Source organism: Lissotriton helveticus, chromosome 3_1 (assembly GCF_964261635.1).
Source record: "Lissotriton helveticus chromosome 3_1, aLisHel1.1, whole genome shotgun sequence".
Classification (NCBI taxonomy): Eukaryota; Metazoa; Chordata; class Amphibia; order Caudata; family Salamandridae; genus Lissotriton; species Lissotriton helveticus.
The window spans coordinates 1,644,378,398-1,644,522,576 of NC_136061.1; the positions used below are offsets into that span (position 1 = coordinate 1,644,378,398).

The 144,179-nt window shown below is 44.7% G+C and overlaps 1 protein-coding gene across 1 annotated transcript; it reads right to left on the reverse strand.

Annotated features, from left to right (window-relative positions):
* Positions 1–32,061: 32,061 nt before the first annotated feature.
* On the reverse strand, positions 32,062–107,322 carry C1QL2 (complement C1q like 2). Its single transcript, XM_078683982.1, has 2 exons — positions 106,501–107,322; positions 32,062–32,807 (listed from the first exon to the last, which is right to left on the reverse strand). The coding sequence occupies exons 1-2, from the start codon at positions 107,086–107,088 to the stop codon at positions 32,628–32,630; spliced, it is 768 nt and encodes a 255-aa protein (XP_078540108.1). The 5' UTR covers positions 107,089–107,322; the 3' UTR covers positions 32,062–32,627.
* Positions 107,323–144,179: the final 36,857 nt, after the last annotated feature.

Genomic DNA, 144,179 nt, shown 5'->3' on the forward strand with positions numbered 1-144,179 from the left:
AATTCCATTTAGCCATTTAGCCTGTAGACCTCTCTAAATACCGTGAGGTAAATTACTTCACAAAACACATCTGAAGTGTTGGAATTGACAACCAATTAAAATGTTACTTTCATTTTCTACTTTTTTTACCTGACATTTGATTGGTTATGTACCCGAATATATATAAAGGAAGAGAAGGAAACACAGCCATTTTGACTACTACTTCCTGGTGTACATTTCAATAGGATTTTCATTAATAACTTCAACTTCTTTTTAAAGGTAAGTTGTTATTTTTAAAACTGAAGTATATTGTGCACTTTAAGTTAATATGGCAAACTTTTTCTGTTAGTTATATACTATCCCTCTGTAGTACTTATAAATTTAGATACAATTTTTTATATTCCTACTTCCACTCTGATACTATACACTGTCCAAAGATAAATTCACTGTTAAAAACTGCCTATCTAAAATTAATCCCAACAGTGCCCTACTTCTACTAATATATATTTTTTTTATGCAAATTTCAGGGAAAATGGAAAGCGAACAAAAAATTTCATTTGAAATTGTCCTTCCAGAGTCCAACACAGAAATCATTGATCCAAATGAGATTGAATTTATGGATGAAACTTGGGACCAAGAACTACTGCAATGTGTACAAGCAGTAGATAACCTCCTTGCAAATGAGGACATTTTACAACCTCAGAGACTACAATGTATATTCCACGATAATTATGAAATTTCTGACAATGAAATGTTAGAAAGTTTAATAAATTATGAAACACAATAAAAAATGCTTAAAAAATAATAAAAAAAAAAAAATAATCAACAAAACCAACAATCAATTAACATACAGCATTTGAAAAGTCTATCATTCATTTTTCATTGCAGTACGCTGCCCAGAACGCTTCCCGGTTCGCGGACCGGGCGCTACCCACGCAAAAAAACAAAAAAAAACATTTTTTTTTTTTTTGCCCCGCGGGGCCCTTTTAAAGCCTCCACATTAAACCTAAGGGGTCAGGGAGGATCTACTATGCCCCCTTATGGTTATTTCCACCTTTGTTTTGGCCTCCTTTTGTCTCTCAATCCTACCGAGAGACAAGATGGCGGCCGCTCCGGACTGTTTGGAATGTTTACAGACGCCGGATAACCAATCAGCTTCGCTACGCGAAGTTTTGGTACGCGCCCCGGTCCGCGAACCGGGAGCTGCCCAGTCCGCTGTTACAGATATATATCTTTTTTTAAACGTTAATTTCTCAAAATCCACTGGAGCACATATATTGAGACCTACAAAAGGCACATCGGGCTACCAGTCTCTACAATTTTGCCAAGTTTCGTGCAAATCCATTCAGCCGTTCGGGCTAAAAGTGCGACAGACCGCCCTATGGAAAACTCAATGTTAAAAACACGTTTTGGGACCCCCCTTTTTTCTCGGCCCCCCCTTGACGAACCCCCCCCAAATTTCCAGGGGCTGCTCAGAAACAAAATGTTCCATTTTCCAGAAAATTTCAGCCAATTCCGTCCACAAACGCCAAAGTTATTAGACATAGAATTTTCAAAAATCCCATAGGGAAAAAATCCTAACTATATATACCTACTGGCGACCGCCAGTAGGTAATATATATATATATATATATATATATATATATATATATATATATACATATATATATATTTCAATGAGAATCCCCAGACCTCCACACCGACGGCGTGGCGAAAGAAGGAGACAGACCCCACGGCTTCAGGCAAGATGTTGCTTTTATTGAAAACCTTCCTGGCGACGCGTTTCGAGTAACTTGTACTCTTGATCATATATATATATATATACATGAAGATGAAGGATCACAAGAAAACAACAGCCAGCCAGGGCAAAAATGTGGATCCCAAAGGATACAATGAGTCACAAAGAAATAAAATATCCAAGAAAGAAGTGACTCAAACAGATAGATTCACCAAAGAACAAAAATATATTTCCACTACAACGTTTCAGCTTCCGCTTTCCTCAGGTAGTTTCAAGATGGTAAGCTCAGTGGCTGCACAGATGACACAGCTGAATTTTCAAAAAGCATCATGAGTGAAGATTCCATTTGGAATGTGGAATCAATGCAGTCCTGAGAGTTCTTGAGATATGCAGTAATCAGGTTGTATTGTCAGTAATGTTCAGTCCATCTGGATGCAATGATTTTAAACGGTACATCCAGAAGTTTTCCCTGGAGTCCAGTAGTTCTTCCTTTGAGACATGTTCCACGGGGAAAATCTTCAAATCTGATAGTGAATGATCCACAAGGTTAAAATGATTGGCTACAGGCTGGTCAATTTTCTTATTAATTATTGCTGATTTGTGGTTCCTGAATTGTGTGCGGAGGTCATTCACTGTTTGGCCTACATATTGTTTTTTACAGCTTTGCCGTTGGCACTGAATCACATACATTTTGCATGTTGAGCGACATGTAAGATGCTGCCTTATTGCATAGGTCCTTCTTGTAACATAACTAGTAACTGATGATGTTTGTAAAAGGTATTCACACGTGATGCACCTTTTAGAGTCACAGCAATGAACCCCTGCATTTGTTACAGCTTGCTTGAGTTCAGTTCTCACAATAAGAGATCGTCAATTTGGAGCTCTGCGGTAAGCAATGACTGGCGGTTTTGGAAAAACCTTTTGCAATTTTTCACAAGTGGACAGTAAGGGAAATGTTTTTTGCATTATATTTCTGTAGTTGGGATCTGATGGATGATAGTCAACTACAAATGGAGTTCTGTCACTTTTGTTTCTGGCGTTGGTATTCCAAATAAGTGCTTCTCTGGGTAACTGCAAAGACTTGTCAATTTGTTGCTGTATGATATGCAGAGGAAAGCCTCGCCTTCTAAATAATGTAGCAAGCTCCTGTAGATGGTCTTTACAGGTTTCTTCATTGCTGCAGATGCGTCTTATTCTGAGTGCTTGGCTGTAGATGATGCTCAGTTTAGTGTGATGAGGGTGACATGAAGTCCAGTTTAGATACAAATGAGCATCTGTAGGCTTGTGGTACAGATCAGTTGTAATTTTGTGTTCATGAATGGTGACTAGCACATCCAGAAAAGGGAGATGATGCTTCTGCTTGGTATTGCTGCTGGTAAATTTGATGGTAGGATGGATATTGTTGATATTAGCTGTAAATTGTTCCAATGTTCTACTTCCTGCTTTCCATATTATAAATATGTCATCAATGTATCGTAGTCATACCAGTGGTTTGATGCTAGAAGTAGCAAGTATACTGTTCTCTAGTTTGCCCATGAAGATATTTGCATAGGATGGAGCCATCCGAGTACCCATGGAAGTACCTTGTATCTGCAGATAGTGTTTACCATTGAATGTAAAATTGTTGGATTTAAGGATAACTCTAGCAAAGTTGCTAAGCACATTTGTTAATGGTTTTTTCACAGTTCGTTTACTAAGAGCTTCAGATAACGCCATAAGCCCATCCTCATGTGGTATATTGGTGTATAATGATGTAACATCAAATGTATCCAGAAGAGTATCATCATCAAATGTGTAAGTTTGGTTTAATTTTTCAATAATCTGAAGGAAGTGACTGGTATCTTTAACAAATGATGGAAGTTCCTGTACAATGGGCTGGAGATGCAGGCCAACAAATAAAGATAGTCTCTCAGTGGCGGTGTCATTGCCAGAGAAGATGGGACGGCCAGGATTGTTCATTTTGTGAATTTTGGGAAGCATATAAAATCTCCCAGGTCTTGGTTGGGGATGAACAAGTATATCTGCTGTTGTTTCATCAATGAGGTTTAAGCACCTGTACCTTACAACCATGTTTTTAATTTCTTTGTTTAAATCTTCAGTGGGATCAGTTTCTAAAGGTTTGTAAGTGTTGGTATCCATTAGTTGTCTCATTCCTTCCTCAATATAATCACTTACTTTCATGGCAACCACTGCACCACCTTTGTCTGCCGGTTTTATAATGACATCCATTCTCTGTTGAAGGAGGTGGAGAGCTTTTCTTTCTTCTTTGCTAATGTTATCAAAAATCCTTTTAGGTGTTGATTCCTTGATGTGTTTGTTGATGGATAAAATGTATGTATCAAGAACAGGATTTCTACCACATTAAGGAGTCCATGATTTGGGATGGCGGAACTTCTTAAATGGATCTGGAAGGTAGCTTGGCAGACCAACATTAGAATTATTGTAAAAGTATTCTGCGAGTCTGAATCTTCTCTCGAAGGTTTTTAGGTCTCTCATCATGTTGGCCATATTATGGTCCTTCGGTACAGGACAGAAATAGAGGCCTTTGCTCAAGAGGTTCAATTCACCTGGTGATAGGTGCCCTCCAGTCAAATCAATAACTGAGTCAGATGTCTGGAAGGGTTGAAGCTGGCTGATGCTATGCAGTCTTTTTTGTCTTATAAATCTTCTGTTCTTTTTATGCTGTTTATTCACAGGGCTTACACTGACAAGAAAATCACCAAAAACAGAATGATTTTCAAAGTGGTTAGTTGGAAGAGGAGGTGTATGAAATCTTAACATATCTCTTTTTAGTTTTTTGAGATTTAATTTTATTAGAATTCCTGGCAGTCATCTTTTTTACTACTGCAATCCTCTGTAGTATGTGTGCCACTTCAGAGTCACTTTTTGTGTTCTTTAAAAGTTCCAGTTTTTTTTGTAGCTTGGCTTTAAGAATCTGCATTTTTTGAATGGTTACTTTAATAGATACCAATAGTAGGGCCATTGATGAGTTATGCAGTAAAATATTCCATGTAGCGGACCATTCACAGCTAGTTAGTTTAAAAGTTGGCTTAGACTTAATCTCCAACCCCATAGGATAGATGTTAAGTTTTTTTTATTTTTTTGTATAATCTTTATTCGGTTAAAATTCTCACCATAAAAGAATACATTTTACACAGTAAAACATTAGTAAAATCTATCGACAATAAAATTCCCTATTTACAAGGTTCAGCCTACACATTATACAGTACAATGGGTGATTTTTATGGACCCTAGTCAACATCACTCATCAGTACATTATTACATTGTGGTTAAAATGACTTCAAATCCATCCAGTCATCATCATAGCGACCTGCCAATAAGGACTGCTAGCAATTTGGTAAGGTGGAATACAGATTCATTCTCCTAGTACGGGTCAGCCATGCACTGCTCAAATATTTAGCCACCCCGCATACCATGGCAGGGGATGTTGGGTCGGTAGTAAGCACTCGTAAGGCCATTCTGTGGCACCTCAGACCCAACCCCTTGCATACTGGTTTCAACCAGACCTTCCTGGCAACTTTATAAGCGGGGCAGGCAAAAAGTAAGTGCGCCACAGACTCCTTTGGAGCCGCGCACCCGGGGCAGGGGCGCGGAGGACCACCAGCGTTAGACCACCCCGCGATGAACTCATGCACCGGAAGGGTCTCATACCTGAGTTTTAAATAGAGGGCTCTGTCCAGAGGCTTGGCTATGAGGTCGAGGAAGGGTTCCAACTTTCTAGACCATTTAAACTCTAGAAACCGTTCCGTGAGTAAACCCCCAACCCCGCTGCGTGTTGCCTCTGCCTGAACCCAGTCCCAGTATAACTTCTTGATCACCGGTTTGGGGGGTGGCATTTGACTCACCCACACATCTCTCAAGCCCAATTGCACCACCAACTGCCTCACGTTGCTCAACCACCCGATCCTATTACCGATGTCTAGTAGTATTAGTTCATCCAGCCCCGCAGCATATTTGGCAAGTTCCCTAGTCCTTCGCAACCGAGCCCAAAACAGTAGAGGGCGCAACCGCACTAGATCTTTGAAGGATCACCTGCCCAGATCTAGCCGTAATGGAATTAGCTGGGTAGAAACGGGGAGAGCCACCACGTCCCTCAAAAACTTGTTTTCCGCTACAACTAGCTCAGAAACATTTTCAAACCCCCACAGCTCGGAGCCATATAATGCAGCCGGGAGTATCTGGCCCTCGTAGATTGCCATGACCGGTGCCACAGGTTTACTCGTTGACTCCTGATGCTCCCTCAGGGTCACCCCTGATACTCTTTTGTGAGCAAGTAACATTTTAGCCAAGTTTTTCTTATAGATTTGTAAATGTGCTATTGTAAATTGGCACTTACTGATTTTCTCCTGGATGAACAGCGCATATCTAGGATGTAGATTTGTTCTTGACATGGTGGTAGCTTTTGGCTTGAGTGTCGGATCCAGGGAGGATACAGGTTTGTAATCCCAAAAACAGTATACTTGAAGATGAAGGATCACAAGAAAACAACAGCCAGCCAGGGCAAAAATCTGGATCCCAAAGGATACAATGAGTCACAAAGAAATAAAATATCCAAGAAAGAAGTGACTCAAACAGATAGATGCACCAAAGAACAAAAATATATTTCCACTACAACGTTTCAGCTTCCGCCTTCCTCAGGTAGTTTCAAGATGGTAAGCTCGGTGGCTGCACAGATGACACAGCTGAATTATCAAAAAGCATCATGAGTGAAGATTGTGAGAGCTGAACTCAAGCAAGCTTTAACAAATGCAAGGGTTCATTGCTGTGACTCTACTCCTACAGAGGATGGAGTAGGACCGCCAAAGCTGTGGTGCTTCCACCTGCCAGATTTGGATTTAAATCCTGGTCTGGCGGGTGGTCCTGTGGTGGTCTAAGACACCACAGCATCATTGAAGAGTCTGACATGCAGACCACCACTTTCAGAGTGCTGACTGCACCCTCCTGCACGGTGTGGCACATGCCACACCATGCAGGAACTGGGGGTGCACCCCGCATGCACCCACAGGTCAAGGAGCGGCATGGGCCCCCGTTCAGGCCCCCTTTGTTGCCTCTCCACCCCTTTTTTTCACTGCTGTGAAAAGAGAAGTGGACAGGCAACTCCTAATATGCTTGGGGGTGCTGCACCGGCACCGCCAGCATATTAGTGCTCCTGACCGTTGCACGGCTGCTGCGGGATCCTTGCCTTAATGTTAGACTGGTGTTAGAATAATAAAGATAAAAGCCATAATTATTTATGTTTGCTTGTTGTCACTTAAAATGCATCACTATTTATGCCATGTAAAAAGTTGTTTGTATTTAGCACAAAGTATGTATTAATTAAGTAACCGCTTAACCACCGCGGGCGGTGGTTTAGCGGAGTGGGCGGGGCCGCATCGGCCAACGGACATGCCCAGCACTACGGAGGTAGGGCTTGCGACGGCCGTTGGCCGACAAATGCATGTAAGGGGTTAAGACATAATAATTCGAAATATTTAAAAATATACTTTTAAAACACTTTCATTGAATTCCATTGAAATTTTAGAGTTTTAAATGGTTATTCAACATTTATAAATAAAAGAAAATATTTTAATTTATTTATATATAAAGAAAAATTATTTAAAATGAACATTTGTTTGAACATTTACAAAAGAGGATTAATTGGAAATGAAGTAGCATTTGCTGTGTTTTTAGTAAAATTAGAAACAATATAATACTGTATATTTTGCAGTATATTTTCATCATATTGAACAAAAAATATTATAATTGAAATATATATACTAATTAATATTTTTTGCATGACATTTATATTATAATAAGGACATCATATTAATATAATTCTTTATATTTATTGTAATATGGAAACCCATTTATAGAAAGTGTGTTTCTAGTAATTTAGCCACCATTGCCAAATCAAATCAAATAAACATTTGCTTTATTCGATTCAAGTATTAAATCATAAAAGCATGGTACAAGAAGAACATACATCAATTCTACAAAATGATTTAAAAGCAATTAAAAAACATTATTAAAAAGACTTCAGCATCGTACTTCATCGTTCAACATATGCATGTGTTAGAAAGGAAATCCTGTTGCTCCCAATGTGGGGATGGGATATTACAATGTTTTTCTAAATCTAACAACCCCTTTCATATATTTAGCTATACAATCATTCAAAATTTCATTTTCTTAAAGTTGTAATTTAATAAATGCGGGGTGGCATTTTCTCAGCCCTAGCTCTTTTAAAATTGGCAATACCTATCTTTTCCTTAACAATGTAAAAAAAATCCAGAAATCGTGGTCTGTGGGGGTAAATCGTCACATGGGCAGGGGGTGTGACCAATCGTTCATGTTTGGAAATGTAACCGTGTTATGAAAGTTACCTAAGCGTAAATATGTCAATAACATCCTGTCATAACTTCCCTTTGTATTTAAAAGATATGGTTGTATCCCTGGTTGTATCAAGAGCTATTGTCATTATTAAGAGAGAATCTCAAATTCTCTAAAAAGTTCATGCAGGTGGTCTTTAGTTCTTGCCTTTGAATGGTAGAGATGCTAACAGAGTTGCAGAAGTATTTAGTGCTTGACATAGTTAAGCCGTGGGATACTTGAAGCACGCTGTAGGCTCAGGCAATCTTCAATCACGTCCCTATTAAGACCTGTGGCCACGCTTGACCAGATCTTGTGCTACAAAAGGACCGGCTGCATTTTAATTAGGTCGGTCACATATGGCATTCCCAATTCGCCATGGACAATATACGTAGCCGTACTGTTTGTGGTAGCTAAGAGATATCTAAAACATTTGTTCTCAATTGTCTGCAGTGAATCAACATTTACATATCCCCATATTCCAGCTCCATACACAGCAGTTGAAATGCATCTTGCTTTATAAATTGTGAGCAATTCAGCGGTGGGTCGCTTACCTAGCTTCCTGGCAAACTTTGTCAGAGCTCCTATGGCTTTGACGAATTGCAACTTTCTTGCTCTAATGGCGTATGCCCATGATCCCCCTTTATCAAAACAATACCAAGGCATGCAAAATAGTTAACAAATTCCAGTGTCTTGTTGTCAATTCCGATGTCCCGACACTTAACACTCGGCTTGCTACATTTCATGACATATGTTTTTGTTATATTGACATTGAGATCTGAGCTAGACATGTATCTTACAATTGCCATTAATTAGATGTAGTTGTCAGTTGTCTTTTTCTTTCTCTTGACTGTACGGTGGTCAGCGAGGCAAACTAACCTCACAGAATTACAGTTTGTCGGAAAAAGTAACTTTAGTAATGGTTTATGGGGTGGTTTTAGTAATAATGGAGGTGTGTATGTGTATGTTTAGTTATTGGGAAGTAGTCGTTATGTATTTAGGGGCCGATAATGATAGCGGATAATCCGCATCCTCCGGGCCGGCGGAAGCCACCGCCGGCCCGGAGGATGCGGATTATCCGCTGCGGACTGGAAAAAGGCCCGCCAGATTAGGATGGCTGGGAGATATTTTTTCAGTCTGCAGCTTTTCCGCCGTGGTCGCCTTCCGACCGCGACGGAAAAGCTCTAACATGGCTGGCGGTGTCTATCAGACACCGCCAGGCACATTAGGATGTTGGCGGTCCTATGCCTTTCCACGGCGGCATTTCCGCTGTGGAAAGGCATATGGTCTTTTCTATGGGGGCCCATTGCGGGCCCCCAGGGGTGAAGGGGGTGTGGGGGGTGCACATGGGGGGTACCTATGGTACCCCCCTGGTACCCTCCTGCCTTTGCGTGCACGAAGCGGCAGGCACGGCGCGGTGTCTGCCGCTTTGTGCATGCAAATGCACTGCTTTCATTTTTAACATTGCGGTAGGTGCTGCTTCAAGCAGCTCCCCCCGCAATGTTAAAAATACCGGATGTGACCGCCAGGGTGGCGGTCACATCCTAATTTGCACAGAGGGACCGCCGCTGCCCCTGCGGACGGTCCCTCCTCCTCTCCTCCTCCAAGGTCCGTCCGCCATCCTAATAGGGCCCTTTGTTTGTTCTGTGTTACGATTGTATCGTTAGTGTTTTCTAAGGAGTATGGTTATGTATGAAATTGTTTTAATATGTTACATGTATTTTTCATTATATGTATTTTGACTTAAGGTTTACTATCAAATGTTTGTGTTTAGGCTGGAGGTGGGAATGGTGTTGATATTTTATTCAAATAACTGAGGAGACTTCAGTAGAGCCTGTTTTTGGATTCCTTGCGTCCTCATTTTTGCTTCGGTGGTTGGTTTAAAAAAAGTGACTTTGCTAAGGTATATTTTTTATTATGTATGAAAGTATGATACAAAATACAATATATATTAATAAAAATAGTTTTAGAAGGTTTCTGTTTGGTTTTCTTAAGAGTTATTGTACAGTGTTTAATTTTTTTGCATGAGGTTTTGTAGGAAATGGATGATCCACTTAGATACTATTACAGTAGGCTGAAGGCCATTGTTGACAAGTTTGGGATAGTACTGTACTTTGGTACTCTGCATGATGCGTATACTGAATTTGCTTTGAAAGTTTGACTTTTAGGGCCTTGTCTGGGGTTTATTTTATTTTAAGATCTTAGGGCCTGATTACAAGTCTGCCGGTCTTCTGACGGCAAGACTCACGGTGACGCAGTCTACCGTCCGCCGTATTACGACTTCTAAAGTCAATGCAGCGGTAGACAATCGGCTGCGCCAGGAAACAGTCGGCGGTGCAGGAGTGCCACAACGCAATATGCCGAGCGGGAACTGGCACTCCTTGGGCGGTTTTGCATGAGGGTGGCACAGTAGAGGTGGCGCTGCACCGGATCCGCTGTGCCAAAGTCATAATCAGCCCCTTAGTAGCTTTTTGTACTTTTTAAGGATTTCAATTGTGCACTGAACAAAATTGTGCTACTCTGCACTGGCTTTAATTGTGTCTGCCTCATTATTTAGAGTGCTATTTTATACCTTCTACCAGTGCATAGGCTTTCTATCTGTGTCCAGAGTGCTACAGATGGCTAGCTCAAGTGTTCTCAAGATAGTTGAGGAATGTATTAGTTTCTCATCATCAATTTTATGAAATGCAGAATCTATGCATAAATCGTGGTAACTTGTGTCTGGTGGTGGGGACAAAGGCTAGGGCAAATATTTTTTTATTTAAAATTGCAGGTCACTGTTGGCCGAGCACTCTTTTTCTGCATTTCCATCCAGTCCATGTTTCTTATGATGTGTATGTACTTCAGTTGGCGAAATGTGTTTTTTTCCAGTACTGTGGGTAACAGTGGTACCTTCCTTGTTTGGCTTATAGCAAAAATGAGAGAAATGGTTTTGAGTTTGGTACTGTTCATTAATTCTGTATATTTGAGAGAAGGTTGAAGGATAGGAGTTAAAAGTACTATCCATGAGCAAGCTGAGTGAATGGGCAAGAGTTAATCAGTTTAGGGCAGTTGCAAAAATCATAATTTTTTTATTATTTAAATTATCAGTTAAATCAAGTTTCTCTTAGTACGAATGAATGTTATATGGCAGGGGATGTATATGTCAGAAAATGTCTTTTGTGCAGAAAGAACAATTCATTCTGCTCTTGTGTTCCAAGATATAGCCATTTTCGAATTGGACACTGAGGCAGTTGGCTTATAATGTGAGTGGGAATTTTATAGCAAGAGGGCCCTAGTCACAAACTTAAGTTTGCATGTGTAGATTGTGTCCTATTTAGATCTACATCTGGCTGTAATCTCCTCAATGAAATTCTCAATTGGCATGTGTAGATTTGTGCCTAGATGTAGACTTACAAATCTCCACTTCCATAAATGAGCAAGTGGTGACTCTTACGAATTAATTTATGACTGAAAAGTTACTATTAGTTACCTTCCACCTGTTTATGATGAGCTCTGGCACCAGGGTAGAGATCTACTTACAGCAACTAATAGGGAATTTAAAGAAAAATATCTTTAAATTAAAAAGACAAGATTATTTTTAAAAATGACATTATATTAAACCACATTTCTCCTACTCCTATATAACTAGTACTACAACAGTAACAGAGACACCACACCTACTGTAAAACATAACAAAAGTATTACTTTTTAACTTAATTCATTGGTTAATGTAAATTTAAAATGGTATTTTACATTTAATTATTGACTGTTAATTTATCATCCATTTATTACAGTATCCTTGCTATTGAAAGTGTCACAATCTTGGATACATGGTATGTATTATTTTATTTGTGTTGTAAAATTTAAAAAATGTAAAACATGTTTTATTAAAATAATAGTATGTGTACAAAAAGTAACATTTAAAACATTTTATGTATAAAAATATTTAATAAGAAAAAACATCATTTAAATAAAGTCTAAGTTAAAATGTTATTTAATTGGTTTTATCTGTTCCCTGTATGTTGTTATTGCTTGCCTGCATTGAATTCTATGGGAATGTGTTGTGCTACCGGTGGTTTCTTGTTTAGTGCTTGATTTACTCAAAGGCTGGGCTGGAGTAAAGTTTAACGTGTTTTGCCAGTAGTACTACTATTTTATATCTAGATGTGTATTTTGTGAATAGCAATTGTCTTGTTCTGCTCTCTTCATGTGTTTTGTTGTTGCTTGTCCCTCCATTAACTACAACTTTAATTTCTCTAATCCCATCCATATTGTCATTTTCCCCATATACCCACCACTGACCTAAGTCACTTTCATCTTTACTACAAAAACCTAGACTTACGTTCGGGAAGATCTCTGCTGCCAAGTGAGGAGATCTCTGCACAAAAGATAGGAGAGGTGGAAACCTCTGGCTTTGAACTGCATTTTGAAGTTCATACAGTAGTACTGCTATGCATGCTCCAAAATGGATTTTTATGACTTTGCCATATTTTTTAAAGATGATCCTACTTCAAGCAGTGGAACTTGTTGAGGTCTCTTTCAAATCATGAATCCCGTTACAGCATTCAGTTTCTGCCACATTTGGCTGGTGACTGGTGAGTTCATATTTAATGTTGTGGCAATTCAGTAGCACTCACTAAAGTAGTATTGTGTGCATTTCCAGTGGCTACATTCTGTACTACTATGTTCTTTACTTTAGGTGTAGACCTGGTACATTAGAGGGGTTTCCCTTTTTTGAGAGGTAGTTATTGTATACTTGTGGGCATATGCAGATATGTATGTTATTTAAAATTATTTTTTAAAGTTTTTGTTTGGTGTGTTATTTATGTTTTATGTTTAAACTCTAATAGTATATGCAATGAAGTACATTGCTAATTTTTAACTTCTGGTTCCCAATTCTTATCTTCTGGGTGTGGAGATTTTCCGGTTTGGCATTTCTCTATTTTTTAGTTGGTTTCTTTTGAAGTAAGTTTGTTTTTGCAGTCTTTGGTGTGGAAATGTGAAATAGGAGAGACACAATATGTTAACGTTTTTGTGACTTTTAGTTTGGATTATATATATGCACACTATTTTAGTTGTCTTTCAATAGTTCACTTATTTTTATAAGCTGGAGTGCTTTCTTGTCAGGCAGAATAACAGGCTTCACACTTTAGTCAGGGTACTGGCACAATGATAACATAGTATCTCCTTTATTCATATTAATTTATGAATTATTAGTTTGTTCTCTTTTGTTAACTATGTCATGTATATAAGCAACAAGTTAGGTGAGGGACAGTAAGGACTACAGAAGAGATTTAGTTGTGTTTATTTATACCTAACAAGAATTGGTGAGTGTTGGTCACAGTAAGGCTCATCTCAGAGTCTGAGCAGTTGTACTTTGGCTCCAAGGGTAGGGGAGGAATGACAAAGAGATAGGTGGTATGGGGTGGTCCCCCAAAGGTGGAAAGAGGTAGTGGCTATCCCCATAAAACAAAAGCGGGGGGTAAACGCAAGTCAGTTGGGAAATTTACGACCAATTTCGCTCCTGCAATTTTTTGCTAAAATTGCAGAAAAAACTGTCAACATCCAACTAACAACGCACATGAACCAGGTCAGCCTCCTCCACCCCACGCAATCGGGTTTCCGGGCAACATATTCAACAAAATCAGTGCTGCTTCTATCCACAGAAACCATCCACAGACAAGTAGTTGAGGGACAGACGGTGGCACTGGTTCTGCTGAATCTCAGCGCCGCATTTGACACCGTCGCCCATCCAATACTCCTTCAGTGGCTGAAGGAAGGAGGACTGACTAATATCGCCCTGAAATGGATAAGATCTTTCCTACAGGGCAGGTGCTTCCAGGTGTCCTAAGGACTGTACTACTCTAAGAACACCAGGCAGGCTCAAGGGGTTCCTCAGGGCTCCATACTGAGCCCCACTGTTTTTAATCTTTATATGGCCCCTTTGCCAGACATCATTGAGAAATATGGCATTAGTGTTGTGTCATAAGCGGATGACACGCAACTAGTAGTATCTTTATCCCAATCTCATGAAGAGGCAGCCACCAATTTCTCCACATGCTTGCAAGAGCTGGCAGTCTGGATGTCAAATAACTGCCTAAAGTTGAACAGCGGTAAGACCGAGGTCCTGATTGTGGGTAAGGCTCCCTCGATATGGTCTCCGAGGTGGTGGCCGCAGACTCTGGGTACTACTCCCACTCCTAATGATCAGGTAATGCACCTGGGGATGTGGTTAGACTCTAAGCTCTCTTTTGACCACCACACCAGGGCGGTGGCAGGGAAGTGCTTCGGAATAATGAAAGGCCTTCAGAAGACCCTTGAAGCTCCCTGTAGCTGCCAGGAAAACTTTAGGCCACGCACTGGTAACCTCCCACTTGGACTACAGAAATGCGCTGTACATAGGTGCAAGTAGCAAGAGCGTTCAGAGACTACAATGTATTCAGAACGCGGCATCCCACCTAGTCCTGATGCTCCCTAGAAGAGTCTCTTCCAAGAATGCCCGAGCGACTCTACACTGGCTCCTGGTAAAGGAGAGGATTCTCTTTAAGGCTCAAAGCATCAGTCAACGGATCCTGCTGGGAAAGGGTCTGAATTACCTACATAACCTACTGTCCCTCTACACTCCGACCAGGACCTTATGATCCTGGGGGTCGGGACAGGTTAAAATCCGAGCATTCAATAGAATGAGAATGGGGAGTCGATCCTTTCGCTACCTAGCCGCTAAACAGTGGAACGCTCTTCCCCGGGATCTCCGGATGGTTCAATATGAAAACCTTTTCCAGAAAAAATTAAAGACATGGCTCTTTCAGAGATAGAGCCACTAATTCAGCCTGCTAAATGTTAGTCCTACTTTTAGCGTCTAGGGCCGCAGCGAATGGACACACTAGCTAGTGTAACCAGGCGCTTTACAAGCTCTTTTAGTAATATTATTATTATTATAGAGAGATTGGCGGAGGAGGGTAAGGATCCATGAAATCGGAGCACCTGAGTATTGGGGATAATGCTAAGTGTGATTACGAGGGATGACAACATTAGTAAACAGAGTCCAGGGCCTCTGATCAGAGCTCATGGATGAGGAAGAAGAATATGAGAGTGGACATCAAGAGGGAATGTTAACAGCAACAGATGAATTAAGCAGTAGGGAAAAGGATACCTTTTTGTAGGCCACTGTCTTTGGGAGAAACATTGTCTGACATGGTACCCTGATGATGTGCATTGTTTCTTGGGGACATAAATAGCCTGGTCACATTGTGAGTGGCGGGATGGTAGCTAGGTTGATTATGTTACATGATGGGCCAACCGCAAGGGAGAATTGCTGATGACAGCAGGAAAGGCATGAAGACAGACTAAGCAGTGAGACGTGGCACAGAATGGGATGAAAAGAAGTTCACTTAACAAAAGGACCCTAGAGTAACCCAAACCAGTTGAAGTAAAATATGTAGTTTCATACTAGCAAGACTATGAAAGAAAGCAATATGGAGGTCTGTAAGTAATCACCAAGTGCAATGTAATCAAATGAGTGCTAGAAAAACTGGTGCTATAACTAATGAATAAATTAACCTCTGATTTGAAATGTAACGATCTATGTAAAACTTAGATTTGTAGAGGCTTAGAAATTCTTTGTCTAAATTAGATCTAATTTAGATGAGCAAAGTTTTTTGTACCTTCCTTAAAAAATTAATTTAAGTGAATGGGTGCATCAGAATGCAGCTAAAGGAAGTGACATGAGGCTGTTGAGCACTAGATAACTGATTGTACCCTAACAATCTTTACTATTCCTTACTATGGAATGAGAGAGTTGTCTAGCTGCACTGAGTATGTGGCTGGGCTAGGTCTGGCGGCCCGTAACAGGGAGCGTTGATGCCATTTTCGCCACCTATGGCAGCCATCAGTTGTGCCGATGTGATGGAATATTGAAGATGAGAGACCAATAAAGGGGACTACTTCAGCCAAGATTTAGGGCTACATGAAAATAGGGACTGAGGTCAGCAAGGAAATACATCTGTGTTGGACAAATGTTGAGCAGCACAGTATTTAGTGATTGACGATTCTAAATTATTTTTGCATCAGATATGCCAATCTTGACTAATTTGTCCCTCTTAACTACCTTTTTACTCTTGGACCTACAATCAATCAAAAGGCATACTGTGCTGCTTAGTTATGGTGAAATGTCAATTTTCTAAAACAGAAGAACCAGCTAGCAAGGGCATAGCCAGCTTCATGCAGCATTGTCAGAAGAATATGAGTAACAAAATATCATGTGAGGGCAAAGTGCATTGTTGAATAATATTTAATCCACCAAATCAGGACCTGCAAATTATCCAGTCATCAAGCAACTATCCTATGAACCTTGGTAAGCCATATAGTGCGTTATTAATGGGAATATTCTCATAATACTACAGGAAATTGGCAGCTCAACAAAGAAGCTTACAAAATACACTGCCCACTGAATTGGATCAGTGGGCATTCTCCCCCAAATCATCAACCCCAGGGATGTAGCACTATCTGGTAAGCTTTTTAAAACATTTTGAGAAAATGCCTTTCCTATTTTCATATATACCTGCTACAGCTCCTTTACTAAAAAGTATGAAACTGGTATGGTGAGGCCTTTTCTGAAAAAACATATTTTTACTGACTTGTAGGTTCTATGCTTGCACCAGCCTGAAAAGACATGTTTGACAGGTTGGTCCTTGCATTGCTGCAAATTTTCTCTGAATCAACTAATGACGGTCGTTGCAAATTAAAATTTCATAATTAGATCTAAAGGATGTCACGCGTGGTAGGGTGGAAGAGGACCTAGAAACTCTCTCTAAAGTTCAGTGCCACTTGAGAGACTAAGGGGCCGATTATGATGGAGGATTTTCCGCATCCTCCGGGCCGGCGGATGCCACCGCCGGCCCGGAGGATGCGGAAAATCCTCTGCAGAGCCTCAGAAGACCCACCGCCAAATTAGGATGGCGGTGGGTCTAGAAATCTGTCCGCAGCTTTTCTGCCGCGGTCGCCTTTCGACCGCGGCGGGAAAGCTTTAACATGGCTGGCGGTGTCTATCAGACACCGCCAGCCATATTAGGATGGTGTAGAATGTATGCTTTTCCACGGCGGCTCTTCAGCCGTGGAAAAGCATACGGACCTTCACTTCGTGAAGGAGGGGTGGAGGATGCACATGGGGGGTTTGCAATGTTAAAAATACAGGATGTGACCGCCAGGGTGGCGGTCACATCCTAATTTGCACAGAGGGACCGCCGCTGCCCCTGCGGACGGTCCCTCCTACTCTATGGTGGCAGACGGACTCAGGTCCGTCCGCCATCATAATCGGCCCCATAATTTGGAAACAGAAACGTCAAAACTGGCTGAAGATTGTTCTCTTCATTCTTTCTGTCAGAAGAAACTCTGTATTACTAGGCATTTCTCATCAGTGCACCACACTCTAATATGCATGGTCTTTTATTGGTTCATACTAGTGTTTTTTCCAAAATTGCATGATGATGGTGTATGATCTTATGATATGGTTCAACGTTAAGCATCACTGGCATAGGTATTACACTCACATTTCCAGGCTTCTTCTGCTGCTGACCAATTAGTATCTCCAAGAATGCATGCAATGCAGCTGTTCGTAGTGTATAATCACAAGAAACTAAGGGGCATATGTTCAAGAAAATTGCGCCGCGCTGTGGAAACTTTTGCAGTGCTGCCCTGTGCCATTTCCAAAACATTGGGATGCACCATATTTACAAGAATACAGCACAATCCTGTGTTTTTACTAGCACTGTCACTGCAAATAGCTGCTTAGCGCCCACATAGACACCCTTGCGCCATAGTGGAAGGGTGCCTATGTTGCAGGGGTGAAGGTTTATGTGCAGAAGGTTTCCCTTCCTGCACATAACCAACCAATAATGGCAATTTGTAACTTCTATGTCTTCTGCATTCTGCAGCACACATGGAAGTAGCAAATCATAATCATTTAATGATTGTTTTTGTGCATGAGGGGACACCTTCATGCACAAAAATAATGTGGATGAAAGGACACCTTCATGCATAAAAACAATCATTAATGGTGCTTTGCTCTTAAAGAAAAATGAAGAGAAATAAAAGTATGTTTCCTCGTTGGGCCAATTTAAGGCCTGCTTTTGCACGGTGTTAGTTTTTGGCGCTGCCTCAGATTTACAATCCTTGCAACACCTATTGCATGCCCCTCTCACACAGACCATTCTTTGAAGTCGCCCCTACTTCAAAGGCACATTTGGGTACAAGTACTGGGCCCCTGACCCAACCAAATAAGACACGCCTGAACCAGTAATGAACCTCTGTCAGAAGAAATGCCATGTTGCATCAAGAACTGACACTCTGCTGAACTGCTGATCTGGAAGACCTGGTTTTCTACTGTACTTCCCCTGTTGCTATCTGATCCTGCTGAGGGTGGGCTGGAATCCAAGGGCTTGTTGGCTTGCATCCTGTTGCTTGAGACTCAGTGCTAATAAAGTCCCTACGCCTGCTCCTGTGTCTGGTTCACTGTAAGTAGACCCAGATAGTTGCACCAGAGAAATAGACGCATCTCCAGTCTGCATGTAGCAGGACCGGCACATTGAACACATGCCCACTGTCAGGGAGCACGGGTCTGCAGGTTTCTAGAGTAGAAGAGGTAGTCTGATAACTAAGAATTTCCCAGTACCTGAGAGTAGAAGGACTGAAATGGGAACAGGGACTGGTAGGTAACATGTTTTCCTGGTAGAGGATGGGTATGGAATTTGCACACATATGCAGATGTGTAGGCATGGTGTGTGTGTGTGTTTATGTGTGTGTAGGTGTGTGTAGGTGTACTTGGTGTTGTGTTGCCCCCAGCGGACAGTGCCACTCCCTGATTGCAATCCTTGCCACCTGACAGCATAACACCATCCAGTGACCTCCCCAGCTAATGGGGCTCATTTTGGCATAACATTGGTCCCTGCATATTGATGCCCCTGCTTGACATATTTTGGGCATCATTGACCTAACTACAGCATAATGGTGATCAACGTTGAAATATTATAAGCATCCTTGGATTAACTGTAGCCACCATTACCAAAATGATGGCCATCCTTGGCCTAATGTGGCCATCCTTAACACTATGGTGTTTAGCCATGGTACAATGGTTGTGGAGGCTTAATCCCAAGCTCTACAGTGCCCACTCCTGGAATAGTTATGGTCTTAATAATATGGTAGCCGTCCTTAGAATATTGTGGGCATTCTTGAACAAATAGTAGCATACTTACACAGCTTTTTGCAATATCTATATGTAGGCAAGTTTTATTGATGAGTGCAGACAACCTAGTGCCAAAGGGGAAGGAGGCCCAAAGTTTTGGAAGAGACCGCCAAATCCTCTCTAACATCGCCAAACAGGACCTGCACATCATAGGGACTTCTTAGATTCCATGAGTGCAGAATAAATAGGCCAAATTCCTGATGAGGATCTTTCACTTTTCTCTAAAATCCACACACAGCATGCAAATATTTCAGTAGAGCTTCAGGTGGTTCAAAACTCCATGGATGGACATGTTTATATTCAACTTCAACTCCATGTTGATAGTTTACTGTTCCAGAAGAAAAGTAGGTGCTTAGGGGGGGGAGTTCTGTGACATTCCCTGGTCTGTATGACCTTCCATTTACATTTTCGCCATAATGTCTGACACCATGGTACTTCAAAAAAACAGGAGGGAGGAGACTAATATGATACTTGTGTTTCCTTGGGTTTGTATATCATTGTTCCAGCTTTTTTGGCATACTCAAGCAAGGAAGAAATGGTCTATTCTCCTGTCATCGTCTTTTGTTTGATGGGCAGTCCAGTACCACCAAAACCTCAAGTGCCTGAAAGTCATGTTTTAGTGACACAAAAAGATGATGGACGGAATGCTGAACATTGTCAAACATTCACCCTCAGTACAGAGATCTGGGCTTGAATCTATTCCAGTTTGGTCCCAGACATATGCAAATCAGTTTTGACCCTGCTCAAACTGCCAGACCAGAAACAAACACCCCTATCAGCCAGGCTAGCTTGAGTCCAATGGCATAGTGAGCGCGGGACCCACGTCTGTGCATACACTTCCGACTTGGGGTGACTATAGCAACACAAAAAGATGATGGACCGAATATGAACAGCTCAGTCAAATGCAACAGGCATTTTGAGAAAGATGACTTCAGCCTTAGTTGCTGAAAACTCCCATGGATGAGTCATATTTAGTAGGGGATTTTTCTGTATGTTGTTGCACTAGATTGTTAAATACTCTTTCTTGTGACACCTTCATGTTCCTTAACTGTCAGAGGAATGGATTTACCCTGGGCTTTTCTATCATCACACTGAGGGGCAAACTTGCAGCTTTTAGGATTTACGGGGAACCATGGAAAGTGGTGAATATTTCAGACTTCTCCATGGTTTGGATAGCCCCAGAACAAGGGCTAGATTGGTTCTCCTTCCTGGATCCAAGTCTTATTCTTGATAGGCCTCAGCGAGGTGCATTTTGAACTTCTAGAAGAGAGTCCCCTAAAGCTCCTCTAATCCATGATGGTTTTTATGATTGCTAATACTGCGACCATGGGTGTAGAAAGGTTGGAAGCCCCACTTGGAAAAGGCCATACTTGGATTTTGTTATGGAGGGGAGTTGGTCGTACAGCATTGTATGAGACCTGCTGTTATGCTACTTTTCAGCTTAAATCATAGCATTGTCCATCCCTACTTGGCTGCGATTTTTCAGCAGATGGTGCTCTTAATTTTTTTTTATAGTGGAGAGGAGTTCTTACTTTTTGTCCAGGCCACATAAACTGAAAGAGTTATACTCCTTCTCATGGCCTTTGGGTCTGCTTTGCCCTTACCCTGTCATATGGTCTGCTAAATTAGGATCTCCCAAAAAGGGTCCAAGATCCATCTCCCAGGTTAATGAAGCCATCTTGGGTGGGGTGTTTAGCAGGATCGATACTTATACATTTTAATGAAGCTACCCTGGTAACCACTAATACATTCATTTACCACTACAAACTTCACATTTTTTCTTCTTCCACTGGATTATGGTAGTAGTTTGGGTGACTGATTTTGTCTGATTGAAAATCAGGGTTCCTGACCAAGACATGGATTAAGCCCAACTCGACTCCCGCCAATACCCATGCACTGCCAGCCGGCTATAGGTTCTTAAGAATGGATAGAGTGGGGGGTGGGATTGCTAACATTTACAAAGACGGTATTTCAGTCTCTACACTTGATCAACGATGCAACGCTAACATTGAAATACTAGTCTTCCGCATTGACTTCCTCCCGCAACTTAGCTGGAAAGGTGCCTTAGTGTATTGCCCCCCTGGTCCTCTGGCTGACTTCTCTCTCCAGCTTATGGAAATAATAGCTCCCCATGTATACTCGACTAATAAATTCTTATTGCTAGGCGACTTCAATGTGCACAGCAAATGCACCACTAACCCTGACACATCGCAGCTCTTAGCAGACCTTGCTCTCCTAGGCCTAACCAAGCTTAACGACGCCCCGACACACACCGCTGGTCACACACTTGATATCACCTTTATCAACGCTTTTAGCATCTCATGTGAACTACCTCGGTCACTGACATGGTCAGATCATGCTCCTATTGAATTCACTATTCAAGGTCCCAGGGTGGCTGCTGCTCCTCTCTTAGCCTCTCACAGGGCCTGCAGACAATGGCATAAGATCTCCCCGGATACTTTCCAGGCCGCTTTTCCTGCACCCTGGGAAGCTGAACCCTCCAACATGGAGGAGGGCCTAGCTCAGTCAAATTCTGCTGTCAAAAGTGCCATTGACCTGCTTGCGCAACTCAAACCATTACCTAATTCAGCCAGGTGCCCTCAGGCAGCCTGGTTCTCCCTTGAGCTCCGTGCCGAAAAACGGCGGTGCAAAAATCTGGAGAGACGTTGGCGTAGGTCCCAGGAGGCGAGGAACAAATACAGTTTTAAGAGATCCCTCTCCACCTACCATAAAAATATAAAGGGAGCGTGGAAAGCTTTTATCGTCTTACAGCTCGCTAAGGCAAAGAATGCCCCCAAAACCATATTTCAGATACTTGAATCCTTTACTAGTCCTAAGGCCTGTGACAATACAGAGAACCTTCCCCAAGCTCTCTGTGATGATATTGCACAGTATTTCTCGCAGAAAATTGAACTTATCTATTATAAGATCTACCTCTCTGGGAGCCAGCAACCGGATGCTCCACCTCTTGATCCGCCAGCATCCGTAATAACACAACTGCTGGAGAGATTTTCCCCTATATCCGCCGAGGAGGTGGAAGCCTTACTTCAGACAGTAAAATCAGGCTCCCCCCTTTACGTATTCCAGCTAAAGTAGTCACCTCCCTCTCCAAACAACTGTCTTCGCCCATAGGCACAATTCTCAACATCTCTATGAGAGAGGGCTATCTTCCCTGGGAATGGGAGGCAGCACAGGTCATCCCTAACCGTAAGGACTCCAAGGTCCCTATGGAAGAGCTTTCCAATTTCCGCCCCATCTCCTTAACACCTTCCCTGAGCAAACTAATGGAAAAATACATTAATAAACAGCTGTCTAACCATGTCGAGAATAGAGGTAGTTTGGATTCCTCTCCATCTGGTTTCAGGCCCAAATACAGCATGGAGTCTGCCCTGTTGGAGATCACGGACTACATCAGGATGACCTTGGACAGCGGCCATTCAATGATTCTTGTGCTGTTGGACCTCTCTGCCGCGTTCGACACGGTTTCCCACCAGATCTTGCTCAGGAGATTGGAGGAGATTGGACTTAGAGGACCTACTCTTAAGTGGATGACTAGCTTTCTGTCCTCCCGTTCTCAGACTGTCAATCTTGACCCTTTTCGGTCGAAGTTGATGGAACTGACTAAGGGAGTTCCCCAGGACTCATGTTTGAGCCCTACTCTGTTTCACATCTATATTGCTCTCTTGGCCAACCTTCTCAGATCCTGTGGCTTTATGCCTATTTCATAAGCTGACGACACCTAGCTCCTCTGCTCATTCAACAAATCCGCCATGTCGGTTCGGTCCACATTCTCTGCGGGAATGACAGCTCTCGCAAAATGGATGAAAAGCAATTTTCTCCAACTCAACGTAGAGAAGACGGAGATTATGCTCTTCGGAGATGCACCAAGGCTGTGGTTGCAAGACTGGTGGCCGGTAGCCCTTGGCTCCCTCCCTTGCCCTAAGGCCCTTGTTAAAAACCTGGGCATTCGCCTTGATCACGCCATGTCCTTGAAGGAACATGCTGCCCACACTGCTGGCTCCTGCTTTTATGTGCTGGGCCTGCTACGACGAGTTTTCCCTCTCCTTCCAGACTCCACTCATTAAACGCTCATTCAGACTATAGTAATGAGCCGACTAGACTACTGCAACGCTCTCCTGGTCTCAGCCAATGAGTCCTCACTTAGCAGATTACAGGTGGTCCAGAATACTGCAGCGAGCCTTGTTATGAATGCCCTGCCGAGAACTGACTCCCTTCCTCTTCTTCAACAGCTCCACTGGCTTCCAATCCATACGCGTGTTAAATTCAAAGTTTGCTGCATCGTCCACAAGGCCTTGCATAACAAAGGTCCCCTCTACATCTCTATGAAATTCAAGCCGTACGCCGCTACCAGCTCCCTCAGGTCAGGAAACAAATCGCTTCTATCAATGCCACGGGTAAAGAAAACAAGGCTAGGCGGGAAATCCTTTCCCTACGTCGCTCCCCTCTACTGGAACCAGCTCCCCACTTACCTGAGACATTGCCCCGACTAGCTGCGCTTCAGGAAACTTCTTAAGACCGCTCTATTTTAATAATGGCTGTCAGCTTGTCTAGCAACACAGTCCAAAGTGCAGAGATACCCCTTCGGGGGTGATTCAGCCTCTATATAAAACCTACAAATAAATAAAAAATAAAAATCTGTTGAAAAGAAATTCCGTTTTGATATACATTAAATACATATGTGCCGTAGTTTAAGATCAGTAAGCATTTTTTAAGAGTTAGGCACCGTCATATATATCCTCATGTTCTAAAGATTGTGATAAGGAAGGTGGTAATGTTCAGATTATCAATTAGTTATGTTTTTTTCACAATCCTACTTCCTGTCTTACCAAGCTGTAATGTCTCTACTACCTGCCAGAAACAGAAAGTTATTTGGAGGGTGACCAACCACATAATATCTACAGTGTTTGGGGCTAAATTAAAACACAAAGTTATATATTCCTTAATAAAATGGAACATGTTTTGTTTTTCATTTTTTTTTTTATTGCCTATCGCCAGGGAGGGAATGTGGAGATCCGCCATCATGTGTTGAGGACTGTGTAACAGAATACTTTGGACTCGGAGTAATGATATGCAATTTTTTTTTTATTTCAAGTCGTTTTATTTAATTTTCAATACTCAAGCAAGGAAGAAATGGTCTATTCTCCTGTCATCGTCTTTTGTTTGATGGGCAGTCCAGTGCCACCAAAACCTCAAGTGCCTGAAAGTCATGTTTTAGTGACACAAAAAGATGATGGACGGAATGCTGAACATTGTCAAACATTCACCCTCAGTACAGAGATCTCGGCTTGAATCTATTCCAGTTTGGTCCCAGACATATGCAAATCAGTTTTGACCCTGCTCAAACTGCCAGACCAGAAACAAACACCCCTATCAGCCAGGCTAGCTTGCGTCCAATGGCATAGTGAGTGCGAGACCCACGTCTGTGCATACACTTCCGACTTGGGGTGACTATAGCAACACAAAAAGATGATGGACCGAATATGAACAGCTCAGTCAAATGCAACAGGCATTTTGAGAAAGATGACTTCAGCCTTAGTTGCTGAAAACTCCCATGGATGAGTCATATTTAGTAGGGGATTTTTCTGTATGTTGTTGCACTAGATTGTTAAATACTCCTTCTTGTGACACCTTCATGTTCCTTAACTGTCAGAGGAATGTATTTATCCTGGGCTTTTCTATCATCACACTGAGGGGCAAACTTGCAGCTTTTAGGATTTACGGGGAACCATGGAAAGTGGTGAATATTTCAGACTTCTCCATGGTTTGGATAGCCCCAGAACAAGGGCTAGATTGGTTCTCCTTCCTGGATCCAAGTTTTATTCTTGATAGGCCTCAGCGAGGTGCATTTTGAACTTCTAGAAGAGAGTCCCCTAAAGCTCCTCTAATCCATGATGGTTTTTATGATTGCTAATACTGCGACCATGGGTGTAGAAAGGTTGGAAGCCCCACTTGGAAAAGGCCATACTTGGATTTTGTTATGGAGGGGAGTTGGTCGTACAGCATTGTATGAGACCTGCTGTTATGCTACTTTTCAGCCTAAATCATAGCATTGTCCATCCCTACTTGGCTGCGATTTTTCAGCGGATGGTGCTCTTAATTTTTTTTTATAGTGGAGAGGTGTTCTTACTTTTTGTCCAGGCCACATAAACCGCAAGAGTTATACTCCTTCTCATGGCCTTTGGGTCTGCTTTGCCCTTACCCTGTCATATGGTCTGCTAAATTAGGATCTCCCAAAAAGGGTCCAAGATCCATCTCCCAGGTTAATGAAGCCATCTTGGGTGGGGTGTTTAGCAGGATCGATACTTATACATTTTAATGAAGCTACCCTGGTAACCACTAATACATTCATTTACCACTACAAACTTCACATTTTTTCTTCTTCCACTGGATTATGGTAGTAGTTTGGGTGACTGATTTTGTCTGATTGAAAATCAGGGTTCCTGACCAAGACATGGATTAAGCCCAACTCGACTCCCGCCAATACCCATGCACTGCCAGCCGGCTATAGGTTCTTAAGAATGGATAGAGTGGGGGGTGGGATTGCTATCATTTACAAAGACGGTATTTCAGTCTCTACACTTGATCAACTATGCAACGCTAACATTGAAATACTAGTCTTCCGCATTGACTTCCTCCCGCAACTTAGCTGGAAAGGTGCCTTAGTGTATTGCCCCCCTGGTCCTCTGGCTGACTTCTCTCTCCAGCTTATGGAAATAATAGCTCCCCATGTATTCTCGACTAATAAATTCTTATTGCTAGGCGACTTCAATGTGCACAGCAAATGCACCACTAACCCTGACACATCGCAGCTCTTAGCAGACCTTGCTCTCCTAGGCCTAACCAAGCTTAACGACGCCCCGACACACACCGCTGGTCACACACTTGATATCACCTTTATCAACGCTTTTAGCATCTCATGTGAACTACCTCGGTCACTGACATGGTCAGATCATGCTTCTATTGAATTCACTATTCAAGGTCCCAGGGTGGCTGCTGCTCCTCTCTTAGCCTCTCACAGGGCCTGCAGACAATGGCATAAGATCTCCCCGGATACTTTCCAGGCCGCTTTTCCTGCACCCTGGGAAGCTGAACCCTCCAACATGGAGGAGGGCCTAGCTCAGTCAAATTCTGCTGTCAAAAGTGCCATTGACCTGCATGCGCACCTTAAACCATTACCTAATTCAGCCAGGTGCCCTCAGGCAGCCTGGTTCTCCCTTGAGCTCCGTGCCGAAAAACGGCGGTGCAAAAATCTGGAGAGACGTTGGCGTAGGTCCCAGGAGGCGAGGACCAAATACAGTTTTAAGAGATCCCTCTCCACCTACCATAAAAATATAAAGGGAGCGTGGACAGCTTTTATCGTCTTACAGCTCGCTAAGGCAAAGAATGCCCCCAAAACCATATGTCAGATACTTGAATCCTTTACTAGTCCTAAGGCCTGTGACAATCCAGAGAACCTTCCCCAAGCTCTCTGTGATGATATTGCACAGTATTTCTCGCAGAAAATTGAACTTATCTATTATAAGATCTACCTCTCTGGGAGCCAGCAACCGGATGCTCCACCTCTTGATGCGCCAGCATCCGTAATAACACAACTGCTGGAGAGATTTCCCCCTATATCCGCCGAGGAGGTGGAAGCCTTACTTCAGACAGTAAAATCAGGCTCCCCCCTTTACGTATTCCATCTAAAGTAGTCACCTCCCTCTCCAAACAACTGTCTTCGCCCATAGGCACAATTCTCAACATTTCTATGAGAGAGGGCTATCTTCCCTGGGAATGGAAGGCGGCACAGGTCATCCCTATCCGTAAGTACTCCACGGTCCCTATGGAAGAGCTTTCCAATTTCCGCCCCATCTCCTTAACACCTTCCCTGAGCAAACTAATGGAAAAATACATTAATAAACAGCTGTCTAACCATGTCGAGAATAGAGGTAGTTTGGATTCCTCTCCATCTGGTTTCAGGCCCAAATACAGCATGGAGTCTGCCCTGTTGGAGATCACGGACTACATCAGGATGACCTTGGACAGTGGCCATTCAATGATTCTTGTGCTGTTGGACCTCTCTGCCGCGTTCGACACGGTTTCCCACCAGATCTTGCTCAGGAGATTGGAGGAGATTGGACTTAGAGGACCTACTCTTAAGTGGATGACTAGCTTTCGGTCCTCCCGTTCTCAGACTGTCAATCTTGACCCTTTTCGGTCGAAGTTGATGGAACTGACTAAGGGAGTTCCCCAGGACTCATGTTTGAGCCCTACTCTGTTTCACATCTATATTGCTCTCTTGGCCAACCTTCTCAGATCCTGTGGCTTTATGCCTATTTCATAAGCTGACGACACCCAGCTCCTCTGCTCATTCAACAAATCCGCCATGTCGGTTCGGTCCACATTCTCTGCGGGAATGACAGCTCTTGCAAAATGGATGAAAAGCAATTTTCTCCAACTCAACGTAGAGAAGACGGAGATTATGCTCTTCGGAGATGCACCAAGGCTGTGGTTGCAAGACTGGTGGCCGGTAGCCCTTGGCTCCCTCCCTTGCCCTAAGGCGCTTGTTAAAAACCTGGGCATTCGCCTTGATCGCGCCCTGTCCTTGAAGGAACATGCTGCCCACACTGCTGGCTCCTGCTTTTATGTGCTGGGCCTGCTACGACGAGTTGTCCCTCTCCTTCCAGATTCCACTCATCAAACGCTCATTCAGACTATAGTAATGAGCCGACTAGACTACTGCAACGCTCTCCTGGTCTCAGCCAATGAGTCCTCACTTAGGAGATTACAGGTGGTCCAGAATACTGCAGCGAGCCTTGTTATGAATGCCCTGCCGAGAACTGACTCCCTTCCTCTTCTTCAACAGCTCCACTGGCTTCCAATCCATACGCGTGTTAAATTCAAAGTTTGCTGCATCGTCCACAAGGCCTTGCATAACAAAGGTCCCCTCTACATCTCTATGAAATTCAAGCCTTACGCCGCTACCAGCTCCCTCAGGTCAGGAAACAAATCGCTTCTATCAATGCCACGGGTAAGGAAAACAAGGCTAGGCAGGAAATCCTTTCCCTACGTCGCTCCCCTCTACTGGAACCAGCTCCCCACTTACCTGAGACATTGCCCCGACTAGCTGCGCTTCAGGAAACTTCTTAAGACTGCTCTATTTTAATAATGGCTGTCAGCTTGTCTAGCAACACAGTCCAAAGCGCAGAGATACCCCTTCGGGGGTGATTCAGGCTCTATATAAAACCTACAAATAAATAAAAAATAAAAATCTGTTGAAAAGAAATTCCGTTTTGATATACATTAAAAACACATGTGCCGTAGTTTAAGATCAGTAAGCATTTTTTAAGAGTTAGGCACTGTCATATATATCCTCATGTTCTAAAGATTGTGATAAGGAAGGTGGTAATGTTCAGATTATCAATTAGTTATGTTTTTTTCACAATCATACTTCCTGTCTTACCAAGCTGTAATGTCTCTACTACCTGCCAGAAACAGAAAGTTATTTGGAGGGTGACCAACCACATAATATCTACAGTGTTTGGGGCTAAATTAAAACACAAAGTTATATATTCCTTAATAAAATGGAACATGTTTTGTTTTTCATTTTTTTTTTAATTGCCTATCGCCAGGGAGGGAATGTGGAGATCCGCCATCATGTGTTGAGGACTGTGTAACAGAATACTTTGGACTCGGAGTAATGATATGCAATTTTTTTTTTATTTCAAGTCGTTTTTATTAATTTTCAAGAAATGAACAGAATACAAAAGCCCAAAAAAATGGAACAATCACATGTATGAAAATGAAAATGATAGGTGCCAGTGAACCATACAGATGACAAAAATGACAAAAATGATGGCAAAAAAAAGTGGGAGTTATGAGAAGTACAAAATAAATAAACAGGTTATTCAGGTGGCTAGCCATGGATAACGCAGTGAGTCCATTGTGACTTATAGGTGGATAAACATGCACAGATTGCCAAGGAGAGATCCGAACATGTACAATACAGTATATAGCAAGTGTGTTAAGAAGGTACATTTACGCAGGCGTGGAGTTAGGAAGTAATACAGTACAGTATTGTCCTTGCAAATGTCATTTACAAAACTCACCATAATCTGGGGGGCTCAGGTTGAAATTCACGGAGGATCAAACGAGAAGGATGAAGCATCAAGGGACTTCCACAATTTTCGGTGCGAATGACGCCAGGAAGAGAAATGAAGCACAACATTATCTGCTTCTCTGAGGAAAGATAATCATTCCTGCCAGATTTTAAATGACACTTCTTTTGAGTTTTTCCACTTACAAAGTATAACTTTGCAACCTAAAGTGAGCATGAGGTCTAGCAGGTATCGGTAATTCACATCTTTGACCCTAGGGTCCAAACCACCAAGTATAATATAAGAACATTTGATTGGGGGGGATATGTTGAAAGTCATACTTATACATTCATAAACCTTATCCCTATATGTTTCCAATGTAGGGCAATAGAAGAGCATGTGTGCAAGGTTGCCAGTGTGAGATTGGCAGTTCCAACATGTCAGATTCTCACTAAGGTTAAATTTGAAAACAAATTTGGGTGTCCAATATGTCCTATTTATTAGCATAAGTTTAGTTTGCTACAATATCGGAGAAATCTTATTTGAGTATGGGGTGGTATGTATTTTCTCACAATCAAATGGGATTTCACTGGAATTGGATTCAGAGTCCTATTTCACCTCGCATTTCAAGTGTGATTTGCGAGGCTTAGGAAAAATAATCTTATATATTTCAAAGACGGTGTGTCCTGACTTTAGTAGTTGTGATAATCTTGAGACTAACGAAGGTTCAGAGGGTTTAATAGAGCGCATCGAGAGGAGAGATTTTAGCTTTAGAAAATTTTAAAATTCTATTGGTTTTAGCCCGTGGCGAGCCTGGAGGGTGGAGAAAGGTAATGGTAGGGTCCCTGTAAAGAGGTTTTTAACTAGATTTATGCCGTTTCCCGATCAATGTTCCCATGGAGAATCTCACCATCAATCCTTAGGATCGGGTTGCGCCAAAGGGAGACCAAATTGGATTTATTAATTTTTAGTATGGAGAGGTGTTCCAGCTGTAGTAGAGCTCTCTTAGTGTTGAGCAAGATGTATTTTGAGTGGGGAAGATAGGATATGTCCATGGTGAGGAGAGCAGGTAGAGGCATATCATTGATGATCGATTTTTCTATGTCTATCCAGACTGGGATGTAGCCAGGCTGGGGGACTAGCCAGTTAGAGCCTTGTTTGCAAAGATACGCTGTTTGGTAGTTCCTAAAGTTCAGAAGGCCCAGACCACCTTTCTCTTTTGGTAATTAGAGTATTTTCGTTGATATTCTGAGTTTCTTGCATATGATTTCGGAATCAATAGTCCGATCACCACCTCCGAAATGATATGCAATTTTTATAAATGATATGCCATTTTCCTATTATTTAAAGACATTTACCAGGACTCAGGGAAATGTTAAAACAGACTGGAGCAGTTTACATTTTGACAGCAACGACACACCCCACACACACTGCTTATTCACCTTCTATGCGCTTTGTGTTTTGATTTAAGTGTTCTGCAGTGCCTGTATTTGGTAGTAGAGGCCCATACCTACTTACACAATCAAATAACTGAAGTCAGTCTTAGCTATACAGTACTTCACATAATTTTATTTTCGAGCTTCAACACTCCACTTACTTTACACTCCAACTTTCATAGGAGAATAACCCTACATCACCACCATGCGTATATGTTGACAAATAAAGCATGCTCTTTTAAACTACAAAAACGTGTTATCTGGACTTTGTCAGCATCTATCTATCTATCTATCTATCTATCTATCTGATAACATATCACTGTTGTTTTATTATACCACTGATTATTGGGGATCATAGTCTGAGTCTTCACAAAGCACTGTACTAAAAAATATTATTTTGACAAAAATGTTACGTACGAGCACATAGATGGCACTAGGGCAGTTGCATTTTTAAGAGGTATGAGAGCCGATAGAATAGTGCAAAGCACATTTTACATAAAATGGTTGTTCCAAGTAATAGTGACAAAATAATCCAGCCACAGATAGACTGTTGTCATAAAGCCGCCCACTTCGAGTGTGTTCGCTCCTCTACATTCAAACCATGAAAAAAATGGGCATGCCTGTTTCAGATATTAGATATTTGATATGCATCTATGTTGCACCACAACACGCTACAATCGAGGTGCGTACTTCAATAATTTCGATATATAACTCCCCTATATAACCGAAAATATCGGCCTTTATCAGTGTTTAATATCAATGGTATCGCACATATAGCTAATGCACATAAATGGACGTTGTAAATGGATTAAATATGTGGTAACCAGAAACCTATAGTGTTGAAGACTGGCAGAGTCACAACAACAGCTGCCAATTTAAATTAGATGTTACATATTACCCTGAACATTTGTATCGAACGCTGAATAATGAACGCTCGAGTACGACGTGTGTGCATTCATGTAAAAAAATAGCAATATGCACACAAATATCCGCAGCAAGCACTCAACCTACTCATCTATTGTACCACCTGTAAACATAATTTGGAGAATGTGCTTCTAAACCATAGACTCGATGTTCAAACTTAAGGTCTTCTTTTAACTTTTAATTGAAAATGAATACATATCTGACACGGTGCCGTTCCTGTTTTTAAACAGATACTGTTATTTTATGTAATTTTTTTTTTATCACAATTAAGCTAACATTTGTAACTGTCTTCACGTCCCACTCCCTGCCGTGCTTCTGCATTGCCAATTCACTGTCTAAACATTTGAAAAACAGCACACCGTGCTCGCTCACGTTTCAGGTGATTAGTGGAATTCAGAGACACGATTACAAAAGAAATTGTCTAAAAACTTAAATTTAATGTTTTCTGCAGACATCAAACGAGACTCCAATGCAATCGTATCACCCGCACAGGGATTTTTTGTTCACATAAAATAAATACATTTGAGCAAACAAGCACGGGAAGCTTCGATGCGCCGTTTTCTAATTCAATATCGGGATTCCCAATGGATGAATAAAAAACAAAAACATGTTTATTGAGGAAAAAAATGGCAATCTGACAATCCACGTTTTACAGTTGTTCTTGAAAAAACATTTTCATCGAACATTAATGAGCAAATCCGGTCCCAGAAGCCGATGTTTGACGACTAAGCTCACAGACACAAGGGATGACGTATTTTCCATCCATGATTTGAACCATAATATGGATCGATAAATAATAACAACGAGCTCACGTGACTCGTGGAGGCAGTGTCAGCAATACGTAGTGACGTCCTTGAGGCCTGGCCTCAGTCTGGGTAAAGAATGAAACCTGAGAAGGTGCTGTATTTATTGTTGTTTCCTCCGTGCGCCTTCCCTCCGTCCAGCTTTACGTAGATTTCGTCCCCGGAGTCCAGGTGCAGCACCACGCTGTTACTGGCGTAGTCGTAGTTCTGGTCTGCGTCCTGGGCGATGGCACTGGCGCGGACCTGCGGGCCAAAAAGAGAAGTGTAAGAGGAGGAGGAGGAGAGGTATTCACTTTTAGGGAAAATATCATTCTAAATACACTCCTGCTGAGCGCCCGACTGGCCATTGAGTAGGGTGACCAGCATGGGCGTCCGCAGAAATTTTTCCAGGGGGGGGCAACATTTTTACTTCATCACCATCCTCCTACATGGTTGAGCTCAAGTATTAAATAAACAAATAAAAAAATCTAATAAGACAAAGAGCTTAAATAAACAAAGAAACCCATGGGGTGGGAGAAAAATCATGTGAGGCTTCACAGCAGATTACCTGGCAACCACAATGAAACAGAGGAAAAAACAAAGAAGCATTGGCATAGCCAGTAGGTCTCGCCTTTGGGACCTTATAAGTGTTTAGCCATGCAACACTTGAAGTTGTTGCACCAAGAATATTGTGCTAGACAACTAACCACGTATAAGGTCCCAAAGGGGAGACCTATTGGCTATGTCAATGCTGTTTTTTTTTTTTTAAATGACAAGCAGTGCTATAAGACTCCGGCTGCCACTTAGTCCACCACATCCCACGTAGATGCTGCAGCCATCTTTGAATGGTTTTAAAGCCAATTCAAAAGCTGTCACCAGTGTATGTTAATCCCTATCTCAACTGTGAGACTGCTCTCCTGCTTCCCAATTCTATTAAATACAAATGATGTAAAAAGAACATCCCTTTCTGAGCTGCACGGCTCATCCTACCGACGTTTCATGCGCAGATTTGAAATACTGATGGTTTGGGCTTCCCGGAATTCAACTGGTTGAGAGGTAGACAGGTGTAGAGAGGTAGAGAGAGGTTGAGAGAGAGAGGTGTAGAGAGGTAGAGAGACAGAGGTAGAGAGAAGTAGAGAGAGAGGTAGAGAGAGAGAGGTAGCGAGAGAGAGGTAGAGAGGTAGAAAGAGGTAGAGGTAGGGAGAGAGAGAGAGGTAGAGAGAGAGGTAGAGGTGTAAAGGTAGAGAGAGCGGTATAGAGATAGAGGGAGAGGTAGAGAGAGAGAGAGAGAGGGGGGGTAGAGAGAGAGAGGTAGAGAGAGAGAGGTAGAGAGGTAGATTGGAGATCCTAGCATTTCCAGAGCATTAAAGGCACTACTCATTTGTAACGTCATTCCTTTCACTGCACATCCTGCTTTATCTAAATAACTAGGGCCCCCAAATACAAAAGGATGTTGTGGTCATAAAGCTTACAATTTGCAGCATCACAGTGGTTGCTACTGCAAAACCCCTTTTTAGAGTTGTGTATAACCTTCATGATTGACAAAAGGGGTTCTGCATCTTACTTCATATTGGAATTTGGAGGGGCAGTGGAAAGGGTGCTATCTTCAAATTGCAATTTACAATGACATATATCAATGGTTTTCAAACGCAAAGGCAGTGGCAAACCGTTGATCTGATACCAACACTGAGCTGCAGTTGGTACATGATTCAGAAAAGAAAAGTTGTCCCTGTGGGACAGCTTTCCCTTCGTGAATCATGGCAGGCGACAGTGAGTACAGACAGTGGTCCAGGGGCTACACTCGATACTGCAATGAACATGAGGGACTGCCCCTTTGGAGCTTAAGGCGTAAACTCTTTAATCCATCTCATATGAAATGAAATGAAAAATTGCATTTGTATAGCGCATAACTGCCCTAGGGCCTCGCAGCGCTTGAAGATAAAATGGTTTAGCGCAGGCTCGGGGCAGATCAGCAGGATTTAGCAAACAAATGCGTTTTCAAGGCCTTTCTGAATGAGAGGAGGTTGCTATTTCCTCGGATGGCAAAGGGGAGGGCATTCCAAAGTCTGGTCGCCGAATGGGAAAAAGAGCGGCCACCCCAACGGGCTTTGTTAATTTTAGAGGAGGTGGCCAGCTGCAAGGTACCAGACCGAAGGGGGCGTGCTGGGACATAAGGCGTGACCAAAGGGTGCAGAATCGCTGGGCCTACACGGTGAAAGGATTTGTGCATAATGCACAAAGCTTTAAACTGCACTCTGGCAGCCATTGGGAGCCAGTGGAGGTCTTTCAGAGCCTTCCTCGCCGACTGCCGACGGGAGAGATTGAACAGTAGGCGGGCCGCACTGTTTTGTGTGACCTGAAGCCTCTGCAGTACCAAAGCCGGTGCTCCTAGGTAGAGAGCATTCCCATAATCCAGGCGAGAGAGAATCAGGGCCTGGACCATGGTCCTCCTCGCCTGGAAAGGGAGCAAAGGGAGCACCCGCCGGAGCATCCTCATTAGTCCAAAGCAAGTGGCGGCAGTCTTAGTAGCCTGGACCGAGAAATCAAGGGCGGTGTCAAGCCAGATCCCGAGGCTCTTTATCTGGGACTTGGGGGCAGGAGGAGCGCCAAGACATGGTGGCCAGACGGGTGCAAGAGCAGACGGGGAGGGATTTCCGAGTAGAATGATGTCTGTCTTCTCCCCGTTAAGCTTCAAACAGGAGGCTTGCATCCATCTGGCAACAGCCTCTAGACAGGGGCCTAAGGTGTCGGATGATCCATCTGCGTGGTCTAACGAGACCACAAGCTGCGTGTCATCCGCGTAGGTGACTATACGCACACCAAAGGGATGGACTATCCTGTCCAGAGGTTCCATGTAGGCGTTAAAGAGGGTCGGGCTCAGGGAGGAGCCCTGAGGTACCCCACACCTGAGAGGGTGTTTGGGAGAGACTATCTCACCCTCGAAGACCTGGAAAAAGCGCTCACTCAGAAAGGAGGTAAGCCAGTCTAGAGCCGCGCCCGACACGCCCATGCCCGCCAGTCGGTGTAATAGCGTGGCATGGTTCACCGTGTCGAACGCGGCGCTAAGGTCTAACAGGATAATGGCCACCTTTCCTCCCCGATCCAAAGTCGTTCTTGCTTCCTCTGTAACCGCTAACATAGCGGTTTCTGTGCCATGTTGAGGGCGAAAACCTGTCTGGGAGGCACGCAACAGACAGTTGGACTCCAAATAGTCTGTTAAGATATTGTTGGCGTGCCTCTCCAGCAGTTTACTCAGCCAGGGGAGCAACGAAATGGGGCGATAGTTGGACAAGTTGCTCTGGTCCAGGGAGGGTATGCAGACCCTTCTGTAATACTAGTGCTTATGGTGCAAAAAACAGGCATATCATGTGTGGTGCAGACACTTCTGTTCAGTTTTAACTCTTTTTCAGTTGTCAACAAAATATTTTAATTCATATTTTGGTTTCCATTGTTAACTGTTTTTTAATATATCCATTATTTTATTTTAGAAATAATGGATATATTAAAAAACGTATAACAACAGTTAACAATGGAAACCAAAATATGAATTAAAATATTTTGTTGACAACTGAAAAAGAGTTAAAACTGATTATTACCATGGAAAAGAAATTGATGAAACTTTAATGTTCGCTGAAAAGTGCACACATCCATCGGAACAGAAGTGTCTGCACCACCATGGTATATGAAAGGGCACCTAAAGAGTAGGTACTAGGATGTAGATGTAGTAGCACCAACAAAAGAAAGGAATATAGCTTGAGTACGAATAAATCACGAGTGCACAGAAGGACTTTCCAATTGATCTCGCAAAAAACAGGCAGACACACCCATTGCATCTCTGGGCGAATTGTGTAATTCGGTGCCGGCGTTAATGAGGCTTTGATGGTTTTCACCCCTTCCTAGGGCCCCTGGCTGCAGCTCCACTCTTCCTTAGCTTGAAAAATGTGCCCCCCCACCCCGAAATTTGACTCTAGGTGCGCCTCTGCTTCAAGCTGTGGGAGCAGCCAGGCCCGGACCTTCTCTGTTGCCCATCAGCAGCAGTTTTCCCGCTCATCAAGCAGGACCGTCATTGCAAGCGCTTTCTCGCGCTTTTGAAATTGACGACCCTGCAGACAAACACCATTGTGGGGGCTGTCAATAGTGACGGACCGGTGTTCGAGGGGGGGGGCAAGTGCCCCCCCTTGCCCTCCCCTGCGGACGCCCATGGTGACCAGATCTTGAAAAACAAAAACTGGGATATTTTGAAAAAATAGAAGAACTACAATTTCTCATCCACTGAATGGCGCAGAATGACAGCTCTCATCAAAATAGAATCACAGAAGATGCATTAACCCCTTGTGTGCTTCAAACCGCCCCGGCCGTCTGACATCATAGTGGGCGTGTGCTGACGACGGCTGGGTGCTGTCTGAATCCCGCCCACTCAATAAAACCCCCAAACAGCGTGAAAATTCGTGCAGCGCAGGAGAGGTTAAGAAAATAAATAAAATGTAATTTCTACAACCAACATCACACCTATTAATTAAATGGCTTACTTATACTTATATCAGTTGGTAACTAGCACAGCTGTAGTGCACCCCAAAAATATCCTCTCACTGTTTTCAGTCGGCACCCTCTAAAAACCGGGACAAGAAAGAAAATTGCCAAAATCTGTCAGGTCAGCTGAGGAAAAACCGGGACAGTCTGGGCAAATCCGGGACGTCTGGTTACCCTACCATTGTGCCACTCAGGTATTTCCTCAGTAGACTGCCAGCTCGGGAACTGCTTTCAGATTTGTCTACCATTACTGAACCATGCCCCCATGTCTCCATTATAGTCAAGGCCTCCTGTGGTGTGGAGCAGGTTTAGATATTATTGCCAGTGCTGATTTTGGTTTTCATTCTGAGCCCTGTACCAGTGGCAGACAATTATATTACCAGGGAGGGGGGTGCAGACACTCATACATACACCTCACTCACACTCATTCATTCACACACACACACACCCATTCATAACACTCAATAACGAGGACACATATACTCATACATACTGCATGCACACACCAACCCGAAAAAAACATAAACCTTACCTCAACAGCAGCTCTTTAACAGGAAAGCCTTGGAGGTCCCAGGAGAATTGGGATTGCTGGCTTCCCTCATTGGCTGACCTTAGGTCAACAAATGAGGGAAGGCAGCAGTGCCAAGCCTCGGATGTCTCAGTAGAGTTGGAACTGTGCCTTCCCTAACTGACTGACCTTAGGGAAAGGCAGCAATCCCAAGCCATGGAGGTCCAAGGAGGGTTGGGTCTGCTGCCTTCCCTCATTGGCTGACCTAACTAAGTTTAGCCAATGAGAGAAGGCGGCAGTCTCAACTTGTCATAGAGTGGGATGGGCTCAGTGAGACTGCTGTCCCCAGCCCAATCTGCGATGAGGTGTCACTGATAGACATTTTGCCCTGGACACTTCAGGGCTTAAAACTGAAGCACCCAGGTCCGAGGCAATAGGTGACGCATCCCTTTGTCAGAGGGGGAGGGACTTGAGGTACTTTTACCAGGCTGAGGAGGTCATCTTAGGCAGCCAGCAGATTGCGCGTCTTGACCATGGCTAGCTCCTAGCGGCCTGACCTGAACCAGAAGTTTGTCTGTCAGATCGATGGATGTTCAGCCTGACAGGGACTATTCTTGCCTGCAAAAAGGTGGTGGACATGGCCCTTCAGCCCATACGGACAGGCCACTGCTGCCCTGTAGCAAGCTGCCAACCCTCCTTCCTCCTGTTCTCTCACAAAGATCCTACAATACTTTACCCCTGTGGCCAAGGTGTTCATAATGCCATATATCACACAGTTGTGATGTTCTCCGAATTCCCACTTCTGAATCCACACATTTCCTCCCCACCCAGCATCTATCTGCCCACATACTCTCCGGAACTAGTACTCACAGAACAAAGGAAATAATTATGGGTCTTCCTGCTCATCACATGTTCTAAGTGCCCCACCCTTATCCAAATAGTGGTACTGTTTACACCCAACCTTTCCACCTAACCCAAACATACCCTAGGAGGTAAACTCACAGGGCCGGCACAGCAGCAATCTGCCAGGGCTGGTTGCTGTTCCCAATCCTGCCCTGCCTGAAGATATGAGAGCGCTTTACCAGTTGCTTTACAGGCAGACGCATTCATTTTGTTGGGCATGGGGGAAATTAAGTGATTTGCCCAGAATCACAATATGTTAGGCATCCCTGCCGAGACTCAAACCTGGTTCCTCAGTTTCGAGGTCAACCGTTCCAGCCATTAGGCCACATGTCCACCCCTGTATGTTTATTTTTCAGGACGCATACTATCTCGATGAGAAACAATTTACGCGGACTTCAGTTGGCGGTATATAAAAACAGTGGAAGTTTGTAATATTTAAACCATTTTTGGGCTAAGCAATGCATCAGTCATTGCAGGAAATAGACTGGACAATGTACATCTAGTGACACAAAGGCACAGTGGGGGCACCCCTGTAAATCAGGGATACACTCACTCCTCCACACTTGTAGTTTCCCTGCTGTATTTAGAAACAGGTTAAGACCCTGGTTTTTGATGATGAATCTTTGGTGAGGTCTGATGGCGAAAACCTTTATCCAACGGCTGAGCCGCCAAAGTGCTGCCGTTCAATATGCATCAGAAAGCGTGCCCAATGTAGGATGGCCATTCTTACGTACATTTCTGCTTTTCAAGACTGCCATGGAAATCCTGGCGGTCCCAAACATGAAAAGGAGAGATGATACACCCGTTCCCTTGGGCTGAGAGAAATCATCCTATGTGTCTGGGCCAATAATCTTTTTTTTTTCAAAACTAAATGGTTGCTTAGGGAGCTTGTTACTGAGAAACCAAACAAACTCTGCTGGGTGAGGGAAAGAAACATAGGACCCTCTAGGCAAAGATTTAGTGTTTTTGTTTTTTTCAGAAGAGCCACCATGGTGACATCACCATTTTACTGTTGGTATAGGTTGGTTCAGTGTACCTTCACGGGGGAAGAGTTGGAACTTGAGCGTTGCCTAAAACTCATTGAGAGCCCAAGTACTTGATTCTTGGGAGAATGATTGGGGCTAGTGAGGAAAATTATCAAAGGCATGAGACTGTGCAAGGGATTCATTGGACTGATACATTGCGTAATGTAATAGAACAATACTACAGCATTAACTGGGTGTATTGGGGTGAAATAGTCCATAGAGTGACTTGAACGCCAGGAATGAGAATTTGAATATGATGTACCTATAAATTTAATCCATGTCCCGTCAGTATGTTGGGCAGAAAGTAGACCTCAGAATGTTGCAACGTCCGTAAAGCAATGTTTAAGACTTGGACCAGAAAAATACATCGGCGGTAGGTCCATTTGCTGCTGATTAGGATACGTTTTGGAATTTTGGCAACGAGGTACGTATTTATTTCAAGTTTTTTATAGCATATCTCTATCAGAGATAGGTGACAGTGTACTTTATGTAGGAAGCAATGGGTAGGGATCTGGATCGCCAATATCTAATAGCGGGGTCATTTTGCGTGTTGAGCAGGCAAACATGGTCTCCAGTCAAGGTGGTGATAGAGATTTATCACATCTTACTGTCAATAGAAGTCCTAGATGTTGATCTGTGGTGGTGGGAAGAAGATCTTGTGGGGAAATATTTTAAGATGCTATGGAGGATGTGAGGAAGACTATCTCTGGGATTGATTGAGCGATAGGCATCATAGTGTCCTCCTGGAACCGATAACATCTGCGACATGACTGAGATAGGAGGTGGAGACAGGGAGAAATTAGAAGATTTGAGGGTTGTCCCAAACAAATGGTAGCAAACAAATTGTAATAGATGGTTAGTCCATGAAACTACGATTTCAATTCCAAAAGGTGGCTTTGAGCTAGTTTAGTTCTCTTTTTTGCCAGAGTAAGCCAATAGAAAGACAAAATCAAATATAAAATAAATATTTTTATTAATGGAATGCTCCAATCAATCTCAGTGACTGGTAATTACGCTGGGCCGCATTCCAGGCCATCATTTTTATCCATCCATCTGGCTTTATGCCCCAAAATGACACTCATAAGTAAAGCGGAAGTTTGCTCATAAATTATGTAAGGGCTATTTTAAATTACATTACTATTGAATATTGACTTTATTAATATTCTCTATGCTAGGAAGTTACTAGCACTTTTGTTTACAAACATTAACCCTGACTTTAGTGTGAAACAGTTGCTGAAGGGGAACAAAATCTTTAGAGGCTCCAGATCCTATCTGTATTAACAATACTTACCAATACTTATTAATCATGCATTCCGAAGCGGACCCTTATACCTACTTTACTGTGACATGAGTGATCCTGGATACTGTAAGGAAGTCCATCTTTTCCATGACTCCCTGTATTTTGTATATGGTAATTTGGTAGTTGATAACTTTAGTGCCTGCAGCGCCTAGAGCTACTTAACGGGGCACATTCACATTTACTCTGTTTAAAGACACACACTTTTTATTTTCTATTTCTGTCACTGGTGTGGCAACTATCAATACAAATGATTCATGTGCAGTTGCAAAGAGTACAAATATGGGTTGCAAGAATTAAGTTAATACCACTTCAATTGCGGCTTAATACATTATTCATAGTTTTAAAAATTGTAAATTTTTCAATTGCCCTGTTACAGGAGTTTATAGCTTGTTCTAGACAAATTAAGTGGTATTTTTATTTTAATATCTGAACTTTAGGAATCCAAACTATATTCTAAATACATAATGAATAAACTAGAATACAACATAACATTCACAGCATTGAGGTAAAGTGATCTGAAAATATCATTGGTGACATCTGATTTCTTTGTTGTGGTCTGGCTTGACAACACAGCTGTTGCCAGGCAATCATGTGAGCTCACGAGGGGGGCTTTGGCTCCTCCCTCAAGTTGGGAGCCAGGAGTACGTGTTTTAGTTAGACAGATGTTGAGTGCTTCCACAAAAAATTAAATTGCTTGCCCTCCACACAGCTGTGATCATTTTTGTTTATTTATCCAGATGCCTGAGTTGGATTTTAATGTCACACACATGACATTGTCATGCTAGTAAAGTGTCTTTGATAACTAGTAATTGATGTTTTTTTCCTGAAAGTAGCACATGTGGGAAGAGGGTAGTCACTAACCCTTCCACTAATGTTTAGGTGTGGCCTGGCAGTGCAACGTTCACCTGATCTTTTATCCCACACCAATATTATTTTACAGATCTTTGCTTCTACTCAAATACATATTAATTCTCCTGCGCTTTACTTGTAATGCTTCACATTACTATACGGCATTCTTTTAAAGTCCGACCTATTGGCATTGCAAATGCTTTAAAATGTGTGTATTATGACAAAACAAATTCCATTAGCTCACATTAATACATTTCAAAGACTTAAAGATTTCGGCCTGGGATCACATCGTTGACACCTTTGCAGAAGTCAAGCCTCCATCTGCTACTTCAACAGATCTGGCAGCAGTAGCCTGGAAGGAGGAGAAGAACTCGCATATGAATGCCCTGTTAGACGTTTAGGGTGTGAGAGACATTTGCAGCACATTTCCTATTCAGAAGTCCGGCCCGCCACCCTGGAGCTATACACTTCAGGAGACCTGGACCAACCAGGAGATCGGGGAAGATGCTCTTTGTAGCATAGTGGGCAATAATTGAACAATCCTAAGGTGAGGTCAGAGAAGCAGAGAAAGCTCCGCACAGCTTAGGCAGGGGACCGCCATCTTAGTATTTTGGTGCATGAAACTCTGGGTTGGGTTTTATTGTCATAAAGAATGTTCCTAGTAAAATAAATGTGTAACATTGCTAAACAAGAGAGAGGAGGAAGTCTGAAAGTTTTATATGAATTGTTCAGAAACTCATCACCAATAGCTGACTGCTTTACCCTTTAAAATACACCATTTGTCCAACTGCAAGGAGATCTCTGCCAGGAAGAGAAGAAAAGAGGAGACTTTTCCCATTGCTGCTGCTCCCTTCCCTGCTTGATTACCGAAAGAAGCCCACGTCTTGCCAGTGAAACCTGCTTAGCCTTGTGGGTTCTCCCTCCTGTCATGGAAATGAGCAGATTTTCTTCAGATAGAGAAGCCTGCTGCCTCCTTCATTGGACTAGTTACACCTGGGCATTCTCCGGTTCGCCCCAATAGAACTTTTTTGAAGTATCTGGAGGATGTAGAATTTCCAGAGACACAATAAGTGGCTCTCTGAATGGATGAATTTCGGAAGACTAGTTACAACTGGACATGTATACAGCTTGCCCCTGTGAAACATCCATATCGTGTCTGGAGGGGGCAGATAGTCATGAGTACAAAGGGGATTGCTGCTGGGGAAGTAATCTTGAAAACTAGCCTGGCAATGATGTTCCTGGTCATTCATCAGTCTATAATGGAAATCTCATAATGGCCGAGTAATTTAGCTTCTCAGAAAATTTCCGGTGAGTAAAACCAAGTGTCAAATTACTGTATAGGAATTACAGATGCACTCATAATTAGGGCCTATTGTAGTGTAGTTCCTATATTCCCAATAGGCTCTACGCATTGGAATAATACATCCTATAGATTTGACGTAGGTCTTAGGTCGACTAGGTCTCTATCGAATATATTAGACTTAATTGTGAGTGCCAGCTAGCTGAGAGGTCACTAGAAACTTTCTCAAATTCACAAGAAGGGATTAGTTTCTGACAACCGCATAAACATGACAACTTTGTTTCCCCAAGAATAAAACTGATCTTCAGAGTTGTGGAAACAATAGATAGATATTTTACTCAGTCAATCGTGCATACTTCGTTTCATCAGAGGTGCAGAGAAATAGAGAGACTGGTGTTTTCAATGAAAGGGTTTATTGAACAGTCTTCTTTCTCAAGCAAGTAAAGTGAACTGCTGCAATCGTAATACTGGTTGCAAAGTATAATGCGTACAGTAAGAAGAGTATTATAAAATAATACTGTAAAAGCATTGTATGGTTCCTAGACCATAGATGAATACATACATAAATAACAAAGGCTAAAAAGTACTCACCTGGTGCTTCTAAAATACGCCTACCCCAATGTACCTAACCTAAGTCTAGTATGAGGGAAGAAGTAAGTAAGGTGAAGCATATGTTTAGTTTTTCTCTGCCAAGAATCTAACCAAGATTTCTCTTAGGGTCTAATCAGCTCCGTACCTTGGTTTTAGAATGAAGGAGGTCTGGTATCTCTATCTCCGGACTCGATTTCCCAACACCCCGCAAGGGGAGTTTGGAAACACTGGAGCTGGATTCTCAGGGAAAGGAAGGACAGCTTCTCTGTCAGTGCATCAGCTGGAGAGTCAGCTTCCTTCCGCACTTGCTGTAGCGAGCTGCGTCAGGCAAGTAGATAGTTGAGCTGCTCCAAACCACAGTGTGTTTGCTAGGGCAAGTGTAGGCATATTTATACCTTGAAGGTGCCTAGTTTGATGTAAAGTCGGACATAATACCGTCACCAAAGAACCCCAAGGGAATGGTAGTTCTTTGAAAATGCCATGATTTCTAGGACAAATCAATATTCAAGTAAGGGGGTGTCCCTGACTGCTGAAGCCGAGTTTACCACAAAATCGTGGTGGCTTTTTGGAACTAGTGGAAGTAGCCATGCCTGTATTTGGACTGGATGGGTTATGTCTAAATTTAGGTATGATTTCTATGTCTATTTAAGGGCAATGTGATTTATACCTATATAAGGACATGAATCGGTAAAGTATGCTTGCTTCTAAAATGCTTTACACTATGTGCTCAAAAAATCTTTTTGTTATGCACCTTTTTTTAAACCTGATTGCACCTTCTACGACATCTAAACTGCATTTTTTGTCAATCTCACCATGCCCACAAATCTCCCTTAGACAAGGACAGGCACAAACACTAAGGGCCTAATTATGAGTCTGGCATTCTTGTTACTGCCAGACTTGCGCAGGCAGTCCACCGTCCTCCATATTCTGACTGTCACATTCTCCCCGCCATGGGGGTACATTCAGTGGGCAAAATGTGCCCCCTTTTCTGTATACTCCCAAAGTTCCAGCACGGCATAAACATCACTGTCCATGCCATGCTGGAACCATTTTGCTGTTCCCATTGTGGCGCCTGTTTTCCAGTCATCGTCCTGGGAAAGGCAAAGGACCGCCGATCGTATCACGAGTTGGACTCATGTAACACAATTTCAACTTGTGATACAGTTGGTGGCCCTTGCGCGGGTTTAGTGCAGCAGAGCTGGCGCCATTGCGTCAAACTCGTAATCAGGCCCTAAGATGTTAAAGCTCTGAAATATCGAAAGACAATTACATTGCAGAGGCAAACTGAAAAGTTGAACAAGAACTGCAGTGGAACAAACAATGTAAGCAATCATGTCAAATTCAAGGATATGGGTGACGTAAGGTCAGGGACTAATAAATTAAAGACATTGGGAGTGGTAGTTCTCAAGAAGAATGGGGAAGGGTAAAATCATAAGTTGTTTGGCTAAATGTGGACAAATGTTTAAAAAAATGAGATTGCTTCCATAAATCATATACTGATGTCACTACTCCAATGTTAGTCTTAAATTAAGTTGTGGTTCATAAAATTGGGTTTATTGGGGCCTAATGGTGCCTACAAACTTATTTTGAGACAATGGAAGGCAAAACTTTCTCCTTCTGTGGATAATTGTATAGATGAATTCATATGACAGTGAAGAATATTAGAGTATAATGTACCTGTGACAAGCAGAGGATGATGCATAAAGTACAATACGGACTATGTTTTGTGAATTGGGTACTTGAACACAAACACAGATATGGTATTTCTCTCCTTCCTCATTATTTCTTTTCTTATTTTCTATTTATTATAAAAACTCACTAACATATTTCAATTTCTCAGAAAGATAACCACTATACACACAATACTTTGATAATAGAACAAGTAAGTAGCACACATACACAGGAATCTCCAGGGGGAGACCAAACCATATACTAAAATAGTGAAATGTGAACCACGACTTAAGTCGGGACTGGACCCAGAAGATGTAGAAGAGTCAGGGACCCAAGGAACCACCCACGGTAAGTACCCAGGACCCCCACGGGGCGGTATGCAGAGTGGGAACACGACGCTTGCTCAATACAAGTCAATGGGTAAGTTGCAGTTGCAGTTTTAAAGAACAAAGACCCTTCCCAGCTGACCCTGAAGCAATCCCATGGAAGATAGAAGGTTGGAGAGTCATCCCACCTATGGATACCCCAGGATACCTACACCAGGGAAGCCTGGTGCATAGGTGGGAAGTGACATTGGAAACCGCCATAGACTGCAATAGAGGACTTCAGTGAAAATGTCACTGGTGAAGAAGGCAAAAAAGTCCTGTGGAACCCAAAGGTGGATTCAAGATGAGACATACCTGCAAGCAGAGGGGACAGAGTCTATGCCACTCAGGAGTGACCAGGAGGCACAAAAGACAAACGCCCACCAATGTCAGGGTTGTAGGAGGGTTGATGGTGCCATGGAAGTTGCAGCTGTGCGGACTAGGCAATGCTGTGGAAGACCCGGAGCCATTCACGAGTTGTCCCGCATCATATGTCGAGAGCCAGGGGGTCAGTGTCCGGCAGGGGAACCAACAAGCCTTGCCAGCGGCTACAAACGTATTAGTAAAAAAAGGTGCAGTGTCGGGACCAGCAAGGTCCAAGTGACTCACCCAGAGCAGGTAAGTCAGAGCAGACCCCAAGAAAGCAGGGGAGCCCAGTGAAGCCAAAGAAGACCCTCAAGAGGACCCACGGAACGAAGGCACAGGAGTCGCAAGAGGACCTCCAGCAGCTCACCAAAAGATGAAGGCCCACGGTGCAGAGGGTGGGGTGCAGATCTTGGCTGCAGGAGATGCTTGAGGCAAGAGCTTCTTGGAGCCTGAAGATCTATCGTGGAGAAAGTCAACAAGCCTTGGCAACGGCAAGTCGATGTGGTGCACAAGGGGACTGCTCCAGCGGTTCCCATGAGGGAAGACAGTTCAGGCCTCAAAGGGATTTTCAGAACTACCACCTGTGCTGCTGAATCTTTCGGAGTCTGTAGGAGCTCAGGAACAGAAGATCGGTCAGCTTTGTTGCAGTGCCTGCAGATGCAAGGAAGTGGCATTTTCACTTCACTGGAGATTCCTTTGAGTGTTTTGTATGACCACAGGCCTGTAGTAGAACCTGTATGGGGCACAGGCACACATGACGTGGAAGAATGGCCGGACAATGAGACCAGAAGCAGCAGGAGTCTTCTTAGGTACAGTCTCAGGTCCCAAAGCGAAGTCCAGCGAAGTCCAAAGTGCACAAATGGATGAAGATTAAGTGGTTACGGATCTGAATCTTGTCCCAGAACAGATCTAGGGACCCAACCACAGGTAAGCCCTTAAGTACCCTAAGCAAAGGGTTAAGACGATTCAGGGGTCCCTCCTAGAGTAGGGGCTGGACAGTGGGGAGGATACTCCCATGTCCTTTGTCCAATTTTGCACTAGAGCGGGAGTCAATGGCTCCCTGAATTGATTTCAACTGAAGTATGCAAGGAGGGCACCGAATGTGCCCTTCAAAGTAGTCTATAGGCACTGGCAAGCACCCCCACCCAGTTCCAATACACTAAGTCAATGTCTGGGAGGTGTACAGGAAACCTATTGACCTGCCTTCCCCTGCTTGAACTTGGCTCAGCAGCCGGAGGTCAGAATCGTGTCTCTGTTCGGAAGCAGCCATAGTTTGCTATCCGGGGCTATAAGACTGGTACCGGGAGCACTGAGGGCCTCCCGGAGGAGCTTTACAGTGCATGGAATCATACCCCCAACACCGTAAACGGTGATACCAAACACAACAGGGTTCGTTCCAGCAAGTTTAGAGATAACCATCGCTTAATGACACATGCCACTCTATGTATCGTAATGGCTGATGCACTTACAACCCAGAAGAATGGACTGGAGGGGTGCAGGCCTGCCTGCAGGATTGAAAGGCTTGTCTTAGGGGTAAGTTATAGGTTTTAAGTGCAGTGACCTTAGATATAAGGAAAGTGATATCTGTTGTAAGTGGTGCAAGCCCCAGTTTACACAGGCTCCAATGGCAGGCCTGTAGTCACAATTTGGACCCCTGGTGTACCTATCCTTCGGGTAGCTTAGACCAATATACTAGGAACTTACAAGGGTACATCAGTAGCCAATCTGGGGGGTACCTAAGTACTCACCATGTCCAATTTAGGTAAGAAGCACAAGACTGGGGTGCTGATTTGCAGGATCCCAGTCAGACAAGTCAGTGAAGCATAATGACACCAGCAAAAAGTGGGGGTGACCATGAAAGCAGATCCTACTTTCCTACAAATATCATCTGATAATAGTGATATGATGAATGATGAATAATGATAATACTTTTCGATTTTAAGAGTCTCATACGTCATCAGTAACAAATGCTAAAAGATCTGTGAGTGAGAACTAAGAAATACATCCTTCAATATTAGTTTGGTTCAGTCTACAAAGGAAGCAAATATAGCTGAAATGTACAAACTACATTTGGATTAGAGGGTAATGTCTGGATAAATGAAAAATGCAGAGAATCAATGCAAAATAATTTATGCTTTACTAACCACTTACCTGCTGAGGCTTTTACACCCTCCGTGCTGTGCCCTTTTTTGGATGTTTGGGGCACAGGCTAGGCCTTCATAACTTTTTTCTACAAAAGGTATCCAGGCCCCATATCTGTTTTCCCCCACACACACACATCTTGGGTAGTCTAAAGGTACCCAAGGCTCTTGGATTCCCCTGGAGGGAACCTAGAAAATAGCCAAAATATAGCAACATTTTTGTTTTTGTTGACATATGGCAAAAAGTGCTGTGCAAGAAAGAATGTTTTTTACTAAAATGGCATCAACAAATTCGTTTCTGTGCTAAGATTGTCATCTTCCCAGCTTTCAGAAACGAGTGAAGTTGTAAAAGAAAACCATTTTACCACAGCTTTTGCATTTGTCTAACTGGAAGTCCATTTTCCCTAATTTTTGTGGTTGTCTGGTTTTAACCTACTTGCTGTTTGTGCTGGAAACGGGAGTAGAAACCATGGGTGAAGCTAGAAAAGGGATAATTTCTGAAAATGAGACAAAGTTCCAAATTCAGCATCGGGTTATTTATGTAGATTGGTCACAGTTTTGCAAAATAACTTAAATGTTAAACTACAAAATAATATAAATAAGTAGGAACAAATAGCAATTGGTGACAAAATATTCATCTTTGATTCTCTACCCAATAGCCAATTTATAAAAAATAACAGACCCTTATGTCTGTCAGACCCTTCTGGGTTCAGAGATATTGGTTGTCTAATAATATGAGAAAAATAAACCAATACCAAGAGCCAACAACTGAGCTACAGTTTGTAATAGCTTTTGATTGTACACAGACCATGCAGCAATTCATATGGCAAAACATAATGGGGCAGATATACGAGGAAGTGTGTCAGCGTAGCAACGCAAGCCCTTTGGCTGCGCCACTCTGCAGCACCTCTGAAGCACAGGATTGCGACATATTTACAAAAATATGTTGCATTCCTGTGCTCTACCCTGAGCAGGTGCACAAACAGCTGTCATGCGCTGGCACAGGCAACCCTGCACCATGGTGGGAGGGTGCCTGCGTCATGGGAAGATTGTTTTTGTGCAGGAAGGGGCATCTTCCTGCACAAAAACAATCACTACAGGCATTTTCCTCTGTCAATGAGTGCTGTAGAATGCAGCACGCATTGAAAGAGGAACAAATGAGGAGAAATGAAAACATTTCTCCTTGTTAGGCCTCCCTATTCCTCCCTTGGGGAGGCGTAGCCTTCAAAAGCATTTCCAGATTTACGATTCCTTGTAAATCTGGAAATGTGTCTTGTTCCATAGGCGTTGCGTGGGAGCAACCACACCAACACTCATGGAACACCCCTTTCACGCAAAGTGCTGCGTGTAAAAGGGCCCTATTTACAAGGACAGGAAAAGCCACGCAGGGGGGCTTTTCCTGTCCTTGTAAATATGGGGCAGAGAAATACGCCACCAGTAAGTCACAAAAAGTGATGCACTGGTGGTGCAGGGACTTGTAACTCTCCCCCAAAGAATTAAAAATGGGCATGTAGGAAACCTATGTAGTTTTCAAATGTGCAAACAATACTGAGCATAGGCATAGTGGGTATCTGTACACCTCTTAATTTGGGGTTCTCCATACTTTCATGTGATTCAGAATTTACAAAATGGATCTTTCTTGCATACTGGCTTACATTTGAAAGCCAATAATGGAGGTAAACAATTCACAATAAGAAATGTTATAGTATTCTAGGGTCCTACACCTATCCCCATAAACCATTTACCCCACTCTGTGGTTGGGCTTAGCAAGCAATATAAAAATCCCTAAAACGCAACGTGGAGACATCAGCATTTCCTGTAAAAAAAATGACCTGTTTTGGTGAAAGAGTTGGCTGTGGTATTTGGATCTGAGCTTGGCCACTACCAAGGAAACCTTACCAAACCAAGACATTTTTGAAAACTACACATGCATTGGAGTCAAGAGTAGGGTGCCTTGCATGGATCCCATGATAATTTTGTTACCAAAATGTTTCTTACCACAATGTCCTGTGAACTTCAAATATTACCTGAAACACACATTTACTTTATATTTCTCTGAAAGAAACTTCCAGAATCAGTAAGAAACCACAAAATTCTTACAACCAGGCATTCCCACACTTCTCCAGATAAAAACGTTACCACACTTGTGTGGTTTGGTCTAGCACCCACTACGCAAAATACCCCAAAATGGAATGTGGAGATTTCAACAACTCCTGTCAAAAATGCCCAATTTTAGTGATTATATTAGCTGAGGTATTTGGGCTCTGGCCCACTTGCCACCTAGGGAAACCTATCAAACCCAGACATTCTTGAAAACTAGACTTCATGAGGAGTCTAGAGTGGTGTACCTTGCATGGATCACATGATGTTTTCAAACCCACAATGCCAGGCAAACATCAAACTTTGCTTAAAACCATGAATATTTCTCACATTTTTGTGAGAGAAACCTCTGGAATCTGTATGGATACACAAAATTCCCTCCACCCAATGTTCCTAACCTTCCGCTCATAGAAACACTACCCCACTTGTGTTGCCCCGCCTGGTGCAGTAAAATATAGGGTCCCAAAACTCATCATAGAGACATCATCATTTCATGTGAAAACAATGACCTGTATTGGCCACGGGGTAGCTTTCCTGAGGCATTTTTTAAATCTAGAGACCATGGGGAGTCCAGGATATGGTGCCTTGAATGGAACCCACAAAAGATTTCTTCCACACAATGCCCTGCAAACCTCAATCTTTTCATAAAATCACACATGTTCCATGTATATCTGTGACAGAAATGTCTGTAATCAGCATGGATCTAAAACATTCCTACAACTCAGTGTTTCCACAATTCTCACAATAAAATGCAGGTCCACTTGTGTGACTCAGCCGAGAGCCCTTGCCGTATAAGGCCACAAAATGCAACGTGAAGACACCGCATTATTTGTAAAAAAAAATGACCTATTTTGGCATGTTGGATAGCTACGGTATTTGGGCCTGGGCTCTACAGCCACAAAGGGCCACAAAGGAAAACGTAGAAAACACAGAGATTTATGTAAATTATATACCCATGGGAGTCCAAGGTGGTGCACAGCCTTGGTGTATCCCATGACTTTTATTTACCCACAAAGCCTTGCAAACCTCAAACTTTGTCTAAATTCACAAATGTTTCCTACATTTCTGTGGCAGAAACGTCCGGAAAACTGTGGGAATCCACAAAATTCATAGTGCTCAGCTTTTCCACACTTCTCTCGATATAAATGCAACCCCACTTCAATGCCACAACCTAGCAAATGGGCCCCAAATGCAGTATGAATACATTGCCACCCCAATCCTTCTTTCTTTCTGCTCATTTTTTCTTTTGTGCCTTCTGGGCTATCTGTTACACCGGGGCCAGATTGGGATAAACTCCCCATTCTGCCCTGTGGGCGAAAGGCCTATTCTTGAGTGAGCATAGCAGACATAAAAAGATGGACAGAGTGCTGAAACTTTTCAAACACTCACCCCCAGTCAAGAGATATGGGTAAAATCCATTGTTTTTTTTCTCACCATGACATCCCAGTTTGGACCCAGCCATACGCAAATCATTCCTGACCCTGCTCCCTATAGGAACAGTCCAGCCTGAACTGCCAAGCCAGGTCCTTCCTGGACTAGAAACAAGCACCCTGGGACTGGTTTCAGGGTATCACCCCTCATCAGCCAGGCTAGCTGCGATCCAGTGGCATAGTGAGCATACCGTTGGCCACTTAGGGCAAATATACCAAACACAAGATGATGGACGAAGTGCTGAAACTATTCAAACACTCACCCCTAGTCCAGACATCTGGGTTAAATCCATTGTTCTTTTGCTCACCATGCCACCCCAGTTTGGACCCATCCATCAGAAGGCTTTATCAGAGAATTCACGTTTTTTGGATCACTGAACGTTGTACCAGTATGTGGAAAAGGAAGGTGTTGGAGACCTCTATGAGAATATCTTGCTCAAAGAATATTACTAATCAAATAACAGCAACACCTTGTCTGAGAGTGACACTTTGATAGAAAAGGTTGAAACAATGTTAAAGCCTAAACCCCCTCCTTCCCTCCCCTTCTCTATATCCAACAAGAAGGGGAAGGAGAAGCCATTAGCAAAACGTTTTACTAGCAGCTTGGGAAAATGTACAAAGCTATTGGTCCCTATACTCATAAGAAGCTAGCATCAAGCAATGGCTGTGTTATGGCTGAACCTTTACATCCTGAACCTGCCACAGAGCCAACATCAAAGGACTGATCCTTTAAGATCACTGTTCCTTGCCAAAATCAATACTTTCCTTTTGAAGACTGTGAGACTCATTGTGAGCCTGTTTCTCTGAGTGGACCAGCGGATTCTCATATCATAGCCAGCTTTTTATCTGATAGGATACACGCCGTGACAAAGACAGTTGATGATCTAAATAAGGAACATAAGGACCTAAGAGTGTAGATTAGACTCTTAATAGATCAACTTCTAGCCATTATTCCTTTACTCCAACAGCTGGTCTCTGCAAATCCTCAGCTAATGCCTTTGGTATATTTGATGCCTCACCCTGAGTTTGTCTCATGTCAGGGCATCAACATTTACCATCTTCTAATACATGTGCAAGCTTTAGGTTAGGTACACACAAAGCCCATCAGTTGATTAATCAGAGGGGATTTTAATGTTACTTTCTCTATACCTACACTCTGTACCACAGCATTTAATCTAACAGAGGAAGAAGATGCATTTTGGGGTGTTCTAAAGTTAGATCTAAACCCTGTCAAAAGGTGGTCGGTGTAAGCTTATCGATTCCTGAGTCTATCTTCAAGTATGGGCTTAAGTGCATGTAATGGAAGTTTCTATATCTGACCATGCTGGTGTCCAAACCTGTAAAAGACTCCAACAGTCAAGTCGTATTAATTACATAGTTTGATCTCTTCAAATTTGGCCTTCCCTGGTAGACATAGTGGTTATTGATCATTGACAGTGATCATAATGCACTTAAGTTAACCCTAAGAAGGCATGTGGGCCAGCATGCCTTGCAATCGAAATCAAAGTTCCAGGGTGATTTATCCCTTTCAAATTACAAATGGGAATTAAAATGGACATTTGTGTCAACTTATTAAAATGTATTGGTGAAACTCTATGACTTGGTTGTAGACACACTAAAAGATATGAAAGGTGCTAAAGCTAACAGCTCTGACCCTAGGCAACTCTCAATCTACATGAAGGACTTTTAATAGACTACAAGCATCTCCAACTAGCGGTTGCAGCAATTCAAATTCAATATAATCCATCCAACAACACACCTGGTATAACACTCAATGTAGATTTGCCAAGTCAGACTTAATTAGAATAATTAAATCTGGCAATCGAGCAGAAATTTCCTTGGCTAAAAAATATTACAAAGATACCCTGACCAGGGCTAAAACTAACTGGGAAAATGATGAGTGAAATGGTTTGGTGGAAGCAGTCAGGATGGAAGATAACAAATCAATTTAGGGCATAGTTGTTCATGGAAGCCGACAAAGTGTACCTCATGTCAATTTCCATCTGCAACTAGAGGCGGGGTTGCAATACTTTAAGAGCTTGCATGTCAACAAGATCATCCCCCAGACTCAATAACAGAGCCTTCATTGGTCGACGCAATAGAACATCGTCTGAATCTTAAAGAGATCCTGAATGTCTTGAAGGTGATAGTCCCAGGGAAGGCGCTGGGCCCTCACTGTATTTCTGGGGATCTGTATGCAGTGGTACCTCTAGTTTGGGGCCCATATTTTTATATACAATTTCATTTGATTTTGGAAGGTGGTTCCCTTCCTAGATTTTAGCAAAATGCTGAAATAGTTCTGGTATTCAAGGACTTTTGGGATGATCCCTGTAGTTATAGACCTATCAGTTTAATTGACGCTTTGCCAAAATTATTCTGTCGCCTACTTTTGGGGAAACTGTTAGAGTGGGCCTATGAGAAATTAATATTATCAGATTTGCAGTGGAGCTTCCAACAAACAATAAGTACAGTGGGCCGACTATTTTGTCTTTGTACCATCTGTTGAAAAACCATAGTGTTGGACAATGGTCACTTGTTTGTGTTTTTTGTAGACTTGAAATCCGCTTCTGATTCGATCCCTAGGACAAAGTTATAGAAAGTGCTGAGTCAGATGGGGGTCCCAGATAATCTCTTGTTGGTTTGAATAAGATTGCATGCATTCAATTTCACCCGAGTTCGAGATGGATAATGGAGAGCAGACAGACTCTTTTAAGATCGAGAGGGGAGTCTGCCAGGGATGTGTCCTGGCTCCAACTCTATTTACTCTGTATATTAATGGTTTAGCAAAGTTTCCGGACTACCCTGGTAATGATGCTCCGAAACTGGGAGCCCATAAGATTCCTACCCTCTAATTTGCAAACAAAATACTTTTAATATCTAAAACCTTGCGATCTCTGCAGGGTATGGTGGATCGTTTTTTTTATTTTTTGTAGTGAGAGGGGGCTCCAACTAAATATCAGCAAGACTAAGTTCATGGCTTTTAAAAGTCGCAAGGACATGCTCAAGGTGCAGGGGGTAACCCTTCAGCAGGTTTAAGATTTTGTATATTTGGGAGTCAGTTTGGGGACAAAATTTAATGTGTCCTTGCAAATCAGTAAGATCACTTTAAAGTTACAGCAGGAGTCAGGAGCTGTGACTAAGCTGTTGAATGAAAGTCAGCCGAGAAAACTAGTCCCCGCATTATGAATATATAATGTGAAAGTAAAAGGCTCGGCCTTGTACGGGTCAGAACTGTGAGGAGATGGAAGGGTAGACGTACTTGCAAGGGCTGAAAACAGGTGCAAGAGGACGTTATTTAACCTCCCGCAGAGTGCACAGGACTTCCTCAAATTTTGGATGCAGGAATTTATCTGATTCATTACACTCTGATGTCGTGTATGTTACTATATTGGCATAGGCTTTGTTTACTGAGGAGTTGGTGAAGTATAGGCTTTTTTTAGGTACTATGGTTTAATTGCCATGTGAAAATTCCCTGGCTTGTCTACATTGAAACTATGCGTTATAAAATTGGTCTCCCTTCCTTATGAGAATACCATGACGAAGCAAGCCAAATTTCATGAACATCAAACAAAGAGCAACTTTAGGTATATTTTTATGGAGGCTGAGCTAAAGGAAGTTAAGTGTAGCTTTACTGACACCTTTTTTTTAAATTTTTTTTTTTTAAACCTTTATTTAGCAAGAAAGAAAATACAATTACAAGCCTACAACCCTCTGGGCCGGCTAGTGACATATCAGAGATGCAGTATAGCATTACACAGCTCATCAGCCGACAACCAAGGGTCCGGCAGCAATGGTGCATGATATTGGTCAAATCTATAACGATAAGATATGGAAAGGTTTCATTTTTTAAAACAAGCAAACAAAAATATCTAAGAAAAAGAGGAAAACGAGGCTGCATCCAAAATTGTTGTGTCTGTTCCATATGATACGGGGAGAGGCAGTCAAAGACAATATGGAAAAACAGGAGAACCTCCATGAGATAAAGGAGGGTGTGGGGAAAGGGGCACCCAGAGCCAGAAACATATCAATAATGTGATACAGGAGGGAGCCGAAACGTATACTCAAGGAGAACAAGGAGTGTCAGGGGGACCAGTGAAGGGGGGATCACATATCTCCCCACGGTATGAGTTCCATTGGTCCCATATCCTACCCCATTTTTTGGGCCTGCCACGGGAGACATAAACAATCTTCTCTCTGAACATGCACCAGTCCATATTTTCTTCCCATTTGGAAACTGATGGTGCCCTCTGAGATCCCCACAACTGTGCAATGTCCCTTTTCGTAACCATGTTTCCCAGCGTGACCCACCGAGTCCGAGCAACAGTGCAATCGTTCGGTTCCCATATGTTCAAGAGACAGCGCCTGGCTTCAGGCAGCAACTCAACATTCGTCACCTCACTCATCACCGCATGCACTCTAGTCCAGAAAGACACAACTTCCGGACATTCCCATACGATGTGGAGGAAGGTAGCAATCATACCACAGCCACGTCGACACAGCCCATCCTCAGAAAAACCGATAAGCATCAATCGCGGACCCGTGACATAGACTCGGTGCAGAATCTTCAGCTGAACGAGTCGCAGACGCGCCGGAATCGCGACCTCTTTGGGAGAGGATATCGCAGCCTGCCAATCCTCATCATCCAGTTCCTGCCCATCGTTAGTCCAGGTACCACGAAGCTGAACAAGCAAGTCCGATCGAGTATTGATAAGTTTTTTATAAATAAGGGAGATAGTGCCGTCTGGAATATGTCCGTCCAGCACCCTGTCTTCCAGGGGGGAGCTCTCCGGAATATCAGAACCGGACGGAAAAACCGACCCAATGGCATGACGAACCTGGAGGTATCGAAAATATTCCGAGTCATTCAAACTGTATTCCCGTTTCAATTCAGCAAAGGTCTTAACTCTATTCTTAACCCAGAGGTCACCTACCTTGCTGATTCCGATGAAGTCCCACCTATCAAAACCCTTTGACGTCCACAATTCACCAAGCCTCTCCGCGGCAAACAGAGGGGTCGCCCTGGTCAGCTTATCTACCCATCCAGTAGCCGCGGTCGCGCTGCCCCACACCCGCACAGCCACTGCAGTGGGTCCCGTCAGATTCTTTCTAGCGCCCCGAGAGTAGAGAGCCCTGTAGTAATCTCCCCCGGGTAACAGCCACCGGTCCATCTCGAATGCAGGATTCGGGACTGGACCGTACATGGCATGGTTCACAGCGCTCAGTTGAGATGCCCAGTAGTATCTTCTTATATCAGGTAACGCTATGCCCCCATCGTACCAGGGCAACGTAAGCTTAGCCAACGCAATACGGGGTCGGCCAGCCCAAACTAGCTTTCTCTGGAGGCACTCGATTTCACGAAAGTAGCTAGCCGGCACTAGATCAAGTGTGTTTTGTACGGCATACAAAAAACGGGGGAGAGACATCATTTTGAATAGGGCCGCCCGTCCCTGGGGGGACAAGGGTAGACCACACCATGCAGCGACGTCCGACCGAAGCCGGGCGAGTGGGGGCAACAAGTTACGCTCATAGCGTATCACAGGGTCAAGTGAAATATAGATCCCTAAATACTTAAAGCCATCACTAGAAACCGGGATCGGGCATACTCGGGCAGAGAAAGAGGATCACCGGTCAGCGGGAAGATACACGACTTGGACCAATTGATAACCAACCCGGAGTTACGTCCAAAGGAACTCAAAACATCAAAAAGGACTCCTAGTGACTTACGGTGGGACGTCAGGTACAATAAAATATCATCGGCATACAATGATATACGATCTTCGAAGTCAGGGGACCACCGAATACCCTTTAGTGAAGGCTCCCAACGGAGCCAGGCGGCAAGGGGCTCGAGCGCAAGTGCAAATAATAGCGGTGACAAAGGACATCCCTGCCTCGTGCCTCGCCCGAGAACAAAGGGCTCCGAGGCCCTACCTTTAACCACAACCTGCGCCAACGGCTGCTGATACAGGAGTTTAACCCATGCAATAAACTTCGGAGCAAAACCGAATTTGGCAAGAGTAGCCCACAAATATGGCCACTCAACCGTATCAAAGGCCATCGAGGCATCGAGAGAAACCAAGATGGCCGGCTCGCTGAGAGACCCCGCCCTCGCGATGGCGCCGTGAAGACGACGAAGATTGAGCACAGTATTGCGTTGGGGGATAAAACCAGACTGATCAGGGTGAACCAATTCGCTAATCACCGTGATCAGTCGGTTTGCCAAAAGTTTCGCCAATATTTTGGGTTCAGCATTCAAAAGTGAGATCGGGCGATATGATGAACAGCGCTCGCGGGGTTTGCCATCTTTATGGATAACCACAATAGAGGCCAGCCTCTGGTCCCTGGGAAGGAATCCAAGGTCTCGCGATGCCGCAAACATACTAAGCAGATACGGCGCCATTTTATCCGGGCATAGCTTGTATAACTCAACCGGTATACCGTTGGGACCAGAGGCCTTCCCCGAGCGAAGGGAGCGTTTAGCGAGCGCAACCTCATCAATGGAAAAAACAGCCTCCATTAACACCCCGTCCGACTCCGAGAGACTAGGCAACTCAAGATCACGAAGCAGCAAGTGCGAGTCCTCCTCTGGCATGTTCGAAACCGGCGCGTACACAACCCGAAAGTGCTGGGCAAACACCTCAACTATCTCAACCGGGTCCACGACTCTCGTTCCATCAACTTTCTCAACTACAGGCACAACACGATTCATTCTGTCTCGCCTGTCCAGCCAAGCAAGCAACTTCCCCGCTTTATCACCCACATCATACAGACGCCCCTGCTGCACACGATTCATTGCCTCAGCCGAGTCAGTCACTAAGGCCCTGTATTCAGATTGCTTAAGAGCCAAGACATGCAGTTTCTCGGGTGTAACCCCAGCTTCCAACCGTTCCTCCAATACGGCAATCTCAGACTCCAAGTTCTCCACCTCCTCATTTTTGCGCCTCCTCTCACCAGCAACCAAAGACAGGGTCTGACCACGGATCACAGTTTTATAAGCCTCCCATAGGGAGACCGGGGAGGACACCGATCCCTCATTTTCAGTAAAGTAAAAGTTCATACACTTGACCACCTCAGATCTGATTTTGGGGTTCTGAAAATGCCATGGATTGATCGGGGCAATCCGGCCCCCAGCCCCCAGATGTATATCGATGTGGAGCCATAGCGGGGAGTGGTCCGAAATTCCTCTAGCCAAATGCTTGATTTCACGCACCGAGACCAACTGCACCACCGGCACGAGGATATAATCAAGTCTCGAGAGACTTCCATGGGCTCCCGAGTGGAAAGTATACTGAAGCCGGCCAGGGTGCAGTTGTCTCCAACAGTCTGCCAACCCATAGGCATCCAAGAATTTCCCCAACCATAGCTGCGATGTAGGGAGGAGCCTGGGGGGCTAGGATCACTCTCCCCATTCACCACAGAATTAAAGTGGCCACCCACCACTAGCAATCCATCAGGCAAACCCAGAATTACCTCACCCAAGTCGGCGAAGGTAGTAGACTGTAGGCCAGGCGGAACATAAATAGACATCAACTTCCCTTCCCATCTCCCCAGAATAGCTGCGTAACGGCCTCTATCGTCCAACACCGTGCCATCTATCTCCAGGGGGAGGGAGTTCCTAACCAGGATACCAACCCCCCTCGATCCAGAGGTGAAGCCGGAATGAGCCACCAAACGGTAACCTCGTCTGTTCAGTGCATGACATGTATTGCCCACCAAGTGGGTCTCCTGGAGCAAGACCACATCCGGTGAACATCTCTTCAAGTATTGTAGTACAATCCCACGTTTTATCCTGTCCCCCAGACCATTAACATTCCAGCTCAACACCCTAAGTCCCCTACCCCCATTCCGGAAGAAAACGGACCCCCCTCCCCACCTCGAAACAGCCACAGGATAGCAAATGTAAAACAAAGCACAGCCTAGAAAAAACAAAGAGAAAAGAACCCCCCCATCACCCCCAGTGAACCCATCAAACTCAAACCCCCCTCCCTGCACCCCTGCGGTAGACCTAAAAGCCACCCCAACTTGCAGTGTGCCTGTCGCCCCAGTAAACTAACCTACACAAAAGAGAGAAAAGTCCCCAGAGGAGGAAGATCCCCTAAACCCCCCCACCCCCGGGCATTCACACCATAACAGGACATAGTCTCTGAGCCACTGCCATAGAATCAGGCTCGCCGATGTAGACTCACTGCTCCTGGTCCTCCAAACCTCCTTCAGCGCCTCTCGAGTTCTCCGGGCCCTCATGGCGCGTCGATAAAGTGTCCAACCAGTCACTAGCCACCTCGGGGCGGTCAAGGAAGAACGCACGCTCTTCATGCTCAATTCTCAAGCGGGCCGGAAAAAGCATTGCATATTTCAGTCCCAGTTCTCTGAGGCGCCTCTTCACAACCGTGAAGCCCATTCGTTGTTTCTGGACTGCCTGAGTGAAGTCCGGGTAAAAACTAATCGATACGTTCTCAAATTTAGTGGGTCCATTCGTTCGTGAAGCTTGTAGGATAGCGTCTCTGTCACGGAAATTGAAAAGCCTGGCAATTATGGGCCGCGGAGCGGCACCCAACTTCGGCTTACCACCCAGAACACGATGAGCTCGCTCCACAGCAAAGAATTTACTTAAACCTTTTGGTGCCAAATGTTTCAGCACGAGGTCCTCCACCAGGATATCAACAGGCAAATCAGCAGAGTTCTCCGGGACACCCACGATGCGGACGTTATTGCGTCTGGCCCGGCCCTCGAAATCTTCCAGCCGATTGGCGAACAGATCGCAAGTAGTCCGAAGATTGCGGACTGTGGTCTGGAGATCCGAGACATCCGTGGTCAAACTAGCCGTCTTGATATCAAGGGATTTGACACGCTCGTTGGTTTTCCCCAGGTCCGCTCTGATGAGGGTGACATCGATCGCCACCGTATCTATCTTGGCCGCCAAGGTTTCATATTGCTGGCCCATGGTGGATTGGACACTCGCAATAGCGCCCATAATGTCCTTCAGAGTTGGCTCCTCGCTTTCAGGAGTACCATCACCAGCTTCCTCTAGGGCACCACTAGACCCGCCGGGGAGTCCCTAGGTTGAGTAAATCGATCGATGGTCTGAGATTGGGCGACCCCCCCCTCGGGACGGGCCTCTAGCGGTGCGCCTCTCGATGACCGCCCTGCCCGCCATGACAGGCAATGAGCTCCAACGGGATCTGTAGAATTTAGCCACAACGATCTCCGTCTTGGCAAGCTCGGACCGGCGAGAGGATAGGGACACAGCGCTGGCTGAAGGTCGGCAGCGAGAACAGAGCTGGAGCGCCGATCGGCGACTGGGCGTTCACAACAGCGACCAAAAACAAAACCGAAAGTACACCAGGGGCAGAGGGCGTGGCTCATCAGCCGTTCTTGTTCAATTGCCACCTGGGTACCTCGGGGACTCAAGCCCCCGGCTGGCGTACGATGTAGGCCTCAAATTCCATAATGCAGTTTCCCGATATCCGGCGGCCAAATCGATTTTTGAAAAAGACATGGACATCAGCAGGGCATCAATAAAAAGTACCCGTCGTCATAATCAGGATCCTTCGCAGGATAATCGCGGGCGGCGGAAAGGGTCTTGGGAGCCCTTAGCTCACGAGTCCATCTTGGAATCGCGCGAAGCTCCTCCTACTGACACCTTTTTTAATCTTAAAATAATTCCTATATCTGAAACGTTTCTTGGTATAATTCCTGTAAGCTTAGCCAAGCAGCTTTATCTTAAATTTAGGTATGTCCTCTTACTCTTACTCAGTTTCGTTGTAAAGTAGGGTGAGAAGAGAGAGGGCCAGGAAACTTATGGTGTCAGTGCGCTTTATAAATTTCACTTAAGATAAGATAAGATAAGAAGAGCTGTAGCAACAGCAGGGGACCAGCATGCAAACTTGGGACCGAAGCTCTGCATCGCTTTGTTATTTTGTAAAGCTTATACATGCCCACATGAAAAATAGTTAAAACTAGTCTGTACACTTTTAAGATTCAGCAATATGTTATTGCAATGAAAGTGCTGCGTCTGGCACAAGTGAAGTGGTTTTCATTGCTGTGCTAACTTCCTCCAAGCAGCTTGGCTTATTCGTAATAGCTATTATTGATTGAAAATAATGTTTTTACTATTGTATCCTGATCTTGCGTGGTTATAGGTGACATGATTATTTTCTTAATTGTAATATTTTTATATATCCTAGAAATATTTAGTTTACTCATGTTTGGCTGAGGGAGGGGTTTGTTTATAGATTACATGCTGCCTGTTTATTTCTTATTGGTTTTTGTATATTCATATTCCTATGCATGCGCTTTTGGAACTGAGTGCAATGTTTTATATCTCTTTAGCTAAATTGCCAAATGCGCTTTATAGTTTTTAACACCGGCTTTTTTTTCACCCCCTGTTTGTAAGGAGATACCCTATTAGGAAGAGTAATTTACTCCTTGATGCTTGGACCGAGTTAAACTCTTGTAGGCAACTTGGTAAAAATGAACTGAGTGACACTTCCCTAGTACATTTAAAAAAACAGTTGGGGTTGTTATTTATTTGGATTTTGATGTTTTATTATTCGATTTTTCAGTTCTTCTTTGTCATACTCAATGTTAGATGCACCTGTTTTAATCACATTTAATAGCACATTGATTCCATTATGATGACTTTTACACATTGATAGTGTACTGGTAGCAGCAGACAAGTGTTTTGCCTCCTGTGTGGCTTGGTAGCCTGGGGCATTTTCAAGCCATAGCCTTATATTCACATAAATGCTGTTCTTGGTCATTCAGGTAATGGAAAATATACAGGTCCTTATTATTCAGAACAACAAATTTTCTATTCGTCCAGATCCTCCTGCAGATCTTCCTGCAGCAAAGACAAATCGAGAGACAACTAGTTGTCACATTAATGTGAATATAAGTCTAGGCCTTAAAAAAACCTTAAGCTTTCAAGCCACACAGGGGCGAAACACGTGTTGGCTGTCAACAATACACTATTACTGTGTAACAATCATCATAATGGAATCAATGTGTTATAACATATGATCAAAATAGGTTCATCTAGCACTGAGTACGACAAAGAAGAACAGAAAAATCGTATAATAAAAATCAAAAACCTAATAAATATTGACTCTGGAAGTTTTTTGTAACATACTGGGGAAATTACACTCAATGTCTTTTTTATCAGTTTTTAAAATGTGTTTTTTGTTTTTATTTCAATCTTCTGTACGACATTCCAGTTGACAGATAGTTAAAATGTAATGCACTGTTTGGATGATGAAGAAAAACATTAGAAACTCAAATGAGATACGCTGGATGGATAAGGAATATGCATTATGTCTTAATATCTGATATAAGGCTTCTGAAGGCTTAGAAAGAATAACATGATGGGGAAATATAGGGGAAATCATAATTATTTTGCTTGATACAAAGTATTGAGAAGGCAATATTGAGACCAACCACATGAACAAGATGAGTTGACTCCCAGGTAATGATCAGTTATGCAAAAATGAGGAGGGCAATGCCAAAAAATATCAATGCCCTTATGTGATTTTTAAAGAACCTTTAGGAAGAGCATAAGGGGGGTCTACAAATACACATTGATGAATCACCCCTGTGAGGCAATATCAAACCGGATACACAAAAAATAAGCAAGCGTACATTGTTGGATACATGGTTGGCCTTGGTCCCTTTGAAAAACAGAACTCGCAGTACTTGATCAAATTATTAACCAAAATCAACATTTTTAGCTCTTTCCGTGAATGATATATTAGTGTAGAAAGTCAAGCCAATCGACTGACTTGGGACTGTGGCGTTTACAAAAGAGTCCTGGCAGAGAAAGACTCTGTGAAGGCATGATAGAGCTATAATAGTGTGTGCCTTCATATGGCCTCATCTAGTTAACTCTAACTCAGAGTTTTACAAACTGTGAATCGCAAGCTGATTTTTGTTGGTTCGGGAAAGTCTGAGTAATAAATAAAGATGCCTTTTGTTAAACTTGGCCCTACTGGCAGGTTCACCCCTAAACTTTTTTGCTTTTAATGGTGACCTGGTGGTGGTGATTTTTGGTTTCTGCGCACTTTCACTGTGTCCCAGTGGAAAGTGTGTGCGCACTCTGAGAGCATATGGTGAGATAGACCTGCCCTCCCATAGGAATGCATGGGTAATGTATGTGTCCCTGGTAGTTCCTGATGCGTGGGGTGTGCAGGCTCGAGTCTGGTATGTGCGGACTCGTGTGATTGAATGTTGTGCAATGATGTATGCGGCGTGTATGTGTCTAGTGTGGAAGTGCCACTTCTAGACATGGCTGTGCGTGTGCTGTAAAGGTGCTGGCGTGTGATTGGCTGGAGCTGGCTGGGGTGCCAGGCTCCATGAGTCATGATGGGTCTGCCCGGTGGTGAGTGTTGAGATTAGCATGTGTGATGTGAGGGAGTGGTGCACCTGGGTCCTGAATAGGGCTGGGCTTTCCCCACACAATGCTGGGTCCGCCCCCTGTGGTGCGTCAAACGACCCTAGCCCTGCCAGTGAATATAGTGAGGGGCTGAGCACATCAAGAGTGCTCACAAACCAGCTGTGACTGGTTTTGCCTCCTCACCCTGAAGCCAGACAAAGGATTTAGTAAGATAAAAAGGGGCTGTGTCCCCTCATAATCTGTTCTCTTCCTGGATCCTTTTTCCTGAGGGGGGCTGCTGCTGGGCGCCAGGAGGACCGCCACTGGTGACTACCTCCCTGCCTGGAGGCCCAGTGAGCTGGCTCTGGGCCCAGCCTTGCCCCCCACCTCCTGAAGGACTAGTCGCTACCCTTTGGGGCATCCTCACGCTAGGGAGCGCTTTGCCCTGGCCCCTGGAACCTTCTAGCGCTGGGGAGCGCTTTATTTTGCTTCTATCGCTTGGGAGCGCTGTAATTATACCCCTTCTAAGAGGTAATTCGCGGCGCGGGTGCCCGCACCGCTGAGCCTGCCGCTTATTACCCTTTTGGTGCTTTATTGATTTATTTGACGGGAGCCCACCCCGTATTGAGAAGAAGAAATCACCGCCGCCGGCCCGGGCCACCGAGGAAACCGAAACCGGAAGTCAGGCTGAGGAGCGCCTGAGGTGGGGTGGGACTTCCGTTTGTCTGGAGGAAGCCCCGCGCCCACGTGACCGGCCCGGAAGCAAACAGAGACCGGCTGGAGAGCAGCTCAGGGACAGAGAAGTGCTGCAGTCACTGGCGGGGCTCCCCTGTGGTGGAGAGAGCCCCGTAGCCCGAGGAGCAGCGCCAGAGAGTCCCCGCCGTGCCGGTGAGTGTGAGTGAGCTAAGTGAAGAGAGGGGGGCCCCGGGGCACATTGCCAGTGCCCGCCCTCCCACCCCAGTGGTGCAGGCATCCTCCGGCAGGCAGTGTCGCGGATAGAGCGGTCCCGGCAGGCAGCGGGCCGCTCCTCTAGCAAGGCGGCATCTTGTTCTTGAGCCCACTAGGTCTCCACGGGGCATAGTTTTACTTAGAGTCTCCAGAGAGGGACTCCCCCATCCAGGCGGCATTTTTGTACGAGCCCTGAGAGGCTCTTGGGTGCCGCTGTTGTTTTCGAGTCCCCAGGAGGGGGACTCCAAGGTTGGGGCCATTTTGTACTCAGAGCCCACGAGGCTCCTACGTCCCGGGCATACTTTGTTTCCGAGTCCCCAGAGGGGGGACTCCCCACAGAATTGGGCCATATTTCTTCAGAGCCTGCGAGGCTCAAACAGGACACATTGTTTACGAGCCCTGAGAGGCTCTTGGGTGCCACACTTGCTCGAGCCCAGAGAGGCTCAGGGGGACATTCTAATTGTTTAGGGCCACGAGGCTCCAGCGTTGGGCTCAGTGTCTCCACAGCTGCCCAGCACTTAGTGGGCAGCTGCTCCGTTTAGGCACCCTGCATTCTTGTTTGGCTGCCTGCGCAGCCTGCCCTGACTTTGGGACACAGGGCGTCCTAGCCCTAGAGAGGCCAGTTGGCCTAGGGACTGCCACAGGTTGTGGCTAATGTGAGTTCTGCGCAATTGTTCTTACACCTCTGAATGTGTTGGTTATGCATCATGTGTTTTCCTGTGCGGCACCTGTGAATGTGTTTTGATGCATCATGTGCCTTGTTCTTACACCGCTGAATGTATGTTATGCATCATGTGTTTTCCTTCCATACACCTCTGAATGTGTTGCGATGCATCACGTGTAATGTGCCTATACCCCTAAATGTATAGTGGTACTTAGTTGGTTGTTTTCTCCTAGTACAGGTGTTCCCTGTGAGGTCCTGGTTCCCTGCGTAATATTCTCCTAAGGTAGTTAAGGTTGCATAGGTGGTACTTACCTGGGACCAGTAGTTACTGGTTGTGTGCTAAAGTGATTATTATTCTATGATCTACAACGTGCTATTTCTAACAGTATTTCTAGTTCTAAAAGTGCTGATTCCTGACAGTGGTCCAGGTGGCCCTGTCTTGTACATATCCCCTGTAAATTCTGCCTGTGCCTGTTGGCACATTGTAAAGTGTGTGTTTTTATCTAATGTGTTTTGGTATAATACAAAGGCTATTTTTATACATAACCTTGTGTGGAGTTTCCTTTGTGGTGGGCCTTGGGTGTTGTTGCTGGGGTGCGTGCGCAAACACTTAACTCACATTGCCTCTGAGTTTAGCCTTACTGCTCGTGCTACGTTACCAAGGGGGTGAACAGGGGTTATCTTGGCGTGTAACTCCCTTGCCCTGACGTGGAAGTGGTGGTCTCTGACTGACTTTGGCGCAAGCCCTGGTCAGCCAGGGATCCCATTTCTAACACCTTTAAATTCTGTTTTTATCTTGTCACATTCACCAACGACAGATGTCAGGCTATGTCTTCTGACAAACTGCTGCTTAGTCTTTTAAAATGAACTTGATGTGTACTTTTCCTTCTCGGACTGCAAATTCAGAAGAGTTTGTAAAGTGAATAATTTAATAATTTTGCTGGAGAACAGGAAGCGAGAAACTGAATTATTTGAGAATCTTGCTAGAGTACAGGTAGTGAGAAAGGAAAGGCTGTAGAATGTCATTTTATTGTTTTTTGCAACACACAATAAAGTGTAAATACCTGTAACTGAACTGTATGCATTCAGCAGTTAGAAAAACGAAAAATGGAAGCACATTTGTTTGAATTTCTGAGGTGTACTGGAAACTGAGATTTTAGCAGGATCAAAACAAATCAGAATACTTAATTTGCGAATGCAAAATGTATAAATATTCACAGAAACCAGATTTCTACACATTATTATTGAAGTGTTATGTGGTTTTATCAATAACACAGTATGTCTGTGCAAAGCTAGTGGCCATTTCAATGGAAATATATGCTGTCTGCAAATAACAATGCTCTACCGCAGAATGCTTTAATTACATTAAAAATCTCCCCTCCTCATGTCCTTTAAAGGTAGGTGGGTTGCAACGGTGTGTAGTCCTGAAAAGTGGGGTGTGGTTCTGAAACGTTTGGGAACCACTGCTCTAACCTTTTATTAGTCCATCAAAAAGCATTGGTGTAATAGTTAAAAAATCCAGAATTACATAGCTGGGGGGATGACAAGGTAGCCCATAATGATTACATATCTCTAGGGTTGAATAAAATGTTTCCTTTCCAGGCGCACCAGGAAAAGCAGACAGGGCCAGACTGGGAAGCACAACCGGCCCTGGCAAAGTGCTCCCTCCCCACTTGAAGAGGTTGTGGGTGCCGCCGAGCTCTTTGCCAGGGCCGGTTTTCGGCCGATTTTGGTACAAGGCCGATTTTACAGTTATGCTGCAAAAACGGCCCTGTTACAAAAACAGCCCCCAGGGGCCCAAAACCGGCCCCCACCCATGCGCACCGGGGGATTGCCCGGTGCGCGCTATGGCCAGTCCGGCCCTGAAAGCAGAGTGTCCCAAACTGTAGACGGTACAAAGGCACTGGCCACTTGTTGTTTTTTGTTTTTCCGAAACAAGCTCCCTCCTCATGAGTCAAATTGCCAGTTTGTAGAGCTGAACAGAGTTGAACTTTCAGGGAGATGGGGGTCGATGGTACAAGATCTTGCCTATGCTGTGGGGACCTTATTTGGTTGTATTACTCCAAATCATGTGCATTGAAACTGTTCAATGATAGAGATTATGTGCACAAGTAATGTTTCTTATATGTTGGATAGGGAATTGTGCCCCCATTCTACGGGTAACACATCTGGTACGTCCCATCGCTAGTGGTATGAAATCATGTTTTTACTATATCAGGATTCTGAACAGGTTATTGGCTTTCTTTTCCTATAAGGTTCAAAATATGAATGCGTTTTTCAATTCACGTCAGGATTTTTGTAATGCAGACTCTTTGAGACTTCCAGACAAGCCAGTTACTAAGTTACAACCAGTTGAGAATGCTGCAGCTTTGATCCTGTTCATCGGAAAAACTTTGATCATGTCTCTAAGCAAATCAAGGCGTTCTATTGATCAGAAAATTACTTATTTGTAAATCCTGGTGCTTACTCCACAGGGGCATAATGTGAACCCCTGCAGCCCCTGCGGGTCTTCAGGGGGGCACACATTCCTCACAGGGTCCCCTTTCATCCCCAAGTCCAATGAATATCTGTGAGGTATAAAAAAACTCAGGGACCTCTCTTCACATTCTGGATGGGATGCACCATCATTTTATTTTACGCTGCTGTTGCTAAACTGCACATGGTACAGATCAAGGCCTCAGTGTTCAGCACATTTAAAACATGTCTGCTGGTGCATAATCATCTGTCAACTTCCTTTAATCTGTACAGGATCAAAAATCCTTAAAAAACTGTTGGGGTTGTAGATCTTTTCAGGTCTTATGATTGAAGTTGCCTAATTTGTTTGTACTTGCGTGAAAGCAGAGTAAAATCCACTAAACTTTAGACATGCCTTCAAGATCTGGTTGTTTAATGATTGTAGAGTTCTGTTTCCATGTTTAACAGATGGCGTTGACAGCATTAAGGTAATGGTGGGGTGAATGCTGAGCATCACTAGAATAGAATAGAATAGAATAGATACATGGGTAAAAAGTCTACTGACGAAAAAAAAAAATAGTACTCTCCAAAAAAGTGTGTGCAATGCACCCGCTGAAACTCAATATCGCAGGCACGGCCAGCACAAGTAAGATTGGTGGGGCAGGGTGGCGGGGGGGAGTCGACAGACCACGGAATAGGTACAGTTAAATAAATAAATAAACCCACGTACCTAGCGCTCACGAGTGGGCGATGCTGGGGACTTCCCCCCACCCCACTTCTCTTACTTGTGCCGGCCATGCCTGTAATATCCTCTGGTCTCATCTTTTACCACTGCAGGAATCCTCAGTCTTTTTACCACTGGAAAAATATGTTCATAGAGAGTAAACTTGTAGTTTCTCATCACCATGCTCTCCTCCGTAATAACCTGGATTCCCAGATCCGACCATCTTTTTTTAAGGGGTTACTGTGTCCTAGTGACTTATAACATTGTATCCCAATTAATGTTCCTCCACCATCTCCCATTTACCCTCTCTCAAAACACAAAAGCTTTCTTGTATTAATCATAGTGCAATGTCTGTTCTCTGGGTCCTAGGGTATTCTGTGGGTGCTGGGAAGCAATTATGGTCGGCATAGTTGTTTGCTACTGTTTTACATGGGCCCTAGGTATTCTTTTACTCCAACTGGATAGCCAAGTTGCTCCTTTTCTATACTTGAGTTTCCAAGCGCAGTAAGCCTGACCAGTGAAGGTTTACTCCACAAGGCACTAGAGGGTTTGCTACACAGGAACTATATGACACATGTAATTAAATATTTCAAATATAGTATTAATTTAATTTACATGGCAGAAATCAGTGCAGTCAGCCTTCGTATGTGCACAGCAGATGAGAATTCACAAGAAAAACTTATGAAGTCTTAGATACAGCCCACAACACAATATAGTACATGTATGATAAGGTGCTGTAGTGAAAATAACAGGAAACCATATAGCCAATATTACTTTTTTTTTAAATAGAATCCTCATAGAAAGTTGGGGTAACGATCCCCCATATTTGTACAATGGATAGCGAGGAATCCACTGAAAAAATACTTTTATTTTCTAATCCTAACACTTCACGGTGTGAACAAATAAACCAGTGTCACTGGCGCTCTTGGATTCAGTATTGTGCGACTCTCGGGTTTTTATTTTCTGGGTGGCCAAAACCCTAAGCCCAAGACATGCAAAAATATGTCTGTACCCTGACACCCAGTATCTCTCTTATTTATGCCACATGGTGACCTTCCCTTGATTTGTGCGACATTTTGGTAGTGCCAACTCACTCCAAACTACATATTTAATCTCACTCATGCATGGTACTATATTGGGTAGATTATTACATTTCTAATGGCTAGCAGTAATGAGCTAAAATACTGTAGTGACTAGCATTAGTAATGCCTATGCATTTACTGGTAAATCAAATCAATCCATATTTAAACTAAACACTAATACTTCCTTGTCCGCTGGACTACTTCTTATAAAATTAACCTTAATTTAGTTTATAAATTCATGAAATTTCTTCGTGATAGTACAATATCATACAAAAATTAGCAAGCGATCAATCATTAATAAGCTGCACTGCGGACAATGATTGTTGATTCGCTTAAATATCTCATTCATTTTGGATGATAAGGTATGAGTGATGAATTATTCAAAATAATGCCCTCCTGTATTACTGTTAAAAAAGGTAAATGATTCAATGAAACTGCATCTGCCCAAGGGAATTGTGAGATATCCACATTTTCGTTCACTTATCAAAGTATTAGCTCTTCCTTCCAAAATGGTTCACTGATATGCTTCCTTCAATTCTTAATTTTTTTACATAAAATTCTCATGGACTATTGAAAATAATATTTTGAAAAAGAAATTCAGGGGAGTCGTGGCCAACCGCCGACGAAGATGGCTGCTTCCTAAAGCGGCTCCGCCGACCTGATCTCTTCCCCGATAAATCCGGCATTTATCCGATGTAGCAGGAACCCACAAGAGTGAGCCGCAAAGAGGTATCGTCTCCGGGAAAGTACCGGCGTGATTAGCCAGCGGGGCAGAAAGAAACCTGCGGCCTTCCGCAGAGCCGAAACAACGGACTCCAGTGGGTGGTGGCGCCATGGATAAGTGTTGCGACATGCCGGCGCGGAGTGACGAGCCGCAAACATTCCAGGAGCTAGAGCAGTACCAGCCAGTTACTGCAGCTTTTTACTGGTGAGGCAATCCCAGTAGCAGGGGGGGGGCAGGCTTTCACGGCGCATCCAGGGCCCTCGCAGTGGTGGGGCCGATCAAGACTCTAGAAAAGCCCCGCCTGTGGTGCTGGTCGGAGATAGACGGGGCCTCCCCCTCCTTAAAACAAGACGCAGTGTGGTCGCCGGAGTGGAGAGGGTGGTAGGGTGAGCCTAGGGAAGACTGTCACATAACAATGTTGCCACTCTGAAGGTGCGAGTGCTGCAGGCATTAGCAGTGGACAGGAGACAGCCTCCAGGATAAGTCGAAGGTGAGGGAAGTGTGAGGTTCCTCTCCCCCCCTTCTCTCTGTCAAGAGGCGAAGCAGTGAAGGGCGCAGTCGGTGGGCGAGGGGCCGGAGAGGGATAGGGAAACTTGACAGGCCATGTGGGGTGAGCAAACCTTCGGCTGGCGGCAAGGAGTATCGGTGGGTCCGGATCCCCCCCTGCCCCTCTTCCCTACCACGCCGTAAACATGACAGGGGGAAGAACCACAAAAAGCTCTCTCCAGACAAAATTGAATAAGTTTGCCCTGCCTAAGGGCAAAGAGGTGCCACAGAGCAACATTTAGCATTGTCCCAGCAGCAGGGATAGGGAGAGTCTTTTTCTCTGCAAGATATCATGGCGGCGATCCAGGGAGTGCACACAGGACTTGAAGGAAGAATCGATTGAGTGGGGGCAGGCGTCTCCTTGACAAGGGCGTACCTACGCAACATGAGTTCAAGGCTACAAGCAGTGGAAGGCACAACAGAGACCCTCACACAAGATACCAAAGCCCTCAAGGAAAGAGTCGAGGAACTCCAGTCAGTGACAGTGTATCTTGAAGCAAAGCTCGATGAATACGAAGGAAGGTCAAGGAGGAGCAATGTGCGAATTCTGGAGTTGCCGGAAAGGGCGGAGGGCCCTTCTGTCAACCTTTTTGTTGAAAACCTCATCCGCAAGCAGCTACAGCCTTGCGGCCTATCAGAACTGTTCAAAGTAGAGAGAGCCCATTGAGTGCCGGGGGGCAGACCGTGTCCGGGTTCCCCTTCTAGGCCTATCCTGGCCTGCTTCCTAAATTACAGGGATAGGGATATGGTGATCCAGACGTCCCCACCAGTCGAACTAGAGAACACAAGAATATCCTTTTTCCCTGACTATACTCAGAAAGTACAGAAGCAGAGACGGCTGTTTCTTGCAGTGAAGCAGGAACTGAGGAAAAGGGAGGTGAAGTACTCCATGCTTTATCCGGCAAAGCTCTGAGTGGAAGATGAGGAGGAAACATGGTTCTTTGACTCAGAAGAGGATGTTTGGGCCTGGGTCGAGGGATAGCTCACAGTGGGGCACCCCCCAACCAAACGTAACCAAGGGCCACACCTCAAGAAACCGCCCAAGTCCACAGAAAGGGCAGCAAAAGAGAGACAGCCAGGAGGTGAAGGTACAGAGATTCGAGAGAGTGACTGAATATTAAGAGGGGAGTCCAACGCTAAGTGAGACATTCGACAACAAGGAGCTGGTGTCCTGGCTCTCCCTCTGGTTGTTTTCCTCCCTACAAATGTTGGGATGAGTCGAGATAGAGGTGCTGGCGAAAAGACTTTCGATACAAAGAGGGTTCCAAGCGGCACCTCCATTTGCAAGTCAGACTTTGTGTTACAGTGTTTTGGAAATGGGGGTCTCCTACACATTTAAATGTCCTCAGGGGGAGGCTCATGTACTCCTGGATCTTTTCAGAGGGGGGAACAACAGGCTCTCTGTTGAGTTGGGGAAGGCAGGATGTTTTACTTCTCCTGGCAGGGTTGCAAGGGGGGGGGGTTGTTGGGGCAGTAAAGGGGGGTGAGGGAGTGAGAGGGTCACCCCGTTGGGTGAGGTTCTAATATTTGTATTTCTAAATAGGTTACACACACCACTAAGGAGAATGCACCACACACTGGCACTAGAAGTAGAGGTCAATTACGAAGGACAAGGGAGAGTAGCCCCTAGTGAGGTAAACATTGGTGAGACAAGAGTGGGAACCAGCACCTTCCAACCGGGGACACAACGTGAGGCCGGAACTCATGTTGATGGCATGGAACTTTAATGGCCTGAGTGATAAAATTAAAAGAGGTATCGTCCTTTAATTTATTAAAAGGCATATGCCGGACGTTATCCTCCTGCAAGAAACTCACCTGTTAGGAAATAATTGTAAGGTATTAGATAGGGTGGATACAGGATGGAGACCCATGCGGGATTCACCTCTAGCACCAGAGGCACCGGGATTCTGGTTAGGAAAAGCTTCCCACTTATAGTTGAAAGGACATGGTCAGACAAGCTGGGGAGGTACATGGCGATCTCAGGAAAATGGGAGGGGGAGACCATTAATATAGTTTTGCTCTACGTTTTTCCGGCGAGGGCAGGCTCGACGCTCCCTGACCTTGGGTCACCCCTACTTGAACTACCAATTGGACATCTTATGATAGGGGGGATTTCAATATGACGATCGACAACCTGTTAGATAGGTACCCAATACGGGCATCCCATCTGAGACAGACGCAATTAACTGACTTCCTCACAGCGCTGGGTCTTAGTGATATTTGGAGAGCCCATACACTTTCCACTCAAATGTTCATAATAGTAGATCTAGGATCGATCTCCTAATTACACCAGCCGACCAGATCTTGAGATTTAGTGATGCTCGACATCTCACACGTAGGATATCGGGCCACTCCCCGGTGTGGGCGGTATACTTGATTGGGGCCCCAAGACCTAGAAATATCATCGCAACTAACGTGCGATACCTGAAAATCCTGGGCATCAGGGACGACCTTGGTAAAACAACGGAGAGCTACTTTGAGGAAAACGTGGCCTTGGTGAGGTCCTCTCAGACCCTGTGGGAGGCGTACAAAGTAGTCATCAAGGGGCATGCACTGGCACTAATAATTGGGCACAAGAAAGAAAAAAGGAAGGAGGTAGAGGAGTCTAAAGCAGCAAGAATACAAAGACCTGATGGTGAATGTGGCACGGGCGGCACTCGATACCGAGTCTATGAGCACAGGGATAAAGCAGGGAAGCCAATCTCTTGGCTCGATAAATAAGAGCTGGCAAATTGGTAGGTGGCCGCTATACAAATGACGGGCAGGGAGACCCTGACAGATCCCCAGGGGATAGCGGGTGAGTTTGCTAATTACTACGAGCTCATATATGTCTGAGTCTTCATGCTCCACTCATGAAGTTTTAGAACTCCTAAAAGATAGACCTTGGCCCCGCTTACACAAGAGGAAGTCCAAACTCTGGACGAGGAGATAACTAGGGAAGAACTCCAGCAGGCCCTCAGTGAGGTTAGGTCGGGGAAAGCCCTAGGCCCAAATGGGATCCCGGTCGAACTCTATAAGATGACAGCCTCTCACACTGTACCCCACCTGTTAAGCATGTTCCGGGAGAGCTTGATTACCGGCCAACTGCCCCTGGAGCAAAGACTAGCATCGATAGTTGTGATCCATAAAGAAGGGAAAACAAGAGACCAGTGTGGCTCGTCCCGCCCCATTTCTTGGCTTAATGCAGAAGCCAAGATTCTTGCCAAACTTCTGGCACATCGGCTGATATCTATTATTACTAAACTGATACACCTGAGGCATTTACATGGAGTATTGGGTTCTGTGAGTGGGATACAGGAGGAGGCGGTGATATTGTCCCTCGACGCTTGCATGGCTTTTGACATGATTGAGTGGCCCTTCCTGTTGGCAGTGTTGGAACATATTGGGGTGGATCCGAGGTTTCAGGCCTGAGTTCAACTCCTGTACACGGCTCCCCTGGCACACGTAAAGGTAAATTGGAGGATATACTGAGTGTTCCGGCTACACTGGGGCACCAGTGAGGGTTGCCCCCCTCCCCCTTGCTGTTCGCAATCGCTCGCGAGCCTCTGGCTGCTTGGATTCGGGGGACCCTCTTGTTAAGGGCCTGAGGTGGTCAGAGGACAATGAGGACAGAATATCATTGTATGCCAATGATATACTCCTTTATGTGGCATCACCAAGATCCTCACAGCTAGATGTCTAAATATCTTTGCGACCTACCAACGGTACTCCGGCTATGGGATCAACTGGTTGAAGTTGGTTATCTTTATCCTGCATGGGGGGGCACCGGGTTTGCCAAGAGATTGTGAGGTGCTGGTGGTGACCGATAGTTTCCGATACCTCAGGATATTCGTGTTCACGGCCCATAATTTGAATCCCCCATTGACTCGGCCGAAGGTCGATGTACAGCACTGGAGAGCACTCCCACTCTCCCTCCTAGGCAGGGCTACCCTTTTCAAGATGATGGCTTTGGCCCGATTTGTGTACGTCCTCCAGAATGCACCATCTCTATACCTGACAGTTATTTTAAGTCAATTCAGGGAAAGTTGAGAACGTTGTTATGGGACGGGGAACTCCGAGAATAGCACTAGCTAAACTCACTATTGGGTGGTACGATGGCGGGCTAGCCCTCATGGATATCCAAAGCTATCACCAGGCAGCGCACCTAATGGTGGTCAACCAATGGGCGCATACTCCCATGTTGGAACCAGCATTCCGGATGGACCGATTAAACCTGGATCCGGCGGGATATCTCAAGGGGCTATACACCCCACCCAAAAAGCTCCACCTCAGAGTGCCCACGGGGCTGACGGTACAGATCTAGCATGGTATGCTGGGAGAGCTGGGGTGGAAGAATAAGGGGACACAAGCGACACCACTATGGGACTCGCATCTCCTAGAGAGACTTAAGGAGAGGCAGCACTTTGATAAGTGGGACCTTGTGGGTTTGTTAACCGTCTGAGATGTGTGGAGGGGAGGGAAGATAAGGCCTATTGATGAATTACAGAAGGACTATGATTTGGCTCCCTTGGAGGCGTTTCAATATCTGTGACTATGCCATGCCCTGCAGGCAGCCCTTTCTGGGAGGAACCCGCTTCCAGAATTGTCCCAACTCGAACACAGGTTACTGGAGGAACATCTAACTGAAAAGGTGATCTCGTTAACATATAAAAAACTAATTAATCACACTCCTGACAGTTTAATCCAATTAAAAGTAAAATGGGAAACAGATATCCTAGACTGGCAGGACGAGGAGTGGCAGGAGGCAATAGTGTCTCCCCGTGAGGTGGCGATCCGGGCCCAGTTCCACCTAGCCCAACTTAAAATACTTCACAGGGCCTATATTACATGCACCCCATTAGTAAAGATGGAGAAAATAACGGACGCTTCCTGCTGGAGGGGCTGTGATTTGGTGGGCACATTCTTTCACATAATATGGGCCAGCCCCAAAATTAAGGAATATTGGGCTACAATCAATCATTGCTTGATTGGAGTGTATGGAAACGAGCTACGTTGCGAACCTAAATGCTGTCTCCTGAATGTGTGAAAGGTGACCGACTTGAGTAGTGGGGACCAAACTGGGGTGACATTGGCCCTAATGATCGTCAAAAGGAACATAGCACAGGCGTGGGGCTCGGAGGTGGCTCCATTGTTGGGAGAATGGAAGAGAGATATGGACTGGTGCATGGTGGCAGAAAAGGCGGTATATATAAACAGAGAATGCCTGAGTAAGTGGGGAAGGATCTGGAGTAAGTGGAATCATTACAGAGACAACCCATGCACGCCACCTGAGCCCCGGATGGAAGATCTGATGGTATAAATTTGAACGTGGGAAGTGGGAGGAACGGCAACACAGTTATGTGCCAGGTGGGGTTTGCTTTTAAAATGTGTACATGTATTCTGGTGCAGTCGGAAAACGTAATTCATGTAAGATTGTAACAGCGTGTTGTGGTTATAATAAAAAGATGTATTAAAAAAAGAAAAGAAAAGGAAAGCAAAGGCTTCAATAATTCAGTTTGTATTTCTCTTGCGCCAATTGTAGCTGTAATTTGTCCAAATACTAAAAAGGTAGTTGTAAATGTACCCTTGAGTTCAGTACTTGAAAGGGTTTAATGCCCCCTTGTTTAACCCATATGTCTTTCCTTATGCAATATTCCTTACGTAATAATTAATCATTAGGAATCTTGAGAGGCAGTAAATGCATGGACCAGACATGTGTTAATGTAAGGGAGTTCCGAGTATGTCTGAATGCCCCGGCACCTGTGCGTAGTATCACATAGAAGTTTCCACCTAATTTGTTTTAACTACTTTAGGTGGTTACATTTTGTAAGGAGCCCACCCAGAAAAAAAAGTGATTAAAGCATCCCAAAACCTATTCATTAAGTCGTTGCACCTGTAAGGAAGGGGTCAAGAGAAACTGATTCAGATATAACCTGGATACCCAATGCACCTGAATATCTTGTCTAGCAACACCAGCTCTGTGCAGCCCTCTGCAAAGCTTTTGCTTGAAATACATTCGGGACATAAATTGGCAAATGTTGGAATATAAACAAGAATTTTGGCAAAATCACCATTGTCAAATAATTAACTTACCCAATAATCAAGAGTAATGCTCTGTCTTTGCTCCACCATGTGTAAAATATCTGCTCATTTAGGGCCAGATTAACAAAGGTAAATTTACACATTTGTCTAAGATTACACTTTTTCAATATTCACAGAACTGAATTTTAGTAGTAATTGTATAAGTGTGGAGACTCCGCTGTGGGGCAGAGAACTCCGCAAATAAAAAGAATAGCCTGGCTGATTTTTTTAAGCCCCAACTGAGAGGTCTCTGCACTCATAAACTTCCATTAATATGCAGTTTTGTGAATACTGAAAAAGTGTAAGTTTACCTTTTTGAATCAGGCCCTTGGAGTAATGGTTGTTTTTTCAGCAAATCTTCCAGGTCATGGATAATCTTAACCCCTGGGTACTTTACATGTGGCTTAACAAAGGTTTTCCGGTCTTGTTCGTGATAATTAATGATCCAGGCAATGATTTTAGTTTTACCTTATTAATATGTATCCTGAGAACATTCCAAAACTAGGAATGGTTTCCCTAACACGATAATAATCTATTTTGTCCGGTGTTAACATTAGTAAATCTTCAGTATGCCATTGAACTTTTATTTTCAAGTTACCTAGTGGCGACGGTGGGTTTAAATTAGTTGCCAGAGATATACCTGAAAAAATAGACATACCCTTGTACACCTGAAATGTATCACTAACATGGCCATCTGTAATGAGCCTTCCCTTCCCTTAATGCTGAAATACACTACTTGTATTAATAAAATTAAGGGGAAAGCACATGTTTCCAACACAAACTAAAACAAATTCCTATTTACCTTGTTGAAAGCTTTTTCTTCATCTAGCACTAAGGATCGGACAGGTTGTGATAGTATTGAGTGTCTAGCAACACAGGACAGAAAACCTGACATATTTCTCTCTACATCTTTTCCTCAAATGAGCACTTGCTGATTGTTATAGACAATATTACCCAATACCCGTTGCAATCTTCTTGCTATGACTCTTGCATTGATGTTGTGATAGCAATTAAAAAGAGAGATGGGCATAATATGAAGAAGGTCATTTTAGATCTTTTCCTGGTTTTAAGAGTAAATAAATATGTGTTTCTTGTCATGTTGCGGGAATCTCACCTCCTTATCACTTTTCTTCACACACTTCATATAGATATAGTAAAAGCTGGAGAGCTACGGCAGTTTCCATTTTTAACTTGACAGCCACCGGGACCTGGGCTTTAGATCCTTTGGCTTGTGTAATGCTATCTAGAATCTTTTGACGTGTAATTGGTTTATTTAAATTTGTACATTCTTCCTGAGATAATTGTGAAAAATTCATTCCTTTCAGAAACATTTTACAATATATAAAATAAAGGGCCATATGTATGAACACATTTTCCCATAGACACAGAATGGGTAAAATCCTTTGATACATCTGGCCCAAAATTCACGAGGATGGTCATACATCTGGGTCATATAAGAAACAATTTCTTAATCTTTATTTCATTTTTTGTCACTTGTTCATTTAATAACAATATTAAAATGTGGATTTTAAAATTGAAACTTCTTTTTTGCCAGAGTAGTACTTTTCTGCACTTATCGAATAGTACATTCAGCTCTATCTCATAGGGCAATATTTTCTTCATGTTGTTCTTTGACACCCATCCTGCATATATGTTTCTTTCGGAGTTAATTTCTCCATGAATGATCTGTGTACGGTTGGGTCCTTGTACTTCTCTGGGTATTGTTCTAGATGTTGCAGGATCCTGAGGAGTTCTAAATTTCTCTTAGCTACTATTTTGTCTTGACCTTATTGTGTATTCTGCTATTAATGCTCTCAAGATAGTTTAAATGCATCCCAGACAAAAACTATATGAAATGAGTCAAAATTAGAGTAAATGTATTTTTCTACTTTTAATTGTATGTAATAAATGCATTCATTATCTGATAACGATCAATCAATCAGGAAATTGTAAGTGCACTACTCACCCACGAGAGTCTCAGGGCGCTGAGGGGGCGTGCAGATCCGTTCAGCTGAAGAGCCAGGTCTTGAGGGTCCTCCTGAAGGTGTTCAGATCGGAGGTGAGTCGGATTTCCGCTTGTAGCTCGTTCCAGATTCTGGCTGCGATGTGGGAGAATGATCTTCTGCCTGCTCTGGCTCTGTGGATTCGAGGAGTTTCGGCCAGTGTGAGGTTGGCAGAACGGATGTTTCTTTTGGGTTCATGGAAGTTTATCCTGTCGTTCAGGTATTTGGACCCGTTGTTGTGTAGGCATTTGTGGGCGTGAGTGAGGATGTTGAAGGTGATATGTTTGTCCATGGGCAGCCAGTGGAGTCTACGCAGGTGTTTGCTGATGTGTTCGTTGCTTGGGATGTCGAGGGCGAGTCTGCCTGCGGTATTCTATATGGTCTGAAGTTTGCGGAGAAGGGACTTGTTTATGCTGGCATGGAGCGCATTTCCATAGTCCAGTCTCCTGGTGATGAGTGCGTGGGTGACTGTCTTCCTTGACTCTGGGGGGATCCACTTGAAGGTCTTGCGGAGGATAAGGAAGGTGTTGAAGCAGCTGGAGGTGACGACATTGACTTGTCTGTTCATGGTGAGCGATGAGTCAAGTATAATGCCAAGGTTTTTGGCGTGGTCGGAGGGGGTCGGTGTGGTCCCCAGGGCGGTAGGCCACCAGGTGTCATCCCATGTTGAGGAGGTGGTTCCAAGGACGAGGACTTCTGTCTTATCAGCGTTTAGTTTTAGGCAGCTGTTGGTCATCCAGACTGCTATGTCTTGCATTCCTTTCTGGAAGTTCAGTTTTGCGATGGTAGGGTCTCTGGTGAGGGAGAGGATGAGCTGGGTGTCGTCGACATAGGATACGATGTTGAGGCCGTGTTGTCGTACGATGGCTGCGAGGGGGGCCATGTAGATGTTGAAAGGGTTGGGCTCAGCGTAGATCCCTGGGGGACTCCTACGATTGTTTAAAGAGCAAACATCTAGGACGGAGACTTGATTGATAGATCTCTTTAATTTATAGTTCTAACATTGCATGGCCGGGCAAATACTGAGGCTTTTTAGTGATACCAAGACCTCATTAGGAATGGAACTTAAAATTAGAAAAAAATGTAATTTGGAGAATGAATGGAAGCATCATGAGTAGAAGGTGACACCATCATCATCAAATTTTACCCCTTACCATGGATCTCTTAACCCTAAATTCTTAATTAAGTCTTCGCAAATCTAATTTGGATTTCAGTAAAGCATACATAGGCATCTGTATTAGGGATAAAAATACTAGCCACTATAAGTAGTTTATTTGTAGCTTTTTTTAAATAGATGTAGCTGAGTGACTTGAGGCATTATTACCAACATTTAGGGTTTGAAACTGACAAGTGTTCTTCACTAGGATTTCAACAGTTCTCATAGAATCCTTCCGTTCAGATATTACAACCAAAGATGTCCATCTAGTCTTAAGTTAACTACTTTTTGATTTTGAAAGTCTCCTGTAGGAGAATGATAGTTTGCCCCAAATTCCTCTAAACAGTAAAATTCTGCTGCTCTATTTTTTCCTTCAGTAGACATTGACATTCCAGGAGCATATTCTCAAATCCTTAACCTCCTTTGATGGCAATTTTCTATAGTGTCATTAATAAGAGCTTTCAGAAACACTTGGAGTTTATAATTTCAAGGACCCAACTTTGCATGTTAAGTCAAACAAACAGATTCCAGTTCCATTTTTCTCAATTTCCCTCATGCTACCCTAGTGAGTCTCACTGACTTAACCAGAATCACCCCACAGTGTCTTGTTCTACTGCTTTCCTATCTCAATCGCCTACAACAGAAACCCTCACTGTCTTTGGGGCCCCTATACCTCTGTCATGTCTATAGACACAAAGACACTCCTTCCCGCTGTGATGGTAAAAAATGAAGAAAAGGTTGTAATATGGAGAGATGAAGGAAGGAAAAAACAAGAAGGAGCTAAATATGTAGAAAGGGGTAAGATCCTCATGGTATTTATATTGGCTTTAGATGATTATTTTCTTCTTGTTTTGAAAAGGCACATTTTGAAGAGTTACCAGCAAGTCCTTTCAGTCTTAGATAGTGTTCTAAAAAATCTGTAACTCCATTTTCCTTAAACTTCTCATTGAATTGCTAATTTTCCCTTCTCCTCTGCTTTGTTCTTTTTTTAAATATCTGGGCAAAAAAAAATTCAGATTTTTCCAAAAGAAAGATTTACTTAAAACTAAACAAATTCTTCCACATTATTGTAAGTGAGGAAATTCAATAAAATTGTTAGGGCTTATTGAGATAAGGCTAGTTGGCAGTTGAAATTTCTTGATGTATTCTTTATATAGTCATGAAGTTGATGAAGAGTATAACGGCTTGAATAAGGGTAGGAGGATGAGATATTGCCACCTTTTCACTTCCCATGTAAAATGACAGCTAAAGCTGTAACAGAACAAATTTTATAAAAAAGACATTAAGTACTTAAACAGGGACTTCTCTTGGGGAATTCGGGATCTCAAATCAGTACACAAAAAAGGGACTTACGTACAAACTACATTTTATAGGATGTTTAGTAATACTACTAAAATACTACACAATTGTGATCACAAACCTACAAGTGGAGTCTCTGCCTCTGCCTCTCCTGTCTTTTATGTGTGGCGATCTCTCTCTGATTATGGAGATCTCCGTCCACTTAGGTGTACGTTATATTAGTAAAAGTGGAGAGGACGGTGGAGTGGCTGGAAATTAGGGATACATACGACTAAAGGGGAGAGCTTAAAGGAGGACTAAGGAGGGGTAAAGGGAGAGCTAAGGAGGAATTTGGGGAGGGAGATGTACACACTACCAATAAGTAAGCCCATTCCTATTCACAAACTATATTTCTAAAGTTATTATAGTAAAAAAGGACCCAAAACAATCATAAGTGTACTTCAACTCATAACTAGAATAAATATACTCCAGCTCAGAGACGGTAAAAGCCCATCACCACCCATGGTTTCTCACAGGTACTGCAACATCCTCCCATGGATAATTATAGATGAAGACTTATTGAACACTAAATACATTATATTATATTTATTTTAATTTATAAAAATAAAATGTAAATTATAAATATATATAATATTTTATTAAAACATATTGTAATAACCTTTATTACAATTTGAAAAAAGACTTTTAAAAAGACTTAAATCAATGTATAGATCAATTGTTTATTTGGATAAACATACGCTAAGGCAGTCATTGTACACAGCTTTACACCAACATGGAGCAGCAGTGTGATGCAGTATCAAACTGGTAACAAAACCCAACATTTATCCCCCGAAAAATTCCTCCTTTCCCTCCTGCAAAATTGTGATACATATTGGACCTCATGCCATCTAGCAAGCTAACTGGGGCTGAGGGTGAAGTGTTTCCTGTGCTGTACGCGTTGTCTCTAGGTGTCAGTGGTTTGTGTCAGAGGGCTGTGTTGAGGGTGGGCTCAAGTGTAGCAGCTTGAGATAGCTCAGACAGGTCAACTAATTATATTGGTGGATAAAATGTTAATAATGGGAGACCACAACTCTTGGTTGTATCTTGCTGGGACTCCACTGCAAGTCACAGTTTTTCCATCCCCAGAATGAACTACTGTTTATGCAGCCATGCCACGTAATCATGAAGCCTGTCAGAGCCTCATAGTGAGACTATAGCCTGGTGAGCAGCTCCCAAGGCAAGGGCTATTTGCTGCCCCGCATTGACTTTAGAGGGTAGGTCAAAGGATTAGAAAGATCCAGTGTAGTATATGAAGGGAGCCTCTATCAATATTGTCAAGTATTCTTGCATGGTAGTGGACTGGTTTCGGGCAGTGCCTAAGCAAATGTAATAGGGGGCCTGTTCCACCACAGCCTCTCCAGCATTCTCTTGTATGCGCTGGACTCCATTTTTGGATGTGGGCAGGGGTTAGATACAAGTATGAGGCTATTTTGTAATCTACTTCCATACTTGCCATATTGTGTGCTGTGTGCCTCGTAATGTAGTAGATGTCTTCCCATTCTTAGGACTTGAGTGCACAGCCCAATTCTGCTTCCCATCTTCTCTGGAATATCCATCTCTCAAGGGGTGTTAGAGGCCTCTCAGCATGCTGTTTGACGGAAGGGTTCATCATCCAGTGTCGGATTTGTAAGTACTGGATATGATCTACCTCCTTCAACCCATAATCTACTTTCATGTGGTCAAACGGGATGATTTTGTGAACATCAAGTAAGCAACCTATGCACTTGCAGCCCCCCTCCTGGCATCTGTGGAAGCTCTACCCAAGTAGGTCCGGCGTAAAGTCGGGGTTGGCTACTGTTGGAGTCATTAGGCAAGAAAATGAAGTCAACCCTGAGTGAAGCACCACTTCATTCCATACCTTGAGGGTTGATTTTGTGATAGGGAAAGAGTATAGGCCCCAGGCCTTGTTTATGGGGGGGAAACCAGGGCACCATCTTGATGTGTGCACCAGCTACCCCTTGGTCCATAAAGCACCAGTGCTTGTCCATGACTGATCTGCCCCACTCCACCATGAAGCGGAGCTGTGTTGCTTGGTAATATCTTATATGCATTGAGACATTCAGGCCTCTCTTAAGTGCTTCATAATTAAGGAGCTGCTTGTGCAGGTGCCAAATAAAGTTATAGCACCCTAGTTGCAAGGACGGATGGGTGTGCTAGGAGGCGCCAACAATAGAGATTTAAATATAAATATAAACAGTCATCTTCATGGCCATTATCCTTCCAAGCCAGGAGAGTTGAGGATGGTGTCATCTAGCCATGTCTGCCGGGACTTGCGAATTAAGGACAGAGAAGCTGACCTCCACCATCCTGTCTACAGTTTAGGCCAGTTGGATACCCAGGTATGGTCTAGCTGATTCAGCCCAGGCAATATCGAACGCAGAGATTGACCTTGAAGTCAGATATGGCCCCATAGTGGTGGAGTCCTGCCATTAGAGCAGGTAGTGATGACATCGTTAGCATAGAGGCTGATAGTGTGCATGGCCCCTCCAAAGGGAATGGTTTTGATGTTGGAAGCGGCACACATATGCTGGGCCAGGGGCTCCAGGTAAAGGACAAATAGGAGAGGGAAGTGAGGGCAACTTTTTGCACTCCCCTCTGGATAGGGAAGGATCTCGACAGCACCCTGTTTGCCCTCACTGTGGCCCTTGGTGAGTTGTAAACACTCTAAATACATCTGCAAAACATGTCCCTGAAACCAAAATTCTTCAGAGCAGCAAATAGATAAGGCTAATGCACCCTATCAAATGCTTTTTCTGCAACGATGGCAAGACGCAGTAGCTCCTTCTTGGACCGGTGGATTTTGACAATGAGGTGAAGGATACGTTTAGAGTTGTCTCTCCAGTGCCTATTTCAGAGGGTTGAAGCAAAGCGCTAGGATGCTTGTGACAGTTTGGCATTGACGTTAAGGAGGGAAATAGGTCTGTATGATCTGCAATGTGTTCTATCTTTGCCGGGATTGGTAATGATTGTAGTGGAGGCCTCAAGCAAAAGTTCAGTAATTGTCCCAGTGTCTGTGAAGGTGTTAAAGAGTCTAGTGAGAAACGGAGCTAGTGTGCAGCAGAATGTTTTACAGAACTGGGGTGAGAAGCTGTCAGGGCCTCAGGACTTAAACGGTCTCAACCGGGCAATAGTGGAAAGCAGCTGCTCAAGTCTGATTGGTTTCTCCAAGCTATCAGCTTATGCTGGGGTAAGTGTAGTTACACATGCCTTCTCCAAGAAGGGGTGATTACTGCTGAGAGGGAGACTCTAAGCTGTGTATAACATTTTGTAACAGTCGCCAAAGACTGCTGCTATTTGTGTGTCCCCACAAATCTCATTCCTGTTAGTGTTGTGCATAACTTTGATGGTATCCAATTGCGGTTTAGCCCTGAGGTAATAGAACAGCATCCGACCACATCTGTTGCTCCCAATGTAGAATTTGTGTTTTAGACCCGCCAGAGCACAGTCTGCCTTGTAGAGGGTCAGTCTCTTAAGGTGTGTCTGCAATTTGTCAAGCTCATGCCAGATCCTAGGAGGCCCTGTATGTTTATGTATGGCTTCCAACTCAGTTACGGCCTTTTTCAATTGCTCTTGTTACTCCTGTTGATGATGGTTATCTACAGCAAATATGGAGATCAGCTACCCTCTAACCACCACCTTCAGCACCTCCCTAAGAGTAGCCATTGGAGTCTTTCCTGTGTCGATGTTCTGAAGGAATGCATAGATAGCTGTGTTTAAAGTGGTGAAGCTAGACACGTTCTGGAAGAAGCAATCGCATAGTTTCCCATTTGTGGGGCAAATGGATAGTTTACCCATCTGAAAGACTAGTGTGAGAGGGCGTGGTCTGGTCAAAACATGGGGGCAATGCTCAAATCTTTGACAAGGGTCTGTATAGGAGGGTGGATATGTAGTAGTCAATGCAGGTGTATGTTTTGAGGGCAGCGGAGTAGAATGCGTAGTGTCTCTATAGGTCTCCCAATCCACACTCACTCAACCACCTCAAGTCTCTGGGCAAGAAAACTCCACTTTGGTGGGAGCGCTGGGCTGGCCGGTCCAAGTCATCGTCATGACAAGGTTTAGGTCACTTCCCACCAAAATGAAAGCATCTGGGGATTTCAGCAAGGTCATTAGGCGCATAAAGGGAGGCACTCATCACATGGAGGTGTCCTATCTGTATGCGATATGCTAGCATCCGGTCCTCAATCTCAGTCAATTTACCCACTATCTCTCCCTGGAAGTCCCTTGCGAGCAATGCAGCCACCCCAGCCTTCTTCACCTGCCTGAGGTTCAGCATTGGCCATAGAACCAGTAGGACCTTGTCATGTGCTTAACTTTGGCCAGTAAATGTGTCTCTTGGATTAGGCAGATATCACTGCTGCTACGCTCCAAGAAAGATAGAATAGCAGCCCTCTTGATCGAATTGCTTATGTCTCTAACATTGACGCAAGTGAGCTTGACTGCTAGTGTCAGCGCATAGTGCAAGCAATGATATTGTCTCAGGCTAGAGAACCCAGTCATGTAGTTTATTAAGGGCTTGAGCACGGGAACTTCAGAGCCCCGTTATCTATTGATTATGCAGTGTAGGGAGACTGAATATCAAAGAAATTCCTAACATAACTACAACCATAACAGTATCAGAGAGAAATCCGTTAAAAATGGAAAACAGCAGGCTGGGTGTGGTCTGGTCAGGAAGGTGGTGTAGAACATCCTGAGAAATGGAGAGTAGCCGGGCTCCTCCACTGCCACAGGCTCAGTTCAATGGAGGGAGACTCCTTTGTGTATGTATATAGTAGAAAGGCCGAGTTTCAGTGGTGCTGCAGATTATGTAGTGCCATTGCCAGACTATGATATGAGTCTATCCAGGATAGCTTTATGTTCCTGGGTGATTTCCTTTGGGATGTGGCAATAATGTCTACTCAATTTAGCTGACTTCTGCCAGTAAGAAGTATATGGGGGGAGCTCTGGGGAAGGCCCAGTGAGGAGAGGGGGAGGAGACCACCTCCAGACCTAAGATGCGACGTGCCTCCACAAGCATTTTGCATTGGTGGAGTTAGCCTTTTCAGTGTAAAACAATCTGAAATGGATGCCAGATTCATATGAAATCTCTTTAGAGGGCAAGAGTTCTGAAATCAGGTTGAAGTCCCTATGGTGCAGTAAGGTGAGGGGCAAAATGTTCTGGTAGAGCAGCAGTTTATGACCCTTAAAGACCCTGGCTTTCCTAATGATTTCTACTTTAAGCTGGAACTCCTGGACACATGCCAGGATGTCAGGGGTCTCACGTTGTTACTCCTGGAGCTGCCTACATCATGGGATTTTTTGAGTTGCAAAGTGCCGTTCTCTGCATGGCCAAAGAAGTGGAACAGTGCCTGAACTTAGCTCTGTATGTCCTTCCCCTCAGCACCTGCTGGAATTCCTTGCAAGTGTATGTTATCATGGTGTGATAATTTCTCCAGGTCCTCTGCATGGGCCTTGAGGTCTGCCAGTCATTCTTGTAGGCGAAGATCTTCCTGCTGCAACATTTAAACCTCCCCGCCCCGTGCTTGCTCATTGTCTTCCAGTGTGGACACCTTGTCACCCAGTGAGCCAAAGTCCTGTCTCACCTCTTTCAGTACCTGCAACATGTCTCACTTGAACTCTTGCAAGTCCACTTTGAGGGAATCAAACAGAGATGCAGGGAAGGCCCGCATCACCAGGACTGTGTCTTGTCCTGCCTCATCTGTCAGGGCTGCCTGCTGGGGTACGTGTGGGGCTGTTGTGGGCAGTTGTTATAGTTAGGACCTAGTTTCCAAAGGAAAAGCGTTTTTGATTTACTAATAAGTTTGGTGCCATTTGATGAATCTTGACAAACTTTTCAAAACCATTTTGCCACTCACTTCAACTGCTGTCTGGAAAGTTTCAGGGCGATTCATCAAGAAGAGGCCTAAAAAAAGGGGGTCCCAGGAATGTGGTTTCCCCATGCAATTTCCTATAGGGATTTCAGACAAAACTTCAACCCGAACCACTGAACGGAATTACACTAAATTTGGCAGAAAGCTAGATCTTGATCCAGAAAGAATGCTTTTTGTAATTTGGTGTAAGTCTGTTAAGAAGTTTTGGAGTCATTAAAGAATAAAAATTGTCTAGATCCGCAGATCCACACACCAAAATCAATGCCATGATCGGCTTACCACAACCTGAGAGAACATGTGCAGCTGACATTTTGTGAATCGGAACACGGTTCCCGGTGGGGGGAATGAAGTCTAATTAGGATTTAAGCTGTCAGGATAGAGGTATCCTGATCCCATGGGAATGATGAAGGACTCCTCATGGGCAAGAAATTGTCCAAAAACATTTTCTTTAAGGTGCTTGAGGATCTGCAGATCACCACATAGCTAGCGCGACCACCCATATGAATTTGCTGCAGATCCAGACCCCAATAAAAAAACACACACACCAACTCACAAACTCATTCACACACTATCTCACACAACCTCTGTTTACATGTCCACTCACACATCCATACACCCATTCACACACCTGTACATTCACTCAGAAATTCTTTCACAGCCACTTACAGATCCACACAGGCACTATACAGCCACATACACACCCATACAGTGATTTACACACCCAATCAGACCCACACAGCTACTTACACACCCACTCACACACACATACAGCAAAACCACTGACAAGCCTCTCACACAGCCATACAGCCATTCACACAGCACTCAGAGGCCCACAAAAGCACTTACATACCAACTCATACACTCCCCTACCACACACTCACACACCCACACCCACATAACCACTCACACACCCATACAGTCACTCATATATCCACTCAGAGACCCACAGAAATCATTCACATACCCAGTCACTTACACACCCGCTCAAAGACCCAGAAAACAACTCACACACCCAGTCACACATCCATGCAGCCACTCACACACCCATACAGTCACTGATACATCCAATCAGAGACCCAGAGAACCACTCACACACTCACACACAGATCCACAAAGGCACTCACATACCCAATTGCACACTCACACACCCGCTTTTTTTAGTAACGTTTGAGCCGTTTGAGCTAGAAGCAATTGTTTGGTTAAAATCTGCAGATTTTGCGGCAGATGGTAGATTACGTAGCAAGTGTGGGAAATCTTTAATTATGTGAAAATTGCCGCACACTTACATATTTCCAGTGGCCCTGATTTTAAGTACCAATTCTAAAAATGACACTTTTTGAAAGTTTACTCCTGGACTTGTGGATACTACAAACTGAGGCCTGCCCTGCAGTCTGGGGAGGAACACTAGACCTGTTCCTTTCATCCCAGGCTACCTATGTGACTTCAAGGATCGTCTGACTCACCTCCTGTTCTGAGCTACAGTGACACAGCAAGCTCCAGCTGACTTGCTCCACTTGCTACCTGAGCTCTGCTGGCCTCTGCTAGAATTTGTTTCTCATTCCCATGTGTTGCCTCCCCAGATACTGGGCCCTTGGCTAGCAGCAGAGGTAGCTTCTCCTGGCTTAACTGAAGGTTCCACCAAATGTGGAAAGTAGCAATGCAACGCCCAACAAAGCCTTGCTACATAGCTATTCGTAACTGACCCAGATTGACAAAAAGGTCCTCAAAGTCTCGCCACATAGCTTAATTGGAACCAGCGCCAGACAATGCGAAGCCTTGCAAAGCAATGCCCCACAGACCACACACCAAGGACATAAGATACAATCCTCAGTAGGCCAATCTTGCTCCTGATCCTGGTCCTGGTCCTGGCCTGCGTGCCATTGGGGTCAGCCTGAACTTGTGACTTTGCCCCTGTCCAGCGTGAGCAGATATACTCAGTTGGTACTTAACGTCGTTTGGCATTTAAACATCTAACATTCAATTTCTCTAGTACTACTGATTGGATTTTTGTTGTTGCTGTGAGATTTTTTTTGTGTTGTCACTTTATTACTGTTTAAGTGCTGCATTTTACTTTACACTTTGACTCTAAGTTAAGTCTGGGTGCTTTTGTGCCTAGCTTCCAGAGGGTCAAGCATAGGAAGCATAAGTTAATTTAGTGCCTTTTGTGTTTTACACAGGCAAGGATTGTCAGAGAGAACGCAACCTGTTCCGGTAGCTTAGATAAATGTGTTAGATTTGTCTAATTTTTTGTAATAGCGGATGGATATAGATGAAGGTGGGGGAATTCCCCCTTTTGGAAATAGTGCCCTCGCACCCCCTTGCGGGTGTTATGCTTCATCATCGAGCATTTACTCCTCTTAGGGGTGGCGCTGCTGTCCCCCGCAGACCCGCGAGAGGGCTCTTTGGTGGAGATCTTTTAAGGAGAGACGCCGCAGATGTGCATGCAGCTGTGTGAGCCTCGAGTGTGTGTGCGTGAAATAAAATTGCCTACTCGGTACCTACAAATAGACTTTTATTCGGGGGTCCTGGAGGCAAGGTTAAAAAACAAGGGATAAGGGGAACCTCTTTTAAAGAAATTTTGTAGCGGGATGAGTATTATCCTGCTGCTCTCTTATCCGTAAGTGTGAGTGACAGTGATATTAGGTGGACATGTTTTGTGCTAAATTTGGTCCCTAATGGATCCCAGTTCACTTCTTCAGGACTGTGATGTGCAATACAAATTGTTAAAAATAGGATTGAGAGACAGCAACACTCTTTATTCCTATTGTACCGGCGAACTGCTTGACCGGACGGACAGGTAATGGGCTGTCACGGAAGAGAGGAACTGTAGACTCCTTCATTTCCGCAGGGTATGCAGAGGAAGCCGCTCCATCTAAATAGAGGGGTTGGACAAAGGAACACAATTGGGATGTTCCACTAAGCGCACTGACGCCTACACCTCACTTTAGGTACCATAGGAAACATATCGACCTAATTTCACTGTCACTCACACTCACAGATAAGAGAACCGCAGGATAATACTCATCCCAAGTGGCGGCTCACCAAGGAGTCTGGGGGAGGAGCAGGGTGGGGGGTAGTAAACTCCGGCAAACGGCGGAACTGAGGTAAGTAAATAAATAGATACATAAACAATTTACATTGCGCACGCTGCAACACCAACTCCTCGATGCAGAGCGCGCAATGTGAATTGTTTTATTTATTTATTTACTTTCCTTCATTCCGCCGTTTGCCGGAGTTTACTACCCCCCCACCCTGCACCTGCCCTGCCCCACTGCAGCACTCCCTAAGCGAGCTGCCACTGCTTATCCTGCTACAAATTTTGTTTAAAAGAGGTTCTCCTTATCCCTTGTTTTTTAACTTTGCCTCCAGGACCCCAAATAAAAGTCTATTTTTAGGTACGGGGTAGGCAATTTTATTTTATGCACAGTTGTGCATGCCGGTGTGTGGGCCTAGAGAGTCTAGGCCTACACACCCACATGCACAACTGCAACTTCTCTCCTTAAAAGATCTCCGCCAAAGAGCCCTCTTGTGGGGCCTGTAGGGGACAGCAGTGCCACCCCCATGAGGAGCAAACGCCCGATGATGAAGCATGACACCCGCAAGGGTGTGTGAGGGCACAATTTCGAAAAAGGAGGAATTCCCCCACCTTCATCTATATCCAACCACTCTACAAAAAATGAGACAACTCTAACACATTTATCTAAGCTACCAGAACAGGTTGCGTTCTCTTTTCATAGGAACAACCATCATTGAAAACCGACCTACAAAGCTACCCAACACTGACTGCCCCAATGCCAAATTTTTGATGCCTCTAATCTTCTTCATGACGATGTCTATGCTCTCCATTCCACTGGAGTCAATCTATACTGGCTGATGAGGGCTGAAAGCCTGAAACCGGTCCTAGGATGCTTGTTTCCAGTCCAGGGAGGGCCTGGCCTGGCTGTTCGGGCTAGACTATTCACATTGGGCGCAAGGTCAAGACTGATTTGCATATGGCTGGGTCCAAACTGGAATGGCATGGGGAGCAAAAAAACGATGGATTTAGGCCCAGATCTCTGTACTGGGGTGAATGTATGACATTGTTCTACATTCTGTCCATCAATTGTTCTTTTTGCATATATCTGTGCTACACCATTTGTCTGCCAGAGGTGGAACTCTAATCGACTTGCATCTTGCCATTGCACCCATTCACCAGTTGTTGATTGGCTTGCTGTTTATTCTTGCACTCATGCATCCGAGTGGGCAATCATTCTTCTGAGGCACAGCACTACATGCTCCACACCAGGAACAGTGGCCATTGGCTTCCATTACAAACTCTCCAAAGTAAGGAGGCACAGATCATTTGAATGAATACAAATGTAAATGAGCTGAAGCCCACTTATTCCAGTGGCACATCCCAAAGAGCAAACAAAACAAATGGCAGGAGGATGCTCTACTGCCTCCTGGAGTGGCCATCCAAACCACCCATCATTCTTCTAAGTATTTTATGCAAACACTCCAACAAGCATTCATTTGTGGTGACATGAGGTGGGAAATGTTAATGTATTCCACAATCATCTCATAGATCTTTCAAGTGGTGGGCTTGAAGCTAAAAATGTATTATGAAATATGTTCCAAAATATATCCCAGTGACAGCCCTAGCCCCTACAGTGGTAATGGTGCTTCTTGATGACATGAATTCATGACCTCGGGAAATGTTCCGTGATAGCAAACAAGTGCTGGATTCCCAGGTTAGTTAGAGGAAAAGGAGGATCAACAATGCATCTTCCCCACCATCTCAGATGGAACTTCACTCACTCACTGCCAAAAGCACAAGATCCCAGGTATTCCCAACGGACTTACTACTCAGTTAGTAAGTCTGGCACTTTTGGCAAAATAACTCTGTGCATCTACTCCAAGGCCAAAATCTCATTTCAGGAAGCCATTCTCTTGACCCAAAGAGGCCCTGCCAAATGTATCTTGTGAGATTACTGCAAGAGGAAGTTCCCGTGAAACTGCTGGATAACCAACCATTGTTAGCAGCAGTTTATGACTAAATGCTTCATTTTAAAGCAGACTGTTCTGATATTCATCCTTGCAGCATTTAACCGCCTCATCTACTGCATCTCTGTCATTCTGAAATGTTCCTTCAGAGTAGGACACTACTTCGACTGACAAACACAGCAAGACTGGGACCTCAAGCACCCGTCAAGTCCTGCAGCTCAAGGGTGCTGTCCAACTTTATCATCTGATTCCCGTTGAACATTCAGGAATATTGTCTGCCAGTGTACATGCTCAGTAAATCTTGGACTTTCATCTTTGCTCTTTGTAGGCGTTTTATCAAGGGGTTCCACAAGAGATCTTCTCAGGTAGACTTTCTGGAAGTACGTCAGTACAATGTCCTCCATCTTTAAATCAACAAATACATTTCCCTGCTGCTACACTGCTGGTTAAGCTGAACTTTTGGGTTCTTTTTATGTATTTTGTGTGACCTACAGACCGGTAATTACCAGGGTCATTCCTGCTCTAGGATCCTGAAAGACAATGACTCTCTTGCTGTCAGAATTACCATTTGGTAGTAGTGGTGGGTGTATGGAGCCCACCATCCACCTCCCACCCAAAGAATCTCAGGGTCTCACAGATATTCAACAATATCATGATTATTTCCCAAGGGGCATAGAAACGCTCTCTTCCACTTGAAAAAGCTGGTTGGAAATCTGCTGGCTTGAGTAGGAGTCCGTCCTGAACAGGTACTATAATATCAATGACTCATATCTTGAACACGACCAGTAAAGATTTAGATTTTAGATTGACAAGGTCTCCCATGGAGACCTGGACATCCTCTGGAACGCTCTCCCTCCAACCATAAATTACATTTGTAATACTTCCAGACGTCTCAGGGCTACAGAGTTGGTTAAGTGGATCTGGAGAGATGTGGACCAATCGGTCAGAGGGACACTAACATGTTTGTCCCAGCTTGAAGCAAGCTAATACTGTTTCTCATAGAGTTAGGGATAGTATGGGGTTAGGCAGGAAGTAAACGATGTACCACAGCTGCAGTGCTGGATTGCCATGCCACTGCTCATACAAGATGTCCTTCGGGCAGTTCTAGCCATATGGGCCAGCTCCTTTCCATACACCAGGTAGTATAGTTTCCTTATCTTCCAGGATACATCACTGAAGCAGGGTTTAAATCTGGTTCTGCCATAAATGGAAACAATGACAAGCACTGTCCTATTCCTTGCAAACACATGTTTCTGGTTCGGGCTCAAAGTTCCATCTCAAAGTCCAGAAAAGTACAATAATTGGAAAGAAGTGGCCAGTATTCAGCTTCCTCTGGGGACATTGACTTGAAGCAAGGCCAATCACAATCCATGCTTTTGCTGAAATGTATAGTCTCAGCCAATCAGTAGAGAGTACATCTTGGCCTTTCTTCCCTGGACATCCTAGAATGGCAAATGTGAGGCTTAAATCAACTGATTATCAGTGGCGGCTCCTCCATGGGGGCGTTTGGGTGCCGCCCCCCTGCTTTCTCGCCGTGCGAGAAGGCAGAAACAAATGGTAGTTATTGCCATAATAACTACCATTTGTTTCTGCCTTCTCGCACGGCGAGAAAGCAGAAGTTCCTGGTTGAAAGTGGGCGGTGTTACTCGAGGGCAGGGGGGAGTGGCTTTCCCACTGTTGTTAATACTGTCTGTTTGGGCAGCCTGAGGCCACCCGAACAGACAGTATTAACAACAGTGGGAAAGCCACTCCCCCCTGCCCTCGAGTAACACCGCCCACTCTCCCTGTTCTCTCTGTATGCTGCAGCATACAGAGAGAAATGACGCAGGTGGGGCAGCCGGCCGCACCAATGAAGAACGCAGCAGTGGAGGGGAGGGAGGCTGCCTGCCGCCTTCCTGATGACGTGCACAGTGCTGCAGGACTTGAAAACCAGGACGGCGGGAGTCGGGACTGAGTCTACGGACGGTAAGTTTGCTTTATTTTATATATATTTGTTTCCAAACCCCTCCCGCCTTCCCCCTCATCCCCTCATGTCATCGCGACCCCATTTCCAAACCCCCCACCCGCCCGTAATGCCGGCCGCGACTGGAAAAAGAAGGGGTAAACATTGATTTAGTGGGGAGGTGTGAATTATCGGCTCTGTTTCTTTATGCCCACACGACTAGACTCTCTATTTTTCGCTGTATGTGACACCCTCCTTCCTGCTATTTCCGGTTTTGAAAATCGTACATTTGAGTTCTGGGTTTCCTGTTTGGACAGCCTGGTGAAACTGATAAACTCTAGGGAGAGGAAAGCGACAGTGAACAGGACTGAATGACTCTGCAAATGTAGGAGGTTAAGAAAAAGCGAGGCGCAATGCATGACCAAATGTGTTTCTCACTATGGGAGTTGTTGACATACAAGCTTCAGCTCGATTTTGGAAAGTCAGTGATGTATCGTCCTCTATATTTAAGAAACACCTTGCATCACTAGAGGTTTCTGCTCGCTGTATTGTGTTTGCCAGTGTGTGTGAGTGTGCGCCAGAGAAGCAGGCACTGCTTTTGTGCTGTACCGTCCTCCTGTTTTGGATGTGGCACTCCCACTGTTGCTGACAGTAGTTTTCAGCGTTAAAGAAGAGTCTTCACTGATACTGCTTTATGTACCAATATGTGGCCGACTTTAGAACTGGGGATCCACGTTCTGGCGGCGTCTCAACATCCTGTGATTCTGGGAAAATAACTTAATCTCCCTCCCTGTGTCTTGAAAAACGAATATGACTTTGTGTAATGTAACTGGTGTTCTTGTACAGCACTACAATGCCCCTAGGCTGAGTTTGCACTGTATACAACTGAAAAAAAGAAAATCATGAGGTATGGCTAAGTTTTATTAGGTACACCAATGTTTGTTTCGCCCAGAGTGCTGCTGGCGTATAGGCTGACCCTGCTGACGAGCATACAGGAAATTGTGTGGCTCCCATGTCAGGCCCGGCAAGGGGGTGGGGGGGGCGCAGAGGGGGGTTGGAAGAAGTTAGTTAGTCACTTATCAAGCATGGCTGTTAATTAGGATTTCATGAGTTGATGAAGGCCAGTCGAGCTGGCTCAGGTTCATCTAGAAACTGGCCTGGGTAGTGTGTCACCAATCAGATGCAGTGCAGAGACAGCAGTGAGTGCAGGCGAGATAATTAAACATCTTACTTGTTGCACTGTTGAAATTTGCATGCTTGAATAACCGTTGAAGGGGGTAGAATTTAAAATGTTTCTAAATATTTCAAGACTTCCCGTTGATTATTGCTTTCTATACCTTCTTTTGTTCCCTCAAAATTCTTCATTAAAATTATTTTTAAAATGCGCTATTTGCTGCTATTTTTTTCAAACTTTTCTCAGGGGTAAGACCACTTCTAACTGCCCTTATGTTAGTCGGGCTCTCTCCCTTGTTGGGTAAAAGTCATCCCCAACTTTTACGCCTCCCCACTTTGAAATGTCACCAGCCGCCACTGCTGATTATGATATGTGCGTCAGTCTGACTAAAGTCAGGTTCATTTCATCGAGATACCTGGAGGATGATAGCCAGCAGGAACTGGATAAATATGTTTCCCGCTTTCCCAAATATCAGTGGAATTTCTAGGTCTCATTCCCAGGGACAGCAGCATTCAAGTTGTCATGTACACATAGGGATGACAAGCCAATCTGAGAGTATGTCACTATTTATAAAGGCACTCTCTGTGCCATTAACAGGACACCACTCTCCCATCCATATAACTCATGGTACATTATTACATACTCTGCACGGAATACACATGCAAAGGGGAAATAAAGACCCCAGGTTTTGGTGCTGCATAGATTGAAAACTGGAGGACCGGAGGACGGTTTACACACCAGTGTCAGAGATTAAAAAGCACCTGCCTCTGCACCAGAATCAATTACCGATTGGTTGTCACCCCAACCACTTCCTAGTCGAAGCAGTAATAACAAATCTCACTGTGAATAGTTAATAGTGATTTCACCCCCTGAATCCCAGAGCCATATTCTATGCTGCCGAACACCAACACAAACCAGAGAGCACCTATAGTGGGCTCACAAATTGTTGTGTCCACTGATGGACTGACACAGGGCAGGCTAGAAGAGATGAATTAGGGTAATGTTGAACAACTTTCAGAAAAAACACCTGAGCTTTTGTTCCTGTAGACTGTATTCTTAATGAAAGGAAGTACATATATGTTTACAGCAATACAACCTTCCTATCCCAGAGTCTCGTGAAATTATTTAAATATTTACCCTGTGACCACCAGTTTTTTATGTATAGTTTCTCATGGAGACTGCACAAAGCTTTGCAACTCCCCCTAGCCTTGTAGCTACCAATGTATTTAACTCTAACATCATACATAGTAGTATATTGAAAAAAGATCTTCAATAATTGGGGCACAGTTGTGACCACATCTAAATCAATGTTCTTCTGCTCCTATTCTACCACTTTCTCAAACGTATCACAGGGAGAAAGTTACACTCTCTAGGATAGCCTAAATAACCTGACGATGCACATAGGGAGGAAGAAAGGTCCCCTGCATGGCTCGGGATATTGTGCACCCCTGTCTAAAGTCCATCATAGCAAGCTGTTTTTTTTCCCCCCATTTCCACACAAATGAAAATTATATGTCTGCACTAGAAGCATTTGTGACATAATTGTGGCCCAGAGCAGGGCTTTGTGGTCTGGGAAAGCACACCATGTGCACTCTCCTTACCAAGTTTGGCTACTATCAGCTCACCAGGCTCTAGATGACTGACAGTGCTGGTATTGATTGTAGAAGGACCTTTTACCTGTCCATGTGGGCAGAAGCAACTACTGTACTTCTGCACCTTTTTAAATTGGTCTGCCAGTCCTCTACCACAAGATCCTCCTCCCTTCCATGTGGGGCATGGATGTTCCATGTGTGTACCATTCAGCAAGTCTAGAGGATGTGTGTATCAAGGCCACAACCCTACTAAAATCCATTTTGCATTTGCTACATTTAGATAGTTCATACAATAGTGTTAGAAGGTGGTTCTGACACTATGGGCTGCCCGAATTTTTCACTTTTTGAGCACCTGTGGGGGAGCCTCATAATCTGGGCCTCACCCACAGTGAACTCATAATGAAGGAGACTGCATGGAGATTTTACTGGTGTACCCCTGGCTTGACTAGGCCGCTGCGCAGCAGCTGGAGTATGGGACACTGTGCTGGTTACATGCAGACACGGGTGTACATGCGTGTGCACACGTGTAGGGGCTGCGCAGTGGAGATTCCTTGCGTGCGCAGTCCAGGAGAGGGTACAAATTGAATGGTGTGGCAGGACTCATGCAGAATTGGGTGGTGACATGGAATAGGCTTTATACCCTGGGAAGTAACATGCCAGGGAAAGTCAGTGTGTTTTACTGTGTTTTCACTTCATTATTCCCCTATGGGGATGTGGGGCCCATGGCTAAAATGACGTCCACAAAGCCTACAGATTCCAGACGCGCACTAATGTCCATTGTAGCGGATGTGAAAATAGGTATTCTGCAGAGTCCAAAGTCATATTTGTACTGCTTTTGGTTCCTCCAGAAATGTCATATTTCTCTGAGTCCCTGGCTGGGGTCTGGCCCTGGCAGGTTACATTAATGACTTTTCTTCCCAGAGCGAATATCTTCCCTCCAAGGAGAAAAGATAGGTGGAGCTACAAGACAATCTATCAACTGCTGTCGCTGCGTGCCAGGCACCAAGCTTAACCACAGTGAGGGCAGTGAGGGGGCAAGGAGTTGGGTTTCAGAGGCCATGTGGCCAGAGACACTGCCATTTTGAACAAACCCAGGGGCTGGACAAGAAAGAGGGAGCAGGGGCAGGGAAGTGATGTGTAGCGGTTTGATAGGACGCACAGAGACTTCCTGCCAGCCCCCTACTCAACTTTTAAAAAGTACTTGCACAGGAAGAGAAGCTCTCTCTGGGGTGTGGTCTGCTGAGGCGAAAGGTGCTGGAGCCTGGCGCAATGGGCAGTTGGAAGGAGGATACCCCTGACTGCCCCCAGGCCCCTAACAGCGCCAGAAGAAGAGCCCAGGACCGGTGCGCAGAAGCAGGGGGCTCTGTGCAGGGAGAAAAGAGTCGCAGGTACCCAGTGAAAACCGCTCCATGCAAAATGCAGCCTCTTGGAGACCCGGAGGATGGAGGAGAGGGCTCTCAGTGGCTGGGGAGCACCACCAGGAGCAAGAAGACGTGAACATGGGGCAGATCTGACCCCCAAGGGCTGAGATAAGGCCCCCGGAAGGTAAGTGACCTTTGACCCCTAAGAAGACCGACGACGAAGCGCGTGGGGCTCTGCCGCCGGTCTCATAGATGCCCTCCGGTGGGTCAGGTCTCCGGGGCTTCCCCCCAAAAGAAGTAAAGACGGGCTGAAGCTGCCCCGGGGGGTGCAGGAGCCCACCCTGGCCCCCGCTGGATCCTGTGCCGGGGAGCGCCATCGCGCTCCCTGTGAAGTGGGGCCGGGAACACAACTCCGGGCCCCGCTGCGAAGAAGACAGGAGGCGGGACCCGGGACCCCATCTCCGGGCCCCAAAGTGCCAGGATGGGGGGAGCACTGTTGCGCCCCTACCCCCCCCCAAAGATGTCCGGGAGCCAGGGACCCCATCCCTGGGCCCCAGCAAAGAGGAGGAGGCCGGAGGAGTGCCGCCGCACTCCCCCGAGGTCCGGCAAGGACTGCGGGAGTCCTCACGTCTGCCCGCTGGAGCAGGCAGACCAGAAGGGATCGGCCGGCTCCCGCGGCAGCACAGAAGAGTGCTGGCCGCGCGGGGAGCCGGCAGGGACAGCTGGGGGTGGGCTCCCCAGGCTGCCATCCAACCAAGGAGGACAGCTGGGGGCCCGGGTTGGACCGGACCCCCAGGGAAGACCTGCAGCGGTGCGAGGGGCCCGGGTGGGACCGGGCCCCAGAAAAGAGGAGGAACTGCCGGGTGGGCTCCACGAGCCTTCTGTGCTCAGCTGGGGGTCTGGGTGGGACCGGGCCCCCCACCGAGGCCCCAGAAAGCGGCCTAATATGCGGCAACACCCATAATGGGGCCACCACAAGCCATGAAAACGGGGTGTTGCCCTTGCAGGCCGGTCTTGGCCTGCAAGGGCAACACCCCGTTTTCATGGCTTGTGGTGGCCCCAGAAGAACGGGGACACCACCCTACATGTGTAAAGGTACTGGGGAGCTGCTGGAGAAGTACAGTCTCCCCACAGCATGAAGAGCAAAGTCCCAGCCAAGTGTCTTGGGGATTCAAAGGAATCAACCCCTCCAGGGCTCAACTTGCAGTTAACACCTTCTGGACTGGAACTTATGTTCTTCAGCTGAGGGTGTTTTGATAATTGCATCAAGGAGTGAAGGGCTGAGTTGCTGATGTCTGCAGAAGGGCATCCCCTGGAGGTGAAGAGGTGTAATTGCACTGAAAGGCAGTTATTAATGGTTATTTCTTTTAGACGGACTGATGTTCAATGTGAAGTATTGGTGTAAGGTGATGTCATAAGCTAAGTGGCTAGACATTCTTGCTAGGGTGTCTGGCAGTATATACAACTTAATCCTGTGATCATCTGTGATGCCTTTAGGGGCTGTAATTGCAATGCATTTTAATGATATCCAAATGTGCTGAGTACTGTCGTTCTAAAGTGTGCATAAACATATATTCTTGCTTAGGTGAAGACCCCAGACTATTAGCCCTTAAGATGTAGAGGTGCATACTGTGTGGTCAGTAGGAGGTGCACAGTCAGGGTCATGTGTCACCAAGGCAGGTGTGGCCTGTTTAATGCTTGTTGAGATAATGGGGGGTCGCCACTGGGATGGTGCCAGTGCGCAGGGCCCTCGCTCCAGGTTGAGACCAATTCACTGCATTGGGGCAAGATGATGTGCATACATGGGAGTGGTGGTACAAGACCCCACCCCCCTGCGGGAGGGTGGAGATGTTATGCAATGTCACAATGTAATTCCATCAGCTTCTGTATATTTGTAAACTGGTGTATAGTATGAGTGTATTGAGTGGTGTGTGTGTTAAATAAATGTACTCTTACTTTTATAAAGCAAAGTCTGTCTTAAGTCTGTCTTAAGTTTGTCTTTAGTCTGTCTTAAGTCTGTCCTAAGTTTGTCTTAAGTCTGTCTTAAATCTGTCTTAAGTCTGTCCTACTACTTTTGGTATTCACAGAAGGCATTTAGTAGTAGTAAAGTTAGGATTCTGTCTTAAGTTTGACTTAAGTCAGTCTTAAGACAGTCTTAAGACAAACTTAAGACAAACTTAAGACAGACTTAAGACAGACTTAAGACAGACTTAAGACAGACTTAAGACAAAATCCTAACTTTACTACTACTAAATGCCTTCTGTGAATACCAAAAGTAGTAAGTTTAGGATTTTGTCTTAAGTTAGTTCTGTGAATCGGGCCCGGAAATCCCCCAGCACAGATTTTGTGTGAAATCTCAGAACAGTTTTACAGATAACATGGCGTCACCTATAAACTATGTGCAAAGCTGAGCTAATTTACATGGCAGTTTGCAGTCTTAAAATAATTTACAGCAAATACTCAAATTAGTTTATATTGAAAAAGATTCTATTTCGCCTTTTTACCAGCTTGATTCTCAAACTTTTGCACACCAAATGGTCACTTAGGTTTGCAATAAGCATAATTTACAGGGCCTTTTTGTAGCTTCACAACACAATAAAGCAGTGGTCTTCATACTGGGTGCTGGGCGCAGCTGGGGGCCTTAAGTGAGCTCGGGGGGGGGGGTGCCAGGCTATGGCCGAGATAAGCATCATACTTTGTTTTAATTGATAAAAACATGAGCGGTGGTAAGCCACTTTGTAATGGGCCATCATTAACATCTTTCGTCATTTATATTCTGACTGGGATTATGTGTAAAATGGATAACAGAACATAACTGCAATGTTTAAACATTGCCAATTTAGCAGAATAATTGTGAAAAAAATGTGGGCAGATGATTTTTTTTATAGGGGGGGCGCAGCATTAAGAAGTTTGAAGACCACTGCAATAAACGTACAGCATGGATAGTAGTAGCACTAACCTCTCTTTACCACAAATAATAAGTTAAAGACGTGACAGTAATATAAGGAACATAACACAACTCTCTCACATACAGATCAGGTACAGGTAGTTAAAATACTAAAGAGTGAGTGAGAGGTGTTAAAGCACTGTTGTATAATTTTCATAAACATTCAAGAAGTGCATAACACAGCCCCACCTTTTAAGGAATCAGCATATGTTCATGTACTCATATAGGATGATGAACACTCACCTACTGAGTTGGATACTCTTCATCAGTGGGTCCCATATCTTGCACAGCGTTGCATTGACAAGTACTACTTTCACTACTTGTATATTCTCCTAGCTACGGGCTCCCTAGTCTGGGTGTGATTATGTCACTTATGTTGACATACTAGCAGTAGCGGTCGGTGGTGGGAGTAGCTGCCGGGCAGTGACGTGGGGAGGGGCAGGGTGTTGTAGTAATCTATGGATTACAGAGGATTACAGGTAAGTAAACATATAAATAAATAAAAACGAATTTCGTTGCGTGCACTGCATCGCATTTGGGGATGCAGTTCACGCAACGAAATTCATTTTATTTATTTATATGTTTACTTAACTACAATCCTCCGTAATCCATAGATTACTACCCCTCACCCTGCCCCTACCCCTCCCCACGTCCCCGCCCACCACCGACTGCTACTGCATATTAGACGTATTAAATGTGTTTGTGGGTGAGCTAAAATGTTGCTTTCTGGGGTCTCCCTGCCTCATGATTAAAAGCAGGAAGGGAGAGTAAGGGATCTTACTTCTTCTTTGCATTAACATGCTTTGGTGCTCAAATCTTGCCACTATGGTCCAGGCGTCTTACCCAGGAATATAGGCATATCACAACAAGTGTTGTGAAGAAGCCCCTGCTTCCTATGGCATGTTCACCAGCCTCAGAAAGAAGGCGAGGAGGGAGATGGGACACATTTTCTTAGGCCTCACTCCCTGAAGAGTCCTCACTATGTCTCATGTGCAAGGCTGTCAGAACACACAGAATGTTTCACAGGGTGAGTCACTTGTAATCATAGTCCAATACCAATGCATAGCCTGCCTCGCTACCTGTACCAAAAGTGGAGTGATTGTTAGGCAGTGACAGTGGGGCCCCATAATTCTGAGCAGCTCCATCTGTGTTGCCTCTTGTCTGAACAATCAGCACAGTGGAGGCTGAGGAGGGCAGCTCTTATCTCGCCAAGGACTTCCTAACCTGCTGCAAGTGTTGCTGACTTTGTATCTGAGGAGTGTCCTTTTACATAAAGAAGACTATTTTGGATTGTTTCACTTTAGCACCTTAGACTTTATCACTACATTGAGTGACCCCTACTAGAATTAGTGAACCACACCCTTTCTGCCATTACAGTTTAATAAGTCAAGAGGCAAAGGTAACATTGTTTTGTCAAGCTTTGAAGCCAGGATTGAAACCAGGATTTCTAATTAAACATTGTGCAGTTCCTATCCTTGTGTGGTGTCACATTCTTTCCTCTACTTCCCAAATGGCAATGTTATTAGTCAATTAATTAACTTTTGTTATGCTCACAGAAACTTTGGAAAGTCATGTCCTGGTGCTAGAAACGAGGGTAGGAGAACCCAAGAGGCAATTAGGTTGTCTAATGCAATCTATATCAGGCCTTTATTGTTTTTAGTAATGGAGCAATATTGTGGTCTAACATACCATATAAAGTAGAGGTTTTTGTAAAATGTACACCTTTAACTGAGTTATTTCAAGGTGCTCTCAAATGTGATGAGCAAAGGAAAGGAGGCAAAGTGAAGAAAAGTAATTGCCCAGGGCCACACAGTTTGGACAAGCTGGGGAGCTATGATTTAAACCCAGAAACGGGTCAGGGCTCGGTAACTGGTGTCTTTGCACTAGGTCCCACAAAAGCTTCAGACTGGCCAGGGCATGTTACACAAGTGCATTTAAAATATCCTTTGTATTTTTATAAGATAGAGCAGCAGCATTGGAAACATCCCTCTTCATAGATCAGGTGCACTTTAGGCAGAAATAATGCGAGTTTCCTAACCTCAAGGAGAGGTACAGCAAGGGTAGCATCAGCACAAATCTTTCCCATCACAGAACAGGTACAAATCGGGCAGTAGCAGTGCAAGCTTTACTTCCTCACCAAACAGGGACTGCATAGAAGTAACAAAGCAAGTTTCCCTCTCTCACAGAACATATACAGATAAGGCATGAGTGACATGCAGGTTACAGGCAGATTTCTCCAGCTCGTGCTTAAGTTACTGAGGTGAATGTATAGGTGGATGAATGACTGAAAATTCGAATTCTGACTAGGCCTGGGCGGTAAATTCCGTTCCGCTCGCGGAATTTGGGTAATTTCGTGTTCTGCGGAGAACGCGAAATTGCCCAAAATTCTGCATTCCACGACTGCAAAATTTTTTGCATGTTCGCGTTCTCAAAATGCGTGTTCGCAAGATATTTCCCCCGAGCATGCAAACAGCGATTGCGAACAGGAAAAAAGCATTGCGAATAAGGAATTCCACGTGTTCGCGGAATTTCTGATTGTTCGCGGAAATTTTTTAGAGATTCGCGTAACAGGATTGCGCAAATTCCGCCCACCCCTAATTCTGACACCATTCCTGTTTAGGTTTCAGCATCCTGAAAGTGCTGCTGCCGTCAGTGGGAGACCTGCTGTTTGTGTTGATTCTTTGGTGCTCCATTTATTGAGAAGTAGCCATTAAATCATAGGTAATAGGTATTTGTAACAGCCCAGCCACTGACAAAGTATCTATGTTCTAGACAGGTTGCAACTTATTTGAAAAGGTTTTAATGCATGCTCCCCCCAGGCGTTGTGCAACCCTGGGCTTGGTGCTGCACCTGTTCAAAATGTTGAGGGCCACCAGTGATGTTGAAGCATTAAAGTTAGTAAATCTAAGATCATGGGATGCTATAGTCCCTAGATGCACTGTTATTTACGGTGTCTTGCAATAAGAGGAAGATCTAGGCAATTTTCAATTTAAATGTGGATTTGGAGTTGGATTATATAAACGGTCTGCTGGGGCTATTTTAATTTTTTACGCTAATTGCACCAAGGCCCTATTTATCCGATAATATATATTTATAAGTGGTGTGCTATTTGGCCCCATTTTTTAAAGTAATTCATGCTGTTTTGTAGCAGCAAAAAAAGTTAGTATTTTCTTCTTTTACAGACAAAACACAAAATCACTGACTTTGCTGCTACAAAACACCCTCAACACACCATTGACCCCTGCAAAAGAAATTAAGCACCAAAAAAAGAACCTGACTTCCAAGCATGTGAGCGGTGACTGGTTTCTGACTCCCTTCCTTGAAGCCTTTCTACTTGTAGTTATCTGGTTCTTATCTCAGCCTCCGGCTCCTCACTTCTACCACACTGGCACAAGGCCGCAGCCGCATCCCCTCCCCGGGCCATGGTACATTAGTGATAAGAGGCTTGTGGGCTCTTCTGTTAGATTTGCATTTTCACCTTCTCAGTATTTGAAGCCTATACAGAAATCTGCCCCAGAATCACATACTTCCGGTTCTCTCACTTTCCATCAAAAGTCAAGTCTATTTGTTTACATTCTTTCCTTCTCTGCCTCTGTACTGCCCTAGTCAGTTCCCCACACTCCGACCGTCTCTCTCCCCCCGCCGCCACTGCGCTACATCAGTCACTGCTTCACAAACGTTCCCAACGTTTGCTGTTGACTCCTCCAGTGCCCCCAAACGTGCCCCATCCGTGCTCCCCATACTATCACGTACTCCCCTCCCAGCACTTTGCCAGTCTCGGTTCCCCACAGTCGCGCGGCTCTGCCCCGTGACCTCATCCATTACCTCTTCTCATGTCCCTCAGTTTTTGCTCCCGGTGCACCCCACCTCCCCCCCCCCCCCCCAGTCTCTGGTCCTCATACACGCCTAATCCGCACCCCAATGAGTCCCCATACTCTAACGGTTCCTTCTCCCTAAGTCTCTGTTCAACATAGCCCCTAAGTCTATTTCCCTTTATTCCTTTAGTCTCTGGTCCCCACAGTCCCTCAGTCTCTGCTCCTCATCCTCCCTCAGTCTCTGCTCCTCTTACCTCCTTAGTCTCTCCTCCCCTTACCCCCTGACTCTCTGCTCCCCACGCACCCCGTCTCTACTTCACGCACCTTTGCTCCCGCGCTTCTCCAGCCTCTGCCCCCGGTGCTTGCCCTTCCAGCTTCAGATACTTACCTAGTTTGCTTTCCTACACCCCTAGTCTCTGCCTGCCTAGCCCCTACTTCCGCCCTCTCCGTCTCCGGAGGTCCTTGCCTCCTTCCCCTGTAGCCGCTGCGCATCACCCCGCCGGGCTCGGCTCCTCACACTTCCATTCTGCTTTCTAGACTCCCACAGACCTCTCCCCGCACGTTCCCGGTCTCTGGGTGCCCGTCTTTCACTTACGTAACGCCCCACATCGCCACCACTGCTCCCCCCAACCCCCCAGTCTCCCCGACTGAGCCCCATCTCCCTATACACACACCTTATGTTCTCCTGACTCCTGCACTCTGTGTCCCCAACAGCCCACCCCCCTCCCAGCCTCTGCTCCCCAAACTCTCCTGGAATGTCCCAACGTTCCCATGGTCACTGGTCCCTACATCCACAAAGCGCTATGATATATTTTAAGTCGTTGGCGCTATATAAACAATTACTGGTGACGATACTGCCCATCTGATGATAATCCCACAGCGACTCTTCCTCCACAGTCTCTGCTACCCTCGTGTCGAACCTCTGCCCCAGCGACCCACCACCGTCCCTTACTCCTACTGTCCGGTCTCTGTTGCTCTGCTCTCTAGATTCTGCCCTAGCGCCCCTTCCTCCCAGTGCCCAGTCTCTGTTCCACTTCTTTCCATACTCTGCCCAGCCCGTGACTCCCCACTTCAAGGCGCTGCTCTCCGAGCGCCTCCATGGCGCACACCGGCTCCAGCCCCGGAGCCCTCGCTCACCTGCCCGTTCTTGCACAGGTCTGCCCACATGCTCGTGCCGTCCCCGCCTCTCATCAGGATGTGGTAGGTGAAAAAGTAGATCCCGGGCACCTGGCAGGTGAACTTGCCCGTGGACTGGTCGTAGTGGTTGCCCAGGTTGGTGACCACGTCGTCAAACTTCAGCACTTCGTAGCCCTCGTGGGGGCTCTTCAGCCCCACGTAGAAGGCGATCTTGGGTCCGCTGAAAGAGGTGGTCACCGTCCCCCCGGTGGTGTCCGTTGTCCCGGCCACGGCCAGTCCCGGGAAGCCCGGTTTGCCCGGGTCCCCCCTTTCTCCGGGGGGACCCCTCGGTCCCGGGGGCCCTGGCTCCCCCGGGGGACCCTTGGGGCCAGGTTTCCCCGTCCTGCCCTGGTCCCCCTTGGGTCCCTGGATGAAAGGCGGAGGGGGCACGGCGCTCAGGTCCTGCAGCGCCTCCACGGCCGTGCTGCTGGGCTGCTTGGCGCTGTACGGGTCGCAGATCATGCGGCAGGTGCCCATCATCTCGTAGTGGGCCGAAGCCTTGGGGGGCTGGATGAGGAACGGGATGGCAACGAGCAGCAGCAGCACCATGATGATGCCCAGCACAGCAACGACCAGGCGCTTCCTCTGGAAGATCCGGGAAGCGAGGGCCACCAAGTCCTCTTTGCTGTGCGAAGTAATGATGGCCACTTGCGAGTGGCGCCCCCCAGACAGGAGCAGGAGCCCGCCGAGCCGCGGGAAGCCGGGACGCCCCCGGTGCTGCTGACGCCCAGTAACTTTGCCGTGACCTCAAGCTGAACGCGCGGTGTCCGCGGGCATCCTCAGCCTGCCACTGCCGCTCTGCTTCAAAGAGAGGGGGAGGCGGCGACTCATGGTGACAGCACTTGCCCGAGCCCACTAGTGCGCTCACTGATGGGACGCACCTGCGCGGCGGCGGGGAGATAGCGAGAAGGGGTAGAGGGGGCTGAGAGAGGACGGGAGGGAAGAGGGGGGCTAAAGAAAGTGGCTGGCGAGAGAGGGGGTGAGGCTGGCTGGAAACTTATGGAGGTGGGAGGCAGGTGGTGGAAAGATAGGTAGAAAGAGGGACAAAGGATGGGCATAAATAAAGAAAGTGGAAGGAAGGATTTAGCAAGAGGAGGGTTCAAAGGAGGTGACAAGATACTTAAACAGTGGTGTTGAAGAGAGAGAGAGGGGAAAATGAAACTGAACAAGGAGGGTATATACTGGAGAGACCTCAGACAGTACATATAATCTGAAGATAGATAGATAGATAGATAGATAGATAGATAGATAGATAGATAGATAGATAGATAGATAGATAGATAGATAGATAGACAGACAGACAGACAGACAGACAGACAGACAGACAGACAGAATGAATGAATGAATGAATGAATGAATCTATCGGAAGAGATTCCCACAGAGATCCCACATAGAAATCAATCTGTTGAGAAATAAACTGAAATTCAATGGAATTTCCAAATTAATGATTTTCATTAAAGCTGCCACATACATACCACTCATAACACTGAGATAGACATGGAGATTACATATTTGATTGTTTCAAGCATAGTGTCCATTAGCATCAGTTCTTAATTAAGTAAAGCACATAACGCATGGACCAACCATACATACAGCCATACACATTTATATACATATGTAGATATATGGATAGCTAGACAGACAGATAGACAGACAGACTGTCAGCGAGACAGGAAACTGACTGACAGATCGGCGGGTAAACAGAGGGAGAGAAAAGCAGAGCATGCTCCTGAAAAGGGTGACTGACAAAGGAGACAAGAGAAAAAGAGAGAGGGGGGTTAGTGAATGAAAATGTTTTGAGAAATAAAATGTAGATACTAAACCAAGGGGCAAGAAAAAGAGAAATAAGACTAGAGTCAGATTTTGAAGATCGATAAATTAAAGAAAGGGAGATATTGATCACATAAGCTGGGAACAGGTACGATTCGAATAGAGAGACGTGAATAGGAGGCAGCCAGGGACAGGTGGAGACCAAAGAGTTCAGAGGAAAGGGGACTGGCGAAGACAGGAAGGGGCCAGATAAAGACAAGGGGTAGAAAGAGGAGGTGGAAAGACAGACAGAAACCGGTATGCAGAGGGAAAGATAATATATACTGAAAGAATAACGGATAAAGAAGCAGAAAAGAATGCAGGGAAAGAGAGCGGTGAGCAAAAGTCTTAAGGAATTTGTGAGGAATTAGAGCGACAGGGGAGAACATGAAGCCGAAGGCAAGAGAGCCCGAGTAGGGATCTGGTGAGAAAAGGCGCTTTTAAGAGACATGTGCTTTGAGCAGGGAACTGTGAGGACGTAAAGACTCTCGGGCCAGAGCGAGTCTACGGTGTGGAAGAGGGGAAGGACACTCACAGGAGAGACTAAAAGGCACTAGACACCGGAAAGAGACTGCAATAAAGAGAGTGCTAGGATTTAAACCTGATGGATAGAGAACGGAGTGAGGGACTTCAGGGAAAAGTAAAAAAACAGGCGATAGAGAGAATGGGCGACGGAGGGGGCGAGGCACGAGACAAGTGACTTTATATAAAGATGGGGGAAGAAGACGCTCTCATGGAGGGCCGAGGAACAAGCAATCGAGCGAAACTCCTGCAGAAACGGAGTGGGATCGTGAGCGAGGCGCTATCAGAGAGTGAAGAAGCGCGAGGCGCTATCGGAGAGAAGAAGCGCCTGACTTCGAAATCTGACGCATAATTGGACAGATAATAGTAGAACCCCCGTCAGCCCCGTTTAACGCTAACCAAGTACTCTCTGCTTAATTAGTAACACACATGCCCATCTATACATTCACTCAAAATACACTAGTACATTTACGGGTATACTTTGCAAACATAACCTGTACCCCTAATGCAATGCTGATTTAATGCCACAGTTTCATGCTACTTTAATCCCTTCATTCCCTCGCTGAAACACTTTTTAAACTTTGCTGTTTCATAAACTGTTGAACGCATTTAGACCAAACCAACAAGCAAAGCCACTATCTCGAGTAAAGTTTCATGGAAGTTCATTTAGCGGTTTTATTCTGTAGATAAGAGCAAAAGATCATATGAGTGTTAAAATTGGACATGCCACCTTTTTGAACGTCCCCATGTTTAATTTCAATACCCCTCACAACTCTGCAAAACACCTGCCATATCAAAACGGATCAGATTCGTTAAACAACGCCAACGTTATTAAAAAAAACGAAACAAAAAAGCTGGTCGGTGTATACATAGGTATACATCCAAAGTTGTTGCCAGCGCTGCCCGGGATTGGAGCTTTTGAAAACCAAGGGCAGCTTTGTCTTAACTCCACCGCATGCGTCTTCCTTCCACCACCCATAACTTGCAAGTTAGTTTTCATCCCGGCTTTACCCCTTTTTCATGTTTCCCTACAATTCTATTAATCTATTCTGTCTTTTGTATCTTTCGCTCTAAGTCTGGTGCTTCAAAATAAGCCTTCGCCCTAACAAATGAGCGCAGGAGCTCCACAACCTGCAACAACCTCACACATTAATAGTGAAGTACCATTACTCGAGGTTATTGTAACACCGCTACTGGCAGCGCTTAGAAGCGACAGCCGTGCTGCATGACGCGCTGCGTATAAAGCACGGACGTTCGTAAAAGAGCGACTTTAATACGTTTTTCGCGGTTTTCCCTGTGGAGGGTCTCTCTCAGATCTTACGCAGCAGGGTAAGGCTCTGCCAAGTGCAGGCTTCGATCCTCTCAGCAGTGCCCAGCCCAGCTGCAGGTGAGCTTGGGCGCTGCCCCTCCACTTGAAAGCGCCTGTGTCTCAGCCTTCTAACTTGTCAGCCTTCACCTTTCCCGCGAGTCTGAGCCCTCGGCCCCTTCTCCTGAGATTCCAACGTGAGAGAGTCGAGGGTGAGTCCAGACTCCAGGCTGGGGAGACTCGCTGTGAAGCGGCTTAGCTATGAATGGCACTTCAGGTGCGGTGTCACCCGCCGTCCGACACTCAAGGTTTGTGAAAGGAGAATTTAACCCCTATTTGTAGTAATCACTTTCTACCCAACCTTGGCAAAGGCGGGGAGGGGTGGGAGGGGTTCTTACTTGGATGGGGCCCATGGCACCTTTGCTATGCCTCTGTCTCTCCACAGGGGCCTGTCTTAATATTCATAACCATATAGATAGGGTGATCCTCTCAGGCTGCAGAGATTGCTTGAGGAGGGAGGTGAGTTTTTTGTTCCAACTTTGACCAGCCACAAAGGGAAAGCATATTATACGGTGAAAGCTTACCATAAAAAGAGAAAGCATCTCAATTCAGAGCACAGACATGGCTGTGGCGGGCATTGAGGATACCTCAGTGCTGAAAATGCTCTAAAGCATGGCTGTCTGTTGAATATTTGCACTGATAGTGCCCACAAAGTGCTTTGAACACTCTGGGCTTTCGTCTTATTATATTTATCTGGACCATTCTGTAATGCTTGATTCGTCAAATTTATATTGATATCCCCACACACCACCACAGGTTGCGGCCAGGTAGCCAGTTCAGAGTCTAATTCCGTTAGGACCCCCGCATCATCCACATTGGATCCATATATAGTACAAAGCGTAATCTTTCGTCCATCAAAATTACACTCTGCTATGGCCCACCGCCCATTCTTATTCATTAACTTGCGATCAATTTTAACAAAATTGCATTGGGCAAGAATAGCTACCCCTCGTATCGTACTAGATTGGCCAGATGCAATGATTTAAGAAAACCCTAATTCATTCAATATACCCCTCTTTACTTACGGAACATGTGTTTCCTGAATACACACTAAGTCTGGCCGAATGTGTCTTAGTTCTGCCGCCACCCATGGGCATCCGCAGAAATTTTTCCAGGGGGGGCGCTAACCTGGCAAATGAAGGGGCGTGGCTAATGTTAATCAATAGGGGCGGGGCTAAAATGGCAGACAATCAGGATCGGGTAATGCTCAGGCCAAGCTGAGAAAAAAAAGTGGTGAATTCTGCATTTGAAACTGGACAACAATTAGAGCACACATATGAACCCTAATATTACACCCTGGCCCCTTAAAACTCATACATTCCCCAATCCCTGAAATTAGCCCCCTGGCACCCCAAAACCCATAACCCATACCCGCCCTGACCCCTAAAATTGTCCCCCGGTACCCCAAAACCCATACCCGCCATGAACCCTAAAATGTCCCCCCTTGCAACCCACCCTGAACCCTAAAATTACCCCCTGGTACCACAAAACCCATACCCACCCTGAACCCTAAAATTACCCATGCCCCCCCAAAACTCATACCCGCCCTGAACCCTAACATTACCCCTGGCACCCCAAAACCCATATTCACCCTGAACCCTAACATTTCCCCTAGCACCCCAAACCCCATACTCGCCCTGAACCCTCAAATTACGCCTGGCACCACAAAACTCATACCCACCTTGAACCCTAAAATTATCCCTGCCACCCCAAAACCCATACCCACCCTAAACCCTAAAATTACCCCACTGGCATGCCAAAAGCTGAACGCTATGGGGCAGATTTACAAGCCCCTGCGCCACTTTTGCGTCACTATTAACATGGGAAAAGTGTCGCAAAAGTGGCCCAAGGGGCTTGTAAATCTACCCCTACAAGCTTACACTACATTCGCATATTCGGAGGGGACTGTCCTCCTTGAGGTTTCCATGCATGTAAGTATAAAACACTGTAACCTAGATATGCAGCCAGTAGGTAATGCTGGTGATGCTGCAGAATGCATTAAAGTTACTGGAACTTACTTAAAAACTGATGCCTGCTCTTCTGATACTATTCGGTGGAGTCGGGCTGATCAGCAGCACTGTCGTCCTGGCATCCAGACCCTCCCGAAGGTCTCACTTTCTAGATAGGTGTTGGTCAAATGTCTCCTGGGTTCTCCTTGCCTGGGCCTCCTCTGCTTCTTCGTCTGTGCCCTTGGATGAAAAAAGAGACAGATCCATGGCCCTGTTCACCATTTATCTGGTGAGCAGCGCCATGGATGTGTATTCCATACAAGTGCACAGACAGCAGGGTGAAAGGGATGGCAGTGCAGGTGACGCTTTTCCTTTGTAAAGTCATTCCTGCTGGCGTCATAGCCCATGGTTTGCTGTCTGTGCACTTGTATGGATACACACCTATACAAGTGCACAGACAGCAAGCCCTGGGCCATGATGCCAGCAGAAATTCCTATACAAAAGAAAAGCGTCACCATTCCTTTCCCTTTGCTGTGCACATCTTCCCACTCACACGCCATGACCAGGCAGCTAGAAGTGGTGATTTGTCATTCTGAGGGGTGTGAATGTTATAAGAATGTGTGTGCCTGGCTGAGACAGCTTCCCCGCACACCACACACACACAGCTGCACCCGAATACTTAACACAGGTCTTTAAAAGACCATTTACTTGGTAATGAGGCTTTGTTGTGTTTTTACCCCTACTTAGAGCCCCTGCATCTCCACTCTGTACATGGCTTTGGCTGGATGAATTAGCCCCCCCTCCTGAAATTTGAGGGAGAGGAGTTGACGTGAGGTTTAAAAGAGGGGTGAACAAGGGATTGAAGACACTGAGTGGTGACCGTGATGGGGTAGACATTTAATGCAGTTTCCTTTACAAATAGGTTTATTGTACAAATCTAATTTGACATACTCGCAGACAGAAAATGCTGCTGCCTTTCCATGGTGTCTGAAAGTTTTTTTCAGGAAGTTGGGTCGACGAGCTGATCGGGTTATTTTCTTCCTTCATGTGGTGGTGATGAGTGGGTTGCAGGGCGCCTGCACTTGTCGCCTCTGTCATTGGTAGCCCCCTCCATCTGAATGCCAAGGATCACCGCCCCCCCAACCACCGGTACCTGGAGGGGTCGCTGTGATGCCTAGAGTGACCAACTGGCATGGGTGCAAATTCAGGAGAGTGAGTGTAAAAATTCAGGACAAAGGGTCAAAATTCAGGACAAAAATTCAAGACAGGAGGTCAAAATTCAGGACAAAAGGTAAGGTTTAAAGACACATCAGAGAAGGTTGCGCAATAGTATATAAGTAAGTAAATAAACAACCACTAAAGTACAAGTGAAAATAAGTTTATATTAGGTTGAGACAATTGTGCACTTCATTGTTTGTCAGTATACGTGCAGCTTTAAGCAAATGTGCAGGTCTTTTTATGGTAACAAAACTGCCCCCACCTTTCCAGCTCCCAGAGAAAACGCCTGATGCCCATTCCGGCCAGTCTGGCCTTGATACCACTCACCAATGGCGCCCCTCATCTTCACATAGACCCTCTCTCATGTGTATTTAATTTCTTGTATAGTGCTACTCATCCCAAATATGTGGGGCAGAGTTTTGGAGTGCGTTACAACACACACATATTATATAGAGACAATCACTCATATAAACGAGAAAGTCAATATATAGAAAATGTTGCTTAAGATAATGGGGCTCACAATGTGTAATCATACTTTCATCCATCATTCAGTCTTTCAGGATTCATTCTGTCCTTCCATCTGTGTGCCGATCCATGTCCATATTCATCCATTTACAAACCTATCCATCACGTTTCCTTCCATCCATCTGTACACTCATCCATCCACTCTTCCACACATCCATCCATTAACTCATCCATCCAGCCGTTCACCTGTTCAGTCATCCATTTACACATCCCCCCTTCCTCTTTCAATTCCCCTTTCACTTAGCCATCCATCCTTCAATCCACCCACCCATCCATCTACTCATCCACTCATGAATCCATCCATTGAACCTATCATTCATCTATCCTTTCTCTCATCCATCCACCCTTTCTCTCATTCACCCACCCTCTCACTCCTTCACTCATCTATCCATCCTTTTGTCCATCTACCCACCCTTTCACTCACTCATCCAGCCTTACATCCACCCTTTCACTCACCCGTCCATCCATTCACCCTTTCACTTATCAATTCATTAATCCACCCTTTCACTTATCAGTTCATCAATCCATTCATCATTTCACTCAGCCATCCACCCATTCACTCGCCCGTCATCCACCCTTTCACTCATCCATCCATCCATCTATCCATCATTTCACTCAACTATCCAGCCATCCATCCATCCACTCATCTCTTAACTTACTTACTCACTCACCTTTTCACATTAATTATGAGACCCATCAAGGACTCCACCCTCGCTGTAGTTCCTAAAGTATGGGGTGGGGTGGAGCAGGGTTCACTATGCCCCTGCACATAGGCAATCTGAAAAAGTAGAAGGCATGAGTCATGCATGATGCGCAGGGCCTTGACGTGGGGCTACTGTGAAATGGTGTTGTTTCCAGAGCTTTAAGTGGGATGAGAAAACTAGGGGGTCTCTTCAAAAGGGTGTTTGATGTAACAAAATGCGTGCCTTAAAACACATAAGCTAAAATTCTGTGCTTAATATAATGCGCCGCCTGACTGGTATTTTTGTTGCTTCTGTCATTGCATCCAGAGATATAATACAAGTAACGTTACACTTAGAACAAGTAATGTTACACCTACAACAAGCCAGAACTATTGGCTTTGTCAATGGTTGTTAGTTGAATAAAATAAAAAAGCAGCAACCATGGCTGCTGTACTAAAACTGTAATCCTTTCCTTTCAACTTCTTTCACCGCCTTCCTTTGGCTAAGTGGATTCTCACCTAGCAGCAGCATGGGCGTTTTTGCACTTTCATGTGACAGAATGCCCTGCCCTGGACCGAGGCTGGATGAGGCCACCACATGCTGTGCCAGCCCAGACTGACCCATTGTCATTCTGTATGTGGCAATCATCAGCCCCACACAGAATGATAATGGGCGGGGTGGGGCTGCTCTTGTGCTCAGAGGAGTGCGAGGTGCCCCATGAGGGAGCTGAGGCCTTTTGCAGGGGAACAGCTCTCTTCCCTGCAATGCTTAAAAGCCCCAGCGTCAGGCCTCACTCCTGGATGCAATGGTACAGATGGTCTTGCGCAGGGGGGGGCAAGGAGAGGCGCTCCAGGGGGGGGCAAGCGCCCCTCCTTGCCCCCCCCTGCGGACGCCCATGCCGCCACCTTTTGTCGTTTTAACACATTATTCAAACCAGACACATTCATCGAACATATTCTAACTCGTGCATTTAACATTTCAATTTATTAAGAAACTTAACAAACATGACCCTTTCATCACAAAATCCAAGCGGATGTTTAACCCCAGTAACACAAACTGTCCCTTGTAACTGGTAAATAACCCTGATACTTGTCGCTGAGAAATTTCCCCCCCCCCTTTTACACCCCCTTAGTGCTACTCACCTCCCCTTATTCCACCTACCCCTTCCCCCCCTAGAAAGCACTTTATAATTTAGTTAGGGATCAAGGATTGGTGGATGTGTGGGGTAAAATGAGGGAACCTGACAGTGGTTTTACTTTTTACTCACACCCCCACAAAAAATTGGTAAGACTAGATTTTTTTTTCTCACCGGTTTCTTTTTGGGGGGGGGCGACAATTCATGTATACCCAAGGATCTCTTCGGATCACGCTCTAATTGTGCTTGAATTAGTTGTATGTGGTAGTAGATTTAAAACCATCAATTTTACATTTGATCGGAAATTATGTGTGAACACTGAATTTAAGGAGCATATGGATAAATGGATCCAGGGCTTTTTTTGGTAATAAAAATGGTACTGCTTCTGTTAGTACAGTGTGGGATACTTTTAAAGCTTGTTTTCGGGGGGAATGTTTTAGTTTTAGTTTAGGGCAACAAAGGAAACTTAAAAGAGAATTGGCAAGGCTTTATGAGTCATTGATTGAGGCAGAAACTTCTTTAACTAGGGGGATTGTGTCATGTATGAATGATATATCTGATTTAGAGAACAACTTGGCAAAGGAATGTGCTAATGTTCTTGGGTTTTGGAGCACCGAGAATGCCCGAAGATACTTAACATCCAAGAGGCAAAGTCATGAGTTTGGTGAAACTATTGGGAAACGGCTGGCTGTACGATTGCGGATGAAGGAATCGTCCAGAAACATTCAGGCATTGAGGGACTCGAATGGGGTGTCGCAGACCGACTCTCAACAGATTCTTGCGATTTTTCAGCAGTTTTATGCTGACTTGTACATGCAGCAGTATAGTCTGGAGGGGGAGGGGGATTTGACAGGAATGCTTGAAGTGGGTTTGAAACAACTAGACCCCTCGTATGTAGAAGAACTGGACTCCCCGATTACTAGCTTGAGCTAGAAATTGCAGTCAAAAGTTTGGCGCTAGGGAAGGCGGCAGGGCCAGATAGAATTCCTGGGGAGGTATATAGGTTGTTTTTTAATATTATTAAGGATGAAATGCTGAAAGTATTGCAATTGGCCCAGACGGGACTTCCCCTAGATCTTGGTCGGATGCCACAATTGCAGTATTTTGTAAGAAGGGTAAATCCCCGGATTTGTAGGATCCTACCGCCCAATTTCACTTCTGAATAGTGATAATAAAATGTATTCTAAAATTCTGGCCAACCCATTGTCGAAAGTTATAATGCCTTTGGTTTCCGGGTATCAACATGGTTTTATTCCAAAAAGAGGAACGGTGGATCATGTGAATAAGGTAATAACCTTATTTGATATTGCAGGGACAGGAAAAAGGGATCTAGCGCTTATATTACTGGACGCAGAGAAAGCATTCGATCGCGTTCAATGGGACTATGTGTGGCGACTCATGGATAAAATGGGGTTTGGTCAGAAATTTATTGTTGCATTACAGTCGCTATACATAGCTCCAACGGCTAAAATATCGGCAATGGGAATGCTTTCTGAATCCTTGAGTATAACTCGAGGAACTCGACAGGGATGTCCCTGCTCTCCTCTTTTGTTTGCTTTATACATTAATCCTTTTGTTGAACAATTATCATTGAGTGCACTTATTCCACCGTTTCGAGTTTTTGATTATTGCTTTTCTGTATTTTCTTATGCGGACGATATTGCGGTAACCACAGAGAATCCTTCACTTGCTATTAAAGAAATAGAGCGGCTAGCTAAAGAATTTGGGAGGATTACGGGCTTTAAACTCAATGAATCAAAAAGGCAAATTCTATGCTCTGATACTGTAGCATGGCAGGATGCTCGGGTTGTAAAAGAAGTTATGTATTTGGGGATACAAATTCGAGCCTCTATGTCTGAACTTGTGGATGTTAACTGGAACGTGCTGGTCCATAATATCAAAACTTCTTTGGACAGGTGGGATCGCCTGTATTTTACAATTATTGTCCGCTGTAATATTTTTAAAATGAATGTACTTTCTTAAGTTTTTTATTTATTTCGGTCAATACCGTTGGAAATATCTAAAAAGAGAATACAGCATTTACAAGCAATTTGTGGTAAATTTATATGGAGCCCAGGGAGGCCTAGACGGGGAATGAAATTTATGACTTTGCCTCTTGAAAGAGGGGGTATGGCGGTACCTGATTTTTTACTTTATTATGTCACATGCTTTTTGTTAAAAATGAGGGTGCTGATCACAGGGGAGACTGCTGCTAACACTGCTATTGCTCCAACAATTTTTGAAATCTTATTAGGTCCTATTGCGAAACAGTGCTTATTCACTGGACGGAAGCTACTACAAACGAACACGATTCATAGTACTGACTAGTGCATTTAAAGTGTAGAAATGGATTTTCAAACTAAACGCAATGGGGAAGATCTCATACTATACTCCTTTTAAGGCATGTAGGGTGCTACCAGGAATATTTGCGGATGGTATTTCTTTAGATTGGCAGAGGAAGGCGGTTAGACATTTAGGCGATATGCACTTGGAAAATGGGATTTGTAAAGCTTTCGATGAATTAATGACTCAATTTAGCTTTCCTAGAACCAATTTTTAAATTTTTTTGCAAATTTGAGATTTTTTAGTTTGGACTAAGGCCGTTATGCGACCTAATGTGGTGGTAGAAGGGGTTAGAAGGCAGGTCAAAATTGGAGCTTTATATCAATTACTGCTTGCGGATAGGTTAGATGACCTTGATAAAGTCAGGTCTAAGTGGTCTACAGTACCGGGAGAAACTGACATTGAAGTTGCAGACATGCTTATAATCGCTAGAGAATCATTAATGTCTGCAAATTTAAAAGTTGAATTTTTTAAGACCCTATTTGATTTATATTATACCCCGGCACGAATGGCCAAATGGGGGGGTGGGTACGACGGAAAATGCTTTCGGTGCGGGGAGGATAACGCTGATAGTGTTCACATTTTTTTTTAGCTGTAATAAATTGCATAGCTTTATTGTGGACATAGAAAAGTTTTTGTCATTCGTTATTAATATGCCCATAGTTATCACTCCTGCCATGATGTTATTGGGGAAACTCACCACAAACAGTTCAATGGATGGTCTATATCAACACCGAAATTTGGTTTTCTTTTCCATGGGGTAGGCCGTCTGTGTATAGCAACTGAATGGCTGCAGGAAAATCCACCTGCATTTCAACAATGGCGAGCAAAAATGTATAATCTTTATAAGTTGGAATGGGGGCTATTCTCGGTTCAGGGCTCTAGGAAGCGACTAATGGGCTTAAAAATCTGGGGAGCCTTTCGAGATTATTATGAGGTACAATTTTAGCTAAAAGGAATGAATTGAGTCTATAATGAGTTGTTAGATATTGTTTCTCTTCTTTTTTTTCCCCTCCTCTACCTGTGCACCGTTTTTAATCATTATGATCTAAGTTGCTTTAATGAGCTATGTTATGTACATGTCCATATATTCTTATGTATTTTGTTTCTGTACCCATGGTTTATGAATTGTAATGGATTTATGTATGTGGTCGCTGTGAAACAAAAAATAAATAAATAAATAAAAATAAAAAGATAGTGCCCACAAGGCCTCATTTTCGGTGATTGTGGGCCATAATATATGCCATTTTATTTTGAACCGAAAAATATTGTAGTACACGAGCTGTGAACTAAGGATATACATATATATATTTCCAACAGTTGCGGGGCGAGGCCATGGGGGCATGCTTCTCCCCCAGCTACGCGTGTTTACACGTGGGCTGGTGGGAGAGGCATTTTCTGGGTCAGCCCCGGAGCGGTATGGGGAACACAGAGATAGGCATCATTAACATGTGGCGCTTTATAGACGATGTCTTCATAATATGGCAGAGATCTAAGGCGTCCGCAGAAGATTTTGTCCATAGGATCAACACTAACGTATTGAATCTTGAATTCACAGCTACTATTGATAACGTTAAAGTTGATTTTCTTGATGTAGAAATCTATATTGTTGACAATGTAATCAAGACCAGGATGCATAGGAAAGTCACGGCAGGGAACTCCATTTTACATGCCCACAGTAGTCATCCTCGCCATTTGATAAAAAGTATCCCGTATGGGGAATTTTTAATAATACAAAGAATCCGCAATAATGAGGTTGATCTCAAGATTTGTTTGGAGGATACTTTTCAGAGATTTTTAGCCAGGGGTTACAACAAAAATGAACTCACTGACTCCCTGAATAAAATAGTCGCTAACAATATTACTCCTTCTGATGTGATTTCAGCTGCTGCTGTTATTTCTGAAGACAGTGAGCATATCGTGGCAGAAAAAACTAAAATTGGGCTTATTACAACTTTTCACTGCCAGGAGCGAAAAATTAGGCAAATCTTTAAATCGAATTGGCCTATCCTTATGACGGATATCACTTTAGCCCCTCTATTAGATGACCATCCAGCTATTACATTTCGGTGGGCTATCCTCTATGAGGGATGCCCTGGTTAAAACCAGGCCTGAAGTTGCCAAATCTTCAAACTGGCTCTCCAAAAGAACTGGATTCTTTAAATGCAGCGACTGCAGAGCATGCAAGTTTGGAGTTAACACAACGGAATATTATGAGGCATTTTCTCAGACTACTTGCAGGATCAACAGTCTCTTTACCTGTAAGACAGATCACGCTGTATATGTCTTACAATGTACTGGCACGTTGCAGTACATTGGGAGCACCAAGCTCCAGGTATTTAACCACATTTTACAACATTTGCGGGCTATAGTTAATTCCGACTCCAATTATCCAGTGGCGCGTCATTTCAAGCTAGTCCATAAAAACAATCTCAATGACTTGAAATACTTTGTAATTGATGCAGTTCCTTTCTCCAAGAGAGGGGAGACAGAGAGAGGAAACTAAGGCAATTGGAGAGCCATTATATAGTACTTCTTAATACTAAGATCCCAAATGGTCTTAATATGAGGGGGGACTTACATAACTTCTTATAAACTCCTTTAAGACTGTTTAGACCCTCTTATAATGAATTCCATTCTGGAGGGTTCCTACTTTTATCTAAAGCTGTAGTTTCTAGGTGACAGGCTTGTCATTCTAGTGTAAGTCCTTGATGAATTTTCCTCTTATTTGCACATATCTGTATATACTATTAATTTAGTAGAATGGGGTTTTAGCTTGTATTTTTATTGCCTTGTTCTTCATAGCACATTTTATATTGGTTTTACTGTTTTTATGGTTTTATCAGTCTCTATCTCAGTCTCAGTCTGAGGATGATTTTTTATAACCTATGGGGCTTTAAAATTCTTTGAGAGCTAATTTTTGAACTCTCAAATTTGGAAGTATGACGTGAACCTTGGCTTTAATTATTGCAATTCTGTATTGAAAATTTGGGTCTGTGAGTACATAGCATTTTCTGCACTTTACTGAATTATTTGCTGCTAACTAAATGACAGAGTAATAGTTTATCCGGTCTGACACAGTTTTGCACTTTTCTGCACTTTGCACTTTAATTCAATTTGTAAGCGTATGCTGTTTATGCCTGGTATTGCTCAGGTATTCATGCTCTCTTCATATTTACATGATTTTAATTATTGCACTATTATGCACTTTTGTAATGTATTGTTCTTATATACTGTGTTATATACCTATGTGGCCCGTTTACCAAATTTTAGAGATGAATGTATTGGGAATGAATTTAGCCAGACTTATTTATTAGGGCACTTGCCCTTTACGTTTGTTGCTTTTATTATTCTTGGATTTACTCGCCATGCCCCCATTTGTTAAATACACAAATCGGAGCTTGATGTTTACTCTCACGGTGGAGAATAGGCTAGTAATCTTAATATGAATAATATGTTTGAAACTGTATATTATGAGTACTGTTTCTCTTGCGATTGATTTTATAAATATTGTCTGACTGTTTTACCTATCTCTAACACTGTGTAAAGATGTACGTAGTATGTCCTTTATGTCTAGGGTGTAAAGAAGGTGGGGCTAGAATGGATGTTTACAGTATTTAAATCACGGTCTCTTTGAGCATGTCATGTGATCAAGTCCGGGTTTCCCGGATGAAACCCGTCATGCTGCTGCCCATTTGTGGAATAAAAGCACTTTAATTTGCACCATCCTCAGTTTGTGGTCTGTACCTGTTTTCGCATGTGCCTCGGTGCTCTCGTGCCTCAGGACTGTGGAGTTCGATATATATATATATATATATATATATTCAAACAAATGCAACCTCCCAGGCTCCAACCATAGCGACCAGGAAAATCACGCGGATCCAAAACAGCTTTGTAGTAGGCACAAGTTTATTCACGAGCTGAACCAAACAATCTGACGCGTTTCGGGCATCCGCCCTTGCTCACAGACAGTCAGTGTTGGGAATGGCCACATTTAAATATACTTAGCCCCACAGTGAAAGTGCATTTTTTTCTATTCAGTACCACGTGATGACTGACATAGAGGACAAACTATCAATACTGCATTGTATGGTCTGTTTTCCAAACATTTGCAAATTATTTAACCTAATTTGAAGGTAAAATACAAGGATAAAATCCACGCAAATTGTGACATTCAAAAAGATACATACATATATAAATATATACATATATACAATTCAAAAGGAATGATGGAAGAAAATTTAAAGCCTAAAATGCATGCATTCCATCATATCCAATACTAGCAGATAGTGCCCTAGCATATATCGATGTGCAAACTACGCAATAAAGAGCTTGATGCATGATTTAAAATATCCATATAAAAACAATATAATAACAGATGTATGTGCAAAGATATGTATGTGCAATCTGAGATTTACTAGTGTCATCAGTAACAAACAATTGGAATTTCTGGATATAAAACTTGAGGCAATTGAGGGAACTTTAAATAGTTCTTTATTTCGAAAATTAACCGCTGGAAATAGTCTTCTCCATGCGGGCAGTTGTCATCCGCCAAATTTAATACGCAGTATACCAGTAGGCGAGCTGATTCGAGCCAAAAGAAACTGCAGCACGGCTGAGAGCTTTTCCAAAGAGAGTAAAATAATGGTGGAACGGTTCTCAGAGAGGGGCTACAGCCAAAAAGTGATTAATCAAGCCTTAACTAGGGTCCAGAATATGGATAGAAATTGCCTACTTGTCCCTAAACAACAAGAAACGGAAGATAAAATACGTTTCATTACAACATACAATAATCAATCTTGGAAACTGCGCAAATGCCTAGGAAAATACTGGGATACACTTAAACTTGACAATGACATTAACGAAGTCATCCATGACATTCCCTCACTGACCTTCAGGAAGGCAAAATCCTTGAAAGATGTATTGAGTACCACATTGGTAAAAGAGAATCAAAGAATCAATACAATACAGGGATTTTATCCATGTCGCAAATGCAAAGCGTGCAAATACAGCAGTAATTGCAAAACAATACAACTGTCTAAAGAACGCAGTGCACATAAGATTACCAAACATCTCAGTTGCACCACAGAATATGTAATTTATGCATTGGAATGTCCATGCAAAACATTCTACATAGGGTGCACTACTAAACAAGCGAAGTTGAGAATCTTAGAGCATCAGAGAGCGATCAGGAATGTGAATCAACAATACCCTGTAGCCAGGCATTTTGCCGAGGTACACAGCAGGAATCCCAACTTGATGAAATTCTGTGTCTTGGACAGTGTAGAGAGTAATGAGAGGGGTGGGAACAGGTGGTTGGAGTTGAGAAAATTGGAATCAAAGTACATTATCATGTACAATACAATGCAACCTGTAGGTCACAATTTGGGGGAAGAGTTAGCAATTCACCTCCATAATTGAAATGAATCTTGTTGATGTATTGAGTAGTCGCTTGCTTTTGGGTAACTGAATTCTGGTTTTAATCTATGTTTTTAACTGTACACAGATCTGTAAGGTAACAACTGGTACTATAGCAGTGTCTTTTTCTTTTCTTTTGCAGGAAGTGGATTAATATTGAACTATGCCCACACGGGCTGAATTTTGGAAGGAGCTTTAATGGTGGATGTGAATTTTGCGGCATTGCCCACTGGGGCGGTATTGCCAAACTATGACCAATAGTCTGTCTGTGTGATTTAACACAATTACAACAATATGTTGCCTGAACCTAATACCAGCAGGATTGCATGAGAAATTTTATGGCAACATTATCGTATTGTTGATCATTTATTTTGCCTCGAGAATTCAACTACCTAATGAATTGAGACTTCCATTGTATATATATATACATATTTCTCCTTTCCTGATTTATGGACATGAATGGAATGTTTATACAATCTGTTTTTGATTTGAAAGAGTATGGAACACTGCATTAATCTTAAAGTTTTCTTTATGTCTATGATCACGAGGTACAACTTTAAACTGAGCATATTACTTTAAAAGAAGGATGGTACTGACAAGCTCCACCCGTGAGCAAGAGATCGGCTGATCTCGAAACGCATTGGGTGTTTGTTTTTGCTAATTAAATCTGACAGCACTGTTCTACATTTGGGCTCCGACTCTGGTTTTTTCCTAAAAGAATTATAAACCTGGAGTGTGTGCATATATATATATATATATACAAATGCCATGAAAACTCCCAACAGCCACCTCCAATCCCACAAGACCGGCGAAGCAGGAGACGGACCACAATTTTAGGTAACAGTTCTTTTTTACTGCAGAAAGGTTAGGTGGAAAAACCAGCGATGACGCGTTTCGGGCTGAGCAGCCCTTGTTCACTGATAAAACAAAGGTTACAGGGACGTTATAGTTCGGCTCACATTTCACTCTACAAAACCAATGAAATCCAGCAGTTATAGTTATCTGAGCTAACTATAACTTATGCTACCGTTATGCACTGCTTATGACCTCACATATTACATCACTCATGACATGGTCAGTGACATCACTGATGAGATCATTGATGACATCTCAAACAGCATCACTGATGACATCATCCAATGAGTGTAAGTGTTTTGCTAATGTTTCTGAGAGTTAAAGATATATACTAGGCTACTGCATAATTTACATTACTATTCTTTTTGTACTACTAATGAGTGATACAGTTTCTAATATATGTCATCTGAGTGGCACTGTGACTGTCTGCATCAGTGTGTGAGTGGCTGTATGGGTGAATAAGTGGGTGTGTGAGTTGCTGTGTGGGTAAGTGAGTGACTGTGTGAGTGGCTTTACATGTGTGTGTGTGTGTGAGTGACTGCATCAGTGACTGTGGTGGCTTTGTGAGGGGCCCCATGGGTGAAGGCTGTGTGAATAGCTCTATAGGTGAGTGAGTGGGTGTGTAAGAAGATACATGGGTGAGTGGCAAAATGTATGCACTGTCACTTTACATATTGTAAATTAATTTATACTGTTTAGCTTATTTAATATATGTGACTTATATTGCATGATTCTTATTTTATGTATCATTTATGATCTGTCTTCAGGAGATTGAATAAAGACGAATGCGATGAGATGTGAGTGGGTGTGTGAGTGGCTGTTTTGCACAGTAAGTATTTGTGTGAGTAGTGTATAGATGAGTGAGTGGGCGCTTGAGTGTTTGTATGGGTTTGTAAGTGGTTTTGTGAATGAGTGATTGGATGTGTGCGTGGCTGTATGGGTGATTAGGTAGCTCTTTTAATAATAATAATAATAATATTAATAATAAAGAAATGTATAAAGCGCCTGGCGTGTCCCCGCGCTGGGTGAGAGAGAGAGCAGACTACCGCCTATAACAAGCTAGGCCATGAACAGATGTGTTTTGAGCATCTTTCTAAAATTAATTTCCGAACTTTCTAATATTAAGTTTAAAGAAAGCTTGTTCCAGTGCTTTTAGTAGCTGTATGGGTGTGTGAGTGGCAGTATGGGTGAGTGAGTGGTTGTGTTGGTATCAGAGTGGTTGTATGGGTGTGTGTGTGGCAGTATGGGTCTGTGAGTGGGTAGTGAGTGGTTTTATGGGTTAGTAGCTGTATGGGTGAGGCAGCAGTTGTGTGAGTGGCTGTATGAGTGAGTGTATGTGTCAGTAGCTGTATGGGTCTGTGAATGTGAGTGACTGTGTAGGTAAATAATATGGGTATGTGAGTAGTTTATGGGGTGAGTGTGTGGATATGTAAGTAGCTGTATGGGTGAGTGACTGGTTGTATGAGTGGCTGTATTGGTGAGTGAATGTTTATATGATTGGCTGTATGGGTGAGTGAGTGGGTGTGTGCTTGCCTTTGTGGAGGAGGGAGTGGGTATGTGAACGCTGGGTCTGTGAATGGGTATGTGAGTTGTTGCATGGGTGTGTGAGTGGGAATACAAGAGGTTGTATGGGGTGTGAGTGGTTCTATGGATGATGTCATCAGTAATGTCATGAGTGATGTCATTTTTGCTGTCATCAATGATGTCACTGACCATGTCATGAGTGATGTAAAATGTGAGGTCATAAGTAGTGCATTGTGGGAGTGTAAGTTATAGTTAGCTCAGGTAACTATAACTGCTGAATTTCACTGGTTTTGTATGAGGGAAATCTCAACCTAACTATAACATCCTTGTAACCTTTGTTTTTTCAGTGAATTTTTAAGGTTTGTTTTAATTTTATTTCCTAACTATAACATCCCTATAACCTCTGTTTTTTTCAGTGAAATTCTAAGGTTTGTTAAATTTTATTTCCTAATTCTAACATTCCTGTAGCCTTTATTTTTTAAAGTTAATTTCTATGATTTGTTTGAACTGTTAGTGGTGTTTGCAGGGTGGTGGAAAAAGGGGGAGTAGTCTCCTACCAACCCTCAGCAATCCTACTGTTTTTCGACTTACTGGAGGTAACAGAGGGATTTCTGGCCCCAAGGACCCTCAGGAGGCAAGAGGACTTTATCCTCCAAAAAGTAGCCAGTGTTTAAAAACTATTTTCTTGTTATTAAAGGGAAGGGGCAGAGCAGCCTCCCTCTTGGGCTGATTTCTGCCACAGGGGCCCCCTCCCCCAGGGCCCGGTCTTTTGCTTTATAAAAAAAAAATATATATATATAAAAAACAGGAGGGGACCACACAACCCCTCTCCTGGGCTGATTTTGGCCCCAGGGCCCTCAAACCCCAGGACCCAGCCTCTAGCGTGGGCACCCTGGTCCCACCCAGGACACCCACTTGTCACTGATGGAGACCCTGGGGGGAACCTGAGGGCCCCCACAGACCTTGCCACCTTCCTCCTCCTGCAGGAGCTGGCATTGCTTTGACAGAGAGGGAGCTACTAACATGTAGCTCCTTTTCTGTCAAAGCAATTGTGCTCCGTTTTGAGCAAGCAAGAGCATTTTTTGTGCTCTGGCTTGCTCAAAGCAGAGAACAGTTTGCTATGGCTTGGCAGCAGCGGTAAAGCTTTCACCAAATCGTAGCAAACAGCTATGTCCCAGGACATAGCAGGAGCTGGCCCTGGTGAGTGGCGGTTCCCAGGGCCACCTTTGGTGCAACGAGGGGGGCTGCGTGCCCCTATCCTTTGTTTCCTTTCGCCCTAGGGAGGCGTTGGTCCCCGGTGGTCGGCAATGGACCTTCCTCCATTATTTTATTTGAGCCCCAGGGAGGTGGTGGTCCCAAGGGCTGCGGGGGGGGGGGGCGGTGGGTCCCCCTGCTTTACCATGTAAATTGCCCTGAGAGGAAGCCGGTCCCCGGGGTTGGGAGGGGTCTGCTTGGCCCCCCATAAATGAAAGTTAAAGCCCCTCCAGGGAGGTGGTTGTCCCAGGGGCTGTGTGGGGGATTATGCAACCCCACTATTATTTAAGTTGAAAGTCCTGGGGAAGTAGCAGTCCCTGGGTACGGGGGTGCACGGGCCCCCGCATTTCTATGGTAACTGCCCTGGGGAGGTGGCAGGCTCTGGGGTTGTGGGGAGGCAACATAGGTTCCCCTGCATTACTATGTTAATTGGCTAGGGGACATGCTGGTCCCCGGGGCTGGGAGGGGTCCGCATGGTCCCCCATTAATGAAAGTTAAAGCCCCAAGGAGGTGGCAGTCCCCAGGGCTGTGGGGGTCTATGCGGCCAACCACAAATATTTAGGTTTAAAGCCCAGAGGAGGTGGTGTGCCCGTGGATTACTATGTTAATTGCCATGAGGAAGGGCCAGATCCTGTGCTGGTAAGGGTCAGTGTGGCCCCAATAGTCAAATCTACAGGAAGGTGGTTGTCCCTAGGGATGTGCCCTCTGCATTTATTTGGAATAAAGCCCTGGGAAGGTTGAGGTCCCCAGGGCTGTGGGGAGGTTTGCGCCTCCCCCATTACTTCACTTTAAAGCGCCAGGAATGTAGCACTCTCCATGGTTGCTGGGAAGGCCATACAGGCCTCCCCTCTACTAATTTAACAAATAGCCCAGGGGAGGTGGCGATCCCCAGGGCTGCGAGGGAGCAGTGCAGACCCGCTGCATCAGTATACGTATTTTTACCCCGGGGAGGTGCTGGAGGTGCAGGGTGCCACATGGGCAACCCCAGCATTATTATAAAAACTGCCCGTAGGATTTGGCCCACCCGGGAGCTTCATGAAAAAGACATGCGGGAGCCAGCGTATCTTTTTGAAAATTATTTTGCTGTGGATTCAAAGGTCCACCCATAATTTGAGGCAAAATTATTCAATTAAAAAATGCATTTAAAACTCAGCGGTGTCCCGGTGGGACCCCCTCCACCATATATGGGGGGGTGGGGTCAGGGTATTCCTACCCAGCCCTCTTTTGTTTATCTTGTAACTTTTTTTGTGGGACTCAGCTTCCGTCTGAATCACAAGATGGCTGCCAACACTTCCTGGTTGAAGTGTTGACAACAAATCAAATTTGAGTGGGATCCGCAACGACACTCAGTTGGTTGTCACCCTCACCCACCCCCATCATGCCCCCTCTGACCTTCACAGCTGCCTCTCGGAAGTCCACCGATGGATGAATCTTTCTTCGTTAAAATTGAACGGATCAAAGACCGAGATACTACTGTTAGGTAACACGGGCCCCGCCCTCCCACCTCATCTCTGGCCCAGCTGTCTGGGCGCCCCCCCCCGCACCTAAGGACGAGGTCAAGAGCCTGGGTGTTTGGATTGACAAGGACACGAGCTTCAAAACCCAGGCAAAAAAGACAGCAGGGACATGCTTCGGTCTCCTCCGAGCCTGCAGGAAGATTTTCCCTCTACTCCCGGCCACTGCAAGGAAGCTCCTTATACAGGGCCTTATCCTGGCGAGATTAGACTACTGCAACGCCATCTATCTGGGAGCTCCTGAAGCTACCCTGAACGCGCTGCAGAAAGTTCAAAACGCCGCTGCCCGCCTACTCACGGGCACTCCTACAAGATCCTCTGCTAAGCCAGCCCTCAGGTCTCTGCATTGGCTGCCAGTCAGAGAAAGAATTATCTTCAAGGCCCTCTGCCTGGCCCATAAGACCCTCAATAATAACGGTCCCCCCCTTCTTAAAGAACTCCTAATCCCCTACAAAGCGAAAAGAGACCTCCGGTCCAACGGGGAAAATCTCATCTCAGTACCCAGAGTCAAAAAAGCCAATACCGGTGGCCGTCGTTTTTCAGTCCACACGGCCAAACACTGGAACTGCTTACCACGTAGTCTGAGGACAGAATCAAACCATCTCCAGTTCAGGAAATCCTTAAAGACCCTCCTTTTCCCGCAATCATAAACCCCAGTCAGGCGGCTAAGCCCCAGGAGAAACAGGCCAGCGCTGGGATGCTCATCGAGTTACTACGCGCTTTATAAAACCATTAAATAAATAAGCCCACTACAAGGACTCTTGTCCTGAGAAATCTATATTTTTTAAACCAAAATATCTCAAAAACTTCTAAACAGATTTACACCAAATCAAAAAAGCACGCTTTCTGGACTAACATCCAAATTTGGCTCTGAGGATGGGGTCCCAAGGGCTAAAATCAGCCCAGGGAGGGAGAATACGCGGCCCCTCCCTCCTCATTGAATTTGGTGAGGCCCCAGGTTTGGGTTCCCCGGGGCCAAAATCAGCACAGGGAGAGGGAACCCACAGCTCCCTCCCCTTTTTTGACAAAAAGGGAAAACAGAGTGCAGAAAAACGAGTTGAAAAAGCAAAAGAGAGTAGAAGAGGGCAAAACAGAGGGCAGAAAAATGAGCAGGTAAAGGCAAAGCAGAGGGCAGAAAACCAAGCAGGAAAGGCAAAAGAGAGGGCAGAAAAATGAGCAGAAAGGCAAAACAGAGCAGAAGAGGGCAAAACAGGGGGCAGAAAAACAATAAGATAAGGCAAAACTTTGGGAAGAATAATGAGCAGAAAGGCAAAACAGAGGACAGAAAACAAGCAGGGAAGGCAGAACAGAAGACAGAAAAAATTGCAGAAAAAGCAAAACTGAGAGTGTAAAAACAAGCAGGAAAGGCAAACAGAGGGCAGAAAAGCAAGCAGAAAAGCAAAACAGAGCAGAAGAGGGCAAAACAGAGGGCAGAAAAATGAGTAGATAAGGCAAAATGGAGGACTGAAAACAAGCAGAAACGGAAAACAGAGCAGAAGAAGGCAGAAAAATGAGCAGAAAGGGCAAAACGGAGGATAGAAAATCGAGCTGAAAAGGTAAAACAGCGGGCAGAAAATGAGGAGGAAAGGCAGAACAGATTACAGAACAAGTAACAGAAAGATAAAACTGAGAGTAAAAAAACGAGCAGAAGAGGGCAAAACAGAGGGCAGAAAAACAATCAGTGGAGGCAAAACGGAGGGCAGAAAAACGAGCAGAAGAGGAACAGAGGGCAGAAAAATTAGCAAAAAAGGTAAAACAGAAGAGGATACAAACAGAGGAGGCACAAACAGAGGGCAGCAGGTAGACAGGCAGTAGAGAGTAGTGGACTGCAGGCGAGGTAGACCGGAGAACTGTTGCAGGGCGAGCTGGCACATGGACCTCAACGGTTTCATATATAAACATAGCAGGTGCCCCAAATGAAGCTCCACTTCTGTAAAAAACAAATGATCCTGACCTCCTGGTCTTGACAAAGGCAAAGCAAGTGTGTTTTCTCTGCAATGCCACATTAAAAAAGGATCCGTAGAGGGGAGGAGCCAAGATGGCGATCGGAACGGTTGCATAAACGCTTGGCTCCGTGGGCCCTTCCTCCCCGCACGTGTATCCTGAAGATAATCCTGAGCAAGGTTTGCTGATCTAAGTTGCTGAAGGGAAGCAATCACTTACCGTCTGTTTCTGGGGCTCCACCGTGCAGTAGATCCGAAGAACCGTCCCCGTATTTTTGCCGGCCTTCGTGGCGCTGAAGCCGGGGCCTCGAGTGCAGAGGGTGCCCTGCAGTGATCGTGGCGTTGGCGGCCCTGGTCGGGATGAGAAGCCGGTCAGTGGGAGCCTGAGAGCCGCGAGCCGGAAGAGTTGGTGTCAACCCACTCCCAATAGTGGGTTGCCCCGTGAACCCGAGATATTACCGAGCCGGAGAGAGCCCATGTCGCCCGGTTCCCCTTGGGTGAGACGCCCAGCCATGTCGATAGTCCCGTCCGGGATCCAGCGGGTGGCTCCCGGCGAGCTGCGGGGAGCATGTCCGGCCTTTCGGTGACTCTCCTTTTTGCAGCAAGCGCCGACTGTCAAGATCCAGCCGTGGGGCCTGCTGACTCCAGTGGTCGGACAAGACTCTGCAGTGGAGGGGAAGAGGAGGAGAACGAGATGGCTGAAATGGCGGATGGCGCCTCGGGGTGCGCCCCTCCCGGGGACAGAGAAACTGCTGAACGTGAGACCCCCGGAGTTTGGCACTGTGGGGAACCGCTTACGCGTGGCCACGTATTGGCTGCACTGACAACCCTGTGGACTGCCCTGCTCCGGGGAGCCCGGGACTTGGAAGGAAGGATCGCCGCCATTGCTGACCCGCCATTTTGTAGGGGACTGGGTTGCTTTCGAGTTGGTGCCGATGTGTCTCCCTCTGCTACAGTGTTATATTCCCCGGATGAGTTTACAGACTTGGAGGCGCGAATAGATTTGGTTTCTGAGCTCCCTGTTGCCGCATCTGTTCCGCAAGTGGTTGTCTCACCGGGTCCATTTTCTGTCCAGCGAGTGGAGAAGCTACATCGATCCTTGGTACATGAGGCCCGTACTGTGCTGCGGTGTTTCCCACATCCTGTGCTTTCCGTTCCGTGCTTGGCGGACCCGTCTTTGGACTTGAGACTGTTGGTGGTCTGGGTATTGTTGCTTTCCGACATCCGCCATGCATCGTCAGTTGTCTCTCGGTGGCTACGACCATGTTGGGCGGCTGCGCTCCCTGGTCTGATTGGAACGATTGGACCTTTTATATCGAATTGTGTCTCGTCTGCAGGACTGTTCATCATTGATACTATTGCTAGAAGCGGCCAGGGGTGACTTCGTTTGGGATTTGGAGGGACTTCTTGCTGGTTAATGGTGATTCAAGGGCACGTCTAGTGGGGCTGTAATTGATTGCGTTTTATGTGCTGGCTGATACTTATACTTTGATACTGCTTCTGTTCTACGATTCTAATATGCGGGGGTGGGAGGGAATGGGTAACCGACTCGCCGGCTCTTCTCCTCACTTTTTTCTTCTTTTCTCTTTCTTTTCTATATTTCGGGTCTCTCATTTAGGGCGACAGGCACGCTGCTGGGGGGGTAGGCCGTAGCCTTTCACTGGGGTGCAGGGTGGGGACTGGGGGATGGGTTTGTTCTCTGTTCCTTTTTTGTTTCTATGGCCCTTTGCCCTTTTCCTTCTTCGATGTCATCGTCTCCATGTCTCCCATAGTACGTTCCCTTTCAGGGGTGGGGCTCGCATACCGTGCTTGGTACGTGACTATTGCATTTATCCTGACTTTGGTACTCCTCTCCTTTCCCACTCAATCTATGTTCATCATTGGAGTGATAATGTGTTTTAGCTGACTGTGTTGGGAGCGGGAATGACAATGCGATGTCGCTTTTCGTTTAACTTTTGGTTATTTAAAAATGAACCGTTTCGAATCCTCGGTATCACGTATTATCTTGCCTCTCTGCTGTATCCTGGATGTGGCTTTGTTTTTAAGCGCCGGATTGATGTGATACCTTTTACTTTACTTAATTTCTGCTCGATTTAATTAGCGGCCGGCCACACTGGTTGTAGGCCCGTGTTTGTACTTTCATGCTCATTGAAATAAAGGTTCTTAAAAAAAAAAAAAAGGATCCGTAATGCTTCATGGACACTCACAGACCCATACAGCAATTCACATACCCACTTACAATTCCAGACAGTGACTCACACACCCACTCACAGAGCCATACAACCACTCACACACCCACTCACCATCCTATACAGCAATTCACACACACACTCTCAAAGGTTACAGGTAGAAAATAAAATAACAAAAATCCTTAGAAGTTCACTAAATAAAACAAAGAATATAGGGACATTATAGTTAGGTAACAACAATAAAAAACTGTAAAAATCCACTTAAAAAAACAAAGGTTACAGCAAAGCTACAGTTAAGAATTAACATTAAAACACCCAAGAAATTCACTGAAAAAAACAAGTTTACAGGGATGTTATAGCTATGAACTATAATTTAAAAATGTGTCAATTCACTGAAAAAAGCAAAGGTTACAGAGATGTTATAGTTAGACTCAGATTTCACTCATATAAAACCTTTGAAATTCAGCAGTTATATTACCTGAACTAAATATAACTTCCACCCCTACAATGTACTGCTTATGATCTCACATATTACATCACTCATGACATGGCCTGACATCATTGTATTACTTTTGAGCAGCCATGACAACGTTGTCTCCTCTCCACATGTATCTTGTCATTTCAGCCCTTTACGGTGCGGGCGATTACACGTGCTAGCCTATGGAGCAACTAATTACTCCAGACTAGGTAAGAACTGCTGCCACATGTCTTGACACTAGTTTCTTTTGAAAGTTCTGCACAGCTATGTCACATTTTATGAATTAATGCACTTAGAATGGTAGCCATATCGTAATCTATTTGTATACATTATTACACCATCATTGTGAGTCCCCGGACGTAGCAGATAATTTATTTAATTCTCAGTCTAGTTTTCGCTCTACCATTAGCGCCCGGCTTAAACCACACAGTGTTCCATTATGCCACCACCATGATCAGAATTTACTCTACCTACTGACTAACACACTAATGATGGGGTAGTACTACGAATTTATCCCAATCTGGAGTTGGTTTCTAAGATATGTTGTCTGTCTCGTTTGTTGATCAGTGTATTTTCTTTGAATGAAAACAATTCAGATATTTGATGCGTTCTACTGTCTGCCCACAAGGAGGATTATCTTGACGTCCACTGTGTGTTTTTGTTTTCCAAATTTTCTCTTCTTACATTCCTAGGTTGCAACAGGAGCGGACAATCAATAGAGCTGTAGCCACCTTGTAGTTGTTCACAAGGGTGGTCCGCTCCTTTTGAACAGGGTTCTTGACCTACTCACGGTGTTTTCTGATCCACTTTTAACTCACTTCAATGGTCCTGAAGAAGTGCCAAGAATCGTTTTAACCACTTAGACGGCGCAAAACATGTTGACCTAATAGTTACTGCGGCACATTACTCCCCATCAGTAACACACAACGTATGGGTTTTTTAACCTGGCAAGGGAACCTGCATATGAAACTAAATTCACCCTGGTAACCCTTAGCTAGTTTTATCATTCACTCACTCACCCATTTGTTCTCTCAGAACCCTTTATCTTACACCCTCACTCGTCATAAGGCACTGCCAAAAAAGATATCTGCCAAAGCGACTCTTCGGGGGACCCATAGGGAATTGCAGCACCAGCCTGACCGGGAGAACTCGCCTGATGATGAAGCAAGACATCCTTCAGGGTGTGTGATGGCTTCAAGAGACAAGACTTGCACTCGCCTCTAGCCTGCAGGGAGCAGACCTAGGCCCTTATTATTTGATTTATCTTCATTTTTTTGATGTGGTTGACTATTGTGCCCAACCCTGGAACAGTTACACCTGCTTGAATTGAGACTAACACAGGGAGCACGGGTACTGGACCATAATTAGCTACTAGCCCCCCCTCTCTTGATACACTGACATCATTGATGACATCACATCATCCAGTGAGTGAAAGTGTTTCGTAAATGTTTTTGAATGTTAAACATATGTACTAAGGGACTACAAAAGTTACATTAGTATACTTTGAGTACTAGTAATGAGAGGCAATATTTCAAGCATCTGGTAGAGGATGTAGCCTAACTGCTAGGGCGGTTAACCTCAATTCTGGGGAACCGGGTTCGAGTCTTGGCAACAACGGTCAACATCTTGTGATTCTGGGCAAATCACTTAATGTCCCTATGCCTAACAAAAATGAACATGTCCTTGAGTAGAGCAACTGGTGCTCATGTATACCTGGGGTCAAGTTTGCACTATATAAAACTGAAAAAAAGCATATATAATGTGAGTGGCTGTGTGACTGCGTGTATCTGTGTGTAAGTAGGTGTGTGAGTAGTTCTATTGGTGAGTGAGAGTGTGTGTGCGAGTGGCTTTATGGGTGAGTGAGTGGCTGTGCAACTAGCTTTATGGGTGAGTGGCTATGTGAGTGGGTGTATTGGTGACTGAGTGAGTGTGTGAGTGGCTGTGTGGGTGAGGGAGTCACTATGCAGTGGCTGTAGGGGTGGGTGAGTAGGTGTGTTAATGGCTGTATGGGTGACTAAGTGGCTGTGTGAGTGAATGTATTGGTGAGGCTCTGGATGTGTAAGTGGGTGTATGGGTGAGAGGGTAACTGTTTGAGTGGGAGTTTGGTTAACTGAGTGGGTGTGTGAGTGGCTGTATTGGAGAGTGATATTCTGTGTGAAGGGCTGTGTGGGGGAGTGAGTGGGTATACGAGTGCCTGCATGGTAATTTGAATGGGTATGTAAGTGGTTGTGTGTGGGTGTGTGAGTGGTTGTAAGGATCTTTGAGTGGATGTGTCAGTGGTTAACTAGGTATGTGAGTGGTTGTGTGGACTTGTGAGTGGATGTGTGATTCGTTGCATGGGTTTGTAGGCGTGTGTGTGTGGTTTTAAGGGTGTGAGACTGGGTGTGTGACTGTCTGTGCAGGTGAGTGAGTGGGTGTCTGACTGATTGTATGGACGAGTGAATAGGTAAGGCAGTAGCTCCATGGGTCAGTGAGTGCATGTGTGAGTGCCTGTATGGATGAGTATCTGCATGTGTCAGTATGTGTATGTGTATGTAAGTGCTGTATGATTGGGTGTGTGAGTAGCTCTATGGGTGAGTGATTGGGTGTGTGAGTGGGTCTATGGATGAGTGAGGGTATGTGTGAACAGGTGTTTGGATGTGTGAGTGGGTGCATGAGTGGTTCTGTGGGTGTGTGAGTTCATGCATCAGTGGTCTTGTGGATGAAGTCATCAGTGATGTCAGAAATTATGTTGTTTGAGATGTCATCAGTAATGTCATCAGTGATGTACCTGACATGTCATGAGCGATGAATTATGTGAGGTCATAAGGAGTACATTCTGGGGGGCAGAAGTTATAGTTAGTTCAGGTAACTATAACTTCTGAATTTCAATGGTTTTGTAGAGTAGTGGAGAAAGGGGGCAGGGCTTCCCGCGAGCTGCAGCTTTTTAGTATTTCTGTTTTTTAGGAAGGGAGTTTGCATCTCAGGATCATTTTGGGTCCTGGAGACCCTTTCCCATGGGCATGATCCTTAATAATTTATTTTTAAAATAGAGAGGGGGCCACGTGGTCCCCTCCTGGGCTGATTTCGGCCCTGGGGACCCCATCTCCTGGTGCTTGACCTCTGTTAATTGTTTTTTTAATTTGAAGGGGAAGGGGCAGAGGGGCCACCTTCCTGGGCCATTTTCGGCCCTGGGGACCCAATCTCAAAGGTCGTACCCATTAAAAAAAATATTTGGCAGGGGGGCAATATGGCCCCCCTCTGAGGCCCAGTTCGGACCAGGGACCCCATTCCCCAGGTACAGGCCTTTATTAAAAAAATGTAACTTGGGAGGGGCTTATATTGCTGTGGGTATCCCATCCCCCTGGGCAGGGTCAACTATATTAATCATATGTCATGGCGCATTGCCCACCCAGGGGTTGGAGCAGGTGCATGCTTTTTTTCCGCAAATTCATGAATATCGCTACTGATGGCAATTTTTAAAAAAGAAAATGGTTTTATGCTGTGGTGAGATCCCAGGGGGACACCCAAGACTGACGTGGGGGTCAGGGGCCTCCCGATCCTGCCCCTTTTTCCTTATTTTCACATTTTTTGATGGGTTCGCTGAAGCCAATTCTCAAGAAGGCTGCTAACACTTCCTGGTTGAATTGTTGGCAGCCAATCAGAGCAGTACATTTCCCTGCACAAGCTCCTTTTTGTTCGCAAAGACTTCATGACCAGAGATATCACTATTATTTTAAACTTAATTTTCTCAACAACTACTGATCGGATTTACACCAAATCAGCAAAAGGCACTTTGAAGCAACATCAACCTCCCTGCCAAAGTTGGTCTAAGTCTCTTCAGAGATGCGGGTAGTAGGTGTGTCTAAAGATTCCTATGGGAATTAACATTACAAACACATCTTTATTTGGCGACCCTATTTCTCGGTCCCACTGCACGGATTACCTCCAAACCTTCCAAAACAACCAAAACCTACCTTGACACATCTTAAAAAAATGTCATGAAGATTGGTCAGACAACACCAAAGTTATAGCTAAGTCAAAAAACGCTTTTCCTTTGGAAACTAGGTCCCAACTATAACTACCTTCTGGCGACCGCTAGCAGGTAATATATATATTACCTACTGGCGGTCGCCAGTAGGTAGTTATAGTTAGAACCTAGTTTCCATATGAAAAGCATTTATTGATTTGCTAATAACTTTATCATCCTTCGACGAATCTTTGCAAAATTCTCCCAAAAAAAAGTCTATCCAGGTCAGCTCCTATCCTTCAAGTTTGGGGGTGAATCGTGAAGTGGGGGCTGAGAAAAAATGGGGGTCCCCAAACGTGTTTTCCCCATGTTCATTTTCATAGGAAATTTTGCGACGGGCTACAGTTCGAACTGCTGAATGTAATTACTTCAAATTTGGCAAACGGGCAGAGCTTGTTTCGGAAAGCAACCTTTTTTTCAAATGGGGTAAATCCGTTCAGTAGTTTTTGAGAAACTAAAAAACATAAGAGTCAAAAAATCAATTCCCCCTAGGAAACTTTGGGCAAGGCTACAGCCGAAACTACTGAAAGGAATTACCCCAAATTTGGCTAAAAGGTAGTGCTTGGATCAGAAAGCGACCATTTATTTTTTTAAATGGTGTAAATCCATTCAGTAGTTGCTGAGAAACTCAAAAAATAAAAGTTTCGATATCTGGGTGGAGCCTAACTTCTGAGCACGAGTTTCACTGTGATTGGCTGCCAACACCCCAAACCAGGAAGTGCAGCCATCTTGTGACTCGGTAGAAGCGAGTCACTAGAAAACAGAGAAACAAAGATATAAAACAAGAGAAGGGGGCAGGGTAGAAATACCTTGACCCCCTAGGCCTTCTCAGGGGATCCCATAAGGACCCCATGGGCAAAGAATTACAAAAAGTAATTAATTTGGCACAATTTGCGCTGGGTTCGCGGGTTCACGTGTTTTATTTTAATAAGGCACCCGGGTGGGCTAGGTTTTGGGGGCATTTCTTATAAAATAATAGCGGGGCTCGCTGGGGCTGCGGGGGCCCGCTGGGGCCTCCGCAGCCCCAGGGCTTGACTCATGTTGGTAGGTTGGTTCCGTGGCCTCTCTCCTGGAGCATTCCATGTGCTTATAACTTTGGCGTTGTTTGACGAATCTTTACAAAATATTCCAAAAAGTTTCTCTTTTTTGATCAGCTGCTATCTTGAAAGTTTGGGGGTGATTGGTCAAGGGGGGGCTGAGAAAAAAAGGGGTCCCAAAATATGTCTTCCCAATGCAATTTTCATTGGAAACTTTAGACAAGGCTACTGGTAAAATTGCTGAATGTAATTACGCCAAATTTGGCAGGGAGAAAGGTCATTGTCCAGAAAGCACGTTTTTTTCTAAATGGTGAAAATCCGTTCAGTAGTTTTTGAGAAATAACACATTTTACAGATATCGATAGTTGAGAATTCTGACATCTGATTGGCTGAGGGGTTAGGAGCACGAGCTTGCGGATTATTGGCTGTGAACTGTTGTAAATAGTAAGTGTTGGTATGCATTTTGTGATTCAGTCTATCAGCTCGCATCTCTATGTGTAGAAGCCATCAGGTCCATAGTTTTACCTCTGCGAGGCAATGTTGAAAATATACCGCAGCTCTGTCTCCGTGAGATACCCCTTTCACGATTCCTCTCCCCACATCACCAGCTTGCGGTTATGCTTTTAGAAGCCAGTGTGTTGGCTTGCACCTCTGGGTCTGTGAGCTGTCAGACATTTTGTGACTCAGTCTGGCAGTATGCATTTCTCCCTCTACAAGCCATCGGGTCCATAGTTCTACCTCTGGGAGGCCACACTGAAAATATACCGCATCTGTGTCTGTGTGAGATACCCATTTAACACTGCCTCTCCCCACATCACCAGGTCACGGCTATGCCTTTAGTAGCCAGTCCTTAGACTCGGAGCTCTGTGAGTCAGTCTGACGGCATGACCCCCTACACTACCCAAACACCACTGCACTACATTAAACCCTAATACACTACTCCCAGCACATCCTCCTACACTAAAACCACTACCCCTTGCACGACCCCCTATACTACTGAAATACCACTACACTGCCCTAAACTCTAAAACACTACCCACAGCACAACCCTGTACACTACACAAACACCACTTTACTACCCTAAACCCTAAACCGTAAAACAGTAGCAGTCCGTCGGCTCGCAGCTCTGCGAGCTGTTGGGTCCGCAGCTGTACCTGTGCGAGCCAGCCCGTTAGGTCGTAGCTGTGTCTCTGCTAGCAGGGCTGTTAGCCCATTGCTGTCCCTTTGCGAGTCAGACCAGAGCTCTCACTCTGCGAGCCAGCACGCTGCTGTGCGTTTGCGAGCTGATGGCCCGTAGCTCTCCCATGTGCGAGCCGAGCCCATGGGTCGCAGCTCTCTCTCTGCGAGCGTGCCCACGGCCTTCAGGTCTCCCTGTGCTAGCCGGATTGCAGCTGTCACTCGGCGAACTGATATTGGGAATATGAGGCAGCTTTAAAAAGAGCCCTTGTGTTTATTAGTTGGAGCTACATATAAGTGCGGATGCATAGCGTTAGGTAATTCAGAAAAACTTGATTTCCCTGATCTGTAAAGTGTACTCCATCACTTCTGTAGATATCAGCCATATCAAAACGTAAGTAGTTGTTGTAGATCAACCCCATTCTATGGTCTCTGAGGTATGCAGACACAGCTTTGTTGACACTCTTCCTTGGTTTGACCATTTCCACTTCTGTCTGGCATATATTGGAATATGCAAAGACAGTTTTAGGCAAAAGCAACATCAATTGTCTGAAGGTGTCCTTCATTAGCATTTCCAAACCTATCCCAGTCAATGTACCTAGTTATTACCACCAAAGTGCACAATTATGAGGTCAGGGCGTTGGAGATGCAAACAGGTTTTAAACAAAGGAAGCAATTGGTGCCACTTTAATCCTCTCTGTGCAAACCATTTAATGTCCACATTTTGTAAACCTAGGTCAAAGTCAATACGTCTTTGTTCTGCATACCTCTTGCACCAGAAAACATAGCTATGTCCTACGATCCACACTAGCATTTTGAAGTTATGGCTGGGAGGTATGGATAGATGTCTGTAGCTCATGTAGTCCGTTTGTATAATAGAGATATGTTTAAAGATGGGCAACTACTTTTTTTTCTCATACAAAACAATAACTGATTGGGAGATGAAAAGCATTGGTTTCTAAAAAGTAGGGTGCACATTAGTTTGTTGAAAAGCATCTTTGTCATTGGTTAATAAAAAGCAGTTTCAACGTGGAGTACATATGATAGGATAAAACTTGCTCAGTTCAACCACACCTGCTACTTGCATTTGGAATGCACTGTTCAAACTTAAAGCAATGGTGAACTTTTAACTTGCACATGTCGTTAAATGTTCGAGAAAATGTTGCAAAAAATGTCGTTAGGTTTAAAAAAATTATGAACTTTTTACTTGCACGTGACGTTAAATGGTAAAAAAAGTTGCAAAAAAAATATCGTTAGGTTTAAAATAATGATGAACTTTTAACCTGCACGTGTCGTGGAATGTTCTTGAAAGTGTGTTGATAGAATTTGTTGAACTTCTCACCTGAGTGTGTTCTTACGTTTAAAAAAAACTGTTTATATGGAAAGTTCAAAAATAACCAACAGAGAGAAGTTTTGCAATTTGAAAAAATCAAGCAACTATTCTGATTTGTTCTCTACATGTATTTATGTGTGGAGCAACAGGGAAATTGTGCCATTACTGGTCCCATTCTTGATTAAAGTGGTGCATTACATGTACTGTGTGACAAATAAAGAATTGCATGTGTTTGTGACATTTGAAATCTGCATACCAATTACGAAGATAAGTTAGAAATTAAGAAGGACTCCACTAGACGCGAGTCCTGGTCACCCATCAGCACATCCACCATTAACCCCAACAGGCCACCTACCCTCCATAACAGAAGTGTGATGAAAAGCAACCTTGCAACGGTAGTCCTGACCGTCCAGACCCCAGACACCACCCCAGACACCCTCTTTATCTGGTCTCTTAATCAATTGCCGTTCAGCAGTCAAGCATGCTGCTGATATTGCTGACCTCATCCTGAACAAAAATGTACACCTAGCTATACTAACAGAATCTTGGCTCTATTAATACTCCGCCCCTTGGCTGGACCTATTAGTCCCTCCCAACTACAATATCGCAAGACTGGACAGACATTCCAACAAGAAAGGAGGAGCAATTGCCTGCATCTACCGATCCTCCCTCCTTGTCACTGAACTCTTGGCGGACACCACTGATTCCTGTGAATACCTCGCACTCTACATTTGCTGCAACTTACACATTTTTTACCACCCTCCAGGCTCAAATGACTCTTTTACCGATCACCTCTTGGAAATCATCACTACTAAGATTTCCACCAATGCCAAAGAGATTTTCCTGGGTGAATTCAACCTGTACTGGAATGACACTAAACATCCCCATGTCAACCCTATCAAAGACCTGCTAACTGACCAAGCCCTGACTCAAGCATGCTCTCTGCCAACTCACTCAAAGGGGGCCATCCTTGACTGGATCATTTCTAAGGAATCCTCAGTCAAGCTCATCTCCATAGACCCATGTGACTGGTCTGACCATCATTCCATCTCCTTCATTTTACCTGGGAGCCGCAAGACTAAGACACCGCAAATGGTGATTCCCAAATGCTGGACCAGAGACACTAAGAACCTCGACCTTATGGAAATGGAGGCTTGCTGCAAATCTGACCTCCGTACATAACCACAGACAGCGACCTAAATAAGTATTACTCGTCAACTATATCAATCAATCTGGACGACCTTGCCCCTCTAAAGCTAAAAAGAACACAAGTCAAAGATAGGAACCCCTGGTTCACTGGTTCCCTCGACATGGAGAGGAGGTCCCTATGGCAATATGAAAGAAACTGGAGACAACACCCCTCTGCTACGTATCTTAAACTTCTCCGCCAGACGCGAAACTCCTACAACAAGCACATCCTCAATTCAAAAAAAGAATATTTCAGATCAGAACTGTGGAATGCCAAGAATAGACCCTATAAAATCTTTGAACTGGTCTAACACCAATCCAACAAACTGGCTAAAACACAGAAAGATTCCCCTAAATCTCTAATATTGTCAGAGGAATTCTCCTCTTTCTTCGCTGATAAAACCACGGCTTTAGGAATCAAACGCAGTACTGCCACCTACTCTCAATCCTTTCCGGACCTGCCCACTTTCTCCGCTCCTCCCCTTCAGGCCTCTCCTAAAAACCAAGCCCGCTGCACTGACTTCGAATATTATGACGAAGAATCCATCTCCAAAATCCTCTCTACCCTAAACCCTAACAATCACTTTAATGACCCGCTACCTTCCAACTGCCTCACTGCTGCCCCCCAATCCATTGTTCCTTCATGGACTGCAATAATAAACCCCTCTCTCCAACAGGGCTCGATTCCGGACCCATTGAAAGCCGGCTGTTAGATCTGGGGGTCTCTGGTTGGAATGTCCAAATAGGGACCCTTACTTCTAAGTCAGGATAAGGGGATTACACTCCTTAATAACCCCTGCTCACCCCCTTGGTAGCTTGGCACGAGCAGACAGCCTTATCTCAGAGGCAGTGTGTTAATCATTTGTGAATATACACAGTAATATAGTGATAACACTACAGATGGACACAACACAGGTTTTATAAAAATAAGTATTCTTTATATAGACTTAAACACAAGACCACAAATGACAAACATCCACAATACTACACTTAAGATTACTTAAAAGATGATTAAAGTCTCTTATTTCAAGTTGATGGTAGATGCGACAAAGTTCTCAACAAAGTACCTGGATGCGTAACGCAAAGTAAACAAAAGGACTCGCAGAAGGGGAGATGCATCGGTTCCGTGACCCGGAGGAACGGTTGCGTCCTTCCTCAATGCTTGCGCAGAGTAGGGGACTCGTCGTGAGCCTTACCGGTGCGGAGGTGATGCGTAGATTCTCGACCTGTTGCGGTGCGCAAGATGGTGCCTTGATGCGATGCGATGACGATGCGATGATCCAGTTGCGTTGCGAGAAGATGGCGCCCTTGATGCGGCGATGCGATGACGATGCGATGACGCCCTGGCTGCCTTGCGGCGACTCTGTACTTTGGAGCCACGACAGGCCCTGCGACGTGCTTCTCCGGCGATGCGATGGCGACTCTCTCGATGGCGTCATGCTTCTCCGGTGATGCGACAGCAGGCAGCTTTGATGAACACATGCTTCAGGGAGATGCGGCGAAGGCTCGCTTCTCCGGCTTTGGGACGATTTCAGCTGCGGCGGCGACAGGCTTCTTCTCGATGCATTGTGCTTCCAGCTCCCAGCGGCACGCAAGTGACTGGAGTCAGAATTCCCAGCAAGGAAATTCAGGAGGGAGCTGGAGGTGAAGTCTTTTGGCCCTGAGACTTCAGCAGGAGGCAAGCACAGTTCAAGCCCTTGGAGAATATTCTGTAGTTGAACGTCCTTACAAAGTTCCTTCTCCTTTCCCTTGGCATTAAAGCAACCACTGCAGGCCAACCCAGCAAACAGCATACTGGCAGAGGGGCAGTCCATACTTCTGCAGCTTCCTTGGTTCTTCTCCTTGGAAGAAAGGTTTCTTGTTCCAGAAGTGATCTAAAGTCTGTGGGACTGGGTCCCAATATTTATACCCAGAAATCCTTTGTTCTCTGAAGGCAGAGAGGCCTCTGCCTAGTTCAAACCAGTTCCTGAGCACTTTGTTGACATGACTCTCCTCTTCCTTTCTCTGTGCAGGGCAGAGACATCAGCCGCCCCACAGGAGATGGAGCCAGCACAGGGGAGGGAAGATACAGCTCTGTAGCACTCTGTTGACAGGATTCCTCTTCTCCTTTCACTGTGCAGGGCAGAGACATCAGACAAGCCACAGGGGTTGGAGCCAGCATTGTAGAGGGAA

Coding starts and splice junctions, on each gene's coding strand:
- C1QL2 (XM_078683982.1), bottom strand. CDS start 107,088: ATGGTGCTGCTGCTGCTCGTTGCCATCCCGTTCCTCATCCAGCCCCCC. Junction 32,808..106,500: donor ACCTGTGCAAGAACGGGCAG/GTGAGCGAGGGC, acceptor TTTGGCCCGCAG/GTCCGCGCCAGTGCCATCGC.